At 48.8% G+C, this 137,413-nt stretch overlaps 10 protein-coding genes and 3 long non-coding RNA genes across 23 annotated transcripts; 7 read left to right on the forward strand and 6 right to left on the reverse strand.

The window, feature by feature from the left end:
• Positions 1 to 1,508: 1,508 nt before the first annotated feature.
• GNLY (granulysin) lies at positions 1,509 to 5,636 on the reverse strand. The gene is made up of 5 exons (XM_010958936.3): positions 5,479 to 5,636; positions 4,442 to 4,545; positions 3,931 to 4,032; positions 3,441 to 3,609; positions 1,509 to 1,679 (listed from the first exon to the last, which is right to left on the reverse strand). Exons 1-5 carry the CDS (start codon positions 5,528 to 5,530, stop codon positions 1,669 to 1,671), a joined length of 438 nt encoding a protein of 145 aa, XP_010957238.1. The 5' UTR covers positions 5,531 to 5,636; the 3' UTR covers positions 1,509 to 1,668.
• A 3,150-nt stretch (positions 5,637 to 8,786) lies between these two features.
• Positions 8,787 to 17,248, forward strand: SFTPB (surfactant protein B). 5 transcript variants are annotated; one of them, XM_074354719.1, is made up of 11 exons: positions 8,787 to 8,945; positions 9,292 to 9,422; positions 9,725 to 9,796; positions 10,119 to 10,244; positions 10,806 to 10,946; positions 11,116 to 11,205; positions 13,647 to 13,830; positions 13,979 to 14,139; positions 14,978 to 15,058; positions 15,557 to 15,641; positions 15,855 to 17,248. In XM_074354719.1, exons 1-10 carry the CDS (start codon positions 8,879 to 8,881, stop codon positions 15,617 to 15,619), a joined length of 1,116 nt encoding a protein of 371 aa, XP_074210820.1. In that variant the 5' UTR covers positions 8,787 to 8,878; the 3' UTR covers positions 15,620 to 15,641; positions 15,855 to 17,248. The 5 variants fall into 5 exon arrangements, with proteins under 5 accessions (XP_074210820.1, XP_074210818.1, XP_074210819.1 ...); XM_074354717.1 differs by having other exon boundaries at positions 15,941 to 17,248; XM_074354718.1 differs by having other exon boundaries at positions 16,830 to 17,248.
• Positions 17,249 to 21,290: 4,042 nt separating this feature from the next.
• On the reverse strand, positions 21,291 to 45,898 carry USP39 (ubiquitin specific peptidase 39). Its single transcript, XM_010958934.3, has 13 exons — positions 45,552 to 45,898; positions 43,979 to 44,048; positions 42,618 to 42,712; positions 41,291 to 41,427; positions 39,554 to 39,706; positions 36,486 to 36,711; positions 35,141 to 35,218; positions 33,983 to 34,050; positions 33,077 to 33,265; positions 28,544 to 28,686; positions 24,432 to 24,567; positions 22,619 to 22,705; positions 21,291 to 21,781 (listed from the first exon to the last, which is right to left on the reverse strand). The coding sequence occupies exons 1-13, from the start codon at positions 45,817 to 45,819 to the stop codon at positions 21,734 to 21,736; spliced, it is 1,698 nt and encodes a 565-aa protein (XP_010957236.2). The 5' UTR covers positions 45,820 to 45,898; the 3' UTR covers positions 21,291 to 21,733.
• Positions 45,899 to 47,400: 1,502 nt separating this feature from the next.
• Positions 47,401 to 52,837, forward strand: C28H2orf68 (chromosome 28 C2orf68 homolog). Of its 2 annotated transcripts, XR_012503065.1 has the most exons (5): positions 47,401 to 47,615; positions 47,704 to 47,822; positions 48,684 to 48,835; positions 49,200 to 49,677; positions 50,468 to 52,837. XR_012503065.1 is itself a non-coding variant. In XM_074354722.1 (4 exons), the coding sequence occupies exons 1-4, from the start codon at positions 47,509 to 47,511 to the stop codon at positions 49,320 to 49,322; spliced, it is 501 nt and encodes a 166-aa protein (XP_074210823.1). In that variant the 5' UTR covers positions 47,401 to 47,508; the 3' UTR covers positions 49,323 to 52,837. The 2 variants fall into 2 exon arrangements, 1 of the variants encoding a protein (XP_074210823.1); XM_074354722.1 differs by having other exon boundaries at positions 49,200 to 52,837.
• Positions 52,838 to 55,064: 2,227 nt separating this feature from the next.
• On the forward strand, positions 55,065 to 59,402 carry TMEM150A (transmembrane protein 150A). 2 transcript variants are annotated; one of them, XM_074354518.1, is made up of 8 exons: positions 55,065 to 55,219; positions 55,745 to 55,925; positions 56,379 to 56,426; positions 56,768 to 56,854; positions 57,477 to 57,544; positions 57,876 to 58,003; positions 58,227 to 58,404; positions 58,635 to 59,402. In XM_074354518.1, the coding sequence occupies exons 2-8, from the start codon at positions 55,861 to 55,863 to the stop codon at positions 58,874 to 58,876; spliced, it is 816 nt and encodes a 271-aa protein (XP_074210619.1). In that variant the 5' UTR covers positions 55,065 to 55,219; positions 55,745 to 55,860; the 3' UTR covers positions 58,877 to 59,402. The 2 variants fall into 2 exon arrangements, with proteins under 2 accessions (XP_074210619.1, XP_074210620.1); XM_074354519.1 differs by lacking the exon at positions 55,065 to 55,219 and adding an exon at positions 55,352 to 55,579.
• Positions 59,403 to 60,056: 654 nt separating this feature from the next.
• On the reverse strand, positions 60,057 to 61,923 carry RNF181 (ring finger protein 181). Of its 4 annotated transcripts, none has more exons than XM_010958930.3 (5): positions 61,793 to 61,923; positions 61,019 to 61,149; positions 60,728 to 60,837; positions 60,466 to 60,540; positions 60,057 to 60,194 (listed from the first exon to the last, which is right to left on the reverse strand). In XM_010958930.3, exons 1-5 carry the CDS (start codon positions 61,876 to 61,878, stop codon positions 60,135 to 60,137), a joined length of 462 nt encoding a protein of 153 aa, XP_010957232.1. In that variant the 5' UTR covers positions 61,879 to 61,923; the 3' UTR covers positions 60,057 to 60,134. The 4 variants fall into 4 exon arrangements, with proteins under 4 accessions (XP_010957232.1, XP_074210623.1, XP_074210622.1 ...); XM_074354521.1 differs by lacking the exon at positions 60,057 to 60,194 and adding an exon at positions 60,202 to 60,383; XM_074354520.1 differs by lacking the exon at positions 60,057 to 60,194 and adding an exon at positions 60,202 to 60,386.
• Positions 61,818 to 63,625, forward strand: LOC141575416 (uncharacterized). Its single transcript, XR_012502962.1, has 2 exons — positions 61,818 to 61,955; positions 63,416 to 63,625. It is a non-coding gene; the product is annotated as an uncharacterized LOC141575416 (long non-coding RNA).
• A 329-nt stretch (positions 63,626 to 63,954) lies between these two features.
• VAMP5 (vesicle associated membrane protein 5) lies at positions 63,955 to 70,724 on the reverse strand. Of its 2 annotated transcripts, XM_074354524.1 has the most exons (4): positions 70,581 to 70,599; positions 66,626 to 66,755; positions 64,883 to 65,020; positions 63,955 to 64,400 (listed from the first exon to the last, which is right to left on the reverse strand). In XM_074354524.1, exons 3-4 carry the CDS (start codon positions 64,964 to 64,966, stop codon positions 64,191 to 64,193), a joined length of 294 nt encoding a protein of 97 aa, XP_074210625.1. In that variant the 5' UTR covers positions 64,967 to 65,020; positions 66,626 to 66,755; positions 70,581 to 70,599; the 3' UTR covers positions 63,955 to 64,190. The 2 variants fall into 2 exon arrangements, with proteins under 2 accessions (XP_074210625.1, XP_074210624.1); XM_074354523.1 differs by lacking the exon at positions 66,626 to 66,755 and having other exon boundaries at positions 70,581 to 70,724.
• Positions 70,725 to 70,833: 109 nt separating this feature from the next.
• On the forward strand, positions 70,834 to 72,931 carry LOC123618032 (uncharacterized). Its single transcript, XR_006726363.2, has 2 exons — positions 70,834 to 70,958; positions 71,415 to 72,931. It is a non-coding gene; the product is annotated as an uncharacterized LOC123618032 (long non-coding RNA).
• On the reverse strand, positions 72,623 to 76,268 carry VAMP8 (vesicle associated membrane protein 8). The gene is made up of 3 exons (XM_074354525.1): positions 76,114 to 76,268; positions 74,617 to 74,775; positions 72,623 to 73,075 (listed from the first exon to the last, which is right to left on the reverse strand). Exons 1-3 carry the CDS (start codon positions 76,114 to 76,116, stop codon positions 72,935 to 72,937), a joined length of 303 nt encoding a protein of 100 aa, XP_074210626.1. The 5' UTR covers positions 76,117 to 76,268; the 3' UTR covers positions 72,623 to 72,934.
• An 8,358-nt stretch (positions 76,269 to 84,626) lies between these two features.
• Positions 84,627 to 96,193, forward strand: GGCX (gamma-glutamyl carboxylase). Its single transcript, XM_074354516.1, has 15 exons — positions 84,627 to 84,784; positions 85,180 to 85,350; positions 86,443 to 86,601; positions 86,923 to 87,088; positions 88,901 to 88,979; positions 89,421 to 89,527; positions 90,396 to 90,559; positions 90,875 to 91,140; positions 91,269 to 91,400; positions 91,797 to 91,948; positions 92,361 to 92,530; positions 92,721 to 92,851; positions 93,154 to 93,301; positions 93,470 to 93,665; positions 94,099 to 96,193. Exons 1-15 carry the CDS (start codon positions 84,742 to 84,744, stop codon positions 94,289 to 94,291), a joined length of 2,277 nt encoding a protein of 758 aa, XP_074210617.1. The 5' UTR covers positions 84,627 to 84,741; the 3' UTR covers positions 94,292 to 96,193.
• Positions 96,194 to 97,672: 1,479 nt separating this feature from the next.
• MAT2A (methionine adenosyltransferase 2A) lies at positions 97,673 to 104,166 on the reverse strand. The gene is made up of 9 exons (XM_074354517.1): positions 103,949 to 104,166; positions 101,876 to 101,953; positions 101,659 to 101,781; positions 101,253 to 101,365; positions 101,022 to 101,165; positions 100,657 to 100,875; positions 100,251 to 100,433; positions 99,968 to 100,101; positions 97,673 to 99,293 (listed from the first exon to the last, which is right to left on the reverse strand). Exons 1-9 carry the CDS (start codon positions 104,037 to 104,039, stop codon positions 99,191 to 99,193), a joined length of 1,188 nt encoding a protein of 395 aa, XP_074210618.1. The 5' UTR covers positions 104,040 to 104,166; the 3' UTR covers positions 97,673 to 99,190.
• Positions 104,167 to 105,352: 1,186 nt separating this feature from the next.
• LOC141575417 (uncharacterized) lies at positions 105,353 to 111,391 on the forward strand. The gene is made up of 2 exons (XR_012502963.1): positions 105,353 to 106,956; positions 107,858 to 111,391. It is a non-coding gene; the product is annotated as an uncharacterized LOC141575417 (long non-coding RNA).
• Positions 111,392 to 137,413: the final 26,022 nt, after the last annotated feature.

Consider the following 137,413-nt stretch of genomic DNA (forward strand, 5'->3'; position numbering starts at 1 on the left):
AGCAAAATCGAACAACTGCTCCCGATCAGAGGAAACTAACGAGGCAAGCTGATCTAAGCTGGACGTGTTTGAAGGGCACAGGCCAGCTCCTGTGTAAAGTGTCAGTTTGGGTTTGTCTGCCATTTCCTCGTGATTTATGCTTTTTGGCAGGAACAACAGAAACGTGTCCCTCTCAGGCGTGACATCGCGAGGCCCATGACGTTGACTTGTCCCATGAGTAGTGACGTTAACTGGCATGCCCCGTCTGCCACGTCTCTTCATTGTTGACTAATAATGGAATGTAGTAATTAACATCAATCAGCAGGTGTTTTGTGGGGACAGACTTTGTGACCACGTCTACATTTATCAGGTGGCATTCTGCTGAAGGTGACACCCTCCATTTTCCCTCATTTATTAATTTATTATTTATATGAATTCATGGATTCTAACTTACTCAGTGGGTTATAGTCTATTATCATCCTTGTCTATTTTGAGACTCAGATTGCCCCAGATTTCCCCACTGGGAGTCCCTTTCAACTGCTTTTCTGATTGAACCCCGACTGATGCACCATGGCTCCTTAGTGATGGCCAGCAGCTCTTTTCCCCTCTTCCAGCCACAATGTCTTCCCAGATTTTCCTGCCCATTCTCGGCCAAGCGATTAGGTTAGGATGGACCCCATCTCAGCCTCAGGGATGTACCTTGACTTGCCTTATGCTAGTCAGGGTATCCCAGGCCCCTGGACACAGTGATCGTTTCAAGATGAGCATGTGACCCATTCGAGTATGAAAACTGGGGAAAACTGATGGGGTTTCTGGGAAAGGAGCTTCCTTCCTGTTCCAAGGGAGCTTCTCTTCCAAGAGGCTGCCGAAGAACTCTCTTTCTCTCTCCTGATGACACACTGTCAGGATATACAGTTGGGGCCTGATGCAGCCATTTCTGCTGCCAAGAAGGAAGCTAGGCTGAGGTCAAGTTCAGCCTACACAGGTGGGAAGAACTGAGAGAATGGTAGGGAAACTGGACTGGAGCTCTGGGGACACCACTGATTTATGGAACATTCTGTGCCTCAAGCTATCTGTGGACTGGTTACTCATTTGAGCCAATAAATTACCTTTTTTATTTAAGCCAGGGTGAGCGAAGACTTCTGTTGCTTGCAACCCAAAGTATCCTAAACAATACACTCCCCAAAACAGCAAAAGAAGGCTGCCTGCTGAGAAAAGTAACAGGGTAAGTGTCTGTTCCTTATGACCAGAAGAACTCTAACCATAACCTGCTGGTCTCCCTGGCTGGTCTGGGAGTTTCCGGGGGTGTATTCATGGTGTCCCCCAGCCTCTTGGAGTGACACATGGTAGAGTAAATATTGCACAACTGTATGTGTGAGAGCTGCTAAGGCTGCCTTGTTAACAACTAACTCCCTAGCATCTAGAACTGTGAGTGGACAGACAGCAAGCATTTATTGAATGAATCCATGAATCACCCGAGCATGCCCCTCCCCGCAAACCCACCAAAGGAAAAGAAGCTGCAGCAAAAATTGTGCATGCCACTTTATTCTCTTGAGAGGGGAAGGCGGTGGAAGCAGTTAGGTAAGAGGAACTTGAGGGTAGACTCTGGATTTAGGAAGGAAGGCGCCGGCTAAGGTTGCTGGAGTTTCTGTGCTTCTCCTCCAGGATGGGGTCAGGGGGCCCAGAGGCTCAGATGAGACCTGGTGTGGAGAGAAGAGCCAGCTGTGGGCAGGTGGGTGTGGTCTCCAGGGCCAGCGGGGATTCAGACCCACCTGTCCCTGCTGTACGTACCCAGAGTCACATCCTGGAAGCCAGTCAGGAGCCTGTGCAGGCTTTGAAGATAAAAGCCACAGGCTCCAATGACAGGAAATGGTGGGGACCTCACACTGAGGGGTGATCCCAGATCTACCAGTATCAAGTCCCAAAGCATCAGTGAGGACTGGATGAACTGCCAGAGCCCATCACGGGGCCCCTTCCAGCCCCACCTCCTCCTGCAGCCGCAGGCACAGCCTGGGCAGCCCAAGAGGATGGGGCCAGCAGGGCCCTCTCTGCCCAGCAGGGTTCCCCAGCCTGGCTCCAAGGCCCCTAGTGTCACGGAGAAGGATGTGGCCTCGGCTCCCAACCCCAGGGACCTGTGCTGGGGCTGGGGATTGGAGTGTGATCAGGACTCTGGTATCTCTTGAATATCTCAGTCTGAGGCCATTTCCTTGGTGTCAGCCTCTTTATATATGATGGTCTCATTCAATCCTCATTTTAACCTCAGAAATAAGAATTATTATCCCCTTTCACAGATGAGGGAATTGAAGCTCAGAGAAGTTATTTGCCCAAATGTCACACCGGTCACAATGGCCACCATTAAAAAGTCCACAAGTGATAAATGCTGGAGAGGGTGTGGAGAAAAGGGAGCGCTCCTACACTGCTGGTGGCAATGTAAATTGCCACAGCCACTGTGGAGAACACTATGAAGGTTCCACAAAAAAACTAGAATTACTGTATGATACAGCGGTCCCACTTCTGAGCATATATCTGGATAAAACTATAACTTGAAAAGATACATGCATCCCAGTGTTCATAGCAGGATTATTTACAACAGCCAAAGCATGGAAGCAACGTGCATGTCCATGGACAGATGAATGAAGAAAGAAGCTGCAATGTATATATACACTATGGAATATTACTCAGCCATAAAAAGAATGAAGTAATGCCATTTGCAGCAACATGGATGGACCTAGAGATTATCATACCAAGTGAAGTAAGTCAGACAAAAAAAAGACAAATATCATATGGTATCACTTATATGTGGCCTCTAAAAAAAATGACACGAATGAACTTATTTACAAACCAGAAATAGACTCACAGACATAGAAAACAAACTATGGTTACCAAAGGGGAAAGGGTGATGGGGAAGGATGTATTGGGATTTTGGGATTAACGTGTACACACTACTATATATAAAGTAGATAAACAACAAGGACCTACTGTACAGCACAAGGAACTACATTACGTATCTGGTGATAACCTATAATGGAAAAGAATATATGTGTGTGTGTGTATATATTACAATTATATATATATATATTTATATATAATTGAATCATTTTGCTTGCACTCAAAACTAACACAACATTGTAAACTAACTATACATTTTAAAGTTACTTGCCCAAGGTCACACAGCTGAGGAGAAACCGGGGCCTGATCTTAGCCTAGGACTGCCTGGAAATGGAGAAGCCTCATGCTCATAGGAGTTCTTCTTAAACGTTTCCAGCTAAAACCCACCTGCCCCGCTGCTCCACACTTTCCCAAGCTGGGAGTGCGAGGAGTGATGTGTCATTGCAAAGAAGCTTGGTGGGGCACGTGTAAGCGGCTTCTGAAGTTCTCTCTGACTTTTGTGTTTTCAAACCCTGTCCCACACGCACGGGGAGGCTGTCAGGGAATGTCCCTGCGGTCACCTCTGCACCCACCTGCCTTGGGTTTGCATTTCTTGAGGTCCACACAGATTTCCCGGGGTTTCTTCCCAGCAATGATGTCCTGGGAGATGCGGTTAAGAGCGAGCTTCGTGATCATCTTGCACAGGCCTCGCAGCCGTTTGAACTTCCGGCACACCTGGGACGCAGCCTGGGCGATGGTGTCCTGGCGTGGCAGCGCCACAGCGGGACACGGGCGTCAGGCGAGCCCTGCCCAGCTCCCCACTCCGCAGGCCCCAGCAGCTCTGGGCCCCGGGCAGGTCCAGGGATGGGCCTGCTGGGTGTGAGGAGTTGGTGCCCTGAGGCCACGGGAGCAGAGATGGGAGAGACAGAGCCAGCCCCCAGTCCCGGCCTCCGAGCTGCTCGGGCCCAGCCGCGGGTCAGCCCTCCGCAGGGCCCCTGCTCCGGGGCGGTTTGCTGGGTCCCGCAGGCTTCTGCCCACCCCACCCGCCAGCGGGCAGGAGGCTCCACAAGCCCTCAACCTCACCTGGGTGGGCTGCTGTCCCACCAGGTCCTCCACCTTCTGGATTAGCATCTGACAAGAGTGACAGATGAAGCCCAGCCCCTCTCCTCTGGGCTGCAGGTCACCCTGTCAGGAAAGGAAGCCCCCCGAGGTGGTCTCTCAGGCATCCCAACCTGGGGTGCTTTCAAGCTGCTTTCAAGGCTGCAGGATCATCTATGAGCTTTCTGGCCCCTGCCCACCTTCCGGCTAGTTTAGGAGTGGGGCTGCTGAGAGACCCCAGAACCGCCCCCAGCCCCTTTCCCAGCCCAGCATCTGTCCCCTTCTGTTCTCTGAGCAGCCCGCTGAGGATGCCCTTGGGGAAGGCCAGCCAGACTAACATAGCCCCCACTCAACCCCCCAGCATCTCCAGCTCCCAGCCCTGCCTCCCCTCCCCCTGACCAGCAGAGATCTCCAGCCCCCGCTGCACCCTAGCGCTGCCCAGGGAGGAGAGGAAGGTGAGCGACTGTGGCGGGTGAGCAGGCAGCCAGCCAGGTACCTGGGGGTCCTGTGGGGCCAGGCCCTGGAAGAGGTGCTCTCCATCACACAGGTGGGCTGTTGCTCCATCAGAATGCTCAGGGGTCAGACCAGAAAAGGCCAGACCTGGGGAAGAAATGAGACCAGCATCTCTCCGCAGGTGGAAGGAGGGGACGATCAGTTCTTCTGGCTGGCAGACGGCCCAGGAGGTACCAGGGGCTGGGACAGGGATGGGGCCTGGAAGGAGTCCAGGAGGCCTCCTGCCCCACTCTGCCCTGGGGCTGCTCTGACCCACTGTCAGAGGAGAAAATAAACCTCTCGAGTCCAAAAGACTCTCCCAAACACCACCCTTGCACCCCCTCTCTGTTTCACTCTCTCTGTCTCTGTCTCTCTGTGTCCGTTCTCTCTCACACACACATAGACTTGGGGGGTTGGTGTAAAAGGAAGCTTCCCTCGTCTTCTTTCAAGAGATTTCCTTTTTCTCTTTCCTTCCATAAAGACTCATGTCAGATGGCCCAGCCCAGCCCTCTCTCCTTTCGAGAAGGGTCCTTACTCATAGCTAAGCCCTTGGAGCTCACAGTGAAGGCAGACCCTGGGAGAGAGGAGGTGTGTGGGGACTAGGAAGTGAGTCTGGAACGGTGAGGGGTCCCCACTGGCTGACAACCCTGTCATCACCCCAGCCAGGGTGGGCCAGAAGAAACATCAGAGCCACCAACGAGGGTGGGTGACCATCACGACACAGATGAAGAGCCAGAGGCCCAGGGAGGGAAGGGCAGGGCCCAGGCCACACAGCGTGGCAGCAGAGTTGGGACCAGAACCCAGGCCGGGACTCACTTCCTTCCCACCTGCCATCCCTCCCCTTTGGCCAGGTTGCTGACAGGCTCGGCTGAACGCGACCCCGAGGGAAAGGCGCAGCCTCCACGAGGATGGTGAGAAGGCTGGTGAGGGGCTGGGGGACCTGGGGGGCCCAGGGTGTTCATGCTAGGGGTGCACCAGGCCCCAGAAAGCGGGGCTGGGAGCAGGAGCCGTCAGCATCATGCCCGAGGGGCACGTCCTTACCTGGGGCACCCAGGAGCACCGAGACAAGGACCAGGAGCACCCGGGAGGTCATGGTGGGGCAGCTGCCAAGGCCCCCTCAACACCCTGTTTTATGGAGGCTGGGAACCCGGCAGTTTGACCTTGCCAGGTCCTCCTCTTGCTGGCCACCTCCCCATGTCTCTGGGCTCACCACAAACACCAGCACCACTCTGCGGAGAAGTGGGGGGAGGAGTGGTACCTCAGTGCTCCCACACATCCTGTCGGCCCCCACCCCCCACCCAGAACTAGAACTTCCTAAGCTGAGCGGGGCTTTGCTGGAGGGCATCGCTGCTATGGCGCCCACCCTGCCCAGATGCAGCGACCGAAGAAGTCCCTGCCATCGTGTCAGGCATTTTTATGTTACAAACAAGAGAGAGCTTGACTCAACTTGACTCATACAAGAAAGGAAATTTTTGGTTCATGTGATTGGGAAGTCCAGAAATAGAGCAAGTAGCTGTAGGCAAAGCTGGATCCAGAGGCTCAGATCGTGTCACCAGGATCTGACGTCTCTCTCTGCCTGTCCTCTGCCTTCTGGGGTGTCCTGTGCACTGCCCAGGCAGGGAGTGGGGCTCCCCAGTAGCTCTCTTGGTGGCCAGAAGAAGCCCTTCTTCCCTGAAGTCACGGAAAACATCTCACAGCAGTGAGGTTCAAACTGGGCTGCGTACCCACCCGTCAGCCCATCACTGCACCAAGTCAACGGGACACACTGACTGGTTGGCAACAGGCAGGGATGTCCCTGCAGATGGCTGAAATGAGGGAGGGACAGGCCCCCCAAAGGCTTGGCACTGACGCAGAAGGGAGTGGACGCTGGGAGGAAACATTGACAGCGGTCTCCTGCAGTCACTGAGGCAAGTTCCCGCTTATTCGTGACATAAAAATGCCCGACACATGTATTTTGGCAACCAGAAATTAATTAACACAGGTAACAGTAACGTCCCCAAAGTCAAACTTCTTTTTTTCTTTTTTTGCTACCTTCAAGAAAGCCTATGACTTCAGTTCCACCTTTGCCCTCAGGTGTTTCATTTCTGGATGGAACGTCAAAGTGCCATGTAGGGAGAGGCCCGCGTGTTAAGCTATTAACATCCTGAGCAGGACTCACCCGTCCGGACCACTCAGACCGGGAAGGATGCTTGGGCACCCACTGTGGACAAAGCGCGTCAGGACTGTTGTGTGAACACAGGCAGGAGTTAGACGGGATCCCTGCCCCCACCCCGGGCCCAGGGTTCAGTGAAAGAGATCCGGACACCTTCCACCCTAAACGGCACCCATGGGGAGGGAAACTCCGTGAATGCGAGAACATTACCAGGTTGGCTTCCCTCTGCATCTTTAGTGCCTAGAATCGTGCCTGGCACACTGCCAATTACATATTTTTTAATGGAATGAATGAATAAATAAATAAATCCATTACTTCTTCTGGTTATTCCAATATGGGCTTACAAATGGAATCAATGCCAGAATAATAACTTGAATTTCCTGGGTCCCTCCCTTCCAGCTACCGCAAGAATCTCAGCCCTTATAAAGTCCCCTCCACTCCCAAGTGTCTCTGGGAGTCCCTGGACACATCCTGGTGTCCACGAGGGCAGTGAGCACACCGTGGTCCCAGCTCCCACATCACTCACTGTTATCTGGTCAAAGGAATGAATGAGGGAAAGTTCTTTCTAAACTCTAAGTTTCAGTGCCCTCCCTCTCGTCTCCTCTCCCAGGGAAATTCGTTCTTTTGAAAGAAAGTAAAATGTAATAAAAGTGCTGGGAAAGACGGCCAGGAGGCCTTTCAAGGTGCCAAATGTCCAACTCCGTGTTCCTTTCCCCTGGGCACCCAGGAACATCCCATGTCCCACCTTCCCCTGGTTCAGTGGGACAATGTGACTGAGTTCTGGGCCAAGAACTGGAGGCAGAAATGTAGGTCGCTCCCGGGCCTGACTCCCAACACGCCCCTCTCAGTCTCCCACTTTTTCTCTCTGTGCCCTGCCGGCCAGGTGCAGAGGATCCGCGGGAGGACCCCCGCCCTGGGGGACAGCGGAGTAAGCAGGGGGAGGAGCCTGGGCCCCTGAGTGGCAGCGTGGACCAGAGCAGCCCCTCCCGAGGCCGGCCTACTCTGCGCTGTGATGTGAGCGAGGAGAAGGCATGGGCTGTGAGAAGGGCCTGTTCCAGCACTTGGGTACAATGAGCGGTGCCTGCGACCGCCCCCGCCACCCCCCCGGGCTCCGTCAGTCCTGAGTGTGCCCGCACCTGACTGCCCGCAGCGCCCCACCTTGGTCCCGCACTTACTCAGCTACAAGCACATCCTTCCTGTTCCCCTTCCTGGGCAGAACACAAGTCACGGGGCCCGTCCTCGGCAGACATTTACACCCACTGTTGATCACTCCCTAGGAGGCAGCTGTGTTTGTCATACCAACGAGGGCTCGAGGCCAACAGAAACCTCCCGAGCCCCTGTGTGACCTCGAGGGAGTCACTTGGCCACCCTGAGTCCAGTGGCACTGACTCCTGCCCTGCCAGGGGTGCTGGACGCTCCCTGGAGTAGCAGCCCCTGAGCCTCCGCGGGAGAGGGCTCCCCGAGAATCAGCTAAACTGGCCACCAGGGTGGTGACAGCGAGCCAATTCCTGACTCCCTGCACTCACAGTAGCGTCTGCGCCTGGTCAGTGATGAACTTGTCCTTGGCGGTGCCCTGCCCAGCGGGGCCTGACCTGACAGCTGCAGGGGACAGTTTCTTTCTCCTGAACCACCAGCTGTGCCCCTTGTCTCAATACTCGGGGCATTTCGGTTTTTTCTTTTTTTCATACAAACAGTCTTTTGACTAATGCCAACCATGTTCTCACAGAACTCGGGGAGTCTTCTGGAGGAAAGGCCAAGGAGAAGGTGGGGACTGGCGGCCTTGGAGGGTCCCAGGTTTGCCCTCCAGTGCTTGCTCTGGGCCAAGAGCCAGGCAGGAAGCTCTTAAGAGCCTTGTTCAAGAGCGGAGGAGGGCTGAGAGGCCTGGGATAGAGACAGGAGGGGGAATCACTGTGGCTGCCCTGGCCCTTCCTCAGTTTCCCTTCCATAACCCCGAGACATGGCGGATGTGAAGGCTTAAAAGCCCCCTGGTTGGAGGGAGTCAGGAGTCCAGGTGTGTGGGAGGTAGGATTGGGGTGGGGGGAAAAGGGAGCAGGAAATGACATCAGTCAGGAGATGGGGAGGGGGGCCGGGGCTGGGGAGGTCAGGCAGGAGTGTCCTTGCTGGGAAGAGGTGGGGATCAAAGTACCTGGAGGGCCCTCCAGGGCAAAGGCAAACAGTGAGGTCAAGGCTGCTCCCACAGAGCCCTGCCCCCACACCCCAGCCCCCAGCTATAAGGGCCCCGGCCCCAGGCAGGAGCCTTGGCTGCGAAGTCCAGGCTGCTGAAGTGTCATGGCCAAGTTACACCTGCTGCCGTGGCTGCTGCTGCTGCTGCCCACACTCCGTGGTCCAGGCACTGGTGAGTCTCCCCAGCCTCTCCTCACCCCCCTCCCACCTGGGGCCACGTGCAGAGGGGGGACATCACCACCGTCCCTACCACTTCCTGAGCCCTGGCTCGGTCCCAGGCATTGCCCCTGGTCTGTACATTATCCTTATTTCAAAGATGAAGAAGTTTTGACTCAGAGGGGCTCCATACCTTGTCCAAGGTCATACAGCTGGTGGGCACTAAAGCAGGCAGAACCCGGAGCTGTCTGGCTCCAGCATGTTTAACAGCCACGCATCCCACTAAAACTGGGTTTGGAGGTTGGGTGAGGTCGGGGTGCCAGGTGTGGCTCGGATTCTAAGGTTGCACTGGCCCCAAACAGCAGCTGATGGGACCACCTCATCCCCGGGCTGTGCCCAGGGCCCCGAGTTCTGGTGCCAAAGCCTGGAGCAAGCACTGCAGTGCAGAGCCCTAGGGCACTGCCTACAGGAAGTCTGGGGACACGCGGGAGCCGTGAGTACCACCCAAATGTGCACTGGGACCACAGGTCTGGGATAGAGGGTTCTGGGTAGGCTCTGAATGGGCCTGAGGGATTGGAGGCCCCATAGGGGATGGGATGGAATGGGACAGAATGTGATGGATGGGACGGGACGGGATGAAATGGGATTGGATTGGCGAGAATGGGATGGGATAGAATGGGACGGACGGAATGGATGGCATGGTGGGCAATTGCCTGTGCCTTGGAGAGCCCCCTCAGCCACCTAAACTGGAAGCACGCCCCACTCATGTGCCCACCTTGGGGCTCCCCTTCCCAGGATGACCTGTGCCAGGAATGTGAGGACATCGCCCGCATTCTCACCAAGATGGCCAAGGAGGCCATTTTCCAGGTGATGAGGCCTAGACTCTGGATGAAGCCTGGGAGTTAAGAGATGGGGGACAGAGCAGAAAGACGAGGTCAGCCCCTTCCAGGAGCCGTCTCCAGGCCAGGGGTGACACCCGGGTTTGCCTGGGGACTCCAGGCGCCCCCTGGGTGGAAGTGGGCTCTGGGAGCAAGCCCAGCAGCACAGCGCGTTCCTGGGGGCACAGCCCTGCCTGTGCCCGGCTACCTCTTAACTCCAGGGCCCTGAGAGAAGGCGGCCAGGCAGGGGCTTGGGCGGGGCGACCTCAGAGAGGTCCGGCTGATGCTCCCCTCCCCCTCCCGCCTCCCAGGACAGGATTCGGAAGTTCCTGGAGCACGAGTGTGACGTCCTCTCCCTGAAGCTGCTGGTGCCCCAGTGTCACCACATGCTGGACATCTACTTCCCACGGGTCATCGACCACCTCCAAAGCCAGATGGTGAGGCCCCGCGGGTCTCTCCTCCTCCCGGCCTCCTGCACCGCACAGCCCCCACCCTACCCTCGCCCGGAGTTGCCCGCACACACGGCACCCCAGCCCCCACACACAACCCCTCAGGTGCCCAGATCTCAGCCCCACCTACTCAGCTGTGCTCAGTGGGCCTGGCCCGCACGCTTACAAACACCCACACAGACCCCGCCTCACCCTTCACACAAACATCCACTCAGTCCCACGCTCACACTACACATTCAGTCTCACGCAAAATCCACACACACAAACACTTTCACGGACTCATCCTCCTTCATTCTCACAAACATCCTTGCTCACCCTCATTCACGCACATTCCCAGACACCTGCCCCAAAGTCCCCACGTGGCCCCATCTCTGCCTTTGGTCTCCCCCACCCCCACCACAGGGTCCCAAACCTCAGCCCCAGACCAGCCTGCTCCCCGCCATTCCAGGCCCAAAGACAGCAGCCTAGTCCCTGAGTCCTTGAGCCAGAAAGCAAGAGTAGGGTTCCCTCTCCGACCCTGAGCACCCCCTTCCCTGCATTGTGTCCCAGAACCCAAAGGCCATCTGCGAGCACGTGGGCCTGTGCAAACCCAAGAGTCCAAAGCCGGAGCTGTTGGACCCTCTGCTGGATGAGCTGGTCCTCCCCGTGCTGCCAGGGGCCCTCCAGGCGAGGCCTGGGCCCCAGACACAGGTGAGCACACGAGGCAGGTGGGGACCCAGAAGGCTAAGGCCACAGCTGAGGCCCTGGGAGGGGCAGAGCCGGGAAGGGGACCAGCAGCTCCAAGCAGGGCTTAAGGCTGAGCGGGAGGAGGCTTCTCCCTCAGGAGCCCAGCCTGCCTCCCTGTCATTCTCTCCCCTAGGATCTCTCCGAGCAGCGGTTCCCCATCCCCCTCCCCTTCTGCTGGCTCTGCAGGACTCTGATCAATCGGATCCAAGCTGTGCTTCCCAAGGTGAGGCGTCCTGCGCCGCAGGGAGCTCATCAGGGCCCCCCACGGCTCCCCTCACCCCTCACACCCCCGTCAGGGGCCAGCTGGAGGAGTTGGAGGGGGGCCATTTGTGCGTTGCCCCCACCCAAGGGACCCCGGAGCTCAGGCTAGACCTGGTAGGTGCCAGACCTAGAGTTAATCCCACAGTTGTTCCCCATAGGCCAGGCCCTATGCCGGCTGTCAAAGTACAGAAGAGAATCCTTTCCTGAGTGTGCGCTGTGGTGGGAGAGATTTTTTTCAGGTAGTGATAAGTTCAGGGCAGAAAATTAAAACAGACGAGGAGAGACAGTGACACGAGAGGTTGGTTGGTCAGGAAGCATCTCAGAGAAGCTGATGGTTAAGCTGAGATCTAGAGGACAAGGACCGATGGGCAAAGGGCCTCGAGGGGCACAAGCTTAGGCAGCCGTGTGTCTGCAGTAGGCAGGCTGTGGGGAGCAGTCGGAGAAGGGAGCAGAGGGTCAGGACTGCGGGGCCGGGAGACACGTCTGGGACAAGTGAAGGAAGGCTAGATTTTCTTCTGAATCCAACAGTTGTGGAAGGGGAGGCCACGACCGGATTCACACTTTAGGAAGACCGCTCTCGCGCTGTTTGAAGAACGGATTGGGCAGATGGGGGAGATGAGTGAGGGCAAGGCGGGTACTTAGGAAATGACTGCAGAAATCGCGATGGGAGAAGATGGGGGTGGGGTGACATGGGGGTGTGGGCCCTGGGGACCTGTCTGGGAGGTGGGCTCTGCAGGACTTGGTGATGGACGGGACCTGGGGAGCAGGGAGGAGAGAGGAACCAGCAAAGACTGTGGACTTTGGCGGGAGCAACCGGCTCTTGGGAATGCCCCCAGCTGAGATGGGTAAACTTGAGAAGAAACAGAAAGATCAGTTCTCTCCTGGCCACGTGAAGTTTGAGATGCCTGTGCAGCAAGCAAAAGGACATGACAAGCAGGCAGCCTGATCCCCAAGCCAGGGCCGGAGACCTGAGTCTGAGAGTCACGGCTACAGAAAGACTGAAAGCCAAGGGAACAGACGGGATCGCTGGACAAGGTGGAGAGGGGCTGGGACAAGGTGGAGGTGGGGAGGGGAAACCCAGCAAACGAGCACGAGGAGGGACCTCCATGGAGGTGGGGACACCACACGTGACGTCACGGAAGCTGAAGGAAGAAAGCGCTTCAGCAACGAGGAGGTGGTCACCTGGGCTGAAAGCTGCTGAGGGATCAAGACAAGAGATGAGCGGGGAGGAGCCAGGTGACCATGAGAGCTGATCTGGAGGAGCACTGGGCAGAAAGAGCAGCAGGGAGTGTCAGCAACCCTCCCAAAGCGGTTTTTCTGGGAAGGGGAGTGGAGATGGGTGAGGCTCTTCAATGACAGAAGCTATTTTAGCGTGTTCACATGGTGATGAGACCGACAGAAGTAATGAGGGGACAACGCAGGTGCGAGGCCCTTGTGCAGGTGGGGCGGGGGGGACCCGGGGCACAGGGAGACGGGCCAGCCTCTGACAGAGCAGGGACCCCTCACCGTCGCAGTAGCATAGTGATCCGATGCAAGCAAATGGGCACATTTGGTGAAATGTGCCATTTGGAAGGTGTCGCACCCCAGGGACGTGCAGGTCCCTCTGCCCACCTCCTACCTCGGCCTTCCTGGTGCTGAGGGACAGCGGGGTCTGCAAGCAAAAGCAGGGCCCAAGCCAGACTGTCGCATGTAGGTTCCTTTTTTTTTTAAATGAAGTGTAGTTGATGTACAATATTACATGTTACAGGTGTACAATATAGTGATTCACAATATTAAAGGTTATACACCATGTAAAGTTATTATAAAATATTGGCCATGTTCCCTGTGCTGAACAACATATCCTGTAACCTATTCTAATGCATGGAGGTTCTTTACATGAATTGGCTGAGTGAGTAAGGGGGTGGCGGGCTGAGCATGCCTGCCGCCTCGCTCCTTGCCCTTCAGTTCAGAGGGTGTGTTTGGAATCAAGGGTGGGGTGGGGAGATTCTTGGCCTCCCCCGGGGGCTCCTGAAACCAGGGGCTTGCTGGCTCCCAGAGCCGCAGAATGAGCGCATCCTCCTGTGCGGAAGCACAGCACGCCCCGGGTCAGGAGGGAGAAGTCCGGGTCTGGTTCTGTCTCTGCCCCAGGCTGCCACGTGGCCTTAGCAATGCCCACCTCTCTGCAGCAATTCCAGAGTCTTTGAAGTCAGGGGTGGGTCCGTGGCCTGGCTCCTGCACCAGCTGAGTGATTCTGGGTGAGTCCCCTGGACTCCCCGATGCTCAGTGTTCTTATCTATAAACAGCATAGTAATTCTCCAAGGGAACAAGGGGAGGTCTACCTACAAAGTACCCAGCTGGTGCCGGGCACAGAGTAGGGCTTTCGAGGAAAGGTCCCACCCTGCCCTCTCTCGGCCCCCGCCCCAGGGTGTGCTGGCCACGGCTGTGGCCCAGGTGTGCCACGTGGTACCCCTGGTGGTGGGGGGCATCTGCCAGTGCCTGGCCGAGCGCTACGTCGTCATCCTGCTGAATGCGCTGCTGGACCGCATGCTGCCCCGGCTGGTCTGCGGCCTTGTCCTCCGGTGCTCCAGCGAGGATGTCATCGGCCCAAGTAAGCCCCAGCCCTTGTCTGTCACCCACTCTCATCCCTGCCCAACCCCTGGCCCTGGACGACCCGCTCGGTCTCCAGTTGCCCTGCACTGTAGCAAAGAAGGAACTGAATACTCTGCAGAGAAGCCTTGACTGGATTTTCTCTCTAGCCCTCAACACTCTGGGGCCTCTGCCAGGAGAATGGCTACCCCAAGACTCCGAGTGCCACCTCTGCATGTTTGTGACCAGCCAGGCAGGGAACAGCAGCGAGCAGGCCGTGCCACAGGCGATGCACCAGGCCTGCCTGGGCTCCTGGCTGGACAGGCAAAAGGTGAGGCGCAGGCTGGCAGGAGGCTCAGGACTCAGGGCTGCCCGTGGTGGAGGGTCGGGCCCAGGAAAGGCTTCCAGCCAGAGACACACAGAGTGGGCCGGAGCCCTGCCCTTAAGGAGCTCAGATAGGCAAACAGGACGTGGGCCAAACAATGGTGGGACTGTAACTCAAGGCCAAACCTGCTGAAGTCAGGAGTTGTCTCTGGCCAAAGGTCATGGGCTCTAGAGGACCAGCCAGCCTCCCTCCTAAACCAAGAGTGTGGCCCGTTAGTGACCAGGAGGTGAGCAGTGCCAGGGCCGGCGGGAGCAGGAGAGAGCCTGGCCTTTTCTCCAGGGTTCCAGGTCTGTCGCAGCCCCAGACTTCCTCCTGGTGTGACTCGGTGGGGACCAACCCACCTGCCGGAGGAGAGGACTGGGCCTGAAGGCCTGGAGTGCCAGTACTCAGAGTGGGTGACAGGCCAGCTGACTCCCCTCGCAGGAGGCCGCTTTCCACACAGGGCGTCCCTGCTGCCCATCACATGTGGTCTCCAAGACCAGATGAGCTTTAGGATGGCTTCTAGAACTGAAATTTAGGGGGAGGAAGTGCAGAGGGCCAAGATTCTGCCCCTGTGCCTCCACCTCCAACGTCCTGGCTTTCCCGACAGAAACCCCCATATCCGCCCACGCTGGCTTGTGCAGTTTTACAGCCAGAGCTGCCCCGTGGGGGCTGAGGGCTGGGCCTGCATCGGTCGGGGGGAGCCCTGCAGTGATCCAGATAAGTGGGGAGGCCCGTGCAGCAAGGCAGGAGAGCCCTGCCCCCGGCCTGGGTCCCCCTCCACTCCGTCTGTCTTCTTCCTCAGTGCGAGCAGTTCGTGGAGCGGCACTCGCCCCAGCTGCAGGCCCTAGTGTCCAGGGGCTGGGACGCCCGCACCACCTGCCAGGTACGCCCACACCTCCCAGCTGGCCCCAGGGCTTTCCTCAGCTCCCAGAGCCCCCCGCCCTCTCCAGTCCATGGGCCTCAGAGGCCCTGCCCCCTGGGTGCAGGGCAGCCCCAGGAGTGCCAGCCCACCAGTGGGAGGTGCCCTCCCATGTTTTCCTAGAGAAAAGGCAGTCTCAGAGAAGTCAAGAAAAAATCACCAAAGAACGAAAAAGGAGGAGTATGGGAAGGAAGGGGGCAGCTTTAAGGAGTGTAATTTGATTCACATCATGGGATGGGGGGTGTACACTGAGCAGTGTGTGCTTGGTGGGGGGTTACCAGGTGGGGCCAGCATCCCACCTCTCTTTCTAAACCCAGGCCTATGGCTCAGGGAGTGGCCCGAGGGTTCTGTGAGGTCACAACAGGAGTGGCAGGTAGAGCCTTCAGGAGGAGCCTCCCGACCCTCTCAGACCTGGGAAGGGAGGATGCATGCCCTCAGGCCCCAATGCTGTCCCTGTGGCAGGCCCTGGGGGTGTGTGCGACCCTGTTCAGTCCTCTCCAGTGTGTCCTCGGCCCTGACTTCTGATGAGAACTCAAAGCCATGCCAGGTGAGTCCAGGCCCCCAATTGATGGGGGAAGAGGTAGAATGGGTCCTGCTCGCATCAGGAAGGGGGCCCACTCGGTCCCCAAAGCGGGAAGAAGAGGCCACTGCAGCTGGCTGCTCCATCCCCTGCCCCCAGGCCAAGCTCGAGGCTCCTGAGGGCCCTGGCAGCACCGCCACCAGAATGACCTCTCTCTGCCCCACTCACCCCTCTGCCCAGAATCCCTGCCACACTCAGCGCCAGGCTCAGCTCCCGGCTCCCTCGCCCGGTCCCAGCCCTCAGGGGAGCTTCCGCACCTCCTCCAGGCTTCCCCTCACAGCTCACCCTCTGGACCTGCTGATCTCCAGTATTTGATGTGTTCAGACCAAGGCCAGCCTTTCCTGAAACTCGCTGCCCCAAGACACCACCCCATCAGATGCCAGGAACTCCATCATCACCTGACCCCTCCCTCCTGAGATACCCCCTTTTTCCTCCCCCTGTCATTGGGTCAGAGTAACACCTTAGGATGGAGGGATGGGCTGGCTGCTGCTGCTGCACCAGGCGCCTTGGGGGAGGGAAGTGCCCCTGAGTACAAACTTGGTCAACTTTGCAATTCTGCCCTGAGCAAGACCCTAACTCAATAATCATTTATTTCTTCACTCATTATTTTAAAATGTAGTGAGTGCCTTTGGCCAGGCCACATTCCAGGGGCAAGGGCTGGAGCTGTGAATAAAAGTGAGCCCCCTGCCCTCCTGGAGCTGTCACCCCAGGGCTGCCTAATCCATCTGAGCAGGGAAGGGAAGGGGACCAGCCTGCTCCTGACATCCTCTGGAATCAGAAGCCCCTGTGGGAGGCGGTGGGGAATAAATGCCTGCCCCACCTCAGACCTTCACCACAGGGACCAGTTTAATGTCATCCTTCCCCAGTGATGCCAGCTGGTGGGACCTAGGGTTCAGGGTGCTGCCAGGAAGAGCTGGGCCTTCCATCCCTATTGAAACAGGGGGCTCTGGTCCCAACCCTGCCATTGCCTGGCCACGGGTCCCCAGGCCATGCTGCCCCTCTCTGGCCCCCACTCTCCTTAGTGACAAAGGGGGAGCCGGGTGAGGTCATCTTCAGGACTCTCCAGCTCTGCCGCATGACAAGGCCCCTCCTCAGGCTCCCTGCCCCTGCCCACACTGAGAAGCCCTCATCTTCCCCACATCTTTTCTTCAAAAGGCCCTGAGGCTGGTGGACCACACACCCATGGCTTGTGCACTCACTCCTGGGTCGGCCTGTCTGTCCTGTCTGTAACCACAGCCTGAAACCAGAGCCACTTCCGTCCTCTCTGGGTGTGAGTTGAGGCCAAGGCTGCATCTTCTGGAGGGGGTCTGAGGAGGGGGCTTCCGGCCCAGGGTGCCCTCACACCCCACAGAAGCCAGCTCCCAGAGCGCCCCTATGACTGGGCCTAGGGGAACTCATTGCAGGCCCACAGCCTTTCTCCAAGTCCTGGCTCCAAGAGGACAGTGGAGGAGAAGCGGGACCCTGTCTCCCCCAGATCTCCACGTGCACAAGACACTCGCTTTTACACTTATTTTGCTAACTCACAAAATCCCAAATTCGGAAGAATAAAATAATGGGAACATAAAGAACCAAAACAGAGAGACATGTGAAGTTCTTGAACGTTTTTAAAAGCCAGGAGGTCCCTGGCATGGTCAAGGGTGAACAGAGCAGTACTCGAGTGTGGTGGAACGAGATTGGGTAGAATTTCTTATCTGGAATATTCTCCTACTCAAGAGCTGTTGCGTTTTGTTAAGATGTAAAAAGGGGGTTTCTTTTTATCTTTTTGTAAGGTTGAACTCCCAACTTTCGTTTGAAATGCCAGGCGGACTGGCATTCTGCTGTGACTTACCTCCTCCAAGCTCACTTGGGACCAAGCACACTAGGAACCAGTTCCTGCGTGATGCAGTGTCTGCATTGATGCTAACAAAGTGCCATTTCCTTGTCCTAAAGAGAAAGGACACTGCCCCTGGCTCAGACAGCGGTGGTGGAAGCAAGCCACGTGGGGACCTTAAGGGGACCTTAAGCTTGCACACACAGGACGTGACAGTTCTAAGCAGTGGCCCCCAACTTCTCAGGCAACTGTACCTACTATCAACAGCTAGGGAGGGTGCAAAGGGACAAAATCATCTGTGCCAATGAAGGACACAGAGAACACAGACTCAGCCCTATGACATTCACTTAATGAAGTTAGTGGTTGACTCCTGAGTGTCAAGTATTTCCCGAGGGCTGGGCACAAAGGGAACAGTTTCTGTCTGCCCTTTTGGAACTTAGGAGTCTAGTTGAGAGCATAGACATTAATCAGAGTCACAGAGAAAAAAAAAAAAGGGATACATCAGGTGTGGTGCATGCTATCAACTAGAGATATGCACAGTACTGAGCAGATACGAGAGGTCGGAGAGGTAAAAGCAGAGAAGGAGGTTAAAGAAGAGAGCACCCCAGGCAGGGGAAGCAGGGGGCACAAAGGAGGGGTGTCTTGTGGCTGAGCCTGGCTTTGAGGCCCAGGAGAAACATCCCGAGAGGTGAAACTAGAGGCTAAGGATTTCAGTCTTTATCCTAAGAGCCAAGGAAGGGTCTTAAGCGAGAGATCAGGGTGTAGGGGAGAGTGATATGGTTAGATTTGTGCCCTAAAAGATTACTCTGGCGGAAGTGTGAATGAACCGGGGTCGGGGGGAGACAAGGGAACGTGGGGGAGAAACTGGCAGTACCTTAGACTAAAAGGACAGTGGCAGAAGGTCTGTGAAGTCAGATGGATCTTGGAGAATGACTTCAGACATCATAAACTTAATCAGACGCTGACTCCCATCAAAGCTGTCGTCCCAGACGCAGCTTCCTTACTGGTACAGCTCAGGTTCTGGCACTCAGTATGCCTTGTTCCCAAAGCCATTTATAAAGATTGCCAGAAGTCACGTGCTTTTACCTGGCAGGGTCAACAGTATACCTTCACATTTTTGCATCAGGACATCAGTTCTCCTACCCTCTACCCTCACATAGTCCACAGACATCTTGATCATCTTGACATTCCCCAAAACACAACAGCAGTCCACCATACTGATGATATCATGATGACTGGATCCAACGAGCAGGAAGAACCAAGTACTTTAAATGCCTTAGTAAGACGTCAGCAAGCAAGAGGGTGGAATTTAACCCCAACACAATTCAGGGGCCTGTCACCTCAGTGAAGTTTCTGGGGGTCAATGGTCAAAAGTATATCAATGTATCCCCTCTAAGTTGCTGTACCTCCTATCACCTACCACACACACACACACACGCACACACACACACATGCACACATACACACACAGAGGCAGTACAGTGTTTAGTAAGCTTTTTTGGAGACAACATATGCCCCATTTGAGTCTGCTGCTTTGACCTACCTTACGGTCACTAATAGTTGTACAATTACTAGTTTCATGGAGACCACCCCCCACGGACTCTCAGAATGCCTTGCCCACCATCACGACACTGTGCACAGCATTGCATCTGACCCAGGAATTCTTCACAGCCAAGCAAGCGCAGCAGCGGACTCATGCCTGTAGGATTAACTGGTCTCACCACATACACCATCATCTGGGAGCGGGCAGCCTAACTGAAAGGTGGAGCGGCTTACTGAAAACAGTTACAGTGCTGTCTGGTGCTCGTTGTATAGGATGCGGTATATGCTTTGAATCAGACCACTGTCTGGTGCTCCCTTCCCCATAGCCAATATGCATGGGTCTACAAGGCCGGTGGATGTCAGAGGGACTCCTCTATTCCTCCCAATAAACTGCTCACAGAATTTCTGCTTCCTATCCCAGCAACTTTAAGCCCTGCTGGCCTGGAGATCTTAGTTCCCGGGGGAAGAATGCTTCCATCAGAGGACACAATGGTGCCACTAAATCGAAAATGAGACTGCCACGTGGACATTTTGGGCTGCTCATGCTAGTGAACCAGCGGGGGGGGGGGGGGCAGGAGTAGGGCAGGGGAACGTAGACCACTTGTCTAAGTGACTGATCCTGACTACCGAAGGGAAACCGGGTTGTTCCTGCACAACGGAGGCAAAATGGACTACGTCCAGTCACGGAGGTTAATGGAAAACTACAGCCACCCAGGAAGTGTGTGAAGGCGGGGGGGGGGGGGGGGGCGGGGCGCAGCAGGATGAGCAAGGAGCCCCGGCCTTAGAGACTGAACATCTGGTCGCCGTCCCAGGTGCAGCATCTGGAATAGCTGAGGTTGGAGCTCCGGGCAGAGTGAACAGGGAGGTGGGGGTGGAAGAAAGAAGGGCGGGCATCGCTCACGGCGCGGGGCCCACCTGCGGGAACGAGGACTCCAAGCAGCTCTGCTCATTTCCCATTTGCTTGTTTTGTGCACATGGTAGCTCGCAGGTGCTCACCATTTTTTCTCTTCTTCCATTTTTTAGTTAACTTGTTGGAAGTTAATTTGACAACCTAATATTCAGTGTGACTGTGACTGGATTTGAGGAGCACAGAACCATCACTGGGCACTGGGCTCCTGGGGCTGCACATCTCATTTTGAGAAAGGTTTAAAACTTGTTCACTGGTAGGAAGGGCAGCTGTCTCTGTCAGGCATACACAGAGCTGTCTCCTTTGCTGCAGCTGTTGCTGCGTGGGGTTCACGGGTGTGCAGTACATGTGGCAGCCAGGTCGTCAAAGCGGTGGACTGGGCAGGTCATCAGTTTAGTGCCCCTCAGCTCCAAATTCACCCCTTTTGCCTGCTCTGTGAAAACAGATTCGAACCTTTTAGATTTTTTCTTGCCAGCTACGACTGAAGCCCTGTCAGAAGAGGGTGCTAGAGACACACCGCAGGAAGAAAGGGTTTGCTTCCTGATTCGTGTGCACTCCCTCGAAAGCAGCGTGTGCAGCCTTCTCAGCGTCAGGCTCCCGCCGTGCTCGAAGGCTCCCCGGCTCCGGGCCCCTGCAGGGCACAGCGGCCCGGCAGCTTCCACAGGCACCGCCGTCCTCCCCAGCATGTGGTAGCAGACTGAGACGCCTCCCCATAAACAGCTTTCCTTCATGCACTAGAGAGTAGATTTCCAACAGGTTCCAGCCGTGTTGTGTCCCAGCAGCAAAGGGTGGCAGCCAGAGAGGTGCGTGGCTCCTTCCTCCCACCAAAAGAACTTGCTACAGTGGAGTGACCGCCATCAGTGGCTGTATCTTCAGATTCCCCACATCCTCAGATCTGCCACAGTGCACAGGCCGAGGTCACGCTTCCTCCAGGCAGCTCCTAATCTATGACCAAGCTTGCTGAAAAACACTTTGGCCCGATTCTGCTGACAGGCAACCTTTGCTCCTGGTGCCCCACGTTCTCAGCACCGCACTGCAGTCAGCTGCTCCTCCTCCCTCCCCTCCATCCCTTCTCCCTCACACAGCCCCACGCCGCGGGCTGAAACCGCCCACCTCGAGACTTCCAGTTAAACCCAATAGTAATCGACCTTTTAGTCAGATATTTTGTTGCTCTGAGACAAAGGCACTCTAACCGACACACACGCATAGGCTGACAGGAAGAGACAAACACAAGGTCCACCAGGTGACAGACTATGGGGTAGATAGTCTGTGAAGATTAAAAAAAAAAAAACAAAAAAAAAAAACAGCTGCCCTCTTAGGCAGCAGCCTAAGGGAAGGATATAAAACCAGAGGCTGGTTTAAAAACGGAAATATTTAATCCACCCCAAAACACATCAGGAAATGAAGAGAACCACAGCTAACCCATCTACCTATGATGGACGAAGGGTGTTACTGGCTTCAAGCTCTTATTCCTAGTCCTGAGGCTCTGATGCTTAGAAGAAACGATCTTGTCCCTCAGACACTCCCAGCTACCCAGAAATAAATTACATACATCTGTAAAAGAGTTCCGGCTAGAAGGGAGCTGGACAGGAAGGAGAAAGGGACATCAGTTTAGAATAAACTGATCAAGGAACAGCTGGGTGACAGCAGAGCCATCCTGGGCGGATGGCTCCCCCATGCTCCAGTGTGAACCAGAGCACGTAAGACCTGGCAGCCTCAAGGGCCGTGCATCAGCCGCGCTCAGGGCTCTTATTTACTTCCTCAGCCGAAGCCCCAGGGAGCAAAGTTCCAGCGCCTCCTTCAAGCCCCCTGCTGGTTGGTTTCATCATTATCTCGCCTCTTCCAGATCTGCAAGAAATGAATACAGATGTTCAGGAGCCGACATTCAATCCACAAACACTCATCAAGCACCTAAATCTGTGCCAGGCAGCGAACGGCCTGCCACCCCACTTACACACCCGCCAAACCCTCTGAAACTAATGCAGAATCTTCCAGAAAATTCCCTTCCGCTCAATTTTCGCTTTTCCATTTACCCTTCTCTTACTTCCCATTCCAAACTCCTTTTCTAAAAAAGGACTCATAGTCAGGCCTATAACTTTAGACAAAATCACTAAGGAAAGAGCTATCTCTAGAACGAGAGTGTCTCCTTTCTTTTCCCCAAAGCTACGGCGTTTTCTCAGCCTCAGCCTTCCGTCTTTGCGGTCCTAGGGCAGTTAGGAAGAGAAGGCAGAGGTACTCTGCCCCACAAGCGCTCAATCTGATGGAGAGGACAGCTGAAGTGACACAGTCGGTGCTCCAGGAGAGACGGGCAGACAGTGCCGTGGGGCCACACGGAGTGCTGACTTTGCTTAGGGAACTGGGGGAAGCTTCAGAGACAAATCCTAGCTGGCAGCCCTGAAGGTTCTGGGCTCTTCTTCCTCGAAACCAGGCCAAAAACTGACCTGGCTTACCATAAACATAACCTCTGCTCACCCGTTAATCTCCCATGCTTCCCTGCCCTTCTCCTTCTCCCTGAAAACCACTCCTGGGCTTCCACCACCACGTCACCTGGCCCCACCGCACTCCTCAGCGCATCCTGCAAGGCACCCAACCTGATCCAACCCGACGCCCTGCCTTCGCCCGCATCGCTCCTGCCGCCGGCCCCGCACGCCATCGCCACATTCATCCCACCCATGGGCAGCCCACCTGAATGTAAGCCTCCGACAGTGTGATCATCTGGGGAAGGATGTCAGTCACCTGGAGGTCTTGTAACTCGTACCATTTGCCCGTCCCCTGCACAGAGTAAGAAGGGCTGGGTTAGGCTGCTCCCTAAAACCAAAAGGGTGTAAGAGGGACAGGATCATAACCAAAAGCTAGAAAAGTCAGAACAGCCACCAGACCATCACTCAGCAAGAGCTGCGCACCCAGTAAGAGGGTTATCACCTCTGCGAGGCATCATTCAATTTAAAGAGCCTTTAGGGTGCGGATCTCAGACTAAATTCCTGTTAAGGACTCCTTGAAGTACAACAGAGTCTCAAACACTGTACGCCCGTTAAGAAGAATTTAGAAGGATAATAATGAGGAAAAAGAGGAAGCCCTCTGCTCCTCACCTAAGACGCCTCCTCGCTGCTCAGAAGCGGCAGAGCAGACACACTCACTTAAGGAGACGGGCAGTGCCAGCTAAAAGCGTACACCCACCCCCGGCCCCAGAGAACACAGCAAGAGTCGGTCAAGAAGAAGCGCCCTCAGTGGACATTGTCCATCATACCAACCTGCTTCCTCTGGCCTGAAATCCCAGCGCTGCAAACACAGCAAAATCTACCTCAGTCCTACTTCCACACACGGGGGGGAGAGGTCTCCGGACTACGGCAGAGACACTTCCAGGAGTCCACCTGCCTCAACCACCCCAACTCCTAAGAAATGCCAAAGACAGATGTATTCCAGACATTCCGGATATGCCCGTAGTTCAGAGGGGAAACATGACCGAAGCTCAGCACCACATGAAGGACCAGTTAAGAACACGGTGAAAGCGAGTCTCTAGGTTGAAATCCCAATTCTACTGACTTCAGATAAATCACTCACACTCTGAGCCCAGGTTCCTCATTTGAAACTAGACAGTATTAACACCCGTCTCGGAAATGTGTTTTAAGGCTACAAATGAGATGAACGTACATTAAGCACCTGGTGTACTGTGTCCAGCACACAGCAAAGTACTTGAGAGACAGCAGCTAGTTATTATTAAACCCACAGTTCCAGAAAAGTCATCAAATTAGAACCACCTGTGCTAGTAACCTGCGTGATACCAAATATATCTTAAGCACGTGTTTCATCCATTTTCAGCTTGAGGCAAGTTCACAAAATTTTTTTTAGCAATGAGGGAACCTCTACACAAACGTTCTGTAAACTTTAACTTCATACCAATCAGAGGGTCTCATTAAAACGCAGACTCTGATTCAGGAGGGCTGGGCGGGGTCTGAGATGCTGAGTTCTGGTGAGTCTGATGTTCACGCTGCTGGTCCAGGGGTTCCAGCTGAGGTGGAAAGGCTCGAGTCTAGGACAGGGCTTCTCAGCCCTGGCTGCATACTGGGAACCCCTGGGAACTTCAAAAATCAGGATGCCTGGTTCCCACTTCCAGACAATCTAACAGAGTCTTAACTCTGACTGACATTTTGGGCCAGAAAATTCTTTGTTGCAGGGCCTGCCTGTGCATTTTAAGATACTCAGCAGCATCCTGGCCTCTACCTCAGTTGAAAACCAACAGGCACAAATTACACTGTTGTCATGTAATTGAGCTGGGGTGGCCCAGGCATCAGGAGTCTAAAATCTGCCCGCCAGGTTAGTCCAACGTGCAGCCGAAACTGCAGAGCCACTGCCTAAACCACCCACTGGCAGCTCCAGCGCCTGCAGGGTCCCACAGTCAAGGACAAGGAAGGGCAAACTGAAAGAAGCTGCCCCCTGAAATGCCAAAGGAGCAACGCCTGCTTCCGCCACCACGCCACACGGCGTCAGCCCCACTCACGTGGTGCAGCACGTGGATGCGGTAGGAGCCCTCGGCCGGCTTGCCGTCGTGCACGATGTTGGCGATGAGGTCGTAGGTGGTGTTCTCGTGCACCGCCTGCACCTCCTCGGACAGGTACTCTCTCAGATCCACGTTGCTGTGCGGATGGAGATACAGTGAAGGTCAGACAAAGGCTATGAGGCTGGCCTTTGTGTAGAGGGTAACTGTGCTCCACAAGCGGACCGCAAAGCTGGGGAACCCTATCTCAGGACCTGGATCGAGGTGGGCTTGAAGAGTCACTGGAGCCCAGGTTTGTGGAAATTCACATCATTTGCCATAAAAATGAGTCAGACTGGACAGACTGACTCTGTGGGAAAAGCACACTTTAAAGGCATGCCTAGCAGTCTAAAGTGTGGGAATTTAAACAGGTTACCAAACCCAAGGCTCTTCTATGACATGAAAATGAGAGGCACCACCTCCTCTACGCTGGTAGCGGGCGTAACCGCCTCACCCCCTGGCCTGTCCGGGGACCAGCGGCATGTTAGGGGACCGGCTGGTCTCTGGCCTCAGGCTGTCGAAGGCCGATCACACGAGTATGTGGGTTGTCACTGTACAGAATCACTGTAACAATTTCCATATGGCAAACCAGGCAGACCGTGCAGATTAATCCTCTTTCGATTTTCTGGGACCTTGCTTCTTTATTTAATTGTTTTTCTTTTGGTCAAGTAAGCAGAATGGTTACAAGGAAGAGAAATCCACCCTAGGTAGCTTAAGCAGAAAAGGGAAATTTATTCAAGGTTTTCAGACCAGGAAATGCAGCTGAAACCAGGCACTGGAGCAGCAGCAAGACCCACGAAAGCAACCTGCCCTCTTTTCTGCTTTGACATCGGCTTTGTTCTTTTCCCACTTGGCGTCCACTTCTTTTTGGAACCCACCTTGGCTACCCTACAGCTTCCAAATTTCTCTACTCCGGTTGCCAAGAAAAACCACTGACTAGGTTCCTTCAATTGGGATTTAAAAACATCAAATTTATTTTTAATACCTGAACATTCATTTTTAAAACATAAGAGACGCATTCTTGCTGTACCTGGGATAAGATCTGCCTTTGAGTTTACTTGTTGAATTCTGTGAGTTGAAGTATAAATGTATACCAGTTACTACAAAGTACAGAGCTATGACATACGCTTCCCGTGAAGACCACGATGACAATTACTAAGAACTTCCAAATAACCAAATAGGGAAATTGACAGTTAATATAAATATTAAGAGAATGCTAACTACATTATTTTCAGGAAAAATATAACCACCTGTAGCCTATAAATATTTATAAAAACTTAAATACAAGGTAGAATAAGAGAGATTATATTCTATTTCTAATCTCTGTACAACTGTCTGAGGTGCTACCATTCATAACACGCAACACAGAAATGTCCTCTCTGGAAGGATTTACCATAAATGCTAATAGCAGTCACATCCAGCGGTCACTTCTAGATATGTATCTCCTTTTGAATTCTAAACTATGATTATATCACCTGTCCAAAAATACAAAAAGTGTTCAATGTAAACCATGTAGCAATAAACAGGCAACTTTGTTCTGACTATATTATGTAGCTTTCCGTGTGTCAGTGGTAGCTATTTATTTCTACAGACTGACAGAGTCCCATATAGATTGCAATACAGAGTCATTATTACAACATAATTTAGATGTGAGTCCTCAGAAATCCTCATGAGCTCTAGACAGCCAAAATGCCTGCCAGCTGCTAAGAACTAACTTCTCATATTTAATAACAGCTTTAATGACAGTTGTTCAGACTTCTCTGAACGAGTCCTAGAGAAATCTTTAGAAGTATTCATGCTCGGGTCTTTATGACAGAAGTAAAACTGTTTAAGTGGCCAAAGGGAATAAGGACATGTTAAATAATTTTGTTTTAGAAAACAGTCAAGGGCGCAGTCAGTCGTCCCCCAATCAGAAGAGTCCGACCTGGAGAACACCTAATTAGCTGGAAGTGAAACTTCAAAACTACGCTCCAGAAATCCTGTCTCCAAACGAGCAGAGGGCCCCTCGTTACTGCCAGTCTGATCGAACTCTGGTAAAAAAGAAGATGTGTTACGAATAAAACACGGGAGAAGAATCAGGTATGAAAAGGGTCCCTGTCAAGAAGTGGGGACTTTGGCTGACCTGGAGTCCTATACCCTAGAAGTAATTACACTGCATGAAGCAACTAAGCGCAGGTTCCCAGAGTCGGTCACACGGCCTGATGTTCTCCAAAAGGCTGACTAGCCAAGAAGTAATCTTCTCAGCTTCTCCAAGCTTTCTGAAGGACAAACTACTGAAGTCACAGTTACCAAACGGATAATCCAAATGCAACTGGTGGCAAAGTAAGCACACTCCAGGCCCAACATAAAGGCATGGAGTAAGGAGACTTAGTGAGCGTGCCCCTTCCTGCCAGGAACAGACTGGTGACTCTGGCAATTCACAAGAGTCCAGTTCTGAGGGGAGGGTACAGCTCAAGTGGCAGAGCTCATGCTTAGCATGCACGAGGTCCTGGGTTCAATCCTCAGTCTCTCCTCTTAAAAAAAAAAAAATCAATAAGTAAACCTAATTACCCATGCCTCAAACAAATTAAAAAAAAGAAAAAAGAGTCCAGTTCTGAAATGAAACCCTGGTACACAGACCTTCCAACCTCACTCTACGTGTCACACAAACAAGACGCTAGAGAAGAACAGGAAGTGAGAAAAGAGAAAAGAAATTCTCCTGTAACCCTAACTACAAGGTTCTCTCTCTCCTCAGCCCACACCGTCCCCAGAGTCTTGGTGATGGTGGAACCAGAAATGGTAAAATGTCACACCCGGAAGGACCCCTGGGGCTCATCTACTCCAAGCCTCTCATTTAATCTACGTGAGAACATGGAGATGACCTGCCCAAGGTCGCACGGCCAGGACGGCGCAGAACTCAGACCTCTTTTATTTTAGATGCTACCTCTTAAACACTACACAGAAGTAAGAATTAGTACCATTTTCAGAGGAGAACACTGGCAGTCCTCGCTTAGGCTGGGCAACTGGAAAACGGAGGGGCTGGAAGGAGAAAGATAAGGAGATGCGCACGTGCCCTTACAGCCCCCACGGTACTTTCTAAGGTTAAAAACATCACTTGCATGTGGAGTCTTAAAAAAACGATACAAATGAACTTGTTTACAAAACAGAAATAGACTCACAGACATAGAAAACAATTGTTACCAAAGGGGGAAGTGGTGGGGGTGAGGGGAGCTAAATTAGGAGTTTGGGATGAACAGATACACACTACTGTATACAAAACAGACAAACAGCAAGGGCTGGCTGTGCAGCACAGGGAACTGTATTCAGTACCTTGTAGTGACCTATACTGGGAAAAAATATAAAAAAGAATCACTTTGCTACACACCTGCCCTGCCACCAGGCTTCTCCATGTTCTTCAGAGTGCGAAAAACCATGTCTCTTGAGAACTGAAAACCAACTATCTACCCCCAAAAGGGTCCTGCAAGAACGTTCTGCAACTCCTCCAAATTTCCCATTAAAATACTCATAAATGTTCGTAAAAAGACAATCACATAAATTAAAAATAAGGCTATTAAAAAAGGCTAGACATCAAAATCTGTAACTTCCTCATCACTAGGGAGAAAGTCACCATGTTCCAGACTTTATCCTCTAGGGACGAAGTAAGATAGCAGGACCCCAAGGCAGCAAGACAAATCTAGAGTCGTCCCCACTGTCCACATCCAGCTCACTGCAGCGTGTAAGACGAGATGACCAGCAAAGAGATGGACAGGCTACCTGCTCAGGATTTCCTTCAAAGCCAGGAGAACCCCACCTGTCCTGTCCTACTTCTTCCGACTGTTCTTCCCTATCCTGAAAGACTGCAGTTCTCAGCAAGCCACAGGACAGAAGATGAAAGGGGAACTGCCTTCGGGTAAACACCCATCTCTGAAGACCCTAAAACATGTGCAACCTTTCAATAAAAACTCTGAACTTACATAGTGGAGGTAGGTTCCTTGCAATCTCCAACTGAGACAATCCAAAATGAAGAGTGGCACAAACATATGAAAAGAAACCCAAGCTCAACCCCCTACGAGGAAGCGAAGGAGGACGACACTCACGTAATAGGGAAGTTGACTATAGTCGGATTCTTCTCCACAAAGAAATTGTTCTTCGTGAATCTCTTAATACAAAAGATGAGATATGGAGGCAGCTTGGTGAGCTGGAAGCGCTTCAGGAAGTTCTCCTTGTAGGTCTTATATTCCTAGAGAGAGAGAAGACAATTACCAAATCAGCGCTGGAGCATTAGAGCAGAGATGTGAGTTTTACTGTTTTGGTTTGGGTTTTTTTGATGTAACTTTGCCTTACGCTTAGAATTCAGGACACCTGACCCCAGAAACCACACACAAGGCTTAGAACAGCAGTCTGGCTGAAGCTGACTGAAGCACCTCAGCTGCGGGCTGCGTTTCAGCCAGCACGTGATCATGCTATTAAACTCCAGCCACACTAACGTGGGCATTCGTTTCTACATGGACAACAAAAATGTCAAGTGAAGATTTGTTAATAGCCAAGAATTAAAAACCATGCAAGTCTCACTTAATTCAAGATCAGGAAGACCTTCCTGACTATCAGATATGCGCACCGTGGAACGGGCACTTCTGAAGCAGTGAGGGGCCCCTCATCATTGGGGTACTCCAGCAGAGGTGTCAACACCCACGTTCCTTCCTCCTCAAAGGTCCCAAGACTCGTGGGTCAAGTGCAGTCAGTCAGGCAACGCTCACTGTGGACTCACTCAGCATGTCTGAGGAGATGGCATGGTGGGGGACTGAGGACATCCTCCTCAGACCAAGAGGAGTAAAAGCTAGTGTACATAAATGTATTTTTCCTTACCACAAACACAATTTAGTACAGTAAAAATTTAGTAACTGGAGTGAAAGACTAATCATAGTCTGAGAAGAAACACCAATGAGACCATCACTCTCTAGAGTAGGGTGAGTTCTGGAGGCAACGACAGACCCCATCAGGGATCCCCAGGATTCTCATGAAAATATTTTAATTTAAAATCTGGATACAAAAAGAAAAACACCTAGGATACAGGAACTCCAAAACCACCTGGATGACGACCTCGTAAAATGCCAAGTAAGAGCTTCGCTTCCAGGGCCACAACACGGGGAGCTGCAAGGGCCGCTCCCCTACGAAACTGGTGAAAATTATTTTAAGAACCACCGTCACCACCGCCATTTAAACTCTCCACAAATGGTCGTCAGGGCAGAGAGCAAATGAAGACACATTTACTGAGGAAAACGTTTTTCTCTAATGTTCTCTTCTAAAATGAAATGTTCCCTTCTAAAATAAAATCTAATTCGGTAAGAAGAGTGAGAGTCTGCGGTATCTGAACCAAGACCTCTCCCTTCGTTAGAAGCTCCTCTCCAGACCGGTAGAGCCAGAGCACAGGGCTCCCTCTCCCCCCAGCTCCCAGAGGACCGTCTTCCCAGGAGAGGCAGGATGTCAGCCTTTCTCCTTCTGGCCCAAACTACCTGTTCCTGAAGCAAAGTTCCAGTGTGTACCCAAAACATACGAAGCAAAAACTGACAAAAACAAGAAGATAAGGACAATTCAATAACAATAGCTGGAGACTTTAACACCCCACTTTCAACAGTGGACAGAACAACTAGGCAGCAGATCAACATAGAAGATTTGAGCATTGTAAGTAGACCTAACCAACACATACAGAACATTCTACCACCAACCACATAATGTACATTCTTCTCAGGTGCACATGGTATGTTCTCCAGGACAGACCACACGCTAGCCCATAAAACAAACTTCAACAAATACAAAGGCATAGAAATAATACAAAGACATTCTCTGACCACAATGGAATGAAATTAGAAGTTAACAACAGAAAGAAATTTGGGAAACTCACAAATATGTGGAAATTAAACAACACACTCCTAAATAATGGGTTAAAAAAGAAATCAAAAGGGAAGTTAGGAAAGACTTTGAGATGAATAGAAATGAAGACGACATATAAAAACTCATGGGATGCAGCGAAAGCAGTGTTTAAGAGGGGAATTTATAGCCATAGATGCCTGTTGAAAAATAAGATCTCAAATCAATAACCTTCCACCATAAGACACCAGAAAAAAAGAAAAGCAAACTAAATCTAAAGCAAGCAAAAAAAAGGAAACAAAAAATATTAGAGCAGAGATTAATGAAATACAGCACAGGAAAACAGTATTTCAGAAAAATCAATGAAAGCTATTTCTGTGAAAAGACAAGCTTTTAGCTAGTTGACCAAGAAAAAAAGAGAAAAATGCTCAAATTACCAGACTCGAAATTGAAAAAGGGGACATTACTATGGACTTCACAGCAATAAAAATGATTACGAAGGACGATGATAAACAACTGTATGTTAATCTATTAGATAAGTCAGGTGAAATGGACAGATTCCTAAACAGACGCAAATCACCAAAACATAAGAAGAAACACTCTGAACAGACCTACAACAAGTAAAGAGACTGAATCGGCTACCAAAAAACTATGCACAAACAGCCCAGGTCCATATGGCATCACTGCTACTTTCTACCAAGCATTTAAAGAAGAATTAACAGCAATTCTTCAAACACTTTTCCAAAATACTGAAGAGAAGGGAATACTTGCCAATTCATTTTATGAGGCCAACATTATCACGATACCAAAACCAGACAAAGACGTCACAAAGAAAGGCAACTACAGGCCAATATTTCCATGAATGTGGATGCAAAAATCCTCAACAAAATAATAGCAACCCGATTCCAACGTAAACAACAACAAAAATTACACACCATGACCAAGTATGATTTACCCGGGAATACAAAGGTGGCTTGGCATCCAAAAACCAGTTAGTGTCATGTTCCACATCATAATAATAAAAATAATAAAGCAATAAATAACAAAAACCAAAAACCAAGCAACCATCTCTTAGACACAAAAAAAAGCACGGTATGTGAACTAAAGCTCAATAAAGCTGCTATTATTTTAAAAACGAAGCTCCCCTGCCACATGATGAGTAATCTGAGAGCACTGGAGAAGTAAAGGTTTTCCAGCTCTAGACATGTACCTTCATTCAGGTAAATTTCTGATCATCTAAGGGTATAAGCACTACTGGAAAAAAATGTCTTTTTGTTGATATCAAGTAACTCATCTCTGCAAGGGTGATATAAAATACCATGTTAAAAGCAAAAAAAAAAAAAAAATTTTTTTTTTTTGGTTTTTGGGGGGGTGGTAATTAGACTTACTTTTTTTTAACAGAGGTACTGAGGATTGAACCTAGGACCTCCTGCATGCTAAGCATGCACCCTACCACTTGAGCTATACCCTCCCCACCAAAATTTTTTTTAAATCAAGTAAATGCCAAGAGATTTCACCGCCCACATTTGTATCTATGAACAGGTTGACATCAAGAAGCACTATTTTTAATTATCTCAGACTAGTGAAGGATAGTCAGATTTAATACCTAAATGATGTCACAGCCTTGTCACAGAGATGTGACAGAGAAACTTGAAAAAGTTTCTCAGGAGTTTATGTGAAAATGCTGGGGGGAAGAATTTCACCCTGGATATCAGTACCACATTCATATAGCAAGGTTTTTGCTGTATTCACATTGTAATAGCACTACTAACCAATTTTCAAAGTTTCATTTGTATGTAAGTTTATTATAATTTAATATTTACTTAAAAGCTGTAGCTTATACCATCATTTCTGCTTATACTAATTTAGGTAATATTATAGTAACAATAAATTTAAATCAATACTGAGGGTCCACAAGAATCTTAATGTTACCTAACCCTGAACAAACAGTAATAATAGGGTCCATGTGCACAACTGAAAAAGTCAGATGAAAAATCTGAGTTTAGATCCCCAGCTCTGTCACTTAAAATCAATATAAAATAAAACCAAATAAAATAAACTGATCTAGATGAGCCTTAAGGTTTTTCATCTCCACAAAATGAAATGAGCCTAAGAATCAGCTTAGACATTTTAGGAATCACTGTCACTTACCTGTGTGCATGTGTGTGCGTGCGTGTATGTACTGGGGGTGGGGGGAGAAGGGCATTTACTATCTGAAAACAAAAGAACCTCAGTTGATAAAGCGAGCAGAAAGGGTCTAAATGAGGCATCAAGCTAAAAAAAAATCCTCCTGCCATTAAAAAAAAAAAATCTCCCAGTAAAGAACCAAAAAGGATTAAATTTGTCTAGGATGAAAAAAGGAATTAAACCATGAAACAGTTAACTCAGCAGATATAAAAAGAGACTTTTAACTTGATGAAGAGCAATAGTATAGAAATAATAAAAATTTTAGTTCGATTTTAGTTGCTTTTTTCCACTTTAATGTTGATGTTCTATTTTTTAAAAGGTGAGTGTTTCCTACTTTTGTGAGTTTCTACTATCCTCAACACCCATTCCTTTCTCCACACCACTCAGATGCACTGTAATTCAAGTTAAGAGGTGGGGGTGATCAGCTAAAAACAGCAGAGTCTGGTAGGCTCAATAAACATAGTACACTTTAAAATTAAATGTATTACATACAGGTGGCGATTTCCAAGCATAAAAAGAAAAATGTCAAGAGGAAGAAAGGGGTTATCAACAAGGTAGGTGTGCAAGTGGGCTACCTTCTCGGTGATGCCGTTGAACTTCGCCAGGATGTTGAAGAGAGGCACCTGGGGGATGATGAGCTGCTCCTTCTCGTCCTTGTAGAGCGGGGCGGTGGGGAGGTCCAGCGTCAGGTACATGAAGGTGGACTCCACCATCGTCTCCTGGTACTCGTCGTTGTGCAGCAGCTGCTCTTTTTCCTCTGCTGGCTGGAAACAATGAGCGAGAAGGAAGAGGAGGGGAAGGAGTGACACCGGAGTGGAGGACACCGCAGACGGAAGAAACCATGTGTCCGTTACACTTATACTTACTTCATTTTATGAAGGAAGAGGGGTGCCCAAGAGCCCAGCAGTTTCACACCCAGTTGCACAACCTTAGATTAATGCAAAAACTGGGCTTCCGTCTTTAAATACCAAATTATTTTAAAAGCTTTTAGGTATCTAGAAAGCTCTTATCTGAGCTTTCTGAAAAAACACACCAGCACCACTCAGTGGCCAGACCGCTGAAATCAGTCAGCCCTTGGTACCCGGATGAGATTGGTTCCAAGACCTGCCTTGGATACCCAAGTCCGAGGATGCTCAAGTCCCAGAGGTGGCCTTCCATATCCACAGATTCTGTATCCATAGATTCAACAAACTGCTATACGTAAACATAGCGGTTTTATGTACTGATAAAAATCTGCATGTAAGTGAACCAGTCAGAGTTAAACCCATGCTGTTCGAAGGTCACCTGTGTATCCAACTATCACCTCCAAAACCTAAGCGCGCCGGTGCCACAGGAACCCATGGGAACTGCCACTTGGCAGGTGTTTTTAGGACCTCTTCCTGGAGCAAAAGGCTGAGCCAGTCATCTAAGCATCTCTTTGCCAACCCTAAATCCCCTCAAGCAATATAAATCAGTCCAAGACTCAGGTTCCAGCCACTCACCAAATCAGGATGAGGAAGCTTTTTAGTGAAGATCCTCATGGACCCCTGGAAAACATCGGTCACAATAGCTGTACAAACAGAAACCAAAATGCAAATTCTATCAGGTTGGAAAGCATTTCCAAAATACAGTCTTAACTTCTACATTTCTGAAATAAACTTCATTTTCCAGCATAAGACCCAAAGCTTTCCCTAAATACAGAAGCACCTTTGTAATACATACCACTGTGGTACCTTTATAACTACCTGTGTAAATAATTATTTTATGTCTATCTTCTCCGTAAGATACCTTCTGGCCTTTCAGCACAGGGTCAAAGAGCACAGTCCATAAGAGAAAAATTAAGTGCCTTTGAAATAAATGGTTTACAGAATCTGGAGACTGATGAATCCCCAGAAGTCATAGGTAAAATAAGAGACACCCAAGAAAGCATAACCCATAACTATGTGCCACCTGCAAAGAGAGAGTGTCCACCCTGCACTAGACATAAAGGAAAATGACAGACTGAGGGATACAGCAAAGCAGAACCAAAGCACGAGAACAAAAGCACAACAGGGTTCTTGAATTCTGACAGGACCCAAGCTAGAGAGCGCAGACACTGTGCACAGGCCGAAGTCACATGAGGGCTCCAAAATTATTCACCTGGCTCAAGAGTCGCTAAGCTAACAGTTACTTTTGGCATTCATGAAAAATGCCTAACTACTGTTAAGCCAACGTGGACACAAAGGAACATAGGGACTCAAGGTCTGCGAATCTACAGGGAGGCCAGCCGCATCTCCCCAAGTACAGGCTCAGGGCGAAGAACTAGCTTTTAGTTTGTTTTACCCAATTACAAGCCAGGCAAACCACCCACCAAGTCCTCCCTCTGGCACCACCGACATGTCTACAACATGCTTCCCAGCCTCTCAGTTTGAAACTGTGTCAGGGTTTCTAGAGCACAACTGTATCCATTTCCACTCATTAAAAATGCCATTGGATATACCCATATTCTAACAAAGGAAACTGGAGAGGGAGCCATTCAGGAGCCAAGCTCTCCCATGTGTACAGAGATGCTGGCCTGACACAAAAAGGTAAACAAGTAAGGAGAAAAGGATGGGAAGCTGCGAAGTGTTTTTAAAAGGAAGCAAACAAAAAACTCCCTTTTACAAAATAACATGACTTACTCTTTTTTTTCTTCTTTGTGCCCCCCAGAGCTGAGTGCAGAGCATTCAAAAACCAGGACAGAAAGTCAACTCCATCCCCTGGAAAAGAAGGAAAGGTGGGACGTCAAACCTGGGAGACAGTATGATAATTCAAACTGCTGATTGGCATGACTCCACACTCCCGGTCTCCTCCTTCCTCTCCAGCCATGCCATCCTGCCCCCTGGCATCCTCCTCTACCTGGCCACTGCATCCTGCAACTCCTCAAGGTCAAGCTCTTAGTCTTCTGATCTTTACTGCCCCCAGGCTCTCTGGTCCAACCAGGACCTTTGAATATCATTCTCTATTCCAAACCCGAGTCTCATCACCCACCAAAAATCATTACTGGACTTCCCTATAAAAGCACTCCTCAGCCAGAATGTGTTTAAAACAAAAATGTGATGGCACGTCTTTGCCAAAAAAGCCTTTCCTGACTCCCCATTGTTGTCAGGGTATAATCCAAGCTCCTTACAGGGGCATATAAACCCGACAACCTGGTCCCTCCCTTCCATCCTCCACCTTAGTGCTCATCGTTGAATTCAATGGTCCAGCCACATGCAGTCTTCTGTCTGTGCCAGGGACCTCCATGCTTCTATCCAGTGTCCTCTCCACCTGGAATGCCCACCCTCAACCTGTCTCCTCACTACCTAAAACTCAGGTGTCTCTTCCTTCACTGATGTCTCCCCCAGCCTACCTCCCACCTGTCTGAGGGGGGTCTTTGCTCTGTGCTCCCTCCCACAGCATACTGGGCCTCCTCAATCACCACACTTAAGACCCTGTGATCATCTTTCTACATAACTGTCTTGCCCACTAGAATGGGAGCTCCTGGAAGAGAAAATTTGTGTTTCGTATTCCTGCAGCTCTAAAACCTACTAGCACCATGAGTAAATGGTGAATCACCTGAACCCGGGATGCTAGAGAATACTTTATCACATCCAGGTACTAAGAGCTACTCATGTGGCAAGAACTCACTGGGTTTGGAGGGATGAAAACAGTCAAAACAGAATATTCTAGTCTGCAACATGACAAAATGAGAAGCAAGAGTGGTAGATGCCTTTCCAACTCTAGTAAAGGCTGGTGCCTTTCCCAGCCTTCTGGTTTTTTTCCTGAGCCAAATAAGTTTACCAAGTCAGACAGACGTTCTATGTAGGTGAAATCTCTTGGGACTCTGAGCAGGCCATGCTGATGAAAGAAGAGAGAGGAACCTAACCACGCCACCCACTGGATGCTCGCTGGAGCTCCTGTCTCACTGCCAAGTGGAAGTAAATGTGCTCATCAAAGTAGTCTTGTTGCCCTCAGGTCAGAAAGCATGAATTATTCATTTCTCACCTTGCTTGGTGATCTGAAAAGTCTTCTTGCTGCAAAGGACAACAGCCTGAAGCATCTCATGGGGAGAGACATGGGCCTTGAAATTTCGAGGGTTCCAGAGCTTTCTCATTAGCTCTCCAAAGCGCTGGACCAACAGGAACATGATGTCCCCAGGGGGACGCTTGATGTTCTTGTAATTGTCTTCTTCCAGGAAGTAGTTCCGGAGAGGAGGGACGTTAGACAGAGCCTGCGGGTCAGACACTACGATTAGCCCAAAGCCCCTCAGCAGGGCCCCTGGGGGCCAAGCTCGTCCACCCAAAGTTCTTCTAAAACCTGTGCCTGTGGTGCCTTAAAGAATCAGAAGTAAATAAATGGGCTGCCAGAGATGCGCCCGAGAGTTCACATTAGAGGAACATCCTTTACAGTGAGTGTCACAGAAAGTCCAGTTCTGCAGACACTCTGCTGACGTAGAAAGAAATTTTAAAACAAAGGTATTCAAATCCCTATCTATTGATTTAATAGCTTCCTTTGTTTACTCTAACTAGGCCTGTGACTATGTTTGGACTCATAAGGAACTGAAGGCTAGAAATCCAAACACTCTTTCCTCATCATGCACTTGGCTGGGACAGGACTATCTGGAGGCCACAGTTCCCCCACCTCTCAACTGCACATTTAAACAATATGTGAAAATCATCTTAATAAAATCTGGTGTTTTCCCCAAATGTGGTACTGAGGGTGGTAATAAAAGCATATATAAAACTATATATAAAAATCAACGTACTTTGTTATGATAGAACTTAGTCAAAAGGTTTAAGAGAACAAAAATAAATTTTATCTCATTAAGCAAAAAGATAAAGACCAGCCATGTCAGTTCAGGAAAAAGCACATGCTCATTATCGTGAGTTATAAAACTGGAAGGAAAACCACAGAACGGACCCTTCTAAGTGCAGTCTCCCCACTGGTCCCTCCTGATGGGGTTGTGAACCCTTATCAGTGCTATGCTTACCATGAGCACAATGCTGCCAAGGGAATCCATTTAGAAAGGACAGAAGGATAGTGCTAAATACAGCAAACTCAGGGATCTCTGGGGACAACACCTCCAAATGCAGAGCGTACCCGGATAAGAGGCGATCAGGAAGGCTCCCACAAGCCCAGCTCAGCCAGGGAAACAAGGACTTCCTGCTTGGAAAGCTCCTCTCAAAAGAAGAAGAGAGTGGATAAAGTTTATCCGATTCTCAGTCACCCATGCTGCGGGGAGGCTGCTCTCTGGCTTCAGCTGTAGAACAAGCAGTAGGCGTCCTCGGAGAGCGATTATCCAGCCTCCAGACAGGGTGCTTGGTCTCAATCCCATTTTAGCAAAAATATCATCACAGAGGATTTGTTCATCTGCTTATACGTATAAGTAAGGAGAGCTCCCTACGGGGACTAAAACCCATCACAAAGCCAAGACTAACTGGCCTGACCATGTTCAAATCCTACCCATCCATCCTGTGACACTCTTCGCAGAGCCACAGGAGGCTGCAAGAGGAACAGTCGGCAAGGTCTCTCTCCGTCTAAGAATTTGACCTTTCCAGGGACCAGACACGACACCAATGGCAGACACTAAAGCTCACAGGTTTACTTTTACAATTTTTTACCTAATTCTTTATGCAAAAATACCATAAACAAAGTTTAAAGGCCAAACAATTAAAATGAAATATGTACTACATATGCAACAGAAAAAGGCTAATATAAACATATATATTTTTAAAGCTTAATAAAATGGACCACTAATAGAAAAATAAGCACATAAGGCCCAATAATTCATGAAAAAATGTAAGAATCAACTTTAGAAGTAAATTTTTTAAAAAAAAGTTAAAATGGAGATACCTGTCAAAATGGGAAAAAAATCTTTTAAATAGTAATAGTGACAGCGCAAGATGAAAAAGGCACCCTTTTGTGTTGCTGGTGGGTTTGTAAATTGCTATAAATCCCTTACAGCATTAACAAAAGAAGTGAAGGTTAAATCAATTAAACTTTTTAAAAGGGTGATGTAATCATTAAGGATGCTGCATGAGAATACTGATTTCATAATACGCTTATAAGTTAAAGCATACACAAAGATACATATATACACTATGTTACTTTGTAGACAAAGTCTAGAAAAGAAATACAACAAAATATAACCTGTCACAAAAACTGTAAGACTATATACAGTGAGGGACACTCACTGCAATACTGTTAACAGAAAAAAAAAAGTGAGACAAGTCAAATTTTATCTATCAATGGGGAATAACAAAACAAACCATAATATTGCCACACAATGGAATACGCATGTGTGCATCTGCTTTTAGAATAAAGCTCTGGCGGTCTCTACACTGTTAACTACCACACGAGAGTACTAGGGAAAGAAAATGAAGCTTTCATTTTGTACTTTCTGTATCTTCCTACCCTCACCAGTAAGTACTTGTTTATAGTTTTTTTAAATCAATTTTTTTTTTTTGGTGAAATGATTTTTCTTTTTCTTTTTCTTTTATTTTCTTATTTATTTTTCTTTTAATTTTATCTTATTGAGTTATAGTCAGTTTACGTTGTTGTGTCAACGGATTTTCTTACTTACGCTTACCAACATTTTCTAGTTTTTCTACAATGTGCACATATTACTCAGATAATTTTTTTTAAAAAGCAACACTTAATCACAAACAGAACAACTCTGGCTTTCTACCTTTCCCATTTTCAGGCTTAAGCACAGGCGGGACCGCTATCAGACAGTCAACACAATGAATATCTGCACCACTTTGAAAAAAAAAAAAAAGCATCACCTGGCATACGTGCTTCTCACCTGGTCCTGCAGGCCTCACACAGAGTCCAGCCCTTATTCCCTAGAAGCTCCAGAGGCTGGAACAGGCCCACCACTGGGCAGCAGCCCCTCTGAGCAGACACAGGCACATTGTGGTTGGTGCAGAACAAATACCCAAGTGGAGTCCTCGGCAAGACTCTGGGTCTGAAGACCACCTGGCTGCACTCTGCCTGAAGGCAGTCATTTCTTGAAGGCCCTTCGTGGCGTTCCCGGGCTACCCGCTCCCTCACCGCTCCCATCGCCATCCTACCTGAAGGACGGCGTTGGCGTAGTCGTTGGCCTTTATGTTGTTCAGGCCCACGATGCCTGGCAGGTAAGTGGTGCCATCGTACGCCCGGGACAACTTGGCCTGCTTGTCCAAGTTAGCAATCTGCTGCTTCGTGAAAGTGGGCTTCAGCACATACTGCAAAGCAAAAGAGAACTCCAGGTTGCCTCAGGCTGTCTGCAGAGCCCACCAGGTTTGCCCGGCACAGTGATTTCTTTTTTGTTTGTTTGTCTTTATTTATTTATTTTTCCGGGGGGGGGGGGGATTAGGTTTGTTTATTTATTTATTTATTTTTAATGGAGGTACCGGGGCTTTTACCCAGGATCTCGTGCATGTTAAGCAGGCACTCTGACACTGAGCTATACCCTGCCACTCCCTATACCCTGCCCCTCCCAGAACAGCAATTTCTGCCAAAAAAAAAACCAAAAAACACTTTGGTCATGAATGTCTCACGACCCGCCCAAAGGGCTCCCAATAGTAGGTACAGGACAGAGGTAATATGGAATAGGCCACCCCACATTGCTTACCTAGAAGGCCATCTCTCTATCTAAACCAAAATCACTGAATCCCAGGCCCTTCCCCAGACCTCAGGTCTGGCCACCCCCATGACAAACAATGGACAGAAGCTGCAGGACCCCCAAGTCCAGGGGCAACAGGAGTCTGAGTCCCGGGGGGTACCTCACACAAAGCAGCACATGGGTGAAGGAGTGCCACCACCCCTCCCCTCCCCTCCCCTGTCTGTGCAGGGCTGAGATCTCATGACGCCCTGCAGCTGGAAAGGCAGGATCAGAACCTCCCCAGTCCAAGAGCTAAGAGGGTCATCATGTCACAGGCTGGGTAGAGGTCATCACTAACTCAATCTGAAAGCTTGAATTCAAGGGGGAGGGTACAGCTCAGTGGTAGAGTGCATGCTTAGCCCACACGCGGTCCTGGGCTCAATCCTTGTCCCTACAAATAAACAAGCAAACAAACAAACAAATCAATCTAATTTACATCCCCCCACAAATGTTTTAAAAACCTTTACAAAAAAAAAAAAGCTTGAATTAATTTCAGTTATTCCCTCTGTAAATACTGTCCATAACCATAATCATTTTAATCTCAATTTTCATAGGCCTGTAAAACTTAAGAAAGTGGCATAAGTAGTGTTTCAAACACTCTGTGAACAGCCAGCTTTCCTTAGTAAACAGAGTATTCAACTCTATTAACGGCACAGCGACTTGTTGAACAGGAAAAATTAATAATTCCAACAGTAATCAAAGCCCAAGAGGATATTTCCACACTCCCCACTTAAGTACAGGGACTCCTGGCGCAGGTCACAAACCAGAGCCCACGGATGGGACCTGCTGACCATTCTGGGCACATCACCCAAAAGTAGGCGGGAGCTGGTATACATCTTGGGATCCACTGTCCTACATGAGGCCCAATTCACATCCCTGCTCCGAAGTGTGGAAGAGTAACTTATTTCACAAAAATGCTTCCACTCCAATTGAAAAGTAGTCATATTTCCTCAGTCCTAACTAAAAGCAGACATGATAAGTAGGCTGCAGACCACGAGCCACAGTTATGAATCGTGACCCCCTTACTCAGTTTCCCAAAGGGAAAGGAGCCTCTCAGTGCCCCAGGAACTGAGACTCTTCCCTGACCTGTGTGGGGCAGAGCCTCAGGAGCCCTGGGGCAGCTCCCAGGAGAACTAGTTGCAAACCAACCCTCTTGGACACACACCGTGATATCCTCCAGCGAGGAGTCAATGATCTCATAGTTGTCTGGGAGGCAGTAAAACTTGAGGGTGTGGAGGTTGAGGAAGACATGGTGACTAAACTGGACACTGTGAATGTAGGCATGAGACTTCAAACCACGGCCTGGAGGGAGAGACGAAAGGCTGTAAGAGAAGGGCGGACTCTGGACGCGCACAGATCAGGTGTGATTTTCCTTTCATTATTCTCTACTGGACCATGTTAATATCAGCAAAAAACAAATTACTACACCATCCGTAAAGTCAGCCTCCCACATGACCTCCTCTCATCACAAAAGTTAGCAAAAAAGAAGAGACCATTGTTTTCTTCCCCAGATGGCATAAGACAGGGGAACTGACTTCGTACACATGAGTATGAAAAATATCTGAGTGCTTATGGATGTCTGTATGTGTGTGTATATACAGACAGACCTAGCTTCACATACCATCAGGAATTAGGGATATCTATGAACGTACTACATATGGTACACATACGTACAGACATACAGATTTGCACATACGCACATGTACCTATCCCATGACAGTCCCTCATCACTTAGTCCTGATCTTCCAACTGCCCACATTCAGGATAATCCTGCTCCTACGTACCTTTGTTCATGTTGCCACTCTCTCCTAGAATATCTCACCCTTAACCTGTTCAAACTCTGTACATCCCGTCAGTACAAGTTCCACTGCCACCCACTCCGTGAACTCAACACAAACACTCCAGCTCACGTTTGACCTCTGCATATTTCAGCTCCTATTGTCCTTATTTATACTCAGTGCCACACGGTCTAGCAATAATCTTTGTGATCTTAAGAGAGTTTGCTGATTGTTTTATGTGTTACTCTTGACTATTTACAAGATCCTTGTAAGAGCAAAGAATGTAGCTTACATTTCTTTTGTATTCTCCACTACACTGTGCACGTATCATCTTCTTGATCTGAATGAACTGAAATGATTAATTTCCAGAAAAGAACAGAATGTAAAAGTGCTTAGACAAAAGGATTCTCAGAAAAAGACGTCAGTATAGAAAATATCAGAAATTCAAAAGCCCAGAGCCTTTGAGATTTCCTACACAGTCTTTCACATGGCTACTTCCCTCTCTCTTTCCTATGGATTCAGGTTCAGAGCAAACAGAGAACCTCCTGCGGATTTTCTAAGGGTATTCCAATTTCCCAGGATCAAAGGTATGGATTATTAAACACGACTCCTAACAGTAGCTTACTTTCTTTAACAACAACAACAGATCTCTGAGGCAGACCTGTAGCTAGCGCTGAAAACTGAGCAAGTTTGTAATGCAAAACATTTATTTACCCTGAAAGTACTTGCCACACACCAGACAGGCATACGCATTGATATGTGAGAGGGAGATGGAACACAGTTTCTCAAAGTCAAAGTCCAGCACACTCCTAAAAGAAGCAAAACAAAACAAGCAATTAATAGGGATGGACGCCTAGGCGAGCACCCGGGTGAAGCAGCATTGGCTGTGTTCCGCAGTGTCACGTAGTATCCCTTAGCGAATGACTCCGATGCCATATGTAAACCGTGGAGAACCTTAACGATTCCTCACCTACACATTTCATATAGCACCCCCACCACCAAGTCCCAAAGGATGGCAAAGGTATCTCCATCAATGACCCTCTTTCTTTTTAGTATTTACAATCACTTGAGAATCTTCCATCACCTTCTCTGGAGGAAAAGCCACAAGTAAGACTCAAATAACAGGGACCCAAGAGCATTCCAGGTTAAAGGACTGGGGGTGGAAGGACACAAAAAGAAAAATGTATATTTGTCTGTAAAAATAAGTGGGAAGCCTGAAGAATTTTAGGGGAATACCTGCAAACAGATCTGTCTATTTAAGTGCGAAGTAACTGAGTACTGGGCGGGTATAGTGATGAAAATAGAAAACTTAACCTCCACTGAATCCACAGGTTGCAAAGGGATTCCTTCTCCAATATTAACTCTAATTAATTAATAAGGTTCTGCGAAAGCTGAACTGTTCATTAAAGGGGCCACTAGCTACACATGGCTATTGATGTTTGTTTATTTGTTTTGAAATTTTATTTTTTTAATTGAAGTATAGTCAGTTTATAATGTTGTGTCAATTTGCTATTGGTGTTTAAATGTAAAGTAATTGAAATCAAATAAAATTTAAAATTCAGTTCCTCAAGCTACATTTCAAGTGCTCAGTAGTCACTAGTAGCTTGTGTCTCCGACAAAGGGCAGCCTTAAGGAGCAATTCCACTGTTGCAAAAAAGTCTATCAGACAGTGCTACCCTAGGGCATGAGTGAAAAATTAACCCGAGACACATCTGGGATCATCTGGAAGAGGTAACCACCTCTGTTAGGACATATTTTTGACTGTTTCTTCTCTGCTGAATCCCAGGCATCTAGAACGGTACCTAGCACATAGCTGGTGCTCAGTAAATAAATACATTTGCTCTTGTCTTTGACACCACGTATCCCTTTATTCTCTCATACAAGTTCAAAATGAGCTGAACACTCTTTCTGCATATGCGCACCCTAAAGAAACATAGCAAGAAGCACCATTTCCTGGGCAGAAAGCTTTTAAAGAGAGAAAGTTTTTGAATAGATTGTTTACCATACGATCCAAAGAACTTTCTTAACAGATTCCACTGTTCTTTTGCTGCCCTCGGCACCCCTGCGCTACTGACCTGTTAATGGTATCCAGGTACGGGCAGTGGCGGCTCCTCCGGTCCTCAGAATCCACGCGTCCATTCTTTGCTGAAAGGAAAATCATCCAAAGCTATGAAAATGGGAAACTCATTCTCAGCGTCAGCTACCAGTACAAACATTTCTGATCAGAAACAGGAAAATCTAACCAGGATGAGCTCATGTGCAAGTAGCCTGACAACACCCCAAAAAAGCCCATTAATGGAACAAGCTGCAAACTGAGAGCATATACTTGAAACATATATAATCAACAAAGGAATTGCTTATAGGTTACATAAAGAAATCCGGTGAAGAGATTTAAAATAAGACAACCCAACGGAAAACAAGGAAGACAGCCCACAAACGTATGAAAAGATGCTCGACCTCATCAATAATCAAGAAAATGCAAATTTCCTTGCACAACGATATAGCACTTCACACCTACTAGAGAGGAAAAAATAAAATCAGGAAACTCCAAGAGTTGGCAAACATGTGGAGCAACAAGAATGCCCATGTACTGCTGCTGGGAATGCAAACTGTTACAATCTCTTAAAAGCAGTACTGCAAGATCAAAGCTGAAAATACATAGCAATTTGACCCAGCAATCTCTCTTCTACTTATATACCCTAGAGAAATTTTGCACACATGCACCAGGAATGCTTTACTAAAAAATATCTGCAGCAGCAATATTTGAAAGAGACCAAGTTGAAAACAACCCAAATGCCTATCACATGTAAAATGGAGAAATATATTTTGGTATATCATCAATAGAACATTATGTTGCCATGAACATCTACTCAGATGAACCTCAAAAATACGGCTGGGAAAAAAAAAGGGGGCAAATCAGAATACTACACATAGTATGATTCTATTTATATCAAAGACAAAATAAAACAGTTCTACTTTGGGATGCATATATGAGATAAAACCACAAATAATAAAAGTAGAAGTGACTAGAAAAAATTCAGAACAGTGATTACCTAAGCAAGGAAGGCAGATACAAGTCGGAAGGGGCCTACGGGAGCTTCTAAGGCATTGTTTAAGTACCACTTCTTAAGCTGAACAGCGTCAGGAAGCAATTCTCCATAGGTCTCTTGTGTTCTGTACGTATTATGACCACAGGCACCAACTGCCTCCAGACAACCTTGTCAAGGATGCTTGTAGAGTTAACGGCCTTGGAAGACAGAGAGGGTATCTCCCTACAGAGCAAAGGGGAGGCAAGCTCACAAACCATTACAGAAGATTCAGGTTCTCTAAGCTCAAAGTTCCGGTCCTGTAAGGCCACCCACTGCGTCGGGGGTTCTCTTCCAGTTGCACTGTGGGAACTGACTCAAGGAATTGGCAACAATGCTGTATTCTGGCTACTGTTATTGCTGAAATCAACTATCTCAAGAAAAGCTACTGTTGTTATTACTGTTCTTAGAGATACGATAGCTACGATTATTCCTAAGACTAGTACAGTTCTCACTGCAACGCAGTCGAGTCGCGTCGCTTGTGGAGTGGGACCACCCCGCGGTGAGAGGTTGGAAAGAGAAAAAGAACGCGAGAGTAGAGCCCGCGCCCGGCCCCGCGCACCTCGCACCTCCCGCTCAGGCTCCGAGTCCTCGTCGGCCTCGCGCTCCCGCTTCACCCGCACCGCCGGGACCACGGGTGCCGGGGCCTCGCGCGCGCTCGCCGGCTCGACCTCCCGCTTCACGCGCACCGGGCTGCCCCGGGAGCTCGGCGCCTCAGTCTCCCGCTCCCGATCTCGCTCCCGCTTGACGCGAGCCGAGCTGCCCCGCGATTCGGACTCGCGCTTCCCACGGGTGGAACCACGAGACTCCCGCTTGGACCGGCCGGACATCGCCGCTACCGGCCGAGCAGCCAGGCGCAGACTCCAGGTACGACCGAGCGCGCAGCAAGCAGCCAATCAGGAGCGGCGCAGTTATGGCGCCCAAGGCTCTCTACGAGTCGTCGATGGGGACAAATCACGCAGCAGCGAACTGGGCAGTATTGCGCCTCTTGCGGTTTCTTTGCGGCTGCGTGAGCACCGAAGACGGATAGGCGGGCCTACTGCCTCTTTACCCAAATTTCCAGCTAACGAAAGCAGGAACCGTTTACTGACTGGAGAATTGCTGAATAAAAGAAGCTGTCATTGGGCCCCAGGTTTCTTCAAGATATTTTGTGCCCTGAAACCAGAATTGAGGGTCATCTCCACAGTCTCCGCGCTTCGGAGACTGACGCCCCTGCACAGATCTCGGCGACATCCCCAAATCATCCCTTTCGTGGAACAACCCGGCGGCTGTAATTCCACATTTAGAGGACTGTTCTTGGTATCACAGGAAAATGCAAACGACAGGCAAAGGGAGACCAGTGACGCTAATAAAGCTCAAGCTTCAGGGCCTGTAACTTTCAGGACCCTTTCCTCGACTCTGAACTACTTTGTACAGTTCTGCTGAGATGTGGTTGCCGTCCAATATAGTGCACGTTGAAGTGTGCTGTTTGCTAAATACTGATGGAAGTATGTGTGCACTACGAAACCATCATCACGATCAAGATTATGAACCTAACCACCATTCACCAAGTGTTCTGCTCTAACCATTGATCTGCTTTCATTGATCGCTACAGATCAGTGTCACTTTCTAGAGTTGTATATAAACGGAAGCACACAGCAAGTCCCCTTTCTTTGCCTGGCCTCTTTCACTCGGCGTATTTGTTTTGAGATTCATCCACGTTGCTGAGTATACAACAACTCGTTGCTTTTGATGCTCAGCGGTATTCTAGCGGATGCACCAGTCTGTCCCTGTTCTAAACACAAACTGCTAGTTTTATCTTTTCTCTTTTAAAGAGATTTTAAAAATGGCACACGCTCAGGACCCCTGAAAAACCTGGGTCCTCCCACAGGGAGAGTTAGGACATCGGTCCGACGGGCGCCGAGGTGAACTGGGTGGCGAGACGCGCGCAGAGCTCCAGCGCTGGGCGGGCTGGAAGGGGCGTCCCCGCCACCTGGGGCGCGGGGTCCGGGGGCGGGCCGGAGCGCCGCTCTGTGCCCTGCGCGGGCACTCGCCTCCTCATCACCTCTTTGAAGGTGGGTGATCTCAATGCTCCCACTTACAAATGAGTAAACTGAGGCACAGCGGCGCTCAGGACTCAGCCAAGGTCACGCAGCTATTGATGGAAGTTTCACGGCAGCCCATCACAGGAAACAGGACGGGAAAGCTCCGCACCGAAGGCTGAGCGGTGTGATGGGTGCTTTGTGGTTTTCTGAACTTTCGGATGTATCTAGTCCTGGTTTCCTATCGGTGTGTAACAAAGGAAAAGCCCTCCGGGGGAGTGCGAGTCGCGCACGGCGCAACCCCACTCGCAGCCCCCTGCCCGCGCCGGGAACCCCGCGCGCGCGGACGCTCGGCCCGGCCGGCCCTTCCCCGGCGGACGTCAGGGCGCGGGGCCGGAAGTCGAGCGCGGGGCGGTGCCGAGCGCTCTCGGCGGGAGAAGCGCCGTTGCAGCCGTTGAGGCGGCGGCGGCGGCGGCGGCTCCGCACCCAGGGCTCCAGATGGAAGGGGCGCCAGGTCCCGGGCCGGGCCTCTGCTGCAAGCCCGGCGGGCGGCTCGACATGAGCCACGGCTTCCTGCACCACATCCGACGGAACCAGCTCGCTCGGTACCGCCCCGCCCCGCGCCGCTGCCGCCACCCCCGGCCCGGCCCGGCCCGGCCCGACCGCCCCTGACTCCCGCTCGGCTCCCCGCAGGGACGACTACGACAAGAAGGTGAAGCAGGCGGCCAAGGAGAAGGCGAGGAGGCGGCACACGCCCGCGCCGACGCGGCCGCGAAAGCCCGACCGGCAGGTGTACCTGCCGCGCCACCGAGGTGAGGCCGCCCGCCCCGCCTGCCTCCTCGAGCCCCCGCGCTCCTCTGGCCCCAGGCCCTCTGCCTCGACGCACTCCTCTTTTCTATATGGAAAGAAACCCTTCTTATCCCCCAAGGCTCAGTTCATCTGGTCCCTTCCCGCAACCTCCGCCTCGAGGCTCCCCATCGCCGCCCAGTTGATTCTCCCCGCAGAACAGGGAGGGTTCAAGTTAGGCATCGCTATTGCTGGACATACCTGGGAGTCTGCAAGAAGTGGTCTGCTGGTTTGCCCCACCATACTTTATTTTCGTATTCTCACCACCTAACAGAAGAAAAAGTTTGGCACAGCACTAGGCAAACAAGACATAATTGTGGATTGAGGCCCAAACCCAGTTAATAGCCTTTTCCCCCAGCTTCCCTGCGACCCAGAGATTACAGTAGTTAAGATAGGAGACTAAATTTGTTGAGACTCCCTTAAAGCGTTGTTAGACGTTATGCACGTTAATTCATTTACTTTCCAGAGGACTCCATAGCAAGGGAACTGTTTCACAGTCAGAAGAACAGGTACAGAGAGGTTTAGTAACTCATCTGAGATCTCTGAGAAGTAAATGGCAGAGCCTGGATTTGAACCGAGGGAGAGTGCTATCTGCCTCACCACTGTCTTCCAATGCTGTAGACAAATGTGTGTTGTGTGCCTACTGCGTGATAGGGCTGTGCTGGTCCAGGGGCAGGACTCCTGATGGGCGGCACATTTCACACACACACATTCTGGGTGTGTAAGAAGATTGGGGCTTTCTTTACAGTGTGTGTTCCTGTATCATCTCTGGGCAGGGGCTCCAGCAGCCTTCCCCGCTTCCCTGTCACTCTGGTTCATCCTTCCAGATGGCTCTGTCCACCCAAGCAACCCAGACTGTGAGGAGTCCGGTGAAAGCAGCAGTAGTGGCGGCTCTGAGCCAGAGCCTCCTGGCCATCAGCTCTTCTGCTTAGAATTCGAGGCAGACAGCGGAGACATCACGTCAGTTATCGTGTATCAGGTACGCCTGGTGGAAACAGCTCAGCCTGAAGGTCCTGGGCTGTGGTGGAAATCACTGCCAGACCCCGAGCCACTGTTTTCCTCAGGGCCGGTGGGAAGTGTCTGCTCCACATGGGAGCACAGACTGCTGGGCGATGCTTTTGAGCACCACTTGCTCCTGTGACACAGTGATTCTCATCAGGCACCAGGGAGGGCTCATGGCCCCAGTTAAGAGTCACTATTACAGGGGACACCTGGGAAATGACAGGCACTGGCAAGAAGTTGTGAGTCAGACGGAGTTCTGTGAGAGTGTTGTCTAGGGACAGGGCTGGTCGCCTTTCCAGAACAGGCCCGGCCCTGAGCTTCCTGACTCTTCCTCCACGTAGGATGATGACCCAGGAAAGGTGAGTGAGGAGGTATCAGCACACACGCCTCTGGATCCACCCATGCGAGAGGCCCTCAAGTTGCGCATCCAGGAGGAGATTGCAAAGCGCCAGAGCCGACACTGACCAGGCTGGACTCGCTGCCCAGGGAGCTGGCCCCTAGTTCGGAGGTGCCAGGACCAGTCTGGGCTGATCTTGAGTCCCACCCACCCCCACCGAAAGCTGCCACGGTCACAGGAAAAGGGCATTGCAGGAACCATACCTGGCCACGTCCCTTGTAGCCATTCTTTCTTTTGTGTTGGCCTACTTGACCAGACTAATATTCTGGAATTTTTTGAGCTTTCTGTTTGGTTGGCTTGATGTTCTGGAAGCCAAGACTCCAGAGAGAGCTGCGGTTCATGAAGCCTTCTGCCAACGTGCTGCTTTCTTACAGAGATCCCATGCCTCAGGACACCTGGCCGCCGCTGCTCCGCCCAGCTCTGTGAGCTGTGTTCGTTATAATTCCTTTATTCCACGCTTCTGCTCACTTCCGTCTGTGCTTTCCTAGATCTTCTTTTTAGCTGTTTCTTCTTGTCTTTCCCTCATCTTTTTGTCTCCAAATCCATCAGTTCTACCCCATCCCCACCTCCCAACGTGACTATGCACCTACAGCTGCTCAGGACTTTGGACGTGGGGGGCTCCGGAGGGTCTACCTTTCTGACAAGCACTCCCAGTGTTTCTGCTACCAATCAAGTGGGAGAGCATCTTCTTTGAGGCCCACTTGCAATCATGGCTCCCTCCCCTTCCACAGCTTTTGCAGGTTTCTCTCACACCCCACTGCTCCACAGGGTCTAGATAAGGGGACTTGGAAAGATGATCCTGGAACTAAACTGCAAGGATTTCTTGCAACAAAACCTGCCTTGGCTAGACTGTAGAGTTCCAGCTTCCAGAGTTGTCCCTAGCTCTGAACAGACCACCTTTTGCTCAGGCTAAAAGGGAATTACCAACACAAGTTTGAAACTGCGTTTCCAAATGTGGTAACAGTCTTGAGCGTACATGCAAAGGGAAATTCAATATTAGCAATAATTGCCTGTTTGGAACCCTAGTCGGGGGGGGTGGGGGTGTGCAGAACATCACCCCAGAGGAAGTGAAACAAGATTCTGTCACTTGCCCTTCCCCTCCTCTGTGCTTTCTCCTTTCCTACCTCTCAAGAGTATATAAACTCTTAAGAGACCCTGAGGATCTCAGGAATATCACTGCTGTCACCTAAGTGAACATTTTTCCTAATGCAGGATTAGGCTAAAGGCTGAAGTCCATAAGAAGTCCTGTGCACTGCAGTTCCAAGCCACTTCCGTTTTCCAGCAAATGGGCCTGACCCCAGTGACTTGAAGTCTGGGGTTTAAGTGAGCCTGTGAGCACTGAGACTTCAGGCCAAAGTCCCCCTGCGCCAGAGGTTTCTTCACATCAGGGTCTCAAGATCAGTGTGGCTGGTCATTCAGAGCAGCTTTTCTCTTTAAGGACACTCGAGGGCGCTTTTGGTTTGTGCCCTACACCCCTGAAAATCTACCAGCTCAGAAATGGGGCAAGGCAGCTACTTTAAGTACGTCATGAAAATGCAGCAGGTCACAGCTTGCTGGGAAGGTGAGTGAGATGGATAAGTTAGAGGGGCCTGGTTGTGAAGGCACCCAGGGACTGGAGTGCTTCTGACCCACAGAGCCGGCCCAAGGTTAAATGCCTTAAACCTGCCAGTCCTGGGCTCAGTCCTACTTTCAAAGGAAAAAGTCTGCCCTCAGTCAGCCAGGCTGGAAGTGCCTTTTGACTTACACGGTTAACTAACTATGCTCCGGAGCCTCCTGGGTCGAGGAGATGATGCCATGCTCTGTCCCCAGTCTCTCTGCAGCTCAGAGGACCAATCACTTTAGTCTTCCAGCTCTTCAGCTGATCTTCTGACTTGGAGATAGGGTTTCCCTGGAACCTTCAGTTACTGAGCCTAGAAATACTTTTTGGATTCATCATCTCACAGCTCGATGGCCTGGTTCTGGATTTCTTAAGAGAATTTAGAAACAAGACCAGAAGAGGAGGCAGGGGGCATGGCCCCTGAAATTTTAGCCCCCATCCCTGTTTTGTGAGAAGTGGGTACCTATCCTATCCTGTGTGTTTGTCACGTCGTCCTCACTCACAGGTAAGAGCCTGATGGGAACATCTTGCTTGTAAACTTTTTCTTGAGGGACTTGGCTTATCAAGTGCATATAAAGTACTTCCCACTCAAGAAAGCATTCTAATTCTTAGCTAATTTAGGCCACATGACTATAGAGCACTAAGCCTGGTACTTAAGTGAGACATTGTCCTTCCAAGCGGGCCTCTTGGTGGTGTGATTGCTGTTGCTCCAGGCGTGTCTGAAATGCTTCTCTAGTGATGGCCCTCAGCCCGCTGACAGCCTTATTGCTCAGACTCATTGCTTCTGCCACACCTCATCCCAGTCCAAGATGGTCCCTTCCAGTTTATTTGCCAGCCTTGCCTCCCAATGTCTTTTAGCTCTTTTTAAAAATCAGCATTTTGCCATCAAGGAGCATGTTCCAGAGCATTTCTGAGAGGCTCTAGAGATGCCCCAAAGACAATGTGCTATTTGGTGCAGTGGCAACAGTGTTAGACTGGCTGGAGCCTTCCAGCAGGCTGCTTCCGAATCAACACTCATTTGACTAGATGTGTTCCCAGCTGCTGGGGAAAAAGAAAGTCTGGTAGCCTGACAGGCACATCTCATGTTCACCCAAAATGCAGCGTTCGTCCCTTACTGAGGGTAAGCCTTGGGTTTTAAGGCTTTGTGTTTCCTGGGCCGCAGTGGGAGATGTTACAAATAGAAGAAAGTTGGGATTTGCAGGGGCTTTGGCCTGTGCAAGAGTCAACACTAAAGCTTGAGTTCCAGCCAGTTGGCAAGCATGGAAGTCTTTGAAGAATGTAATGCAAGAAGGGAAAAGAAGAATGTAAAGCTTTTTGTCCTGAGTGAGTAGGAGGCCAGCTCGTATCACCAACATGGTCAATAACAAATGCCTCTCCCTGTGGACAAGCCTCTGCATGGCCCACTTTGAGGGGCACTGCCATCTAGAGATCAGCCCGTGGAGCTGGAAGAAACCCTCTGGGATGGCAAGCATCCAGCCTGCTGTGCATTTGGCAGGGTCCGTGGATGGTAGGGTCGGGATCCCCAGCTGGTTCACAAATGTCAGTGAGGCCTTTGCAGATAGAAGAATAAGGACAAACTGCTTTGCTACCTCTGAGCCTTCTTTGGGGAGAATCACCGTGGAATGTTGACAGTTGTCTGAAACGTTTTAAGCTCCCTTGTTGAATTCCTGTCCTGTCCCTGCGGAATCAAATGACCAAGAAGCCATAGGCACCCGCCCCAAATTTCCCCAGCAGCTGGAGTGATGCCAGAAGGGAAAAGAGTGAATGGCTCCTCTGCCTTCTTGGAGCCACCCGAATGCGAGGCCGGTTGCACTAGTTGTGTTGTGTTAAATGTATAAAAAGCCATACATTCTTCTGTTTTCTCATTTCCAATGTTCTGTGTGGATGAATAAAGTGAATTGTGCGAATTATTTGAAAATCCTGGAAGGAAGGTACTTTTCAAATACAGTATTGTTTTTAACCAATAAACATACTATTTTTGCCAAGAGTTGTGAAATCACTTGTGTACATAGGGAACTGAAGGTTACATGCCCTGAAGCCACTCAGCACCACAGAATCAGCACTTGGAATCTTGTTTCTAGTTCTGCCTATTTTAAGAACTGTCCTGGTGGGAGCATAACAACTAGACTCATGTGGCATTAGAGCTGGAAGGGAATTTTAAAGACACTTGGTCCAATTTCTCACCTGATAATGCAATTCCTCCCAACCGGTGACCCATAAAGGGCCTAAAATCATCCTATTTTAGGGACTACTCAGACGGCCATATTAAGCCAAAATCTGCCTCCTTGTCAAGGCTCTGGAGTGCTGGTCTTGCCCACCATTTGGTGAAAGGACAGCCAGTTTAGAACCTGAGTGGTCCGCTCAGGCCCTCCCCATGATGATGGTTGGAGAGGAATGGAAACCCAGCTCAGTGGGGTATAGTAAGTGTTGATTAAGAATCGCAAAGCTTCTAATGAAGGAGGAAATGCTGAGAGTTCACAGCATCATCGGGCAGATGAGAAAAATGTGCCTACTCCAGTGGGAACACACCTGGGCAGGAAAGTGGTGCTTCTCTATAAATTAAAAAAAAAAGGCACTCCTTTGTCCTGGGGCGCAGAGTATGGCCAGCAGGGGGTGGACTGGATTTTTATACCCAGCTGGACCTTCAGCTGGGTATTCTTGTACAGCGACCACTGCACAACCATACTTCTTAATCCTGTTTTAAGTACTTGTCCTGACGCAGTTTGGAAAAGGGCTTTCCGACAGTTTTCCTGTTTCCATTTTTACCTCCCACTAGGTCCAAAAGTGTTTCTCCTTCCTCAAGCCATTGTCCAGTTTATCTGCTCCCATTTCCCCCACAGGACAAGGCCCTGTTTCTCCGTATTATCTATCTCACCAATGCTGCCAAACTCAAGCACCTCTGCTCCTGGCAGCCTGGGCCCATGCTTCCTTCATGTCAAGGTCTTTCAGCCCCAGTGTTGTCTCACAAGGACTCCAACAGATGCCGGGCTGCCGGTTAGAATGCCAGGCACACTTCTGGTGTGTGTAAGAAGTATTGCTTTTAATCCAGAGTGTCCAGGAGGGCACCTTTGGTCAATTAAGCGTGGACGAAGAATGTCGCCTGCCATATCAGTAAATAAAGGACATTGTGGCCCTCAAGCCAGCAGCCACCCCCCACTGTGCACCCTGAGGGGATCCAGATGGAGAAAAGCAGGTTACTGGCCCTAGATTGTTAAGGCGCTAATCAGAGGAATGACTTCAGTGAGTCCAGACTCGAACCTTCCCTTACCTTGAAAAGTGCTAAATTCATTATCTTGTCTGGCTTTCTTTAGTTAACAGTCATCTTTCAATGTTCAGACTATCTGGTTTTTGATGTAAAAACTCCTATATCCTGGCTCCTCCCATACCTCTTCTGAACAATCTCAAAGCTGTCTGAAAGGCTGCCTCCAAGACTTGAGTCCTCAGAAAGTCTGCAGAATAAAACGTAATTCTCAACTCTTAGGCTGTTCATTTTTTTCAGTTGACATTAGTTTTGGTAAGCCATTGGGTATTTTATCACCACACTGCCCTGTTTGCTTTTTCCCAAACTGCTCCGGGTCTCCCGCCTTCCTCTCCTGTCTCTTGCCTACCAACACCTGGCCATGTGTGTCTACTTGGAATGGATATTGTTTCAAGTAATTGCTCAGCAGTCAGGAAACATGTTTTGGACACTGACTTCTGGACAGTACTCTGTGTACTTGTACCTTTGAAAATAAAAAGTATCTGATCAAAGTAGCCCTCCTCCAGAGTTTGCTGAGCCGAGGGAAGCAGAAGCCAAATCCAGGGCGCTTGAATTTCTTAAGCAACAGCCAAGGCTTTGTGCTTGCCTCTCTGCAGACCCGCCTCGCCTTGAACAGAGGCAGGCACGGGCGCCACAGAGAGGTAGGCTCCCTGAAGTCTCTCTGTCGGCCAGTCCAGGCTGCAAAATGTGCCCAGGGGTTCAGGGAGGCTCCCTCCAGCCACGTGCACGATGACACTCACATGGGCAGCTGGAAGGCGGTGCCCGCAGGAGCAGGGCAAGCGGGCATCCTAGCCTTCTGGCGTCCCGGGTCGGCGCCTCCGCTCCGGTCCCACGCCCCCGCCCCCCGGACCCCCGAAGTCCAAGCGCCGCCCACCTGTGCGGCGTGAGGCGGGCGCGGGGGCTCGGGAATTGTAGTCTCCGGCTGGGCGCGGGCGCCGGGGCCGGGCCGGCGCGGACTCCACGTCCCGGCGGGCGGCGCGGCGCGGCCCGGGGCGCCGGGGGCGGGGCCGCTCGGCCCTTTAAACCATTCAGGGCCGCTCCGAGGGCCGCAGCCGGGACGGCGCCACGCGGGGGTTGAGCAGGGCGCGGTGGCGGGGCGCTCGGGGAGGTGCGTACTGGGCCCCTTCCTCTCCCGGGACCTCCAGGGATCACCTGCGGGCACGGGACCCCGGGTCCAGCGGACTCGCAGGGCGTGGGCTCCGGGCGCCCACGCGGGCGGGGGCCGGGCTGGGCTTCCCACGTGAACCCGCCCCTTCCCCGCGGCGCCGGTGGTCAGGTGGATGCGGGCGGGCAGCCGCGCCTCCACCGGGCCCCGGACCCCCTTCCCATGCTTCCCTTGGCGTGGCCCCCTGGACTGTCCTGACGCCAGCCTCTCCCAGCCCAGAACCCTCAGGCGAGGGAGTAGGACTCTCCAAATCTTAGAGCCCCGCGGCATCTGAACATCTGGGTGGAGCGCGGAGGCCCCCCGGTAGGTGCCGAAGAGTGTCCACGTTTCGGCGTGGGCGCAGCCCCAAGTGTGGGCGCTCAGAGCCGCAGCGGGAGCCCTAAATCTGGCGTTGATCATCTTCCTCTCCCCCGCAGCGGCTTTGGCCAGTCAGTAGACCCTGGACTTTGACCTGTCTCTCTCCACCAGGCCCGGGCAGCTGATGGTTTTGGCCAAGTATCCTGAGGTAGCTGGGCTAACCTCCTCCTCCCCACCTACCTCTTGTCCTCCTCCCCACACCACCACCACCCTGGCTTCCCTTCCTCATGACCGCCTGGATCCTCCTTCCTGTCAGCCTGTCAGCATTCTCCATCACTGGCCTATGGACTGTGTAAGTAAAGAGGGGGAGGGGGAAGGTAACTAGGGGACAAAATGGACCCAGCCTGAGGAGGGACGAGGCCCAGCCAGGACCCAACAGGAGCCTCATGGCACACACAAAGTCCCTTGTCCTGTTGCAGGCTCCCAGGTGGTACCCAGGGTCACTCTGGCTGCCTCCAAAGCCTGGCCTAGTGCCTGGGCACACAGCCCCTTGGGACAAGCTGGCACCACTGCTGTCCAGCAGGGTGGCCCTGATGGACAGACTTTTAGCCAAGGCAACTTCCAGAGGTCTTGTGGTTTGGGGCCATGCAGTGGGTTTTAGTGTAGTGTCAAGCTGCAGGGCCAACCCCAGCTTGAGTCCCCAGCAAAGACAATAAGGCTGATTCAGGGCAGAACCAAAGGAGAAGAGTCAGCGGGGGCAGGCTGGGTGCGTCATGGGGGCCAGGTGACAGTTGTGCTCCCGCAGGTATGCCATGGCCGTGATGAACCACCACGTGTGCCCCGTGGAGAACTGGTATGGCGCACTCTGCAGACAGCTTCACTCTAAAGCTCCCTTCATCTCTGTTTCCTCTTGGGCCGGGGCTGCCTCGAGCCAGATGGAGACACTGGGCCTCACTGCTCTTCTCTGACATTGGCAGCGCCTGCCTCTCCCCAGGCATGGCTTCGTGCCCACCTACCTGCTTCTCACCATCGTTCACCCCTTTGGCTTCTGTCTCAGGCGGGCCCTGGGAAGTGGCCTGTTCTGCCCCTGCCGAGGGAGGTCTGGGAGGGTGGTCTCCAAGCAGCCTGAGGCTACAGGCCAAGGGCCTGGGGGAACCCCTTCCCCCCTAGTCTACTCTCTGTCCTGCCTGTCAGGTCCTACAACGAATCCTGCTCTCCTGACCCCACTGAGCCAGGGGGCCCCAAGACCTGCTGTACCCTGGATGATGTCCCCCTCATCAGGTAAGGCCTAGAAACCAGGCAGGTCAGGGAGACACAAGGCCCTCAAGCAAAGGCCTGTCCCTGAGTCACAGGAATAATAATTCTCTCAAGAGCACTTAATTACAATACTACTTCCCAATTACTATGTGCCGGACATTGTGCTGAATGCTTTACATGCATAAGGCCATTTAATCCTCCCAGCATTGAGGCAGCTGTTGTTTCACCATTTTATAGGCAGGGAAACTGAGACCAAGCTATGTTGTCCATCCAGGTCACTAAGCTGTAAGTGGAGGCACCTGGATTTAAGTTCAGGCTCCTCTGATTGCCCTGCCCAGGTTCTGGCTTAAGGAAAGCCAGACTAGCTGCAGGCCTTGCCAGTCTCAGGGAGTCCAAGGAGTCTCGAGGTCTGCTGAGCCATCCTGGGCATTCCCTAACCCGATACACACGAGCTCTGCCTTGAAGGGGATGGGTGCGGCCAGCCTAGGGCCAAGTGTTTGTGAGGGACACTGGCCTTTCTCACACATCAGTGGCTTGCCTGCTGGGGAACAGGCGCAGATAAGGCACAGGAGAGCAGGTAGGCCAGAACGGGGGCCTTCCAGTGCTCCGGCCCCTGCCTCACTCTGTCCTCGCCCCCTCCTCTCAGCAAGTGCGGCACATACCCTCCAGAGAGTTGCCTCTTCAGCCTCATTGGCAACATGGGTGCTTTCATGGGTGAGTTGTGCTCTCAGCACCCCTCCCCCCCAGCCCAGTCCAGCCCACTGTCACACCCAGTCCCCAGAAAGGCCCAGGAAGCCCTGGCCTCGCCCAGCCCACCCCACTAAGCGCTAAGGCTAGACTGGCCACTTCTCTCCTGTTCCTCGAAGGCCAAAGGCTGGCTCCCACACGGCCACCCTGCTGCCCCAAGCCTGAGGAAGCCCAGTTCCCCGCCTGCCCTTCTGTTCCCTTCCGGCCCTCAGTGTATCTGGGGGGAAGCTGGCGGGCTAGCCTGGCCGGGTCAGGGCCAGAGGAAGTTGCCAGCCCCACCTGTGCTCTCCTCCCCCAGTGGCCCTGATCTGCCTCCTGCGCTATGGGCAGCTGCTGGAGCAGAATCGTCATTCCTGGGTTAACACCACGACGCTCATCACAGGCTGCACCAACGCCGCGGGCCTTGTGGTAGTCAGCAACTTTCAGGTGTGCCCCGCCTGGCTGCCTCTTGAACTCCCCCTAACAGGGCTGGGCTGTCTGCAGGGGCCCTCCGTTTCCTGAGGGTTGACTCGTGGCAGGAGCAGCCCCTCAAGGTTGGAGTGGGGACGGGAGGGCCTGGGAGGGAAAGATGGGAGAAGAGGGGAGGACAGGTGGTGTGAAGGGGGTGGGGAGTAGGGCTGCTTCACAGATCAGCCCCGTCTGGGCCCAGGTGGATCACGCTAAGTCTCTGCACTACGTGGGAACTGGCGTGGCCTTCACCGCCGGCCTGCTCTTTGTCTGCCTGCACTGTGCCCTCTCCTACCATGGGGCCACTGCCCCCCAGGACCTGGCTGTGGCCTACCTGCGGATCCTGCTGGCAGCTATCGCCTTTGTCACTCTGATCCTCAGTATCCTTCCAGGACAGGGCAGCCAGGAACAACTCCTGTAGCCCAGGGCCCCTCCCACCCAAGATGAGGGGGTGGAGGGCGGTCACCCCTGCCCAGTGTGGTCTTCTGCTTCCCCTCCCGGTAGGCGAGGCCTGGTCCTATGCCCCAGCCTAGTCATATACCTGGGGAGCAGAAAGGCTGTCCCCAGGCTCCTGCACATCCTACTGAACGTTTCCTTAGCCCCATCCCAGATGGTGTCTTCTTCATCCACGAGAGCTCCCAGCTGCAGCACGGGGCAGCCCTGTGTGAGTGGGTATATGTCATCGACCTCCTCATTTTCTACGGTACCTTCAGCTACGAGTTCGGGGCAGTCTCCTCAGAGACACTGGTGGCTGCGCTGCAGCCTGCCCCCGGCCGGGCCTGCAAGTCCTCCGGGAGCAGCAGCGCCTCCACGCACCTCAACTGTGCCCCTGAGAGCGTTGCCATGATCTGAGGTCTGGGGAGGATGGCTGGTCCGGCCTCCACAGCTCCCCGACCCTGTCGCTCCTTTGCATTTATTTTGTACCAAAAAACAATCCTGAGAAAGTATTCTGTTGGGACGCAGGCTTCCTCGCTCCTGGAGGAGTGGCCATCCCACACCCACCTGTGCCATAGAGGAGCGGGCCCTGGCACTGCCCGAGCACAGCCCGCTCCCCACACCACAGTGTTGTTTTTACGTTTTAAGGTCACGTATCCTCATTCACCCAGCCAGCCCTTCAGGTGCCTTCTACTCCCCAGTGCCAAAGCCAGACCACTGGGGTTTCCTGCTGCAGGAATTGGGGGCTGGGAACAGCAAGAGAGAGAAAGTTGGGGGGCAGGGGTAAGCACTCTTAGTCGGTGGAAAGGCCCATTTTTGGGTCCACTGAGCTGCCCTGGGATTCTTCGCTCTGCCCCCTTTCTTTAGGGCAAATAACACAGCAGAACCACGTGGGTATTTTAGTATTTTTTTTTTATATCTATTAAAAGAATTCTAATTTGCATGTTTGTAGTCTGTTCTGGAGAGTTGGAGAGGACCTGATCCAGGACGGCTCTCTCTAGGCAAAGGATGTGAAGAAGTCCCTGCCCCGCCAGGGAGGTCCTGAGTGCCCGCTGCTGTTTCTGAGTAGGGACGCCAAGTGCTGTCCAAATCCGCCTCAAGGGCTTGAAGCCCTTTCTGGGCCTTTAAATAGTGCAGAGCTGACCTGACCGTTTCACACTTCCTACCCTGCTCAGAGTCTGCTTTGACGTTTGACTCCATAGCAGGGGATATGAGGAAGGACCTGCAAGTCCCTTCTGACTTCAAATGTTAGAAGTGATTTTTTGCAGCGAAGTTAAAGAAAGCTCCTGGGATTCTAAGGTTGACTAAAGATTGCAGGGGGAGGGAGATGTTGACTAGTTTTTCTTTACCATCTTTAAGCAACTACTGAATGCCAGGCCCTAACACATTTTACTTGCCAACCACAGACACGTGGGCCTAGGCCCTGGCTGGTCCAGTGGCTGGGTTCTTGACCTGGGCTCTACTGCCCTCAGGCTTGGCAGGCAGGGATCCGCAGCCTGGTACTCTCTGCAGTTCAGGACCACCTTCCCCAAGAGCGGTCGACAGAGTGGAGGGTACAGAGCCCCTGCCCAGGCCTGTGAGCAACGCAGCCGCAGGATGGGTAAAGAAACCTTTAATGAGATTTGAGGCACAAGAGGAAGATGCTGTGGGGGATGGATGCTCAGCCCCATCCACCTCATGTGTACATGGCTCCATGGAGGTTCTCCAGTCGGTGCTTCTGCTGCTGCTTGCGAGCCTGAAGGAAAGAAAGTGTGCTGGGCATGGGCCATACCTGAAGGCCTGTCGGTCAAGGGGTAGAGTAGCCATCGTGAGGCTGGCTTTCACTGTTTTCAGGCCCCTAACATCTTCATTGCCAAGGCTCTGGCTCCTCAGCAAAGTCACTGGGAAGGCGGCCAGAGTCAGGGACCGTGAGGCCTACTCAGGCCTGCTGAGGTGGGGAACGAGAGCACTAAGGATAAGAACTCAGGGAGCCCCATTACCACCCCCTCCACTTACCCAGCCCCTACCTTATCTCGTCTGTGTTCCTCATAAGTGTCATCATCAGTGGGTAGCTCATGGCGGCACAGGGGACAGGAGTTTGTCTGAGAAAAGCAGTGCAGTGTACCAGCCCTGGTCTGGTCTTCATGAGCTAATATCCGTCCCCGGCTCCCAACTCCCACCCCTACTCCTCTCCTGTCTCTGATTCTCCCAGTAGACCATACACAGAAAGAGTCTAGAAAACTGGGCCCAGGGCAGGGGGGGTGCTGGGAGAAAGGACGCAGTCAGTACCTTGCTCAGCCAGGGCAGAATGCAGTTGGAATGGAAGAGGTGATGGCAAGGCATCTCAATGGCAGTCTCCTCCTCCTCAAATTCCAAAAGACACACGGGGCACTTGAGCTCTTTAGGAGGGAGTGCTGATCAGGAGAGTTGCTATAGGCCCTACCTCCCAGCTCCCGCTCCTGAAGGATACTCCTGCCCCAACCTGGCCTGGAAAACTGAGAGGCCACACCATAGTCTGGCTCCAGATGATGTGGGTCTGGCAGACCTGCCCCAAACAGTGGAAAGAATTAGTGTTCTCACCAGCCTGAGAGCCCCTGATGACTGTCCTGGGGAGGTTCTCAACTGCAGTCTTGGCAGCAGGTGGAGGCAAGTGGTGATCCCAGTCTACTACCAACCCCAAGTCTTCAAAGTCCATCCTGTTAAAAAGTGACCTGGGAAGAAGGATGCCAGCTCAGGACCAAAAAAAAAAACAAACAAACTTTCTCTCTGCCCCCACAATCCACTAGGCTTAACTAACAGATGAATACTCTGCCCAACTAGCAGTACTAATAGCTACCCCCTCGTAGTGCTCAGTAGGCAAAAAGCACAGTGGGAAATGGCTTACAGCTGCTATCCGGCAACCGCAAGCACGCAGGCTGTTTATACCCATTCTACACAGGAGGCAGCAGCTCAGAGGAGGAGTTACTTAGGCCACGGAGGAATGACCTAGTAAAGCCAGATTCCAAGTGGCTGTGTGGCTTCCGTGCTTGGTGTTCCTAATGTACCTACTCACACCCACACGGCCTCTACCCCGCCCCCATGACCCGCCTACTCCTGTACTTCCTAGAGTCCACTGCCCTACCGTCCCGATTCCCCTTACTCTCCACCTTCAGTCTTTCCCAGCATCCCCTTGGCCGAGGCTGCTCACGGATGATCCAAATTATCGACTTCCCCCCGAATCTTACCGCCGGAGTAACTCCAGATTATTCATCCGTCCTCCCCAGGATCCGCTACCCCAGATAATCCGCCTTCTGCAGCCAGCCTCAGCCCAGAAACCTGTTGCCTGGGCCCTACCTCCCAGCCCCGCGCACTCACCTTGCGAGCTCCAGCAGCATGTTAGTTCGGGCATCCTGCTGTTGGTCCAACGGCTCGCAGTCGTGTTCATCGAAGTAGGACGCCATGGCAGCGGAGCAGTCTGACACAGCCCTCGGACTCCGCTGGACTGCGGCCTCGCGGGGCTGGCCAATAAACTGGCGAGGTGAGGGAGGACGACCAATCAGAGCATCCAAGAGGCGGGCACAGTAGCCACCGAAAGCGGAAGTATTAATTTTCTCACCTCTGATTGGCTAGAAAAGCCAGGTGACAAAAGGCTGAAGCCAATGGCAGGAGCCGGGGCTAGTCAGACAACATTCGCCTCGGAGTCCCAGCTTGGGGTAAATTCCTGGGAGGGACTTGTAGATCGCGTCCCTAGAGCCCTGAAATGCCAAGTGTCCGGGCTTTAGGGGGTCTTCGATCTGCTCTGCGGCTCAAGAGGGTCTCGGCAGTGCGGATGCTAGCGGCCTCTTAGAAAGAGGGAGGCGCTGGCCCAGGGCTCAAGAGTTCTGCGAGCCTAGGGAAGCCTGGAGTTAGGGCGCTTCCCGCTGCTCTAACCCGTCCCCGCCGGGCACTTCTGCACCCGCTGCGCTCTAGTTGATTCAGGACTTGTCGCTTGACTTCTCCATGACCCCCGCAAAACAAACAAAAATTTCCTGCTCGTTTCTTCTGTGTTAGGCACGATAATAAAGGGTGGGGCAACCTCCTCAACCGAGAGGAGGACGATCCCTGCAGGGAAATCGGGGGGCTTACCAGCCCTCTGAACTATCTGTGTGACCTTTAGCCCATTGCTCAACCTCTCCCCTAGCTTCTGTACAACTAGTGGCTTGAATTAAATAAGTGGTTTGCATCCCTCGCCACCCATAATCTCCCGGAGCGAGAAGAAGGCGGGATTGTAGCTTTAGGGAAAAAAAAACAAAAACCACGTCTGATACTTACCCTCAAAGATTTTGATTTAACTGATCTAGGCCTGCCTGGGCATGGTATTTTTATAAGTTCTGTAGGTGATTCTCTGGTGTGAGGCAAGGTTGAGAACCACTACATTAAATGATTTGGATGACAGCTACCATTTATTTGGCATCTAGAACTATAACATTGATATATATTTTACGTATGGTGTAATTAATCCCCACAATTGTCCTGGGAGCTAAGTATCACTATCCCTTTTTAACATATGTAAACCCCAAGTACCGGAAGTGGCTTGCCTGAATTCACAGGGCCTGTCAGTGGTGTTGCAGACCAAAGTGCAGGCATGTGCTTTCCTCCATCTTTCCCAGGAAAGGCAGGTAACAATGAGCCTAGCGGAAGTAGCCGGCTCTGTGCAGGTACAGTTGCGTACAAATTAAGGGTTTGTTCTTGTTTCTCTGCCAGTAACCCTCACTCCACCTCACAAGGAGCTGCTTCTGTTACACACTTGACCCTGAATTCCCCTTCCCACCCATACTTGAGTTTGAGATGTTAAATAGCCCAGGAAGTGGCTGCCCTGCTTCCCAGGTCTTGGTAGGGCCTTTCCTTTTTCCATGGCCTTTTTCATTACCCAGTGATCTTTCCTGGCACCCTGAAGGCACTATCTGCTTGATTGTATGTGATTCTAGAGCTCTGAAAAGCCCAAATTCTTTCCTACAGGGCAAACTCCAGGCCATCCTTTGTGACTCTGCATTATAGCACCGTGGAAGGAAGCCGTCTGCACGCACTGCCCCATCCCCCACCCACAACCTACAATCTGGTGTAAAGTTTGAGGAAGAATGTGGGCGGAGAGATTGGAGAAGAGGTGCTCAAGGGTCAAAGGTCTCTCTGAGGGTGAGAGCCTTGTAATATAAACATTTTGGAAGTGTTTTCCTCTTTGTCATCCCATCTGGAGTCCCACTGGTCCTCTGAACATCCCAAGACATCAGAAAAGTAATAGATTTCATTCTCAGGGGAACATTCTCAGAGGCACTGGTTGAAGGGTTTGGTTGGGGGGCTGTTGTGTCTTTACACCTGCACTCTGGAAGGATCTGTCTGTGTAGGGTTGGATCAAGTCAGGAAGGGAGAGGAAGGGGCCACCTCCCAGGACTGGAGTCCTTTGGGACTTTCTAAGTAGCCCCAGGAGTGCAGGCAGAGCAAGATGAACCAACTTGGAAACCTTCAAACACACACACGCATACACATGCACACACACCAGCTTTTAACCAAACAGCAGCTTTTACTAAGCTCCAGATGGGGCTGGTCTGGCATGGCCGGTGTAGCAAGCTGCCTCAAGGGCCAGTCTGTGGTGTGATAGGAGATAACAAAGGTGCACAAATTGGGGCTGCCTTTCTGGGCTCACTGCGGTGGCTCAGATGGGAGCAAATGCCAGGGTTTTCTGAAGACCAAAACCAGCCAGTGTGGGCATTGGGCCTTTTTTTCAGGCCCAGCTGGGTCAGTCCCCAGGCCCTGAGGAAGCACCTGCGCCCTGGGCCTGTGGGGCACCACTGTTCTTGCTGCTTAGTGAGAGAAAGACGGCCAGCAGCACGATCAGTATAATGACCAGGCTGCCGCCCACGATCGCCCCCAAGTAGATCCGGCAACGGATGTTCTCCCAGCGCTTCTTCCGGGCCATAGTCTTGGTTGTCTTGCTGAAGGCTGAGCTCTGTGGACACCCCCAGACATAAGGTGTGAGTTGGGTGTTTCCCCAGAGCCCCGAACCAGCCCCTTCCAGCCCTGCCCTGGCAAGGCCTAGTCTCCTCCCGCAGCCTCCCCATCCTGTCTGCTCCCTTCCTCCACACAGCCTTCCCTGGGATCCCCCAGCCTGACTCCTGGTCTCAGACACTGGTGTAGCCCCTGACTCGCACTCCTACGGGCTCACACACCATCCCGCTTCTCCCTACTGTTAACAGTGCTAGTCTTCAGCCTTTAGGAAGATCCACAGCTTCAAACCAAGGCCTTCTTACTGCATAAGGCCTACCTACCTGTTGCATAGCTAGGTTGGGGGGTGCCTCAAGAAACCCCACACTGGCCCTTGGGTGAGCCTCAGGCCCCCAAGTGGCCTGGAGACCCTAAGCACAGCCTGAGAGCTCCCTCTGAGGGCCCCTCCTAGTCTCTCCCCCAACCCTGCTTCCCCAGGCCTCATACCATATCTAGGAGTTGGTCTGAACGTTTTTCCAGCTCCGCCAGCTTCCCGTCACGCTCCAGGACCTTGCCGAAGTTGTTGAGCATGATTTCTGTCACCTCATCTGCCTGCCGCTGGCACTGCTCCAGCTCTTTCCCTGCCTGTGCACCAAGCCCAAGGTCAGGGTTACACAAGGCCCCCATTTGGCCCTCATCTGGTCCTGAGACCTAGAGACCCCCTTGCCCCCACAGCGTGTGTATGTGTGTGTGTACACACGTGTAGTATCTGAGTAAGGGGAACGGCATCTTTCATGGAAGGGTCTGATATGTGCAGAGTGAAGGGCCAGCCTGCCGGGGGGTGTGGCTCACCTTGGGCTCCTCCCCTTACCTATCACAGCAGGTCCTAGATCAGCCTTGACCTCCAGCATTTCAGCTTCCTCTAAGGTGGCCCCAGATGGGACCTTCCAAAGCAGACACTTTGCTCACCTGCTCTAGGTTGGCCTTGACTCAAGGCACACCTGCCCTATGGCTTCCCACTGGCCTAAGGAGGCAGCAAAGAACAGAGAGCCAAGCTACTTGGCCAGAGGCAGACAGGGAGGAGCTCCACCCCACAGAGCTAGAGAGGTAATTTTGGACCACCACACGTTATAGCCTCTGCCTCACCCCACAGACACAAACTGAGATCAGATCTCCCTCCCCGCCCTCCCCAGGATTCTGACTGGTCAGGCCAGTTCTGCCTCCTGGCCTGACCCTGCTCCCACATCAGTGCTCAAAGATGATTCTCCATCTGCCTGAGAACCTCAGCCTTCCTGGTCCCTGGCCTCCAGCTTTCCGGCTGGCCAAGATCTTCTCTGGGTTCCACCTCACACAGAGGAGACCTACTCTGATTTCCCAGCCTCATCTGACAAAAGAACCCAGCTCATTTCAGAGGACTGGGATGGGAGATGCAGGATCCAAGCAGGGAGACTGAGGGGACAGGAGGAAGAAGAAAGCAGGGGTCCCAAGCAAGAAAGGAACTGGGCTTTGGATGCAGGCAACCGGGAGACTCAGGGCAGGGGGCCCTAGTAAGAGCTTGAAGTCCAGGGACATGTCAGAGAGATGAACACCAGCGGATTAACAAACCACAGCTACTCTCTCTGCCCAGCCTAGTCCCCCACAGCCCAGCCCTGCTCTCATCTCCTCCCCACAGAACACGGGCCAAGCTCCTTTTCCTGCCAGACTATATTGCCCATTGTCTGCAGTAGACATTTTGGCACTTGACTGAATTCCACTTAAAACCAGAGAAAGGGAAGGGATCTGGTGGTCACAGAGCGCCACCTCCTACTCAGGCAAGAATCCTCATTGAGGATTTGTGCATCTGCCTTGCACACAACCTTCAAGCATTCTCAGTATATGAGTCTGACCTCCCCAACTGGACCACAGGCTCCCAGCAGGAGGGCAGAGGCCAGTGCCTGGGGGCCCAACATCGTGCTGACCACTGCAGGAACTCAGTGAGTGGGCCAGCTGCATTATAGCATATCCAAATGCAACTGTTACTCTCAAGTTTGTTATCCCAGGGTGTTTATCTAGCCCAGCAGGAATTTGGAGGGGCAGGCATCTGAAACCCAAGTAGGCCAATATTTACCCATGAACTAGAAAAGCAACCTGCTTTGAGAAGGGGGGTAGCAAACCACGACGGAGGGGCGCACTCACAGGCTGGGGCAAGCAGTACCAGGGGAACAAGGAGGAAGAATGAAGAAAGCAGGGAAGCCGTATACTCATCTCTACCTTTTCCTGAGTCAACCGTCATCACTACTATCATGGCTGCTATATTCCTCAACAAGTCTTCATTATTTGGAGTCTCTCACATTCAAACAGTCCAAGCCCTCCTCACATTCAAATAGTCCAACACAAAAACCTGGGAATGGACCAAGAGTCAAAAATGAGAATCACTGCTAGAGGCCGGTGGGATGCAGGACATTATTTTTTCTTCTCTGAACCCTACAGCTGTTGTTATCTTATTCTCCAACACGGGGTGGTGTTGGGTCACATTCTTCAAGAGACCTGGCTGTGCCTCCTGCTGCAAGCTGCAGCCTCCTTCCCTCACTGCGAAGCCAGGCCTGTCCAGAGCCAAGATGGGCCCACGCCTAAAAGAACACAGAGGCCTCCAGGTTCAAGTCTCTGGCCCTCCTTGGCCCCACTCAACCAGAGGAAAAAGGACACCGTATGCACTGGTCACTGCTGGCACAGTGATTGAGATAGAGAACTGCGTGGTGGGGAAGGAGGTAAGTGGCCAGAGGGCAAGACCACGCCACCTCCTGCCACACAGAACTCGGCAGAGTGCCTGGCACACAGTGGACGTGCGGAAAATATTTTCTGAATGAACTGTGCCTGTTCTTAAAAGGATCACTATAGGCCTGGGGAAAGACATACGTGATACAGTCAGAGAAAAGAGTTTATAGCGTGAGATACAAACAGTGAGTGTCGGAGCTGCCCACAGAGAGGGGGTTCCTGAGATGGGGGATGAGGGGGGAGCTCGGACACTCGTGCCACAGAGAGACAGAGACATACTCGGGACAGTGACAGTCTGGCAGAGGGTAAGGATGGAAGGGGCAGGACGGGAATTGAGAAAGCAGTAAAAGCCAAGAAGAGGAAGCTTATGTGGAGGGAAGGATGGACCCAGAGCTAGCGTAGGTTTCTGAGCCTGGAGGGACTTCAGGAGAATTTCTCTGCTGGTAGTAAAAGAGAATGGAGGTGAGAAAACTCAAGACGAGCGGCCACCAGAAGGCATGGAGGTGAGAAAACTCAAGAAGAGAGGCCACCAGAAGGCACAGAAAAGTGCCATCGGCAAGGGTCTGAGGTGTCCCGCAGGCTAGCGGGGAGCGGGAGCGAGGGCAAGAGGAAGGGAGGGTGAAAGAGGACTTCCGGGGTTTGGGGGGGTGTGGAGGCAGCACTGCTGGCAAAGGGTGTTAGTTACAGGAAACGGACAGACCGTTACCTGTATGCAGAATACCCCTCTTTGATTCTCAAATCCCCCCTTAGGGTTTTCCAAGCCAAATAAGTTGCTTTCTCTGAAAACAAAGCTCTCAAAAACCTCCCTTACCAAAACTCTCCTGTCTCCCCTCTTTCTTGTTTAGTGCTTACAAAACTCTTATCCAGCTGTCACTGTTGTGTCTTCACTTGGACCTGGGCAGCGACCTGGTGTGTCAGCTTCTTCCTGGGTCAGCACTTGCCTGACCTCAGAGCCTAAAAGCAAGGCTCTGTGCTGCAGCTCCAGCATCCTTCAAATCCTGCAGTGACTGAAGACCGGGATGTGAACTTTCTGACCCTCCACTTCCTCATCTATAAAGTGGGGACAATGATATCTCCCATAACATAAGCTAAGGCGTGTGATCTATTATAAATAAAGGGCTTAGCACAATTCCTGACACATACTAAATGCTCAGTAAATAATAGCTATTATTATTATTGCTGTAGCCCAAGTTACCCTAGCATTCTTTGTAGCTGTCAGATCTCAGGAACTACACAATACTTGTGGTCAATAAAACTGCTTAGATATTTTTACAAAATACATAGCCAAGCAAGCTCTTCCTTACTGCAAGTTTGTGCACTTAATTGTTTCTAACCTAAATATAGAACTTGACATGGGCCTTTGATAACTCATATCCAGTTTATTTCCATCAGGCGCTGCAGGCTGTTGAGAAGGTTTCACATCTTGACCGTGATGACAGCTGCTATTCAATGGGCACGTACTCTTGAGCTAAGCACTCTGCGGCTAGCTGTTTGTTCACTTTATCTCATTTAAGCCTCACAACAATCCATTGAGGAAAGTGCTGTTATTCCAGTTCTATTAAGAAATTGAAGCCCAGAGGGGTTAAATCACCCATCCAAGGTCACAGAGCCTGTAAGTAGATCTGGGAACTGAACCGACTTAGACTTCAAGGATCACATTCTTAACCCCGGTGCTAAACTAGATGTAGGTAAAGGAGATCAAATGCTTTGGCTGGCTGGCTGAAGACTCACCAGACCTTTTGATGTTGCCAACTCAACTTGTGTGCATACAAGGGAGTCCCCTGGCTCAAAACCCAAATTCTTTGGACAGTGCATGAGAGAGGACCATCTACAAGATGAATGAATTCAAGTCATTACCCATTCAATTTCTATCTTTCCCATCACTAGTTTATTCCTACTCTACCCCCCATACTAGTCACCAGGTCTAGCACAAAGGAAATGCCCAAGAAATACTTGTTAATTGAATGAGTCAGAGAAGAGGAGAAAAGAAAGAAAAGGAATAAGGACCAGGTACACCTGAAACATTGTAAATCAACTACACTTCAATTAAATAAATAAATGTAATAATAATAATTTAAAAAAAAAGATGGACCAGGTAGGGAAGGTGGATGGAAAGAAGGAAGGGGCAGTGCTGGGGATGGACAAAGGGGCAGGAGTGAGAGAAAGAACAAAGGGAGGGGGCTAGGAGATGGGTAGAAGAGAGAAATCAATGTATGCTTCCCAGGCTCTGATCCACTATTTGTCTCAGATGAACCTGTGAGAGTCCCAGAGTTTTCCAGTACCACTCGCCCCCAAATTACCCTGACCTCTGCCTTCATTTCAAGAGTTTCCACTTCTGGCCAAGTGCTAAGGTCCAGCTGGCTGTCCACCCTACCCCTGCCTGATCCCTTGCTCTGCACACTGGGAAGTGGGCTCTGGGCTCAGTCCCATTCTGCGGGCCTCCCTCAGTTTCCTGGCATGGCCTTAGAGCTCAGTGCTACCTTCCTGCCCCGCTTCCTCTTCCTGCCTCCAGTTCCCTGGAGATGAGGCCATCCAGGCATCTCGACCCTCAGCCAGGACACATCCATCACACCTCTCTGCTGGCTTTTCCGTGGCAGAATCTTAAAGCACCAAGACTGCTTCTGCCGGGCCCAACTTCCCACGAGTTCCAGGGGAGGGGCACCACCTGTTCCTGACACCTTTGCCTTGGAGATGGCAAGTGGAGACAGAGGCCAGAGTCTACAGCAGGAGTGGACGAATGACTCACTCAAGAATCTGTCCCTTGGTAGGGGTTAGAAGGGAGTCAGGCCATGCCCCTGTCTGATAACTTCAGTGGAACTTTCTAAGTAAACATCTTCCTTTCTCCCTAGAGGAGTCTGCCCCCCACCACCCTGCCACCAGGCTGGTATATCCTCTACCGCGCCCTCTGCTCAGGTTTCCAACTCCTGGGCCAGACTTGGCTCCTCACGGCTCCAAGAAGGGCTGGAAAGGTCATCGTTTTACCCACCACTTCTCAGGAGCAGGCTTTCTGAGCTCCAGGCGGGTCTCTGCCATTGTGTCTCCTTTAACCTCCCAAGGACTCAGCAAGGCCGGTATTGCTGACCCCACTTCACGATGCGGAAAAGGAGGCTCAGGGAGGCTAAGTGACTTGCCCGGGGTCACAGAGCGGGTAAGTGGCCACCAGCAGGATCTCGGCCCGGAGTCTAACTCCAAAGCCAGTGCTGGTAATCACCGGACTCCCGCAAGTGCGAAGCCGGAGTCCCGCTCACTCGGCGCGGGGCCGCCGGGACCGGCGCACGCCGCACTTTCCCTGCCCGGGTGCGTGGGGAGTGGAGGGTCCCACGCGGTCCCGCTCCCCGCCGCCGTCCCCTCCGGAGGACGCCCCCGCCCTTGGACTTCGGACTCCCGCCTCGCACCCCCACGGCCGTCCTCTGCCCTCTGCCCCCCGCCCCGCCCCGCCCCGGGCCCTCACCATCGCCGCTGCCGCCGCCTCGCCCGCTCCGGCTCCTCTGCCCGCGAGCGGCTGCAGTGCCAGGGACCCGGGAGGAAGCGGAGGGCGGGGCGGGGCCGGCCCGGCGGGGGCGGGGGGCGCGCTCCCCTGAGCAGCGACCAAGACTCAGGCAAATCGAAAGCGGCCGGCGACGGCGACCGTGACGGATCCGGCTTCGGTGCCTCTCCGCGGGCCGCCGCTCAAGTCTCCGGCCGACTCCCCAGCCTCGTGAAGTGGGGGCTCCGCTCCGGCAGCATAGGCCCAGGTCTGGGTCTCAGGACCCCAGTCTATGAAATGGGCATAGTGGAGCGGGCTCTGAAGCCGGGCTTAGGTCCTCTCTGGAGCTGCCTCCAACATCAGGTAGATCGGGTTTACCTGGGGAGGTGTCATTTATTCATTCAACAAACACCTGTAGGAGCACGATTGCCCCTCCTTTGTTAGGCGCTGGAAATGCAGTGAACAGCTAGGCAGGGTCTTTGCTAACTTGGTGAGTGCATCTCACGCACAACCAAAAACCAATTCCCCCAAAGTTTTGAAACTAAATAAAGCTTATTCACAATAAATATTATGAATGCACTACTTCCCCTGGATTGTACATATTAAAAATGGTCAATTGTATGTTTTGTGACTTTAACCTCAGTTAAAAGAGAAAATAGACCCTCATGGAGAAGGTACTAGTTCTAGCTTTCTCTTTCACTTTGCGGGCAACTGCAGCCCTGCCCTGATATGACCCTGTTCCTCAGTGAGGGGATGAGGGAGGCTGGTGTGTCTACCCTCTGACCAGAGCCCTTATGAGCTGAATTTATCCATCCTCAGCCTCCCCTTTCACTGCTGGAGAGACGCCACCAGCCACCTGTTCGCCAGCTCACCCCATGCCACCCCCAACATCTCAAATGCGACCTACCTCTTGAGGAAGGGGGTTGAAGGCATCCGTCTCCAGGATTGATCTTCTGTGAGCACAGACCCCACCCCACCCCCACGCCCTGATGGTCTAGGTCGCAGTTACCCCAGTTGCTCGGACCTCAAGTCCAGGAGTGGGCTGAGGAGAGAGAGGATGGACATGTTGTGACAAAAACTGCTCCGAGGGTCTCTTCTGTGCTTTCCTCCGTTCCCAGTTTTCTGAGCTTGATTCTAGAAACTGACTTATCAGTACTAGTCCCAAATCCTGTCTCCCAACCCTGTCCCTTCCTCTTCCCTCCCCCAAACAGGTTGTTTTCAGTTCTGGAAAGCCTATGGGGGAAATAGGGACAGAGATGACAAGAACCCTTCCCCCCAACCAAGGCATCCTGGGCACTGGAAAGAGTGACAATCATGGTGGAACCTGGTAGGGAGGAGGGAGGCCCAAAGACAGAGAGGTCCATTGTCCATGGAGGGGAAGGAAGGCCATAGGCCCCGTCCTGTGACACTGACTATGCCCAGCCACGGGACACGGGTGGGAGATGCTAGCCCCCTTTGGACAGCTGAGACCCAGAGGCCCTGCTGAGTTCCGGATGGACAGGGCAGACAAAAGACAAACAGAACTTGCAGAACCACAAGAGAAGGAAAAGCAGTTCAGTTTCTCTACCACCCCACTGCCCTCTTGCTGGCTCTAGGCTACAACAGGGCCACAGAAGAGAGAGAGCAATGATGCGAGAATCCGGAGGCCCTTAACCAGATTCCTAAATGCTTCATGTCTCGGGTCACACCTCCAGCGGAAAAGTAATAAAGAAAATGGCAAGATCCAGAGAGGACACTTCGGAGTCTTCCACGTCACCCTAATGAAAATGCTGGGAAGGTTTTGAATTTTCCATACGCCAAGACCTCCAGAAAATTTCTGTTCTTTAGACCAGGGCAATGATGGAACAAGGGGAGATAAAGAAAGACAGGGAGTGTCCATCTTTCTTCTCCAAACATATGCTCTCCACCTCTCCAACGCTCTTGGGCCTCCAATGGGAGAATCCTGGCCAGAGGGTGTCCTCTGGGATAAAAGAAATAGAAGGGTCAAAGGCCAAATGGAAAGGGACAAAGTATCTCACACTCACAGGAACACTAAGAGGTCTTTATTGCCCACCAGCCACCATCAGTTCCATCAGTTTCCCAGCCACATGCTGGGCCCTCTGGGTCTCTCCAACCACTCTGAGGACCCCCGAAACACATCCACAGTCCAGCTCTCTCCTTCCGGGGATCGAGGTGCTCCCTGGGGTAGACAGTGTGGAGGAAGGACCTCAGAGTGAGGGACAGGAAGACCAAACAACATTTCCTGCGGAGAAGGACAGGAGAGAGGGTCCCCTTTTGGCACCCACTATGAAAAGTTGCCCCGAAAAGGAGGGCAGGGTGGGAGGGGTCCCCTAAGTTACTTAAGGGATGGCACCCGTGGCAAAGAGCACGATGAAGAGGACGATGATAAAAACGATCACGCAGATGAGGACGATCATCTTCACATTCTTCCACCAGAACTTCCGAGCCACTTTCTGCGATGTGGTCTTGAAGTGCTCGGACTGTTGGGGATAAGGAAGAGTGACCCAGTGCCTCCTCCCACTGGAACAAGAGTACAAACAGAGAGACCCACCACCTGCCATCCATCTAAATGGTTAAGGGCTGAGTTGAGGTCACAGACTGCTAAATAAAACAATCTGGTGGCCACGTTCAAAGTTAGAATTCTTGGGCTCTCCTTGGCCCCCTGCCTGCCCCCTTCTATCTCTCTCTCTCTTTTTTCCTTTTAATGGAGGCACTGGGGATTGAACTCAGTACCTCATGGATGCTAAGTATGTGCTCTACCACTGAGCTATTCCCACCCCCTGCCTGTTCTCTTCTTACCCCTGCTCTGTCATGCAAACTGAGGGCCCTTTTACACATGCTCACTCCCAGTGTCATGACACTGGCAGCACAACCTGCCCTGGGGAGTGCGGACACCAAGGCTGAGGGGTGTAGACTTCAGGTGGACATATCTCCCTGGTTCCATGACTTCTGGCCTCTTGAGGACAGCTGAAGCTGGAGGAAGGGCCAGGGCAGTACAGGGGTTGGAATTGAGGGCAACTGCTCTTCCTTTCCCAACTTGAGTTGCAGAAATTAAGTTTCCCTGGGCCATGCTTCCCCAGACTAGACTGTGGAAAGAAACATGGAGTCCCAGGGAGTCAAAGGAGTTGTACTCAAGATTATACCCAGGACTCTGAAAAGCTACGGGCCAGTCGCTCCCTATGGACATGGAACCTTAGGCTCCAGCCTTTGCTGAACTTCAGAGTTACTTCCTCCCTGAGCAGCTGGCTTTGGCCTCTGGCTGGAGAGAGAGAATGAGACCTAGCAAGTTGTGTGGGAGATATTATTCTAGCCTTCAGCTAGCAGAGGACCCTGCGATCAAAGACTTTTACTGCTCTTCCCAGCTTCTTTTGAAAGCTGACTCAGCAGGACTCTTTCCATCTCCTGCCTAATATATCCTAGGGAAGGCCAAAGGCCCTAAGAGGATTTTTCTGGAGACAGTATGTTTGCCCTGGGGAGGCCAAATGATTGTCAAAGACAGTCAGTTTCAAAGGGAAAGTCGGTTTCATAGGAGAGAAGCCTTCAGAAGGCACAGGCTGACTGAACCATCGACCTCCGAAAATGCCTCCAGGGTCCACCCGGCACCCCCAGCCCCAGCCCTCGAACCCATTCCCTGGACCCCAGTACCAGTCAGTGGAGTAGAGCAGGGGGTAGGATATAGCTCGGTGGTAGAGCACGTGCTTAACATGCACAAGGTTCTGGGTTCGATTCCCCGTACCTCCATTAAAATAAATAAATAAATAAATAAGCAAACAAACAAACTAACTAACTAATTAACTGCCCCCACCAAAAAATTAAATTAAATTAAATTAAATTAAATTAAATTAAATTAAATTAAATTAAATTAAAAAAGAAAAGAAGTAGGGGTTCATCTCACATCAATTCCCAACACAAGTGAAAAGGCAGACTTCCCTCAGGTTCTTTTTGTTGCCAAGCCCCAAGCCCCTAGTAATCCTCCTCCCCCGTCTTCCTCTGGCTCCCAGGGGGCTCCCCATCATCTCACTGTGGCTTCCAGATCCTCTGTCTTGTTGCGGAGATGGTCCAAGTTTTCTCCCCGGGCCAGGATCCGCTCCACGTTCTGGGTCATAATATTCTTGACTCCCTCCACTTCGCTCCGCAGGTTCCGCACACGGTCATCTCCTCCACCGCCACTGGCCTCCTCCTGAGCGGGCACACAGGGGTTAATCAGGCCAAGTGATGGAGGAACTGAGACTTGGCCCAGCCTCCTGAGGCCAGAGGAGGGGGAGGCCTAAGGTGGACTTTAGCTTTTTGTTATGCTTGAACTGTTTACAAAGAGAGGGTTTTCATGTAGTTCTCATGTAATCAAAAAAACGAATGTATTTTTAAGACCCAGATGGTGAGAGCCCGATGTCAGGGGACAGACCAGATCGAACTTTGTAGGTTTTCAGGGAGCCTGACAAGGACAAGAAGCACGCCATCAAATCCCACTCCACTGCTTCCTCACTCCTCAGAGGGGGTCGGACGAGACATCTGAGCTGGATCTCTCCTGATGCCCAGACCCACCCCTATTTACCAATTCTCAGACTCCACAGGGTCCTCATTAAAAATGCCCATGCCAGCCACTGACCACCCTCACCTAGCCATATCCTCCCTCTCTCCAGGACAGCAGCTGGAGAGCTGTTCCGCGGGCCTCCTGGGCAACCTGACTGCTGAGACCCAGAAGGATGGCAGCCAGCCAGGCTCCAGGTCCCTCACGAGGCCCCACGAGACCAAGCCATTGGGCCACAAACTTCTGCTTTCCTCACCATTTAGCGCCACAAGCAAGCACCACGCCATTGCCTGCATAAGCAAGTATAAAATACAGAAAGCAGCCTGGACTTTGCAGGAAATGGAGCGCAAGTCCCCCCTGGCTGATGCCTCATCCCCAGGCTTCGTGATAAGGTTTTTGAACAAGGAAGGAAAAAAACTATTAAGCTCCTCCCTCCCTGACCCACTAGACTACCAGATACAGGCCAGGGGTGTGGGTCCGAAGTCAATTATCACAGAGAACCAACTTCTGGCTCTTTTACATAGCCCCGGCTCTTTTCCTCTTGCTCATGGAGAGGGGTGAATTCCTTGGACTCGGTGGAGAGACAGATTCTTTGGGTTTCTGTACCGGGATAAAGTGAAAGGCAGAGGGGGGTTTCTGCCGCGGGGCTGGAATCTGCGTTGGGAACAGCAGAGGCGCTGCCCAGGAATGTCACAACACCCGCGGGCCGGCCGGCGGGAGGAGGAGATGATTCAGGATCCCCGACCCCAACCGAAGCCCCGCTCCAGGCCAGCACCGGGGTCAGGGGAGGGAGGGAGCAGAGGCGCAGGAACACCCGCCCGGGGCAGCTCAGGGCTATTTGCAGCCAAGCTGTCAAAGAAGAGGGGCCACGGTCAGCGCCGGCCCAGCCCTCGGACTTCACCGCCAACTTTCGTTTCCTGACCCCCAGCACCCCCAGCCCCGTCTGGCTGGTCTTGAAGTCAGCCCCTCCCGAGCTCCCAGCTCTCTCACCATGTCTCCGAGCGGCCCGGGCCTGTCGGCAGCAGAACTCGCCTGGTCGGCTTCCTCCCGGGCGGCCGTCGGCTCACTTCCTGCTCCAGCCTCCCGCCCGCCCCCCGCCCGCCCCCCGCCCGCCGCGCGCCCCGGGCCGCTCCGGCCACACCTCGCGCAGGTTCCCCAGGTAGGCGGGCGCCCGCCGCTGCCCTCCCCGTCTCCTCCGCACCCGGGGCTGAGGCTTAAAGCAACTGGGCCACCCGGCACCCAATTTCTTCCTCCTTTTAGGAACAAGAAAAGAAAGATCCAGCAGCCGTCCTAGGCTTCCTGAGTTAGAAAGGGCAGCTGTGTCCTGTTTTTCCGTCCTGAATGTCTGACCCCCAGTTCTTAGAGACTGGAGTCAACCAGAAGCACCCTGCCAGACCTTGTTCACAGAGAAACAGAAGGCAGACATATGCACATTTCTTACTGGACAACCCTTGTTGCCATGTCTGTTTTAGGGCGGGGAGAAGAAATCACTAAAACCCCGAAGTCTGGAATGCTGTGACCCTGGGCTCTTGGTGTCAGAAAGCTGAGGACCCTGAGTGAACCTCTTCACCTGTCTGGGTTTTGCAGGTGCCAATGCTGACCTCCGGGGGTCGTGATGAGGACCAAAAGGGGAGCGCATGTCATACACCTAGCCCAGTGCCTGGGATGGAGGGCTGCCCCCTGCTCAGGTCAGGAAGTAATGGCTCATCTACTCTCCTTTGCTTCCAGAGTTCAACAACCATGCACATCCCTTTAGGGGCCACCCCACGGGCTGGTGACCCCACAGAAAGAGTCAGGTGATTGCCCTATGGACCGGAGAAGGGGCCCAGGGCAAAGGATTTTTCCACCAATCTGGCTCCAGGCCAGAGAAAATCCACTCTTCCCAGATGGTGTTTATCAAGACAGAAGAACAATAACAGGGGCGTGCAAAAAGGAACAAACATCCCAGAGGAAGTAACAGTTCCAAGGGGGAAATGTCAGCTTCTCTGACAAATGCTTTTTTAAAGGTTCTAGTAAATTTTCGACCTCTACAGCGTTGTGAGACACTCTAGTGTCATTTATTATGAAATCTGATTCCCAATAAGATGAGATTATTACTGTCTTCTGCAGATCTGAATTTTGGTGGACAGCAGCAGCCTGCTTTCCCAGAGAATGTGGCTGCCCACTCCTTATCATCCTTAGAAAAGCTACTGTGTAGCCAAGCGGAGGTAGGTTGGAATTTGTGATCTATCCTTGCGCCGTCCAGTAGAGTAGCCACTGACCACAGGTGGTTCTTGAACACCTGAGATGTGGCTGGTCTGAACTGAGATGTGATATAAAAGTAAAAAACTCCCCGGATTTCAAAGACTTATTGTGAAAGAAAGAATGTAGACATTTCCTTAGTAATTTTATATACTGATGACATGTCGAAATAATGTTTGGGATATACTGAGTTAAATTTTTAAAACAGTGATAAAATCAATTTCACCTGTTTCTTTTCTCTTTTAATTTGTCTAACAGAAAAATTTTTTTAATTTTATGTTTTATTGAAGTGTAGTTGATTGACAACGTTTAGAAAATTTTGAATTATCTTGACACAACATTGTAAGTTGACTATAACTCAATAAATAAAAAAAAGAAAAATTTGAATTACCAATGTGATTCAAATTGTATTTCTAGTAGACACGCAGATCTATACCTTAATATTTATATGACCTTGGACAGATTTATGTAACATCCCTAAGCCTCAGTCATCTCGTTGTCTGTCCTTGGCACTTAAAAAACCCTCAGGAAATGGTGGCTTTTGCGATCACTATTATAAAGAATTCCAGGTACTGAGTGAATTGGTGGGTAGGGAAACATGAGAGGTACCAAGAAACAAAAGGCCAGAGTAGGATGTTTGAGGAGAGCAGGAAGAAGTGGCAGAGGATTCCCAGGGTGGGGAGGAGAGTTACGACACTTGAGGAGTCACTGGGGTCTGCTACGCCACTGCAAGGTTTTGACATACATTGGTGTCCCTGAGGGAGCGGACCCTTGGCCTAGACCCAGCAACCATCAGGGAGATTCCAAAGTGCCTACAGTTGGGCCTGCAACCAGATCATCTCATCTTCACCATATAGAATGGCTGCAGGCTTGGCCTCACCTGTACGAACATTACAATGTTCGCCTTTGTAGAAGACCACCTTGCTAACAGCCTCGCAAGGTGAGAGATTCAGTAAGGCACCGAATGATGTGCTGTGAGCAGAAATAGTGCTGTGGGCAGGGAACAAGAAGGGAACAAAAGTCACTGATTCCTTTACAGTCAAGGAAAGCTCTATCCCAGAAGTGGGATGCCAATCACTTCGTAAGGAAAAGCTGCTAGGTGGTGGGAGCTGCAGCCAAAGAAGCAACCGCTTTGTGATGAAGCGTGTTCTCCATCCCTGCGTGATCAGAAGATCTGGGCATCAGATCTACTGCTCCCTGGCTGTGGAGTCTCAGGCAAGCCGCTTCCCTTGGGAAGCCTCTGTTTCCTCATCTGCAAAATGGGAATAAGAATGAAAGCTGCTTTGCGGGGTTATTAGTAGGATTAAATGCTACGGGTGTACATTTCTACATTTCTGCTAAAGCACTTTACAAATGAAAAAGGAGACTCATAGAACAAATCGAATGAGGAAATAGGAGAAGAGGAATATGATCAGCCTGCAAAGCCACCAGGCAAACTTTAGGGCACATCGGCATGTATCCCAGTCTTATTTATAACCTAAGTGTGAAAAGGCTACTTGTACCTCTCAGGGAAAAGGCTAGAGAACAAGGAAGAAGCAGATTCAGGAGACTCAAATGGAATTGCTCCCTGAAGGATCATAAAGCTCTCACCACTGCTAAGATCTCTTTTGTCTCCAAACCCCCCTTGATAGACTGTCACGCCACTGGCCACCCCATCTGTGACACCGTCACCCACATCTCTCTCAGTGTGCATCGTTCCTTTCTGACTGTGCCCTTGGAACTTGCATGTTCTGCCCTTAGCCACCTTCTGATTCCCATCTCTCTCCTAGAGCAGTAGTTCTCTATGGGGTTGGTTTTGTCCTCCAGGGGACATTTGACAATGTCTGGAAATATTTTTGATTGACACAACTGGAGGGGAAGGGTGTGCTACTGGAATCTAGTGGGTAGAGGCCAGGGATGCTAAATTTCCCACAATGCAAAGGACAGCCTCCGCCCTCCCCTACCTGCCAATGACAAAGAATACACAAATCCAAATGTCAACAGTGCCAAGGTTGAGAAACCCTGGTCTCCCTAGGGAAGTGCAATCAATGCCTTTACAGTTTCAACAGCCATTTATGGACAATCCCCCAATCTGTACCTCTCTCTCCATTGCCATTGCTGCCTCTTCAGTGCCCTGGACAGTCCACAGACACATCCCACAGCCAAACCAAACCCTTTATCATTTTCCTATGTTCCTCCTCCTGGATAGCAGTTCCATTCTGCCAGTTTCCCAAGTTAGGAACCCCAAAGTGATCCTAAATAGACGACGGAGCATCACTAAGTCTTGGTGGTGTCTTTCAAATCCACCTCCCTCCTTTCCACACCAGCTCCTGCTTCCTAGGTAATGCCAGCGCGATCCCTTCTCTGGACATTTCCATCCACCTCCAAACTGACCTTTCTTTTCCCATCCATTTCTTGTGAGGCTGCTTGTTATCTTCCCCAAACATCGAGTATGTTCCACACTGCCCTCAGGGTAAAGTCCAAACTCCTTAGCTTGACATTCCAAGATTCTTCTCAACCTGCATTTTGAAGCCTACCTTTCATGAGACTTACCCCCTAGCCCTTCAGTTATACTAAATTACACGCCCTTCCGCAAACACACCATCCCCTTTTATATCTTTGCTTAAGTAGACTTGTCTCATGATGAGTGAATATCCTGCTTCATTCATCACTGCCTGTGGAAAGTCTATTTGTTTTTAAGACATTGCTTCCATGAAGCCTTCCAGATTTCCCCACTGAAGTTAACTTCTTCCTCTTCTGATCACCATCACACTGTGTCTTTTATAGAACCTATAATATGCTTTGCCATTAACTGCATACACATTTGACTTCCCTGAGACTCTAAGTTCTGTAAAGGCAGGGGCTGTGTCTTTACTTTGGTACCCCTCATAGAAAAGAATATATATCCTGCACACAGTAGGCACTCACTAAATGTTTGGGGTATTGGACTGAGAGATCTGAAAGAGGGCTTCTTTCTCTATAGTGCAGACAGAAAGAAAATTGTATTAGAAAAGACCCATGAAGAAATACCTTTTGTAAATTTTGGACTATTTTATGTAGAAATGAATGCTAAATGCCATGAGTCTCTTTATGTTGGTCCAAAAAGGATAAACTGGAAACTAACCCCTTGAACAGAAACAAGTTAAAAGCATGGGACGAAGAGGTGCGAAGCTAGCATAGCTCTTTCAGTAGCTGATTTCTTACTCAGAATGTTCTGTTCACCCACAACTATTAAGAACTTTTGATTTCTCTCTCTCCTCTAAAAGTTGTACTCGTTCTTTAAAGCCCATGTTTTCAAAAAATTTCCTGATTTCTCCAGTGTAATTCATTTCTTCCTCATAGCACTTTGAACCTTACTTAATCCTTTTAACTTCCTATATTCTATTATTATTCTATTATTTCTATATTCTTTTTATTATTATACTTCTACAGGACAGAGGCCATGACTTACTCATTTGTTTCCTCCTCTGTAACTTGTTCAATTCTTGGCACATAATAGACCATAAATGCTGAACTTGATAGAATTGTCTAATTTTAAGTGCTCCTGGAAGAGTAGCCCAGAATTCCCAACCCACCCTGAATTCACTTGGACTGGGATTTGACAGTGGATTAGAGGTCTACACCCTAAACAGGTTTATGGTTTCCAAAGTGACTTGGCCCAACTTGACCTAGAAGTGAGCCAGACCCTCACCCTCAGGAACTCTGTTAGCCCAGTGATTCCACTTGCCAAACATACCTGTGCCCGATAATCGAACTCTTGCCACTATAGTACAGATGTTTTTACTGCTTCGTGTGAAGAAATGGGATATATGCACACAGCCCTTCTGCATACCCACGTGCGATGGCTGATCACAGTTGTTTTAAGAAAAACCACTTGTGCAATTAAACTGTAAGCTCAACCAACCTTTGTTTTTCAATCAATAGATTTTATTTATTTATTTTTAGTAATACAGTCAGTTCCCATACACCACTTCATGCTCTCCCAGTTCTCCTATTACTAACATCTTGCTTTTTTTTTTTTTTTGGATTTCAACCAATTTAATATGTATGCATTTTTGTACATAATTCTATAAAATTTCATCACATGTATAGATTTGTATAACAACCATCACATTAAGGATACGGAATTTTCCCATCACCCACCCCAAATCTCACTAACATCTTGCGTTAGTGTGGCACATTTGTTACAATTGATGGGCTAATATTATTAACAAAGTTCATAGTTTATTTTAGGGTTCACTCTTTATATTATAGATTCTATGGGTTTTGACAAATATATGACATGAATTCACCATGACATTACTACAGTATCGTACAGAACAATTTCACTTCTCTAAAAAAATTCCTGTGCTCCTCCTATTCATCCTTCCCTTCCTTCCCCCAGTCCCTGGCAACTACCAATCTTGTTGCTATCTCCATAGTTTTGCCTTTTCCAGGATATCACGCAGTTTGGGTCACACAGCCATTTCAGACTGCTTTCTTCCACTTAGCAATATGCACTTAAGTTTCCTCCATGTCTTTTTGCGGCTTGATAGCACATTTCATTTGATCACTGAATATTCCATAGTATGGATATGCCGGTTTGCTTTATCCATTCACCTACTGAAGGGCATCTTGGTTGCTTCCAAGTATGGGCAATTATGAATACTACTGCTGTATATTCACGTGCAGGTTTTGTGCAGACAGAAGTTTTCAATTCATTTGGGTAAATACTATGGAGCACTATAGCTGGATCATACAATTAGAGTACATTTAGCTTTGTAAGAAACTGTCAAGCTGTCTTCCAAAATGGCTGTACCATTTTGCATTCCCACCAGCAACAAAGCAGAGTTTCTGTTGCTCCACATCCTTGCCAGCATGTTGTCAGTGCCATGGATTTCAACCATTCTAACAGGTATCTCGTTGTTTTAATTTGCACCCCCCCCAACACAAATAAGATGTCAAGCATCTTAGTTTAGTTTTTTTTTTTCTAAAAGAAGTACTATTTTACCTGAAAGGACATTGGACAAACTGTGGTTATTCAAACTGGTGCATCTGGCAGGTATTTTCTCAAAAATAAAAGTTGCTGGTTCGTTCAAGGAAAACAATAGACAGTATTTGTTGCCAATGATAAAATTTGAGCTTTCAAGTGAAAATTAGAATTTTAGAAAACTTGTATCTGCCACTGGCAGCTTCCCGACATTTAAGAGACTCTGCATTTAGAAGAGCTGCATAACTCAGTGAACCAGTGTTTTCCAAATAACCATATGTATGATTTTACAAAATCATGTGTGAGTAAATGGGCCATTCAAAGCGCAAGATATACCAATGATTTTAATGTAATAAAGCATAAAGTTCATTGATATGATTTCTGATTCCACATCTGACTAACCTTTAAAAAAATGAGCACTTGTAGATTTAGGTGTAATATCAAAGAATATCCATAGTTATCTAAATAGACCATAAAAGTGCTTTTTCCAACTAAGTATCTGAGAGGCCGGATTTCCTTCATATACTTCAATCAGTACCACCTCACAACAGATAGAATGCAGAAGCAGGGATGAGAATCTAACTTTCTTCAAGTAAGCCAGACATTAGAAAGATCTGCATGTGAAACAATACTCCTCATTTAATTTCCTGTGTGCAAAATATACTTTTTTCATAAAAATGTTATGTAAATGTGTAATGTGTTTATTACTTTTTTTTTCTTTTGAGTCAACACATATTTTAAACATTTCTGTACATTTCCAATACAGTAAATATGGAAAAATATAACCCGTATAAATAAAAACTCTTTGGGTTCTCAATAAAGTGTGTAGCAGTTATGAGACTGAAAAATATGAGAACTGCTGCTCTAAGATGCCTTCCTCTGATCCTGCTGGCCAATCCCACTGCAGAGAATTAGATGTTACAACTCTGTTCCAGATTTCACCTCTCTGGCTGTGGAGAAAAGGGAACCCTCCTCCACTGATGGTGGGAATGCAGTTTGGTGCAGCCACTGTGGAAAACACTATGGAGATTCCTCAAAAGACTAGGAATAGACTTACCATATGACCCAGGAATCCTGCTCCTGGGCATATATCCAGAAGGACCCCTACTTCAGGATGACACTTGCACCCCAATGTTCATAGCAGGATTATTTACAATAGCCAAGACATGGAAACAGCCTAAATGTCCATCAACAGATGACTGGATAAAGAAGATGTGGTATATTTATACAATGGAATACTATTCAGCCATAAAACCCGACAACAATAACGCCATTTGCAGCAACATGGATGTCCCTGGAGAATGTCATTCTAAATGAAGTAAGCCAGAAAGAGAAAGAAAAATACCATATGAGATCGCTCATATGTGGAATCTAAAAAAAAAACCCATAAATACAAAACAGAAACAAACTCATAGACATAGAATACAAACTTGTGATTGACAAGGGGGAGGGGGGTGGGAAGGAATAGACTGGGAGTTCAAAATTTGTAGATACTGACTGGCATATGTAGAATAGATAAAATTATTCAGTACAGCACAGGGAAATGTATACAAGATCTTGTGGTGGCTCACAGCAAAAAAAAATGTGACAATGAATATACATATGTTCACGTATAACTGAAAAATTGTGCTCTACACTGGAATTTGACACAACATTGTAAAATGACTATAACTCAATAAAAAAGTTTTTGTTTTTGTTTTTGTTTTTATAAAAAAAGACTTCACCTCTCAAAGAATTTCCCTGATGGACTACTCTACTCACTGCCCCTGTTCTGCATCCCCTCTGCAGTTACGTTGTTCCGGTTTCCCCTGCAGCTGTCAAACCTCTGGTTCTTGGCAGGTACTGGAAGAATGAATAAAGGAACTCGCACACTCTCTCTGGGCCAGTGCAACCCTTCCAGGTGCGTCCTCAACTCGGCGCTCAACCTTTCTGGGAAGTCTGACATCTGCGCCCGCACTGCTCACTGCAAGGAGCACCGCAGGGACACAACAACCTGGAGAGGCCTAATGGGGGCGAGGAGGGACCCAGGGAAGTCGCAGGCACTCCAAGTCTTCTTAGGTTGAAAGCGCGGAGAGGCCTCGGGACGCCTCAGCGGAGAAACAGGTCTTTCCACAGAGGACCTGCAGGTCCGGTGGAATCTTCATTCCTCCCGTGTCACCCGGTTAGGCCGGGCTCGGCCACGCCCCTTCGCAACCGCCCCGCCCCACCCCGCCCCAAGGCCCCTTGCTCCGCCCTCTGCCGCCAAGCAGGGAGTCTGCGGCGGCCAACTAGGGCCCTTCACGACAATTCCGGCGCTTTCCGGCCGGCCGCGCGGGTGCTGATGTGTCGGGGAGGCGGGGCTCAGCGAGGCTGCCCTCGCGACGCCCGCTGCCCTCGCGACGCCCCCTGCTCCGACGCTGCTGCTTTGGCCGACCTACCTCCCCGGGGCCATGGCGGCGTCTGCTCGGTCCGCGCGGGTCCCGCCTGTCTCAGGTAGGCTCAGAGCCCCGCCTTGTGGCGGATAGAGAGGGGCGCGGGTTTCAGAGGGGTGAGGGCGGGAGGAGTGCCGTGTGGGACTTGGAGAAGGGGGCTCTGTTGGAAGGGGGCTTGTGGAAAGAGATTTTCGTTTTTGGCTTCGGGGTGATGATGACATTTGAGGGCGCTTTGCGGTGGGAGGACTGTAGTCTGAGACAGGTGTTGGGGACATTGCGGGGGGTCCTGGAGGAGGGGCTGCACTGCAGGGATGTTTCGGGTAGTCAGAGTTAGGTGGGAGAACCCAGGTAGACAGAAGCCCTGGGAGGGATTTCTGTGATTTGAGGAGGAGCCTGTTTTAAAGCATCTCCATTCCCATACGCGTACACACAACTTTTTCCATTGATTGGTTGCAGATAAAGTACAGAAAGACAAGGCTGGACAGACCTCAGGGTCCCGTCAGGGCAGCCGAATGGGGAAACTCTTGGGTTTTGAGTGGACAGATGTGTCCAGCTGGGGGAGGCTGGTGACCCTGCTGAACAGGCCAACGGATCCTGCAAGCCTGGCAGTCTTCCGTTTTCTCTTTGGTAAGTCCAGTTTCTGGGAGGGGCCAGCGTGGTTGGGGTGGGAGAATAACAATTGTCCCTTGTCCATTTCTTGGTTACTTACTTGCTTAGTGGACTTACCTTCCTTTTCCTAAGAGCTGAAGTTACTGATATCCTGAAAGAGGTCTTTGTGAAGTTTAGGATCAAACCCAGTTTTGTCTCCTCTGATTAGGGTTTGAAGGCCAGAAATGCTTTGATTTGAGGCTATAGGAAATACAGAGGCAGAGGGACAGGAACCTATTTTACTGGTGGCATGAAGTTGCTCAGTAACTATGCTAAGGACTAGATTTCAGAGAAACGGCAGGAGTGACAGGGCAGACATTTTGTCTGGGACACCCTCATCCAGGGCTTCCTAACTCATAGGGCACTGCTTGTATGTTTGGAATGGGTTACGGATATGCTGAGATATTGCTCCCCTTAACCCAGTGGTTCTCAACTGGGGGCAGTTTTGCTCTTTGGGGGACATTTGGCAACTTCTGTAGACATTTTTATTGGTCACAGCTTGAGGGGGAGAGGGAATAGGTGGCTACTGGCATCTACACAAAAGCCAAGGATGCTGCTGAATGATCTATGAACCACAGGATAGCCCTCACAGCAAATAATTAACCAGTCCAAACTCTGAATAGTCCTGGGGTTGAGAAATCCTGCCTTAACCGGAGCTGTCTTCTTGACCTGAGTAGCCCCTTCTGTTTACCCTAGAGTGCTGGCCAAATACTGCTGTGCTGGGAAATGAAAAATTTTGAGAAGCATCACCCAGTAGGACAGACCTTTATAAATACGACTATGAAAATCTGAACAGCTTTTATAACACTTTGTATACTTCTCTCATTTAATCTTCTCTGAAACCCTGTAAAACAGTATGAGCCCCTTTCACAAATGGAGAACTGTCAGATCACACAGCCAGCATGATGCTTAAGCACAGAGCTGGCGCTCAGGAATTATTATTGAATGAATTCTTTCCAGGGTTAGGAAAGAAGTCTGACCCTGGAGCCGGGTGGGCTCGACTGTATTCCAGAGTGTTCCATGGCTCCCTTTGCTGAGGCCCATCGGCTCCCTCCCCCTCTGCCTTCTCAGGGCTGCTGATGGTCCTGGACATTCCCCAGGAGCGGGGACTCAGCTCCCTGGACCGAAGATACCTGGACGGGCTGGACGTGTGCCGCTTCCCCTTGCTGGATGCCCTGCAGCCACTGCCTCTTGACTGGATGTATCTTGTCTACACCATCATGTTTCTGGGTGAGGGAATCTGTAGCAGAGGTGGGAGTATTGACTGGGCTACCTAAAACCCAGAAATACAGAGCATGCTGGTATAATGCCCAAGGTCATGGGTCTCTTATTTCACTTCTTCTGGGACATAATTTCATCCTGCTGGCCTGTGTGTCATCTGAGCTGTGACCGCATAACTCTTTTTAAAAATATTAAAATAACACTTAATTTATTTTTACCTGGTTATAAAATGTCTTGATGACTTTTCTTAATCCCCCTCACAGCCTGTCCCAGGGGAGATGGGCCTGTGGTGACTCTTTGACCTCTTAATCCTCTCCCCACGAATCCCAGGGGCACTGGGCGTGATGCTGGGCCTGTGCTACCGGATAAGCTGTGTGTTATTCCTGCTGCCATACTGGTATGTGTTTCTCCTGGACAAGACGTCATGGAACAACCACTCCTATTTGTATGGTTTGTTGGCCTTCCAGCTGACGTTCTTGGATGCAAACCACTACTGGTATGAGTCTAGGGGAAAAGAGGGAGGGGTTGGCTGCATCAGGATGGTTACCAGAGGTGGGGCCCAGTGAGGTCCTAGGATTTGTCCCAGCAAGTGTATTTTCAACCATGCTTTGCAAAGTGTGGTTACAGGTAACATTTTGATTTGGGTGGATTTGGGAGGGAGAAGGGTCAGTGAGGTTGGGGCACTTGGGATGACAAAAAGCAAAATGGCTCCATTCCCACCCCTTCAGTCTTTCCCTATCTCCCCAGGTGCCTTGATCTGTCCACTTCCTGTAATCCTCTTAGAGAGAAGAAGAGAAAACTAAAGCCAGACATAACTGTTTTCAGATACTTCAAGGGTGGTCATGTGGAAGAGGGAGCAGACTTTCTCTGTGTGAGCCCAGAGGGGCAGAGTTAGAGCCAAGAGTAGAAGTTACTGTGAGGGAGTCATGTCAGAAGGAGAGGGCCCGCCAGGGCTGCTCAGCTGTGCAGTCCTGGGAGGAGGTAACCCTCCCCCGCCTCTGGCTTAGGAGACCATCTCTCAGGGCAGGTGGAGATGGGATTTGGAGACAGGGTGGTAGGACAGATGACCTTTAAGGAGTCTTCTCATTCTTAAGTGAAAAGCAAGTATGATCTGTTAGTAAGGTGGGCATGGGGGGAAATACGTCAAACATCGGATTTGTTAGTGATTTATCAGTCATTAATTAAATTTCATTCATCAGTACACACATGCAGATTCCCCTTTTGTAAACCTGTACATTCATTCAGAGTGGCCAGCTCTGATCATAAAGAATCAAGAGGCCGTTTTGACAGAGTACTCCTGAAAAGTTTCATTTTTATGACTTTTTCACAGTTTGAAAAAAGACCCGTCACTTACTGAAGGCTTTCCACATACCAGGCACTATACTAAACACTTGATTTTTCCACATTATAACCCTGTGGGGTCCATAGTGCTGTTCCCATTTTATAGATGAAGAAACTAAGGCTTACAGAAGTAAAGGATTTGCCTCAGGTCATGTAGCAGGTAAGAGGCACAAGCGAGAACGCAGATCCCCATGACTGCAGATCCCAGCGCTCTTGGCCACAAGCGTAAGCTGCCCCTTTCAGCTTCTCTGCTCCTTGTCTTCTTGAAAACCCGCTTTGCTTCTGCCTCCCCAGAATACATCTGATCTCAGTAGCCTGGTTTTACCAGTCCTCACCCTGGATAAGCTGTTAGCAGGCACCCTCTGGTACTAGAACCTGGCGTCCTGGTCTATGAAATGTCAGCTTCTCTGGGATGTTGAAACTTTTTAAAAAATGCTCTCTCTATATTTTCATACACCTTTAGCTTTTTGGATGTTCCCTCAGATTCATTCTTTTTCACATTCAGTCATATTCTAGCATTGTAGTCTTTTTCCTGATTTGTTTCATTAGGGCAAACTAATTTGCTTACCAGCGCATGGTAAACACTGAACTTTTTGTTGTTAGAACTCACTAGTAATATTTCTGTTATGACTTAAAATAATCATGTCGCAGCATGCTCATATAGTCCTAAAGGGCCTCAGAGTAGTCCAGAGGACCAGAGAGGAGATGGGAGATGTCCTGGGGAAGAGATTCTTTCATTCATTCATTCATTCACTCATTTATTCATTCATTTTTGGTAGGGGGAGGTAATTAGGTTTAATTATTTATTTCTTCTTAGGGGAGGTGCTGGGGATTGAACCCAGAGCCCCACACAAGCTAAACCACTTGAGCTATACCCTCCGCCTGAGAGATTGTTACATTTCAGCAACAAGGTGGAAATGGGTCTGGACTCAGCGGCTCTCCTCAATCCTCCTCTCCATCGCTGCAGGTCTGTGGACGGCCTGCTGAGTGCGCGGAAGCGGAATGCCCACGTGCCCCTTTGGAACTATGCTGTGCTGCGGGGCCAGGTACAGGGTTTTCGGGAAGAGGGAGGTGTCCTCACCAGCCACGGTCAGCACGGCCGTCCCACGACTGGACTGCACTCTGCTCTGCCCCTCGGATCTTCTCTTTCCAGCGAGGCTGGCTCTTCCCTTGTTTCCAATCCCCTCGCCTCTGGGTTCTCTCACCTTGTCAGAGCAAGAATAGAGCTTTGTTCCTGCTAGATTAGAATCCTCATGAGAGAAAGAGTAACATCTATGCTTCGTGATTTTCCTTGGTGCCTAATATTGTGCCTGGCATTGGTAGGAAGTCACAAAATACTTGTCGGGTGAGTGACCTCTGAGATGAGCGAATAGAGGAGTGGATCTGATCTTCTTTGGGCCTTGAATGGAGCTCAGAACTTACTCGTGTCTGTAGAGAGCAAGGTTCTGACTTTGCCTGAGCATTCGTTTTGCATTTTGTGTTTGCAGATCTTCATTGTGTACTTCGTTGCGGGTGTGAAGAAGCTGGACGCAGACTGGGTCGAAGGCTACTCCATGGAGTCTCTGTCCCGGCACTGGCTCTTCAGTCCCTTCAAGTGAGCAGCAGAGCAGAGGCCTCTGCAGCCGGGGTGCAGAGCGGGTGGTGCCCCCCGCAGGCCTGCGGTAGTGGCGGCTGTTTCCACTTGGCCTGAACTTTGCACGTGCTTCCCTCTGCCTGCTCATCTTCCTGTTCAGCAGAAGGCAGGGTCAGTGATATCAAAAAATCTAGGCCTAGGTGCCCCCCGCCCAGGAGACTCAGTGTGGGCAGAAACCGAGGGAAAAGAAATAAAGGAAAGGAAAGCACCGGAACTAGGTGGTTTGGTGAGTGAGTCAGTGCCCCCAGCAGTTGCTGTGTCTCTGGTGTCTCTGTCCTTGGGTTGCCTCCCCGGCCTCTAGTCAGGATCCCCCACCGCCGGCATGATGAGAAGGTGGACAGTCAGCCCTGACAAAACCATGGTTACCAGCTCTTTACAAAACAGACTGGAGCTTCTCCTCCCTGACTTCTCTCTTCCTCCCATTTCTTCCTGCCTCTGGTTTTACCTTGTTCTTTTTCCTCTTCTGCTGTTTCCCAGGTCCTGAAGTTTAACGTCATTATTGTGTTAGTCAAACGTTCCCCTTTTGAAGTTTCACGTCACATATGACCTCCACAAAGAATCTGTCCTCCACATCCCACACTCTTCTCAACCCAGTTTTGCCCTGGAGATCCACTCTTACTTATTACATAGGGTCTGTTGAAAAAAATTAGACACCCAGAGTGTACGGAAACGAACAGGGGTTGGAAAACTCTGCCGAAGGATGTCTTTGTGCAGAGTCCTTCTGTCCACCTGCTGGGGTGGACCCTCCGGAAGGGCCAGGGTAGAGAGGTCCCTGGGAGTGCTGGGTTCTCCAGTGCCGGCGCCTGACCTCCGCCGCTGGCTTCCGCAGACTCGTGCTGTCCGAGGAGATGACCAGCCTGCTGGTGGTGCACTGGTGCGGGCTGCTGCTCGACCTCTCAGCTGGTTTCCTGCTCTTCTTTGACGCCTCGAGGTCCGTCGGCCTGCTCTTCGTGTCCTACTTCCACTGTATGAATTCCCAGCTCTTCAGCATCGGTCAGTCCCGTGGTCTGGCAGGAAGTGGGAAACCCTGGGTTTGCAGAGGCGCGTGTGGGCATGGGAGGTGGTGACGGGTGCCCGAGCTGAACCGTGCCAGGCGCGGTCTCTGGGAGACAGAGACAAGCGGGGAGGAGAGGGCTGGGGCTTCCAGGCTCAGCTGGCACGCTGTGTAGCTCCTCTCTAGGTGAAGACTGCTTTCATCACCAGCGGAGTGTCTGGGGGTGGGGGTGCCCCGGGGGAAGCGGGTTGAGGGCATTAACACGTTTCCCCAGCCAGACTCCTGAAGTGCCGATTTTCTCCTTGCCTTCCTAGGTATGTTCCCCTACGTCATGCTGGCCAGCAGCCCTCTCTTCTGCTCTCCCGAGTGGCCCCGGAAGCTGGTCGCTCACTGCCCGAAAAGGCTGCAAGGACTGCTGCCCCTCAGGGCTGCCCCTCAGCCCAGTGCCTCCTGCGTGTACAAGAGGGGCCGTGCCAAGGGCGGCCAGAAGCCGGGGCTGCGCCACCGGCTGGGCGCGGCCTTCACCCTGCTCTACCTCCTGGAGCAGCTCTTCCTGCCTTATTCCCACTTCCTCACCCAGGTGTGTTTGTGGGCTGGGGACGGAGGTGACAGCGCTGGGGAGAGAATGGGCTGGTCTTGTAGACCTTGTCTTGGTAGAGGATGGGCGTGTGGACCGCCGAGCTGATTCCCGCGGCGCTGCCCCCTCAGGGCTATAACAACTGGACCAACGGGCTGTACGGCTACTCCTGGGACATGATGGTGCACTCGCGCTCCCACCAGCACGTGAAGGTCACCTACCGCGATGGCCGCACCGGCGAGCTGGGCTACCTTAACCCTGGGGTGAGATGTCTGGTGCTGACAACCTGCTGGTCTTCAGAGCCTCCGTTGAGCTTTGGGGTCTGGTTTGGTCCTAAACACAGTCATAAAATAACAAATTTGGGTCCACTCGTTCCACACGGCTCCAGCCAAAGGACACTTCTTTTGTTGGGGGGTGAAATGGGGCAATGTCAGTCACTTTACTGAACTGAGATTAGATTTGGGAAAGGTAAGTACCACTAGCCCAAAGATGAAAAATTCTTCCAGAAAGACAAAGTTGTCTTGTTGTCTTTTTTTTTTTTTTGCCTTTTCTGGTCAAAACTGGCCGCAGGCAGGGATCTCTCTGTGCCGTTGGCAGTGCATGACCTGCCCGGGAGCTTGATGACAACGAGGTGGGACTGACGTGGGGGTTTGGGGCAGGTATTCACACAGAGCCGGCGATGGAAGGATCATGCCGACATGCTGAAGCAATATGCCACTTGCCTGAGCCGCCTGCTTCCCAAGTACAATGTCACTGAGCCCCAGATCTACTTTGATATTTGGGTCTCCATCAATGACCGCTTCCAGCAGAGGTGGGCAAGGGGAGTGGAGAAGGGGGAGAATGAAGTCCAGCTCTTTTTGCCGAGATGAATAGCCCATGCTCCCCAGTGTTGTCTTGCTTGAAAGGCTGTCCTCTGGTGCATGTCCTTGTTGACCCAGTTGTGGGCATAGCTGATTGCTTCCAGCAGGGGGCACCGTCATCCCGAAGAAAAGGTAACTCACTTATCTCAGAAGCTGTTAACACAACTCTCCTCAGGTTGCCACTAACCCCACTTCTCAGTGCTCCAGAATCTCTTTCCCCTTCTCTCTCTATCCCAAACTGGCAATGATATGCTGCCACAGGCCATTTCTTCTTTCTGGAGAGCCCTGTGATGATGAACAGAACCAGAAATTCTGGTGTGAAGGTGGTTGTGGCCTCCTTAGAACATAGTTTCCTTTCCTAAGGATTTTTGACCCTCGCGTGGACATCGTGCAGGCTGCCTGGTCCCCCTTCCGGCGCACACCTTGGCTGCAGCCACTGTTGATGGACTTGTCTCCCTGGAGGACCAAGTTACAGGAAATCAAGAGCAGCCTGGACAACCACACAGAAGTGGTCTTCATCGCAGATTTCCCTGGTATGGAGGAGAGCAGGGAGGCTTTGCTGTCGCTCCTCCTGGCTTCCTTGGCCAGGGACCTGTGATGGAGGGGGAGGGGCCGCTCCTGCAGGGAGGAATGTCTGTGAAGCCTGAGGGGGTGGTGGCGGTGAGGGTGTGGGAGTGAGCCACTCTCCCACGGGGTGGGATGAGAAGCTGTTGCCCCTGGCAGGGCTGCACCTGGAGAACTTCGTGAGCGAAGACCTGGGCAACACAAGCATCCAGCTGCTGCAGGGGGAGGTGACTGTGGAGCTGGTGTCGGAACAGAGGAACCAGACTCTTCAGGAGGGAGAGAAGATGCAGGTATTCTGCCTGAATTCATAATGGTATGAAAGCTGAGATGAGTGGAGTTGATTTATCATAGACTCAGAATGCTGTAACATTACATTAATGCAGCTGCAGCGCGGGCTTAAAAAGCAAGGGCCTCGTGGCTGCAGATAGCCTCATTCAGGATCCTAGAGCTCAGTTCCTTTGGACTCAAAACCACAGGAACAAAGATGTCTGGGCATGTGTGCGGCAGGGGGCGGGGTGGGCGAGGTAGCTCAGGGAGCTCACGGCTGCAGGGAAGGCCGAGGATGCAGCGTACCCGCCTTCCCCCTTGGCAGTTGCCTGCGGGCGAGTACCATAAGGTGCACACGACGTCGTCCCGCCCTTCCTGCTACATGTACATGTATGTCAACACCACAGAGCTTGCGCTGGAGCAAGACTTGGCGTATCTGCAAGAATTAAAGGAGAAAGTGGAGAATGGAAGTGGTGAGTTTATGAAGATTTGGGCTGCGGTAGCCCCCTTGACAAGTAGTCAGGGTTGTGAATGAGGATTCAAGAAGGAACTTGAAGCGTCTAACTGATGAAAAGGGAGCTGCAGGAGAGAGAACGCTCTCTCTCTCTCGGTGATTCCTCTTTTTGTCCTCTTTCGGGTAGAAACAGGGCCTCTACCTCCAGAGCTGCAGCCTCTGCTGGAAGGGGAAGTAAAAGGGGGCCCCGAGCCGACACCTCTGGTTCAGACCTTTCTTAGACGCCAGCAAAAGCTCCAGGAGATTGAACGCCGGCGAAATGCCCCTTTCCACGAGCGACTCGTGCGCTTCTGGCTGCGAAAGCTCTATGTGTTTCGCCGCAGGTCAGTTTTACCCACAGCCGTACTTGTTGCCATCAGACGTCTGCAAGCTGGGTAACTTTCCTCTGGTGAGGGTAACGGTGGGGACTCTTTCCCAGGAAAGGACTGTCCAGTGCTAAGTCCCTTTCCCCCTCCCCATTCTCCTCTCCGGGACCGAATGGAAGAGTAAATGTCATGTCTGGTGGCCGGCTGCCTTGTTCCGCCTCAGCTCATCTGCAGCCTCCCGTGGGTTATTCCTACCCCGAGCTGGAGTCCTCTGCCAGACTGTAGAAGGAGCGAGATGCTTCTCCAGCTGGGATGGAGGGAGGGGCCAGCGGGGGGAGGCTCTCAGTTATGCCTGGGTGAGGGGTGGGGCCAGGTGCCCCGCTGGCTTTGGCAGGGATTCCCGTGTGTTGAAGCAGGCGTTTGGACTGGGAGGCTTTTCCCTCTTTTTCAGCTTCCTGATGACTTGTATTTCACTTCGAAATCTGGCACTGGGCCGCCCTTCCCTGGAGCAGCTGGCCCAGGAGGTGACTTATGCAAACTTGCGACCCTTTGAGCCCGTTGGAGAGTCGAGTCCTTCAAACATGGATTCTGCAAGTCCTGATCCTCCTGAGCCACATTCTGACCCCATCCACTCAGAGTTCTGAGGGAGGCCGGACACTGGGAACAGACGTGGGGGCAGCCAGTCACAGGACCATTATCTATGCAGTGGACATTTAAAAAAAATCACTTAAAACTTCTTTTAAAATATTTTTTCCTATCCATAGCTCTGTTAAATTCAGAGATGATAGATTAGAGAAACCAAGGAAGTAAAGCAAAGATAAGATTTATGAATCCAAGATTGAGGGGCTTGGGAAGGGGGTTAAAAAACAATGTGAGAATATCTTTCTAGGCTAAAGGGGATAAGAATCAGGTAACGTGACTGGCTCCGTGGGGAAAGAGATTTAATGTACGTGATGAAAATAATAGCTGGCTGTTCTCGAGTGCTTGCCGTTTGCTAGGTAGGCCCTGTGTGAAGCACTGTGCCTGTGTCATTACATTTGGTCCTTGATGGCCATTAGCCCTGTTTTACAGTTGGGGAAACTGAGGCTGAGACGTAGCATAATTTGCTCAAAGACATATACCTCATAAGGGATGGACTGATGGTTTGAATCTCAAGTCTGTTTGACTTAAGGTCCTGCACACTGCCTCTCATAATTTTTAGAATCACTGACAATAATTCTGAAATGATGTAGCTTAAAGCTTGTCTACTTAATTGTAAGTATTAGGGTGGTGATCGGGCTTTAAATGAGTGTGGAGTAATTTTCTCTTCACTGCAATTCTGCTTCCTTCTCTGTTCCTGCTATCTATGCAGCCACTAAGTTCATTAGCAGTTACGAGAGTATTTAGAATAGCACAGAGTTAAACTCAACGGAAATGTAGATGGTTGGTAGTAGTATTGCTCTAAAAATAAGCTCAGTGTTTAGTATTAGTCTAGCCTTTAGTAAGCAGGCGGTGTAAAGATGTAACCAAACTCTTTGTGAGAGATTAGGGAATGTTTACAGCCACTTTCTAGGTTTGGATGTACGAGGTTTGGATATGATTCAGGAAGATCCTCAATTCTGTGAAAATTCAAAGGCCTGGCACTGGAGCTAGGAAGTAAGAATACATAGAATAATTAGAAAAACAAAAAACAAAACAAAAAAAACAAGACCTAGGCTCCTGCTCTGTGACCTCACGGCCCTGAGGCAGCAGGGACTGGCAGTCCCTATACTTTTGATAAAGGACTGTTTTCAGGTTTCTCTTCCCATGCCGCCTCCCCCCTCTGTCCCCAGCACTCCTTCCTTCTCCCCCCATCTGAGTTCTCTCCTAGGCCGCTGCCTGTTCCCTGTACACACTTGGGATGGTTATGTCCACTCCATGGTTTCCAGTGATGCTGCTGCTCAGGCTCCCTTCCTGTGCCCTGGGCCTGTGCATTATCTAGCTCCACCTGGATGTCCCTCGGGGCTTTCACTGCCCTAAACAGAACTGTCATTCATACCTAACTCAGACCTGCTTCTCCTGTATTAGCCGGATGGCAACTTTTTTTTCCCACTAAGCCAGCTGACTCATCCATCAGCCTTCTTTCTTCCCTTTTTCTCACATTTCTTAGAATTTCAAGTCCCATCAGTTCTACCTCTTACTTCTTGGATCTATTGATTTCATCTCTACTGCCTCTGTGTTCTTCCAGTCTTTATACTGGAGCCATTAGGGGTAGACAGAGCAGAGCGGGGCTGCTATGCAGTTGTGTAGCTTGGGACTGAATGAGGACACCTCCCTGAGGCCAGGTGGGGCCTGGCAGTTAGTCCCTCTGATTCATACAAGGCATCTTGTGGGTCAGCGGCTGCAGTGCTCCAGGAGGCATCTTGCTAACCGTGTGTGGGAACTGCTTCTCAGTCCCTTTGCAGATCTCAGTGACACACAGTGAGCCTTAGCACTATGTCCTTTGCCAGTAGGGTCAGTTACTTTGTTCCCCTTACACCCTCCCGCCCTTTTTTTTACTTGGTAATAAAGGTAGCTTTTCACTTTGAGAGGGGACTCCTGGTTTCCGTTTAGTATAGGCCAAGACGCTGCTTCCCTGTTAGTGCGCCGCCCGACACTCGGTCAGTGGAGTTGGGGTGGGATGCTCATCTCAGTGCTGGTAAGAAAAGCTGTTCAATGGAGTAAACCTGGGTTATTCAGATTTCAGTACTCAGGCCCTGGTATCAGTGCCCTTTTAGCCAGGCGGCTTTTGCATCCTGCCCCCAGCATTCGGATCTTTGGTCATCTTGGAACTTTATAGAAAAGCAAGGACAAATGTATCTTTCAACCTAAACATAGTTACACTCCTTTAACACACTTCATGCTTTTTGATTTTCTGCTGTGATCACCTCCAACCCTTGCCACCTCATGCCTTTGGTTCTGCTGTTCTCCTTGGGGTGGTTAATCCAGTGTCTTTTCCCACCCCCCTACTGCCTCTGCCACTTAGGGAGAGGCTAGGGCAGAAGACAAGCCACCTGTCACTGTTCGAGGGCGGGATCAACCCAGCAAACACTGAACGGAGACCTTCTCTGGTGCGACTCCAGCTCACAGGCACTTGCTCATTCTCATCTCCCTCATTTAGCCAACATGGTCACTTACCTTCAGGCCACAAGTGCACTGGCATTTAAAAGCTTTTTGAAACTTAAGCTGGAGCTTTTCAATGTCATGCAGAATTCAAGTCCTCATTTCAGAGCAAGTCAGAAGTTAATCATTGATATTCCTGATGTAGTTTTGCCTTCCCTTCCAACGTAACTTTTGAGCCTCCAGGCAGACAGGAGTAATCAAGCATTCTTTGTTCCTCACATTTGAAGTTTATCCACTTGACTTCATCATACATGTTGATATGAACATGTGCCAAGAGGCTCCTAGGCTCAAGGGTGGTCCAAGCTTTACAGCTGAACTTTCTACATAAACTGTCACAGATTTAGAATAAGCCTTTTAAGAACTTACAGCCTAACTGTGGCTTTATGTTTAAATTTCGCTTTAGTTCATTTATTTTAGATTATAAAGATATATTGGAAACTGGTCCCTCACCACTGCTGAACTGTAAAAATGTGTCCTGAACATAATACAACTTGCAGTCTTTAACACCTGTTTATATAAAGGAATTGGAACTAGGTATTAAACTGTTTACATTTTCAAAAAGATGAAAATTGGTGTAAACTTTCAAGAATGAACATTATCACACAACTCACATTAGTGGTTTTTATGCCCTTAATTTTAGATAATTTAAGACATTGCTGACAGCATAGAAGTGGCTACTGCAATGAGACATGAATTTTGTCCACTGCATTGGCCAAAAAAGGCTGAGATCCAGTCTTGAACTTTCTTCCCAGTGTTAGGGATGTGATTTACAAACCTTCTGAATGCCTGCAGTCAGGGGTTGAAGCCATTTCTTTGAACCACAGATGGGATTACAGTTACTCAGGGTTAAAAAGTGTGTTTGATTCATTCAAACCAAAACATTTGAAAATAATAATGGACACAGGTTAAGGTAGAACCTAGCATTTTATTTAGATCTTCATTAAACTGTTGGAATTGAGAACCAGACATACGTAATAAACCTCCAAAAATAGATCCTGAAAGGCACTTTCTGCTTAGGGCAAGCAGTCATGGAATAAGCATGTAAACAAGCTGGCTTCTCTGTACCACACCAGCCAAGTCAGCTTTCTCCATGGCCAGCCGCACCAGCTCTGCCCTCCCTTCTGTTAACACCAGCCAGACCCCCTGTAGGTCTAACCCAAGGTTTTTCTGTAGGACACCTTGGCCTACCTGGGAATGCTGGAAACATGTTAAAGGAATCATGGTGTTGAAGAAAAAAAAAAAAATCTTTTAAAAGCTGCCATCTGAGGTGATGGCTTCTCTGTACTTACGCCATACCCCAGAATACAATAAATAAGCGATTAGAAAATGTTCAAGTATGAAGGGATTTCCTCCTCCCCGCCAAAAGCACTGCTCTCTGAAGGAAGCTGGTTTCTCTGTAGCTACACCAGCTGTTCAGAAAGCTCATTGGACCTGGTTTTGAAAACAAAACAAAGTTAAAACCTTGGGAGGAGTTATTGTGCAGTGTGGAGTACTCAGTCTTTCTTATAAAGAAAAAAAAAAGTTATCTGGTACCAAAGTGTGCAACCTACAGACCCTCAGGTACTGCCCTGTGACTTCTCTGTATCACATCACAAGGGTGCCAAGTGCCTGTTTTTCTAGAGCTAGGAGTTGGTGGTTTGGCTAGTGCTGAAACCATGCATAGGATTGGTTTACTAAATAAAAACCTTATTACGTACGTCCTCCAAAAGACAGCTGAAAAGTGGAGAGATTTTGATTTGGTGCTGTTTAAAGATGGCAATTAAGAGCATAAGCACCAGGGAGATGGTTTAATGGTAACTGCCTTTTTTTTTTTCTGATGTCAGGCTAGAGCTCCAATTGGAACTTGCGTTACATGCAAGAGTGATTGGATAGGGAACGCTCCCTGACAAAGAGCTACATAATTAGAAATGGATCAAGTTATAGGGAGGATAAGGGAAGGCTTCACATTCATAATAGAGCTCAAGACATTACAAATTCATGCTGACAGGGCTGTGGCATTGCCAGACAAGAGGCTATAATGGAACTACAAGTACTTTACGTGCACATTACAAGGACATTTTCAGCATTTGGTGGGAAACTCAATGCAATTAGGATTTTAGAAGGTTGGGTTGATAGGGCACAAAGGTTCAATTTCAAAGCATTATTTACTACAGTGTTGTTGGTTTGTTTCTAGGCAGTTACATGGATCACCTATGCTCACTAAATTCATTATAATGGTGAACAAAACACCTAGGGACAGAATAGCAAGCCCAACTTACAGTCCCCCACACAAGCTAAAATTCATGTCATTGACTAGAGTGACTGCAACTGATCAGGAGCTGAAAGAGGACAGGAAAATTTAGGAAGAAGGGCCCTTTCCCTCAGAGCTTGAAGGCTTCTCTGTAGCCTACGCCAACAAGTCTGGGGAAAAAAGGCTAACACTTTCAATATTTAAGCTTTTTGGGCACTTCCCATGGGAAGCTGTCCCTACCAAAGTGGCCATAGGCTGCAGTCCTCTGATAAATTGGCTTCTTCAGATCCAGATCCCTGGAATATACAAGTCCGTAACTTAATATGTAGCATTCAATTAAAATAAAGCAAAACAATCAGCAAGACTCATTTTCAAGACTCCTGGCAAATGAGTTCAGTTCTCTGGGGTGTGCTAGGAAAGAAGTTTGTGGCAAAAGTGTTTGTTACTTCCCTGGTGTCCAAACTCCTTGCACAGTCCTTATTAGTAACTATAGTTCTTGTTTTTCCGTCCCTGGCTCAACAAATATGAAAACTTGTCATTATTCTGAGAAATTCCAAGTGTCAAAAGCTCATCTAAGATCATGGAATACTTACCGAGGTCCCATGCCCACACCCTACTATGGTTATTTTCTTTATAACAGCCATGAACATTCCATTTATTTGTACTAATTTCTGTTAAGTAAACATTCCTTAGGTAACACGAACAAAGCCTCGTATCAAATGTGGAGGACTTTCTAGGGTAGTCAGTCTAAGTTGTGGAGCACTGTAATTTTAGATTTTTCCTAGTAATTTAAGCCTTTAATGAAGGCAATTGAAAAGATGACATCAACACGTTCTAGGAATTAAAGTATTTCCCCACTTGAGTCTTCTTTCACACCTTGACCCTCAGATTTGGACACATCGAAATACACAGACATACACACCCACACCCTCAATATTTTTTCACTAGCAATAGGCTTTACCATCTTTACCTGACAATGACCCCAGGGCGGAGGTCAAAGTTCTTCTTCACAATCTCTAATAGCTCTCTCTCACTCTTCTGAGAGGTGCCATAATGGAAAATGGAGATAGACAATGGATGAGATACTCCAATAGCATAAGAGACCTAAAAGAATTTAAATGTCATAAAAGTCAGTGATCAAAAAACCCACGTACAAGTGTAATACACTGGTATAAAAAAAGACCACAGATAATTTACCAAATGCCCCCCTTATATGCCTTTTAATCATCCCAGTTGTATAAAAGAGTATATACCTGAACAAGAACCCTTCTGCACAGACCTCCTTTAACAAGGGATTTTGCCACCCAACGAGCGGCATAAGCAGCTGAACGGTCCACCTTGGTATAATCCTTTCCTGAAAAGGCACCTCCTCCATGAGCTCCCCAACCGCCGTAAGTGTCCACAATGATTTTCCGGCCAGTCAAACCAGCATCACCCTGAAATTACAGGATTTAAGTCACTTTACGCCTAACCCTTTCCAGTGGTTCTAGATCAGGCTTGTTAAATGCTTATTCAGTATCACTCAGGAAATTTCCTCAGAAGATTCACATGTAGACTTCAAAAACAACCTAGAAAAAAGGTGAAAGTAGCCAAATTTTTGCAAGTAACCATGACAGAAGATCAAAAAAAGCAAGCTGAATCAACACTGTAAGGCCTTACCTGAGGCCCACCAATAACAAATCTGCCACTTGGCTGTAGATGATAGATTGTATCCTCATCAAGATATTTTGCAGGTACCACAGCTTTGATGACTTTCTCCTTTAGGGCATCCCTCATCTCATCAAGACAAACTTCTTCATCATGCTGAACAGATATAACAATTGTGTGGACTCTGATGGGAAGCACAGCACCTCGATCCTGCATATACTGCACAGTCACCTTGAAAGCAAAGCAGATCAGACCATCAAGACCATCAGTCTACCAAACAAGACAAATGCTATTCTTTAACTTTAATCAAACAACTTTACTGATGTTCTGTGCCAACTCAACGTGTGTAATCTAATTTTATGATGATTTCCACTCACTTGAGTTTTAGAATCAGGGCGTAACCAAGGCAAAGTGCCATTTCGGCGTAGCTCAGCCAATTTCGCATTGAGCTTGTGTGCTAAGACAATGGTTAAAGGCATACATTCCTCAGTTTCATCAGTGGCATACCCAAACATCAAACCCTAGAAAAAGAAAAGTCACCAATGTGATAAATCCATGCTTCAGAATTTAATGTTAGAAGTAATGCAAAGAAATGTCTACCAAGATACCTGGTCTCCTGCACCAATGTCTTCCTCATTCCGGTCAAGATGAACACCTTGAGCAATATCTGGTGACTGCTGCTCCAAAGCTACTAGCACATTACAAGTCTTGTAGTCAAACCCTATAAACAAAGCAATGATTTGTTTAAAAAAAAAAAAAAAAAAAAAAAAGAAGGAGGCTATAGCAATACTTAGTATTTACAACAATTATCTACAATTGTAAATACTGCTGAAGAAATCAGATACCTAAAACTTAGCACTTTTGGACACCAGAACAGCACTGGGACAAAAAGACAGTAAAAGTATACAAGTGGCATTAAAGATTCCTGGGAACATTCTAGAAAATAGAGCTAGAGAAGACTGAAGAAAAGGTCTGAAAAAATGAGATTAGAAAAGCCAACTCATTAAAACACACCTTTGGAAGAATCATCATATCCAATGTGTTTAATGGTTTCACGAACCACTTTCTGGTAGTCAACAGCAGCTCTGGATGTGATTTCTCCAGCAAGAAGGATCATTCCAGTTTTAGCAACAGTTTCTATAAAAGAGAGGTTCACACTCAAACATCACTTTTACAAAGTCATTTTCACATTACTTTTTCATCAGCTGAGAAAGCAGTGTTCTGAACCTACCACAAGCCACTTTGGCGTCAGGGTCCTGCTGAAGGTGGGCATCAAGGACAGCATCACTGATCTGGTCACAAATCTTATCTGGAAAAAAAATTCCTTACTCAATTTCTTTAACTAACTGTTAGTGTGTCATACTCCTTCCTTTTAACTACAGCTGTAAAGATGTTTGTGAGAGCTTTCTTTTAAAAATTGCGGCAAAACTTACAGGACATAAAGTTTACCAATTTAACCCGTTCAAGTGTTCATTTTCAGTGGCATTCTTCTACCTGCTGTCTACGGAAAGCACTGCTTTTACAGAAACCACTTGCTTGAAGAACAAATGATGGACACAGTGCTACATGTTACCTACACCTGAGTCTTAGTATAGCTGCACAAGATCACCAATCCAGAAAAGCCAGCAAAACACTCAGCATGTTTAATACATTTAAACCCTTTGCAACATAATGCACTTTGCACCTTACAAGGACTTCAGTTCCACCTTTAAGGTATGTTTATCTTCCATCCAAAAACAAAGCAAGGAGTATTATTTTTCAAGAACAATTGTAATTACATTTTATCCCTAAAGTTTAGTTTGTATTATAAATCTAACCAGCCAGAGAGGTGAATTGTTTATCTTATCAATTTCTCTCTGACCCTAAGAAGCACCAATTAGGGCAATAAGAAATACTGTCATTTACAGAAGTGCCTCCTAAAGAGTTAGATGAAAGCAAGGACACTTTGTGAACAAATCATTTCATCTTAAGAGGAGACAAGGAAACAAGAACGGAACAGTGTGGGAAATCCCCAAACGCAGGCTGAATCCTTGATGTTCTTCCCCCCACTGCACTGCCTTCTATTAAAAATTAGGAGCGGGAACAGTAATAAACTCCCAAACATCACTTTCCTAAATTTTCTATAACCATCCAAAAAAATTAAAGTGAAATGTGTGCTACAGTCAAGTCAGAGGCCAAAGACTTAATCTAACGCAAACGCTGGGACTTAAATGAAATTAATAGAAGGCGGGTCTAATACGTATGATAACGTCTCAGTACTTAGGGGAAAAGTCACCACACCACACTTGACCTTCACTCAGCAGATCTTGGGGTTTGTCCTCCCCATACCACGAGGTTGCTCCTGGGATTTCATCATAGGCACAGAAGACTTACTAGAGAAATGGATCCTTAACCCATCAGACTAGGTATCTGTCATCGTGGTCATCCTAAGAAAGGGCTGGAACACTCCAGTAAAATAACGATCTTTTACTAGGTGAGTTTTCCAGGCTGAGATCGAAAGCTCCTTCCAACAGCTTCACTCGTGCGCGTGTAAACTGATCTCCATCATGGCGGACGAGTGGACAAAGCCCGGAGGACAAGTGAAGTAAAACCTTGCCTGAGGGTCAGCCCCGCAGACTTTAAAAGGAGACCCAACGCAATGGCAGCTTACACTTAATTCACGCTTCCTGTCCTCCTCACGCGCGGTCCAAATAAGGCAGGCCTCCTCCGACGCGCGCTATATTTAGTTGGAGGCTGTCACCTTGACGCAAGGCCATAACCGCCTAAGGGCACGTCATAGTCTTCAGTGGAGCGTGGACCAGAGGGAGGGAATTAACGGGAAGAGGGGACCCCCTCCGAGGCCCGGGCCCCGGGCCCCGCTCCGCAAACCCGGGTCACCCGCCGGCTCCCTCGCCGAGGACACATGCGGCAAACACGTGGTTGCGGCTGCAATGCGGGGCGCGCGCTCCCGCGGGCCGGCCGCGAGCACGCGGGGCCGGCCGCCCACTCGAGGCGGCTCGGCCCGCAGGGCGGGGAGGCGGAAACCGTGCCCTCCCCGGGTAGAGCACGAGCGGCCGCGGCCCCCGCCCTTCTCGTTTTCTGGAATCTTCCGCATGCCGGGGCGCGCGGCCGGATGGGAGGGGAGGAGTGAGGGGAGCGGCGGCCACGCGCTCGGCACCGGCGGCGCCACGAGGAGGGCGCGCGGCCGCGCTCTCCCCACCGCCCGCCGGGGGAGGGTCACCGGCGTGCGCACCGCGGCCGGCGGCTCCGGCTGGCCAGGCCCGGCGCCCCGCCCCTCGCTTCGCTCCATGCCCCGTCACCTCACCTGGGTGGCCTTCCCCCACAGACTCGGAGGTGAAGAGGAACGTGCCCTCCTCAATGAACGCGTCGTGGAAGCCGTTGAGCTGCCCGTTCATGGCGGTGGCGGTGAGTGAGAGTAGCGCTGAGGAGAAAAGGGAGCGGCAAGACGACTGCGAAGTGCGCGAGCAGAACGCGACGTTCTACTCAGCTCGGGCGGGCGGCGCGCAGCGAACGAGGCGGCGGGTGGCGCGGCCCAGTATTTATATACGGCGCCCGCGCGCGCCCGGCCCGGGCCCCGCCCCTCGGCGCCGCGCGCCAATGCGCCACTCGCGCCGGGGCGGGGGGTGGGGAAGGGGCGGTGCGCCGAGGGGAGCTCGGGCCGAACCACTCTGCCAGGCAGGTGGGGAGCGGAGGTGACGCGCCCCTTCTGTGACTATTTCGCCATATTAAGCACTTCTAACAAGGCGTAAGGGGAAATGCGAATATATAGAGTCGTTCTACGCTTCCGTGTTCGATGAGGGAGGAAAAGCGACAAGGACTTGGTGGGACTGCTCCCCTGTGCTGTGACATGGTACCTCCCCTCCGACCGTTGGCCGGGTTCTCTGGCCGCGAGGTCGCGTCCCCCAGCGGCGGCGGCGGGAATCGGCGGGGGTTTTGTCCTCCGGCTCATCCCGAGGGTCTTTCCTGCCGCCCCGCCTTTGGGTGCTCGAGTGACAGGGAGCCAGTGGCCCATAGCCACGTGAAAGTGGCCATCTTGGCTGGTCAGCGGACGTTCCTTCGCACGGCCTTGTGCATCCCCGCCCTGCGCGCTGCTGGCGGCGGGCGATCCTGCGGGGGGCCGTCTAGTTCCTAGCAATTTCTTGGTTAATGGTTCTGTGGGGAAAATGGCCGAGAAGCAGAATAAGGAGCGTTCTGTCATCGATTTCAACGATTGCCGTCCTCTTCTCTCCCCCAGCGCTAAAGTTTCCGAGAGAGGCCCTTACCCTTTGCTGACCCTACGGTGGAGGCCGCACTCGGCCCCTCCAACTCCAGCCTTTTCTCTGCCCGAAAAAGGAGGCTGCTCACAAGGCTGACTTTGCATTTGCTGACTTTCCTATCTTAGAGGGGAAAAAAAGTCGACGTTTAGAGTGTCATTTCAATCTTCTGTTCAAAAGACTGTTGAATATTTTGGAGTGTGTGTGGGGGGGTGCCTGTGTCGCCCATGTGATTCAGCAGATCTCTTGACAAGGTGCAATGCTCCGTTTCCTGAAGCTTTCACTTTAAAATGTCCACCTGCGTCTGTGCCAGTTTTGCCCATTAAAGGAATTATAGGGAAAGAAGGGAAAAGAACAAAACCAAACTTGGGCCAACGAGGATTTAGTGAGTCGGGAACCGATTTTATGGAGTCCGGGTTTGGAAGGAGCCCACAAGTGGCAGGTGGGCGGTTGACCCTTCCTCCCGCACTGGGGCAGCGAGCTTGGTGCAGGGCTGGTTGGAGGGCGCGGAGAGGGGCGGGGGGTTACAGCCGCGGTGGCCCCAAGATCAGGAAAACCGGGTTTAATGATGTTATTAGGAAACGGCCTGCTCCTAGGATAGGATGCTCATTATCCCGGGATAATGAATGAGACCCCCTTGGCAGCCGCTTCCAGCTGCTAACTGCTCAGAGAATTAGGTAAATTCAGAAGAACCGTCCTCTCCGCGGCAGGCGGGAGGCGAGGTGGGTTTCTGATGGGCAAACAATAGAAGCATTTGGGCTGTTCTAGGGGGTTTAAACAAAGAACGTAAAGAAAGGGCTTATCTCTGGACTTCATGGCCACATCCATAGTCCCTCAAAGCAGGGAGCAAGAAAAGGCTAAATTACAAAAGAGACAGTATATATGTTATTTTTATTTGTTTCTATTTTTCAAACTAACTTCATGGAAAAAAAATAACTGTAAGACTTTCATAATTCCTCGTTTGTCTGTTTCAGAGTATTTCACCTTTTTTTAAAAAAAAGCAGAATGCCAATTTGTTAACTTACAATGAGTAATAAAATTCCCAACTGGAACAAATTGCATGTGTAGGCTGGTCAGTGCTTTATCTTCCAGCAGAAAAATCTATACAGGAAGCCAGACTATAATTAGAAAGTTATTTGATTAATATGGAGTCAGAACAAGGGGATTAAATTCAATGATTAGGTCATTAAACCCTGTACCCCTATGCTACCAGCTCCACAGAGGGGCTGTTCCTGCCAAGGAGATTAGAATCAGCTGTCCCGGCTTGCTTACCTACTCGTTTTTGTTCTTAGCGTGTAATTTAATGGTTAAGAGTAGAGGTTTTGGAGTCAAGCCTCTGCCACGAATCGTGTTGCGCAAACAGCTTACCCTCTACACCTCAGGGTTCTCAGGCTGTAAAATTGGGATAATAATGGTACGATTACAGAATTGCATCAAGGATGCAACAAAATGATGCAAGTAAAGTCTTTAGCACAGTATATAGCACATAATAGTTAGCTGTAAAAAAAAAATTAATAACCCTTCAGTGGCGGCCAATCCTGTAAGGACCAAGACCCAAATCCCTAGGAACCCTTAAAGGCCTCAGTGTGATTTGGCTGCTACTTCTTCAGCCTCATCTTGTGCCACATTCTTCTTTCTGTCTTCTACTTTGGTTTTCTTTTAACAGTTAAACAGATTGATTGATTACTCTCAAAACAAAGCAGAGCTCATTTTCATTGACTTACATTTTTCACATTGTCCCTTCCTCCCATTTCTGTCAAGCAGACCCAGGATTGGTGCTATGACAGTCCTGGTCTCTGCCCACCGGGAGCTCTAAATGAGGGGAAATGCCTGGCTAATTCCTCCTCATCCTTCCTGCTCCAGCTCAGCTGCCACTTCCTGGATGAAGCCTTCAGCTGCCTCCTTCCGGATGAAATCTTCACCTACACAGATTTCTCACAGGGTCCTGTGTTTTCCTACATGGCACTCAGTGCTGTTTGAAATTACATACAGATCTGGTGATTATATGATGCATGTCTCAACTCCCAGTGAGATCTGTAAGCTCCATGACAATAAGAAGGTGATCTTTTTTGCTCAAGCTTTGTTGCTGAGAGCTTGACACATAGAAGTTACTTAAGATTGAGGAGAGGGAGAGAGAAGAGTGGGAGAAAGGGAAGGAGAAAAAAGGAAAGAGGAGATAAATACAACGGATGGCACAAAGAAGTGGGGAAATGAGGGACCCCTGGGGACCATGTAAAATCAATGAAAAGAGCTACTGCCTTGTTTTAGTCTCAAGCATTATGATTAATAACATAGAGAGCTCTTTACTCGCGAGGAAGCTCATTGCCATCCTGTTCTGAAAGGAATGAGATTTCTGATTCCACACATTAGTGCCCTAAGGTTAAAATACACTAGGAGGAGTTTTTGATTTATTTCATATATAACATGAATGAGATGTGTGGAATGTGAAACGTTGCATAGCACATAGAAAAAAATCTAATCGCTGCCTAAAGGCTGCAGATCTCAACCCAAAGAATGTGGCCATGAATCATAGTTCCATGAAAGAGGCAGGGTTAGGATTCGATAAACAGGTGTTTGCAACTCAGACAGCGAGTGTGACGACTCCAGGTCTTACCAGTCTGCCAGTCAAGACAGAGTTCTAGTGAGAGAAGGCATTTGTAGTACAAGAAGCTGTTGATTTGGCAGGAGAGCAGAGGGAGATGACACTCGGAAAAGCAATAGGGAAGGCGTGGAGATGCTGAGACGAGAGCTCCTAGGCTTTCGAGACTACCTTCTATGTGATGACGGGCCAAGAAGAAAGAAGTCTAGGTCAAGTGTTTCCAAAATCGTGCCAGTTCTTTGGGGCCAAAGCTCAGACAGGGCCTCAGAAACAAGCTAGCTCTGGTGGGATCTGAAACAAGTACTGTGTGAATCCTCTCAGTTTTTGGCTTCTTGTAATTTTTGTCTGTTTTTCTCTCCAGATAATCAAATCCTCAACGATCCCAGTAGATAGGGCTGGAAGAGTGCATGGGGTACAATGAAGACGACGCTGAAGGAGATAATAATGTAACGATGACAACGTCTGTAATTTACTGTGACGGGCACTGTTCTAATGTCCGTGCCTCACAACGGTTTTCGTAAGGCGGATACTGTTTCTCTTCCTGTTCTGCACATGAAGGAACTAACGTGTAACGCGTCCAAGTCACACATCAAAACAGGAGTGGAACCGGGACTTGAGCCTGGCTCTGGGTTCTAAAATCATGCTTCTCGTTACAAGTCAAAGGATAGATGCCTCACCCTCCCCAAGGTAATTAACAATAAAATTTGGTTTGTATCTTTCCATACCTTTTTCTATGAACACACGCACACACAGACACACACAGACCCACACTTTACCTGAAACGTGGATTTTCCTCTTAACAATTTTCACGGCCGTTTCTCCAGAACACTATGTAGAGATAGAAATCATTCTATTTTTTTTCTCTTTTTAAAAGATTGTAGTAAAAAAAAACCCATAATATTTACCATGTTAACCATTTTAAAGTATACAGGTCAGTGGCATTAAGAATTTTCACATTGTTCTGCAAAATCATTCTTTTTCATAACAGTTAAAGTATACTATAGTGTGGCTCCACCATGCAATTTATTCAGCTGTTGCCTTGCTGGTTGACATTCAAGTTGTTTCTCATTTTTGCCTTCCACGGGACTCTGATGAACATCTTTGTACACACACTGTTGTAAAGTGATGGTTTTGTTTTTTTGTTTTTTTTTTTTTTTGCTTTTTGTATGTGTGTGTGTGTGTAGGGGGGAGGAGGTAGTTAGGTTTATTTATTTATTTTTAGAGGAGGTACTGGGGATGGAACCCAGGACCTTGTGCATGCTAAGCATGTGCTCTACCACTTGAGTTCTACCCTCCCCCCATGAAGTGATGTTTTGATTTTTGTGGAAAAGATGTCTCAAAGTGGGCTTGCTGAGACAAAGGATACGTACATATTTACATGTTAGTAGTAACAGCCAGATTACTTTCCAAATGGCTGTCAAAACTCACATGCATACCAGTGGGGTCTGAGAATATCTAGAAGCCACAAAGGAAAAGATCGATAGGCTTAACTACGGAGAAATGAAAAGTTACCGTACACATAAAAACCTCAGACAAACAATAGAAGAAAACGTTTACAACACATATGATGGACAAAGGGTTAGTACCAATTGACAGGAAAATGACCAAGAGCCCATGAAAACTAGGAAAAAGAGTGTAAGTGAGTAATTCATCAAAGAGGAGATGGAAACATATGAAAAGCTGCTCAACCTGATTAATAGGGAAATGAATTAATTCATTTGTGTAATGAGTTTTGGGGAAAACCAGACGCGTGGAGGAGGAGAGGGTAGAAGGAAGTAGCTAAGTAACAGGCTGCTCTGTCTCTAGCCCCCCCACCCCTCCATCCCGTTAGTTTGGCCTCTATTGGAGCTTTCTTGATTCCTATGATAGATCATTATGTGGTTTTTGTTTGCTGTTTTGGGGGGGCATTTAACTCAGAAGGAATTAAAACACAACAAAAAGTTGCTCTTAAAATAAAAAGAAGGGAGGGTATAGCTCAAATGGTAGAGCACATGCTCGACATACACAAGGTCCTGGGTTCAATCCCCAGCACCTCCTCTAAAAATAAATAAATAAACAAACCTAATTACTCCCCGACCAATTACTCTAATAAAATTCCTCTCCTAATTATTTACTAATTTATATAAATAAGTTTACTCAGAGTGCTTCTATCTATAAAAATGAAAAATAGAATGAGATCAGTAATGAACCCTGTCTCTTTCTAGCAATGGATTTTAAATGAATATATATACACACATGTATGTTTGTATATTTTTCCTTTTTTGATTGATAATTATAAAAAACTATAAATAGTTGTTATTTTGATCACTTGTATACTGATTATTATATTAATAAGTCAAGCCAAAGGAAATTTTGCTAGCTCTTAGAGACTTGTGGTTATAATAAACACTTTCAAATTTATATTTGAATTTATATGCATATCTTGGTACAGAATAGGGGATAGGGTGATCAATAAAAGACTTTCAAGATAAAATATATTACATTAGTATAAAATTCTATTGGGGAAATAGATTGACATTCACAGAGAAAAAGGAATAATGCAAATTTTTGCACTATTAAAGAATTTGTTCATGTATTTAAGATTTTTATTCATTATTATTTTTTGTTCATGTATTTTTAGGATGAATGATTGTGGGTCTTAACTCTCTATGGTATTTAGATTCCATTGGATGTATTTAAGAGTGATGGTTATTATAATTTAAATGCCAATATTTACAATACAATGAAAGTTACAACCTTTCAACCATACTTAATGATGAAAAAATTTAGGTATCTACTTTAAAATGTGCTCGTAGCCTATAATTTTTAAAAGTTATTTTTGGAGTTAAAAAAATGTGAAGAACACCTACCTAGACCCACTTGAAAGGAAAAGATACTCTAAGAATTCAACCTCAAATGGTTAGAAATAGATTTCTCTGAGTTATGCAAAAGTAATTGTAAAAGCAGAAACTTCATGTGAGCTGGGTCCAAGTGGCATGTGAAATATCAAAAATGTGATCGCTCTTCTGTCCAAAATAGTGTGTCGGTGCTACTAATCAGATATTTTACAGGATTTCTCCAACCTTGGCAGCACTGACATTTTGTGCTGGGCAATTCTTTGTTGGAGGGAGCTAGTCTGCACACTGTAGGACCTGGAGCAGCATCCCTGGCCTCCACCCACTGGGTGCAGTAGCATCGCCTCCGCCAAGTTGTAACAACTGCAAATGTGCTCCCCGCGTGTGGCCGTGACTGTATGTATCTGTCTGTGCGGCGCCTCACCTTTACTCTAGGGGTAAGACATTCGGGTGAATGCCACGACCTGCTCTCCTGGCAGGTGGCCCTGGACTTGGACGGGAAGTGGTAGGACAAGTACCTGATCAATAAAATTGCTCAAAACCTGCAAATTCCCTACCTGTGGTCCAGAGTTGCAGGGAAATGCCAGCTCCCTGTGGCTCGATGGTTCATAACCTTTTTTTTTTTTTTGGTCTGAAGAAAGCTGGTGGTCTCTCTCAAAAAATATGGACCATATACACTCACACACGTAATTCTATATATAATTTCTGAAGCTCAACCATATACAACAAGTTAAGAATGCTTTCTAGTACTTCTCATAAATTTAAATTCACATTCCCTAGTACCCTGCAGTCCTGCCTCTAGCAATCTATTCTAAAGAAATATTAGCATTTGATATGTAAATATGTTGTATGTGTTTATATCAGCATTGTTTGTAATAGCAAAAATATGGAAAGAGCTTAAAGGAATACTAGCAGGGAAATTGAAAAAAATCATTGATTAATTACTTGATTAATTCACAATGGAATACTATGTAGCTATTAAAAAGAAGGAGGTAGAATTATATGGACAGATTGAAAGTAGGTCCGTGATATTCTTTGGTATAAAAAAATTTTTGAAACAATATGGGGTACCATCTTCTTTCTGTAAAAATGATTCTGTATGTGTAAGTACAAATATATACATATTAGATTTATATATAATATTTTTGGATTCATAGTATAAATTCTGGGAGTCTAAGCACCAAACTTTACAGCAGCTACTTCTGTGGGATGAGACTTATGCTCTTTCTGTATTTACTCTTGTGTTATTTGAAAGTGTAAAAATTTGCAAGAATTATTTCGGTAAGTTAAAAAAGAAAGATTAATAGCCACAGCCAAAGTGAGTTACTGCTACAGCGTGGAGTGTGGCAGGTAACCGGGCTTCAGGCTCGTGGGCCCCCCAAGGTAGAGTAAGCATTTTCGGTGGCACAGCTCCCGTGGGAAGCTCCCAGATAACCAGATGACCTGCCTGTGGTGCCAGCGCCACTGCAGAGCCCTCTGTGAAAAGGGCAGCCACCCCCTTGCTCCTTAATTGATTCTTTGAAGTCATTTGTCCCCAGGGAGACCACTGAATTTTTAAATTTCTAAATATGTAAACTTTACAAAGTAGACTCTCTCTTATTCTCTCTCTCTCCCCTCCTCCTTCTTTCTCTCACACACTCACACACAGCCCTCCCCACCCTGGGTACTTCCCACAGTCCCAGCCTAAGTTACAGTATTCTGAGATCCTCTATTTCAGTGATACTGCCCTAGGCATTCCTTTGGATTGAGAACTGAGATTTTTACATGGAGATTGGACTACCTTCATGGTGTCTGGACTCTGGCTGGACCTTTGAGAACCATCTTGCAGAACTGCCCCATGGGTAGCCTTCCAGGCGTGGCCTGGTGTATCCAGACTCTGCCCTCTCCTTGGACTCTTGCCCATGCCAGGCCCACCACTGCCACCAATGACGCTGCCGGGCTCTGGCCCTCTCCCCTTGGCCTCCTGCCATGCTTCCATCCTGAAGTTCTTCAGACACACTTGGGAGCAAAAGTGGGGGGATGGGTGTTGAAGACTCTTGTGTAACACTCAGCTTTTGCTCTTGTTCTAAGCAACCAAATCCCCAGAGACAATTTCCAATGGTAAGTGGACCCCATGTAGGTTTTCCTGTTGGGAACCAAACAGTGAATACAGATATTCCTTCCTCTTTACAGTTCTTTTTAAGCTTATTTAAAATAGATATATATAGATAGATAGGTAATAAAGCACATTAAAGAAATTTTGGAGGAATAGGATTGAAAGGCCAGAAATAAACCTAAACACCTATGGTCAACTGATTTTTAACAAAGGTGCTGAGACTATTCAATGGGAGAAAGAATAGTCCTTTCAACAAATGGTGCTGGACAATTGGACAGCTACATGCAAAAGAATGAAAATGGGCTCCTATCTGACACCATGTACAAAAATTAACTCAAAATACATCAAAGGTCTATATGTAAGAGCTAAAACTACACAACTCCTCAAAGAAAACATAGGAGTCAATCTTTGTGGTCTTGGGCTAAACAGTGGTTTCTTAGCTATGGCACCAAAAACACAAGCAACCAAAGTAAAAATAGATAAATCAGACTTCATCAAAATTAAAAACTTTTCTGCATTAAAGGAGGCTATCAACAAAGTGAAAAGACAGTCCACAGAGTGGGAGAAAATAATTACAAATCAAGTATCAGACAAGGGTCTTGTATCCAGGATATGTAAAGAACTCTTACAACTCAACAATAAAAAGACAAGAAATCTAATTTTTAAGTGAGTGAAGGATTTGAATAGGCATTTCTCCAAAGAAGATCATAAATATCCAATAAGCATATGAAAAGCTGGTCAACTTCATTAGTCATTAGAGAAATGCAAATCAAAACAGTGAGATACCACTTTATGCCCACTAGCTTGGCCATAATAAAAGAGATGGATAATAACAAGCGTTGACAAGGATGTGGAGAAATTGGAACACTCACATATTGCTGGTGAAAATGTAAAATGATGCAGCTGCTATGGAAAACAGTTTGGTAGTTTCACAAAAAGTTAAACATACAGTGACAATGTGACCCAGCAACTCCACTCCTAGGTATATACCCAAGAAAGTTGAAACATATGTTCACACAAAAACATGTACATAAATGTTCATAGCAGTTTTTTTGTAATAGCCAAAAGGTATAAACAAACCAAATGTCTATCCATAATAAACAAAATGTGGTATATCCATACAATGAAATATTATTTGGCCATAAGAAGGAGTGAAATACTGATACTTGCTACAACATGGACAAATATTGAAAATATTTTATTAAGTGAAAGAAGCCAGTCACGAAGGACCACATATTATGATTCTATTTGTATGAAATGTTTAGAATAGGCAAATCTATTTGAGAGTCAAAAAGTAGATTAATGGTGGCCAGGGGCTGAGAAGAAAAAAAAATGGAGGGTGATTGCTAATAGATAACAGAGTTTCTTTTTGGGGTGATGGTTGCACAAGACATAGTAAGTCGTCAGCTGTTTGGGCCAAGCATTAGTGGACAGAAAGCTCCAGAAGTAGACCCTTACTTAAACTTTCAGGGACCACTCAATCTTCTTTGATTGGTTGAGGCTCCTACTTGGGCAAAGGTGAAATTCATAAAGTTCTATCAATCTATTAACTTCCCTGGGAGCCTAGACAGTGGTTCACACACCCAGACTCATAAACTAACCACCAAACAGGCAGAGGATATGAACAATCTATAAGAAACACAAATAGCTAATAGACATGTAATAGACATGTATTCAACCTCATTAATAGTTAAAGAAATGCGTTGCAAAACAATGAGATTCCATTTGTCATCCGTCAGGTTGGCAAAAAAAGTTTGGAAATGTCCAGCGTTCACAAGATTATGGGGAAATAGGCACTCTCATGCACTGTTTCTGGGAGTGTAAACAAATTTGTCTCTTCTGGAGGGCAATTTAGCAATGTCTGTCAACATTCTGAATGCCTGTTCTCAGTGACTTAGCAATTCTACTGCTAGAAATTTGCCCTAGGGATATCCTGGCAACATTATGCCAAAATCATGTAAAGGATGTTTACTGCAACATTGTTGGCAATAACAAAAAACTGGAAAGCACCAGACATCCATCAGCAGGCAACCAGTTAAATACATCCACATAATGGAAAAGTTTCCAATCATTAAAACATGAGGTAGAACTATATGTACTGACATGGAAAGATCTTCTAAATTTATCTCGTTAAAAACAAAAACAAAAACAAAAACAAACAAACAAACAAAAAAAAAAAACCAGTGTGCATAGCACTATGATCTCATTTGTGTTAAATTAAAAAAAATAGATATACAGGTATATGCAGACTTTTTTTCCAGGAAGGGTAGTAAGAAGTGGAGGTAACTTTTGGAGAGTGGCACTGGGAGTTGGAGGAAGGAAAAGACAACTTTTGCCATTTGTTTGATGCTTTTCTATACTTTTTGATTTTTTTAATACCATGTGAATGTAAGACTTTTAAAAAATAAGTATTTTAAAAACAGGCAAGGAATGTGAAATGATAAAGAAATAGAAGAGCGATCTCTTAGACAGGAGTTTATCGTTTGTCCTGACACAGGGCAGTCTTGTTTTAGCTACGTTAATAAAAGCATTGTGACTGATCATTTGGGTTTTAGGAAGACCACCAGGGCAGCAGGCTGGAGGATGGAGGAGAGATGTGAGACTAGGGTCAGAAGGTTTTTGCAACAGAGTGGGGCTTAAATCAAGAATGGGATGGTGGGGATGGAGAGACTGCCCCACAGGGAAGAGCTATTAAAAAGGGAAGCTGACAGCCTTGAAGCCTAATTGGACAAGGAGGATGAGAGGGCCCAGGCATCCGCCTTGGACAGCTGAGTGGATGATGCTGCTGCCCAAGGAGACACTCAGAAGGAAGGAGAGGGTTAGAGACTGGGAAGAGGGTGGGGAAGAAAGGAGTGAGTTTAATTTTGGACATGTTGATTTGAGGAACGTGTTGAACTTGATCTCGTTGAGTAGACACGTGGGTTTGGAGCTCAGATAATTCTAGCTGGAGATGGAACATCAGCTCGGGGAGGGGTAGTTGAAACTAAGTATAAGGACATTGTGTAGACTGAAACAAAGGCCAGGTTCAAGGTGGGACTCTAGAGACCAGGTGTCCTGAAATGTCGGACAGAGAAAAGGTACCCAAGTGAGGCTGAGGAGTGATCAGAGCAGTGCGAGGAAAACAGGAGGGAGGGGGTCACAGACAACTGACTGTTCTCTGCTCCTGGCTGGACAGTGTTGCTGATTCCTTAAGCTACTCCTTCTCCAGTGCCAATTGCCTTGCTTCTGCCACATCTGCCCAGAAAAATCCCAACCCTGCATTTTCCTGTTTATGTTCCTGAAAAGGCCACCCACTAATGAGAATGGCCTCGTTGCAAGTTCACGGCTTGTAGCTCTGCTGGGCTCTCCCAGGGGCCCCCATTGATTTAGTTTTACTTATCTTTGGTTGGATCTGGCTCTCGTTCTCCAGTTATTCTAAATTATGACCGTGTTCGCTTCTCACATCTCATTTCCACTTTCATCTTGGTGACCTGTCTTGCCTTCCTCCTTCAGGAAACAAATGAGGCCCTCAGGGGTGAGTACCTCTAACATCTCAGCTGTCTCTTTATAAGTGTATCTAAAACAAGATTTACCTTCTTTCCCTAGTATTCAATTCAGCCCCTATTGAGTTGCAGAATCCCTCCCGAGGCCTCCCTGACCCTGTTCCATCCCTGAGCCGTGGCTCCTTGCTCCTTCTGTCTGTGTGGCTGTAACACGTTGTATATTTCTCTATCATGACATTTACTTTGCTGCACTTGTTATCTCACTGTCTGTCTCCTCCAATTAACTTGATCCAATGCATGATATTTCCCCCCTGAACATCTTATAAATATATAACATCCAAGAAAAAAATGCACAATGCAAACTACTATATATAAAATAGATAAGCAACAAGGTCCTATAGTATAGCACAGGGAACTATATCCAGTATCTTATAATAACCTATAATGAAAGAGAATATGAAAAAGAAGTTGTGTGTGTGTATATATATATATGTATGTGTGTAAATATATATATGTATATATGACTGAATCACTATGCTGTACACCAGAACTAACACAACATGTAAATCAACTAAACTTCATTTAAAAAGTGCACATATTCTAAATGTATATAGCTCACAGGATTTTCACACAACTGAACATAAGTCATGCAGTCAGCACCCAGATGAGGAAGCCAAGCGTTAGAACACTCAGAACACTCCTTGTGCTCTGTTACCCTCCCCATCTCCCTCCCCAGGGGAAGCACTATCCAGTCTTTCAACAGCATGGATTTGCTTTGGCTGTTTTTGTAAATTTTTGTAAAAGACCAAAAAGTAGTATGTACTTATACACTCTTTTATGTCTGTTTTTTTTTTAATCATCGTATCTGTGAGAGTCATGCACATTGTTGCCTATAGTCATAGATAGTTCATTTCCATTGCCATACGATATTCTATTGTGTGAATAGACCACGATTTATTGATCCATTCAAGTATGTTGATAAGTAGCCCCCTTTGGGGCAATTGCAAATAGCAGGCACTGTGTTTCATTAATCTTCAAATCTCCAGCATTTCACGCACGCTTAGCATAATGGTTTGTGTATGATCAGGTAAGACAACTCAAGAAGTACGTTTCCACTGTATTCTTGGGTGGTCAGACAATACCTGCGCTATTCGATTCAAGCCTGGGTGCCATGTTTAAAATGTTCTAAAGGGCCTTTGATAAGCTGAGTTGTCTATTGAGGGCAACCATAGTGGTATGTCTAGAAGCCATGTAGTGTTAGGTCTGCTGGAAGGCAATGAAGATGTTTATCACGGAAAAGCAAACGAAGAGGATCAGACATGGACCAGGATGCTTTCCAAGACAGCACTGGGCCAGTGGCTAAATATTTGGGGCAGAAGGGAGCTTTCTGCTCAGTAATAGTCATGATACTGGCTCAGGTTCAGAGAGTACTTACCACCCCCCAGGCCCTGTGGGGGATGTGCTGCGGGCTTGGCATCCATTAGTTCAGTACAAGAATGACTTTTTATTATTATTGTTATTATTATTATTTCAGGTTTTTTAGGGGGGTAATTAGGTTTATTTATTTATTTATTTACTAGAGGTACTGGGGATTGAACCCAGGACCTCGTGCATGTTGAGCATGCGCTCTACCACTTGAGCTATACCCTCCCCCCAAGAATGACTTTTTAAATAATGAGAGGAGCATCAGCTGCCTGGTGAGACCGTGGTCACTTCGTGACTGCAGACACTTGTGATCATGAGCCCTGGGCAGTTATATTTATAGGCTCATGGTTTGTTTGAAAAGCCCTCCTCTGACTTGGCTCCCTGCCTTGCTCCCCTCCTTCTTTCTAGAACGGCCTCCTTCCTGGAGAGTAGCCTCCTGCAGCACCTCCGTGGGGCCCATCAAGGCAAGCAAATCACTCAGTGTTTCTGTCAGGAGCTGCCTGCCACGCCAGGCCCACCTGTCCTGGCCAGGACCCTCTCCCCTCCACCCCAGGAAGTCTCTCCTTCCAGTGACTCAAACCTTTTACCTGCATGGCTGCTAACTCTGGCTAGAGCTGAGGCCCCAGCAGGCCTGATCCTTCTGGCAGCCAAGGGTCATTCCGAGTTATCCTGAAGTTTGTTTGAGACAAAGAGTCAGGTAGGCGCAATGAGATTTAGAAAGTACCCGAAAAAACCAAAACCAAACCAAACAAGCTGCAGAAACCCTTTTTCTAGATGCATTCACCCAATTTAGGCCTCAAAGAAGAAAAGCCCAGACAAATAAATCGGGGTGGCCGAATGCAAAAGGTATTTGTCAGGAGAAGTGAAATGCTGTCGTCCTTGCAGCATAAGCTGTGTAGCTGGCCCGGGGACTAGGTGCTTTATCTCACTGTTGGCGCCTGAGGTCAAGGCCTGGCAGTTACAGAATCACCTAAAAGACAGTGCCTGAGTTAGACAAGCAGGCGTTGTGACGTGTGACGTCCCCACCCATCTCTGCCCTCCCTCTCGCTTTCTCTGCTTCATTCCCTGCCCCAGCACTCTACTCTCTCCTCACTCCTGTTTCTTCTGAGCGATTTTATCTTTTTTCCGGAAGGGGACTAGCAGGAGGTGAAGATTTAGGAAGCTGGACAACATACAGGCAGATCCCAGAAGCCTCACTCTCCCCCAGGCCCACAACCATAATTCATGTCTTGTATTTCTTCTCTTCTGCCAGACAAAGCCAAACACACACTAACAGTGTTAACACGATAAATATCAGCAGTCCTGACCTTTCTCTCTGGGTCCTGGAGTCACCCTGACTCCCAGGCCCTGACTTGCTTGTGCTTAAAGTGGATTAGCACTTAACCAGAGGCTGCAGGGCCCCGCGCTTGAGCTTGATGGGAATCAAAATAGAGATTACCTTATTTGACTTAAAAAAAAATTTCCACTTGAAGGATAGAATCCCCCAGAGAAATACACTGGGGCTTACACATATACAATTTTAAATTGGATTTTAAAAATAGTTTGCCAGCTGTTTGCTAGGTCGTGCCTTAGGTCCTGTCCTGGATTGATGTTGGGTCCATTTGGGAAATGAGGCCAAGAGGGGGACAGAGAGGCTGCCAAGGCAGCAGGATCCTGGATGCTTGGAGACGTTCCCAGGAGCCCTGGCGGTTGTTGCCATGGGCCTTTAGAAACCCTGGGAGCCCTGGCACCAAGGTCTATGTCTCGCCCAGAGAAACTGATGGAGCACAAACCGCCTCCCTCAGACCTCCCTCAGACCTCACCTCATCCCTGCACGGCTTCTGCTAGGCCAAGATCTGAAAAAAAGATGAAAGAGGACTGTTCTCAGCTGGAAGGGTCTTTCACACTTTTTTGTGGCTAACTACTTATTTTAGTTCCTTGTATCACCATCAAGCAATACACACCCAGGCCCTGCCCGGAACTCCCATCCCCCCGCCTCTGTTCCTGCCCAACTGCTCTTCCTCACTCAGGTCTCAGGCAGAATGTCACCTTCTCAGGGAAACATGAGGGGCAGCAGAGCCCGGTGCTTAAGCATGCCAGGGTGCCGCGGCTTAAATCCTGGCTCTGCACACTTCGTGGCTGTGTGACCTCGGGCTGGTCACTTAACCTCTCTGTGCCTCAGTTTCCCCATCTTACAGATGGGGATAATGATAGCACCTACCTTCCTAGCTTTGCTATCAGAACTCTGAGTTCATGTATGATGTATACAATGTCAAGTGCCTAGAACGTGGCCGAGCACGCAGTAGCGTCAGCCCTCTTTACCCTCTAAAGCACATCTCCCGGGCTGGGCTCAGTTGCCTGCAGCTGCCGTGTGCTTCCCCAGCCTCCTGTACTTCCGGGAAGCTCTTGTCCTCGTTTACGGTTATTGCTTAATTACCTGTCTTCTCCACAAGGGCAGGAACCATGTCTCTCCACTGTCCAGTCCTCACAGCCTACACCGTGTCTAGCTAATGAGACTCAAGAAATTTAAAAAAAAATTTTTTTTTAATGGAGGTAGGTACTGGGGATTGAACACAGGACCTCATGCACACTAAGCATGTGCTCTACCACTGAGCTACACTCTCTCCGCTTCAAGACATGTTTTTGACCACAATAATAAATGAAATATAAAAAAGAGGAACAGCTAAAAGGCAAATGTGATCCAGCAGACGGAGAAATTTGGAGCTCTGGGGTCATTTTTCTCCATCTGCATTTGCTCCATATATGTACTTGGCCTTTTCATTTTGTTTGTCTGACTGTTAAACAAAGAGAGAGCTGATGAGTTTTGAGTTCCGGAATTATCGGATAAGGCTTTGTAATTACGTCTTTTGCAGGCGACTTCGGCCCCTATCTTGTTTTTCAAAACCTAATTAAATATTAAATGCGTACAAAAGAATAGGTCATATGAGAAAATATAAAACGTGAACACCCAACTAACCACCTACAACTCAGTTTAAGATAAAGTTATAGCCCACACCACTGAAGCCCCTTTGTGTACCTCTCCCCATCCCAGCCCCTGCCTAAATTTTTTTGCTTATTCCCTTGCTTTTCTTCATAATTTCACCCGAAAAAAACCCCATCTCTGAAGAATATGCTGATTTTGCATGGCTTTTGAACTTTTTTTTAACACTTTTTTTTTAAATTGAAGCATAGTCAGTTTACAATGTCATGTCAATTTCTGGTGTACAGCATAATGTTTCAGTCATACATATGCATACATATATCCGTTTTCATATAATTTTTCATTATAGGTTACCACAAGTTATATAGTTCCCTGTGCTATACAGTATAAACTTGTTTATCTATTTTATATACAGTAGTTAATGTCTGCAAATCTCAAATTCCCAATTTAAACCTTCTTACCTCCTTCCCCTCCAGTAACCATAAGTTTGTTTTCTATGTCTGTGAGTCTGTTTCTGTTTTGTAAGTTCATTCATGTCATTTTTTTAGATTCCACATATAAGTGATATCATATGGTATTTTTCTTTATCTTTCTGGCTTACTTCACTTAGAATGATGATCTCCAGGTCCATCCATGTTGCAGCAAATGGCATTATTTTTTCTTTTTTATGGCTAAGTAGTATTCCAGTGTGTGTGTGTGTGTGTGTGTGTGTGTGTGTGTGTATAAGGCACAACTTCTTCATCCAGTCATCTGTTGATGGACATTTATGCTGTTTTGGCTTTTGAACTATATATAAAATAAATCATATAGTGTGTATTCTTTGATTTGCTTTTCTCACCACTCAGTGATGTTTGTGACATTCATCTGTGCCTTTAGCCGTATGGTACTGTACTGTGTGAATATTCTACCATTTTTAACTCCAGTCTCCTCTCAATGGATGTTTGGATTGTTTGCAGCTTTTTTTTTTTTTTTTTTTGGCAGATTCTGACAGTGCTGCTATGAACATTTTTGTATGTGACTACTGGGACCCACGGTCAAGAGTTTCTCTGGGGTTATTTCTGGGAAAGTTTGTTCCCTTTCAACTTGTCTAGATAATGCTACGTTGATTTTCCAAAGGGATTCCCAGCTTCCCATGTGGTCCCAAGTCTCAGCCCCTGCTGTTTATCCTCGGGGTCTAGCAGCCCTGTTGGAAAGGGGCTTTGAGGCAGGACCAGAGAGAAGCCTGTCAGCTGGCACTGTGGTGACCCCCACTTCTGGGCACAGGAGGTGACAACCTGGCCTGGGTGACTTGGAAAATCTCCCTTGTGGCTTGGGCAAAGTCTCTCCAGCTCACAAGAACCACTCAGAGCCATGTAGGCAAGAGCAAACTCTGTTCACAAAGCCAAAAAGCCCAGTGAAAACCCAGCAGATGTCAGGAAACAGCATTCTGACTAACCCATTTCTTTTCAAGATAATAAAAGTTTTAATATTTCTTCAACTAAGTGAATGTGACGTTAAAAAAAACATTAATTTCCCTGTTACAGCTTGCTTTTGAACTCATTGTTTTAAAATCCTGAAGTGTCCTGAGTGTAGTAGGATTTCAACAAATATGGACTTTTATTTCGGGTCATCTGCTGCCTCAGTCAGCAGGATTATTCAGGGATATATCTACCAAAAGCCAAAAGTAGAAATCTTTTCTCCACTCTCTTCAATGGTTTTACTTATTTATTTATTTATCTTGGCGGGGGAAGGTAATTAGGCTTATTTATTTATTTTAAGAGTTCCTGGGGATTGAACCCGAGACCTCATGCATGCTAACCATATGCTCTCCTGCTTGAGCTACACCCTCCCCTCTTTCAATGGCTTTATGTTACCCTTATAATAATAATTTAAAAGGAAGATATAACAGTGAAACCTTACGAATCTCTGAGGCCTGTGGTGACTTTCTCCTGGAAACCCTTACACGTGTGGCCCCTATTGGCTCGACAGGGTGTCCTGACCCAGCCCTCCATCAGGAAGGAGCTGAGTTCATTGGTCACTTCTGAAGGCACATTTATCCTTAGCAAAATGATCCCTGGGGCAGTTCGTAAGCAAAAGCTGTTGTTCAAAGCAACACGTTATAGACATAAACCAATGTTGTGTGCAAACCTAGTGACCCGTAGCCCAGGCTGATTGGTCACTTTGATTCACTAATACATTCTTTTCCTCCCATCACATGTGGTCACAGACTCTTGCCAATTTGTCCTTTATGGTTTTCCTGCCCATCTCATTATTGTGTTTGGGCCTTTTTCACCTCATGGCTGAACCATAAGGGACTAAAATCATCTCCCTGCTTGGTCATCACCACCGCTGGATTAACCTTTAAAAAATAAAAACCAAACGGCAGCAATGAAACCCATACAGAATAACTGTTTTCCCTGTGATAATCCTCTTTTCGGCCCCCAGACTCATTGGCTTCCATGGGGTAAGACCCAGAACCTTTAGCCGAGGTCTGCAGAGGTCTCCCCAGACTCCCTTGGGCCTCCGTGGCCATCTCCGCAGCGCGGGCACAGACACACCCCAAATGCAGCACAGCTTCTGGGCTCAGGACCCCCAAAGCCAGCCGCAGATGCAGGGTTCTGAGCCTCTGCTTGTCCAGGGGGCCCTGCCCTCACAGACTTGTCATTCCCTCTGTCCCCCATCTCCTCCCCAGTGCACCCCACATGCCAAGTTCTTCAAACACGGCCAGCCTGTGTCAGCCTCTGCAGCCTGGCCTGGGGCTTCTCCCTGCAGAGGCCCCGCCCCTCTGCTTCCATCTCTTAGGTCCTACCCATCCTTGGGGCCCCACCTCCTCCAAATCTTCCCAGACTCCTTTAACATTTGACCATCGCCCCCTCCTCGAGACCTCTGTCCTGACCCAGAACATATAGCTCATTCCATACAGACCACCCAACTGGACTGGAAGTCCCCAGAGAGCAGGAATCAGGACTTCACATAGGTCAGTGCCTTCCACGTATTCTGCGCCCATCTATGTTGCATTTCAACATACAATGGTGAAGATGCTCCCGCAGAGAAAAGAAATAAAAAATAAATACCAAATAAGAGGTAAGTCCCTATTTCTCGCTTTTAAATTAGTCTCTCCCTCCCCCTCCCCTCAGTCTGCCAAAACACTCTGCCAAAACACTTCTTTATGGTGTTATGCATAAAAAAAGGAAGCAAAATTCTAGGGAATAGAGAAGTTGAAAAAGCTAATTAATACATTTCTTTCAATGACTCAAAAAGCCTAGGAAAGATAAATAAACAATCTGGACCCAAGACAAAAGCTTGCTGGCTGCTGAGGGAGGCAGTCCGGGTGCTTCAGTGTCTAAGCAGAGCCTGAGCTTAGGCGGGAAGAGTCATAAAGTCTTCTGCTGTTGAGCTGGGTCTGCAGGGTTGATTATACGGGAAAGCTGATCACAAAAAAAGTGCCCAATTGAACCTCAGTGCTCATCTCTGAAATACCAATGGGTTCATATTTTGTAGGCTAAATAGTCCTTTTTTTTTTAAATGCACATGCACATACATAACTGTGCGTAACTGGAGTTTGGTGTTTGATAACAAGTGGGGAAGATGTGGTTGTAAATCTGCGGGATACTGAGCAGAAACTTCCCCACCCCACCCCCATCTGATTTGGGACCTGCAGAGCATGACCTGCAGTCACCTCACAGTACTGTAAGCTTCTTGTTTTGAAGGTAAATAAACTTCATTTAGAGGCAAAACAAATATTCTGGGAAGGACTTGTCTTTGACAGGAGGTAGACTCATCTCTCCTAATTCATAGCTTATATGGCAAATATTTAAGTTTCTTTAAAAGAATGAAAAAAAAATCTCTTTTGTCCTAAGATCTTTCCATCACTTCATCCTGCCCATCTCTGCAAAACCTGTCTTTCCAAAAAAACCTACTTTCACCTTGGGGCTCATTGCTCAAAAATGTGTGGCAGTTTTCTGTTCCCTAATGCATGGAATGTACCTGTTATCAAGCCTGGCCCTGAGGCCCCGGCACTCTGGCCCCTTCCTGCCTTCCTAAAGCTGTTTCCCCGTCCCCTCCACCAGTTTCCTTCCTGCTGGGTGCCTATGCTCCACCCCTGCACCCAGGCTCCACCAGGGGCCCAGCTCTTCTTGTGGTATGACACTGATTTTCCAGCACACAGTGAGCTCAGGGCATCCTGTGAACCACGCAGTGTGGAGATCCTGACCCCCTCTTCAATCATTTTCTCTGGGTTACACTTAGCTCCCTGGCTAAAGGGTAAAGTCCTCAAGGGCAAGGACTAGCCTTTTCCACCAACACACACAGCTTCTGCGTCTGTACTGCAGCCAGCCTGGGGTGGCTCTCCCATGCTAGGTTAATCAGGACATCTAGCCCTCATCTGTCTTGTTCCCTCACTGCCTTCCCACTCAGAGTCTCAAATCAGGGCAGCCTTCAGTGCCCCCACTTATCGTAATCAGATGAGAATGATCAGAGATGACGTATTTAGACAAGCCTTGGGGGAGGAATTACAAATAGTTCAGTTTCATTTATAAGTACTTTCGCTGTTAACACGCACAGAAGTAAAGGAGGACAATTACACTCACTTACAGAGTTGATGAAAACAGAAGGATTAAATGCTCTGTTTAAGGTCAGACATATAGGATGTGTCAGAAGTGGCATTTAAAATCAGGACAGAGGGAGAGGGTACAGCTCAGTGGTAGAGTGTGTGCTTAGCATGCATTAGGTCCTGAGTTCGATCCCCAGTACCTCCGTTAATAAATGAAAATAAATAAACCTAATCCCCCCCCCAAAAAAGTTAAAAAAATAAAAATAGATAAAGTCAGGACATGTCTTTTGAGTCTGACAATGTCCTTTTTCCTAAACCAGGTTGCTTCTTGGTAGCCAACGGTGGTGACAAAGCTATTTTTATCTACCTAAAATGAAAAGTATATTGATATTCATGTTTAGATTTTTTTCCAATAAAATGTTCATCATCACTACCCTGATGGGTACAAAACATGGAAAATGTTTTTGTCCTATCTGTCTTCTCTTCCTGAATTCGGGATAGACTTTAGGATTCTTATTGGCCATCCAATGTGTTTATGTTTATCACAGCGAATTCCAGTTCGCCTTTTGGGTATTTCAATAAAAACCCATGTGTATTTTAGAAAAACTTCCCAAAGCTCCGCATAATGGTGGCGGCATCTTGACCTATAAAAGTTAACATGTTATTTTTGGCATTCCTGGAACCGTGGAACTTACACAGCATATTTATTTGAAAACCATGTTTATTTAAGCGCTTTACGTCTGTTATAAAGCTTACAGAAACCCTGTGGAACAAGTGCGTAAGAAGTGGCATTTTGATCTCTATTGCAAAAATGAGGAAACCAGGGCCACCCAGCTCATTACTGGCTGCATCAGTCAGGGTCCCGACAGGGGGCAGAGGACGCATTTTCACCTGGATGATTTCAGCAGACTTCAATAAAGGAACTCTACACAGTGACGACAAGGCGTAGGGGAACGCCAAGGGACAGTGTGGTATTTGGGGGAGCTACTTGGGCCTGTGAAACAGAGAGGAGGGCGCAGTTACTGGAACCTGGAGAGAGACACCTGCAGCGGGAGGAGACGGCAGCCCGCCAAGACCTAGGAAGGAGTCAGGGGAACCGACACCCAGCCTCTCTCTCCTCCTGGGAGATTCTGTTTGGTCTTACTTAGGCCAGAGGGTCAGGGAGCCTGTTACATCTACACAGGTCGGTCTCGGGGCCGGAACAGGGCAGAGCAGAGTAGGGAGGGACTCTGCGGTGGGCTGAGCAAGCAGGAGATACCCAGCACAGAGGTGAATCACGGTTAAACCTCACACTTCCGTCTCCTATTCCATTCCTTCCCATGACACTGTGGCTTAAGCACACTGGGTCCTCGCAAAGAACTCCAGAGACAGTCCCTCCAGAGACCACCCTTAAGCTTGCAACATCCCTCAATGTTAAACTTTAAGCTAGTTTCCTAAAAACTTTGGGTATTAGCCTCTATGCGAGGACAGATTCGCAATCTAATGGGAGCTGCAAATCAGATGGAGTCGGGCAGCTGGTGTGCAGGCCGGGCTGCGCTGGCGGGGCCGGCAGGTGGAGAAAGCTCGTGCTGAATTCACCGCTGGTTCTCAGCCGTCACATCTTGGCAGGGATGCCCCAGAGCCTTGACTGCGCCTACAGTGTGCATTAGCGACAAGGCTGGCAAGGTATCAACAAGGAGAGAGTCTACTATCTTTTGCATCTGGCAATTAAAATGTCTTGAAAGAAAGATTATTTCTCCCAGCATTGTCTGTAACAATATAATTTGCATGTGGTTACTCTGGCTTTATTTTTATGTAATGCCCCTGGCAGGTAACTTCAGGTTTTATGAAGAGGAATTATCTTGGGGCGTTGGAGCGTTCTACTTTTGATGAGTTATTTAGTCACCTTTTTCCTTGGTTTGATGGAGGCGAAAATCATAAAAGAATTTAAGACGGTAACCTCTTCCAAACCCAGGCACTATGAGAGCAGTGTAATGAGAAATGCAAAACCCAGTGTTCTCACAGGACACAAACTCACCCACAGGTCATGGAGAAAGAATTCTCAGTTCCTGTCCTAGCAGAAATATTTCCAGAGAAATGAAGTTATGGTCACATGCAGCGCTATGATCTGAGGGATCATGTTCCCAAAATAAGCGTGACAATGACTTTGCTACAAGTTCAATAAAGCCAAATTCTCCTCCCACCCTTCACCCGAATAAAACCCTGTGCAATGAGTATTGCCGCTACCCCCAGGGCTGAGGAAGGTTTGCCCCGGCTCCACTCTTAAGCAGTTTCCCTAGCGCCTTCGGGGTTGACCGGGGCACAGCGGTGAACCAATGGATTCTCATGGCAGTGGCTCTGGCACCATGGTCTCCTGGCCGTTTCTGCCTCAGGGCTTTTGTACTTGCTGATCCCTTTTTTTGGACCACTCTTAACCCAGATTTCTGGATGAGGCAAATATACATCCAGAAGTGAACCTGCTGGATCGAATGATAATTCTGTGTTTAACCTTTTGAGGAATAGCCGTACTGTTTTCCACAGTGGCTGCACAATTTTGCATTCTCACCAACCCATCTAATCTGCTTTTACTTACAGATCTTGGGTAATGTCCCTACTTTTACCTGAATGGAAATTTCACGAGGGGAGAGATTTGCTTCCCAAATGCCTAGAACCTTGCTTAGCACGTGGGAGTTGGTGATCAGCAAGTATCTGTTAAATGAATGCAACTGTTTTGGTGCCTCTGTTCTCAGTCGCATCATCCTGAACCCCTTTAATGCCAGCTTAATGGCATCGGAGCCGTGCTCAGCCCACCTCGTCAGAGGCTCCTTCCGTCTCTGTGCCTGCCTCTTGCAACACTTCCTCCTTTCTGCTTTGTATTCAGTTATCTGTGAGCTTGCCCCATGTCTCCCTCTGAATCGTAAGTTCCTTAATGTCAGGGAGCACGATTTGTTTATTGTCTTTCTGGCCCAGAGGATATATGCTCAACCCACACTTGCCAGAGGAATGCTGCGAATACCTAAGCGACGCTGCGGGGGCTGGGCTTGCGCACTCCATAGTTTTCTAAACCAGGCCCTTAAGACCCCCGGGCTGTGTGACGTCTGTACAGGCCTCCTTCTCTGAGCATGGTCCTCCCGGGTCTGATGAGAGGATTGGACCAATGATCTCTTGGGTTCCTCTTAGGTGTTAGGTACGCCGTGGGGCCACCCCTTTGACAGAAAGAGTGTGGTCCTCATCTCTGAGAGCCCAGAGTCTGGTATGGATAAAGTAAATAAGTGAAAAAAGGTTAAGGACTCAAAGGCAGCCTGTGCCCAGAGCTGTCCTGGCCTCGATGGAGAGTGTAGCGGCCTCACCTTCTCCCGGTCACACTCCCCACTGCCGGGGTGTCAGAGCACAGAACACTAGGAAACTCACAGAGCATGCCGCCTCTTCCCATTCTGGTGCAGAGAAAAGAAAATCCTCACTGCTCATGTGATTTCATTAGGTTATTTTAAACTGTTTATTTTTCTGTCCCCTCCTCAGGGAACAAACATTTGCAGGCAAAAATTGGACTTTGGCTGTTTTCCTCCTTTGCTTAGCTGTTTGTGTATAAATATGACTGCAGTAAGTCTCCAAAACACTGCCAGTCCCACCTACCCCACTCCTGGCCCCTCTTATTTCCTAGGAAAGACTCAATGAGTTTATGCCCAGGAATGGAATGTTTCAATGACACTTAAAGCCCTCCATGCATTAAAAAAATTTTTAATGCATAAACAAGGCACTAACAATATTTACAGATTATTAAACAAATCACGCATAATCCAAAACTCTAACAAAATGCTGTTTATTTTTACCAACTGCCTTCCAGTTTTATCCTTATGAGTACATAGTTCACATTGTGGCAATCTGACCATAATACAACCTTGTAGTCTGCATTTCCCTCCTAACATCTGTAAACAAACACGCATTTCCCCAAGTGGGTTCTTCTGGAATATCATCATTCGGTAAGTCCAGGTCAAATCTATCACTGATTGATTACCCAGAGAGTGGGCACTGGGCTGTATGGGATAAAGAAAGATAAAAGCTGTCCCTGCCCTCAAGGAGTTTACAGTCTGTTGGAGAGATAAGACACGCGTCCAGGAAGCATTCTCAGACAGCTAATAATTACCTGGAAAGATGTGTGTGGTACGGATAATGATGCACTCATGGTAATTAGGCATTCTGGGTGGTGGGGAGCTTCTCAAGGGCTGGGGAACTGAGAGAAGCCTGCCTCCTCTTGAAGATGAGAGGGTTTATTTTGCTGTGATGGGTGGTTCTGAAGCAGCAGAGGGGAGGGAGGGGAGAAATGGCTCAGATAGGGATGAATGCACAAAGGTACTGAGTAGGGGGACATATAATTAGTTTGGGGGGTCACTGGGGCAATGAGCTGAATGGATACAGAGAATGAGTTTTGGGGAAATAGTAGGGCCAAAGATAGGAAGGTGGTGAGAATGAGGGAGAGAGTGGAGTTTCCTGAGAGGAGGGTCAAAGTACAAAGTCCATGTGACTGGGATGTAGGAGAGGGATATGGGAGGGGGTGGGGGGGACCATGCTGTTGTCTCCTTGGTCAAGCGGGGAAGCAGGTGGTTGTTTTGTTTTTGAGATAAAGGGCATCTATCTATCTAGATGCAGCCAGGAGATCCGGGGAGATTGAAGATACTGGGGAGCAGGAGGTGGAAGGGAAGCAGGCCCTGGGCTTTGGGAAGGTGTGGCACCCCAGAACTCAAGAGTAAACACACCGATCAGGGCCGGACCTCGCTCCTCTGGTTCACTGCTCTGTTCCCACCTAGAGCAATGCCTGGCAGAGAGGAAGTCCTTTTAAGTATTTGTTGAACAAGAGCTGAATCAAGTCTAGTTTTGCAAAATTTCTGTACAAAGTTCAGCAAACCTCTATTGCTTCTCCAGTCGCCAGTGTCAGCTCTCTAAGGTGGAGTAATTTTTCTAAGTGCTCCTCATGGTCCTTTTGGGCCGGGTCAGGCCGGGAGGCCACGTGGGTCTCAATAATCCTTAGCCCGGCTGGAGCCCGCAAGGATTGGCACCGGTTGGGGGAGGGGTGATGACTTAAGATCCCAGTTAGTCATCCTGGCAGCTGCTTCCTGCCTCCCTTCCCTCGTTGCCTGCTGTTTGGGCCTTTCTTGGGTGGTAAGAGGATATTGCCTGGACTCCTCAATTATTACCACTGGAAGGCAGCTTACCCAGCAATGCATGTGTCCCTGTCATTAGCCAGATGAACTGAGTCAGGCCCAGAAGGGAGCCTGTGCTACATATCAGGCACTGTTTTGGTGCTGGAGCTACAGCAGTGAGCAAACACAAAACTGCGGAGGCTGGGAGAACAACCCTCGACGAGATAAGGAAGGTAGATGGTGAGAGGAGGCAGGGGAAAGGCAAGGGGATAGGGAAAGGGGCTTGCAGTCATAGAAGGGAGGTCAAGAAGGCCTTGGTGAGAAAATGACATTAGAACAAAGTCTTAAACAGAAAGCCGGAGGGAGCACAAAGCTGTCTGGGGGAAGAGTGATGCAAAGTCCCTGTGGCAGGAATGAGCCGGCCGTGTTCCAGGAACAGTGATGAGTGATGTGAGGGGAGAGGAAGAGGAAATGAGGTCTGAGGGATGACGGGGCAGGCTGCATGGCATCCCAGAGTCCATTGTGAGGCCTTTCTTCTTCCCACCCACCGCCTGTTGTCTAATTCACAGCCCTGCCTTTTCCTGTTGACTCTCAAGGGCACTGGGACTTCTGTGGGCAGAGGGGAGAATGGGGCAGCAAACAGGCTGCTTGAAAGCACACAGCAGTGGTGTGGGCAGCTGCCTGGGCCACCTGTGCTAAGCCCGCCTCCGTGTCCCTGCTCCAGAAGTCTCCCTGGCCAGCAGGACACAGTGGCCTCCCATTTCCGGATAAGGAGAAAGCACAGATGCAAAGCTAAGCCAAATCAGTTGGGTATTAGAATCCTCAAAATTTCAGAAGGGAGCGAGGTCATTGCTGAAACCTGTACAAAGGGCTGAGTCAGACTCCGGCAGCGCCCATGCCTTGGCTGAGTAATGAGCAGAACCAGATATATTTATGTAGAAGTCCCTGGCAAACACTGATGCCCAATGGCAACCATTTCATTAGCTCAGGCTTCTAATCTCTAGGGTCCCGTGCTTCCTGCCAGCGCTCCATGCCTACGTGAATGAGGCTCCGGCTCCAACTGCCTTGCCAGGGACCAGTGTGGGTGCCAGGCCCTGAGCGGGCAGCTGCGGTAGCTGGTTAATTAGCACTGTGGGTTTAGAGCAAGTTCCTTCCTGCCTGGGATCCCACTGCCCAGAAGGAGCTGTTACACGCCCTGGGGCAGAGCCAGGTGGGCAGATCCATTTCTCTGAACATCCCAGCCCCACCACTCGGCGATGACCCAAGAAAGGTCTGTGGAGAGCTGGAGTCAGGGGCCAGAGCGTTGTAGAGTTCGGTCAGGCTGGTCTTGAGCTCTGGCTCTGGCTCTAATCCTCACCTGTGTTCCCCCTCTCGCTCCCCAAGAGGGTCCTGTTCAGAAGTCAAGCCCAACTCAATTCCACAATCATTTACTATTTTCTAGCTGCTAGGCGCTTTTTTGGGGGGTAGGGAAGAGTAAGGCTGATAAGGCATGAACCTTCCCTCCAGAGATCTGAATCTACTGTCTGTGTGTATGTGTGGGGTGCACACATGTGTGTATATGCACACTAATTCCTGTGCTTGTGGGAGGCAGCCAGGGATATTGGTAGGAAGGTCCTGAACTACAGTGAGACGGCCTCGCCCCAAGTCCCTGGGGGCCTTTGGGTCGACCACTTGTCTTCCTGAAGTCTTGGCTTCCGCTGCCAAACAACAGGGACAATGAAGCTTGCCCTGCCTGCAAGTAGCATAAGAATGATGAATGCCAGGTGGCCCATGAAAACTGGGGCCCCAGCCCAGTAAAGGTTTCCCAGTACAGGCTGCAGCTATAAAATCATAAGCGGTAGAGTACTCGACACACACAGAGGGTTGTACACTCATGAATGTTTATACCATGTGTGTCTGCAGGGTTTATCCTATGCCTGTTCCACAAGTGTGCATATTTGTGTTGAGGTAGATGACATGTCTAGTTTGACAGGTCCACAGATTGAGAAGAAGTACCTTTAAGGAACTATACCTGAAGCCTGATCCACATCTGGTCCTCATTTAAATGATGACACTCTGGATCTCGAACTGATGCCGTAATGGGATATGACTTTTGAGGACCTGGTGAGGGAGTGAATATATCTTGCATGTGAGGAGGGGATGTGAGTCACTGGGTTCAGAGAGCAAACTGGCAGGCAACTTCTAAGAATCTAAGGTTCTAAGATGCTAAGGTTCTCAAAGACCCCTAACTTCCAGCTCCCATGCTCTGTGTAATCCTGCCCCTTGAGTGGACCTAGTGACTTGATTCCTGTGAATAGAATATTGGGATATCACAGTGAGATAATACATGTTTGGTTTGTGGTTTGTGGTTTGTGTGTGTGTGTTGGGGGGTACAATATACATAACATAAAATTTGCCATTTTGAATGGGGAGGATATAGCTCGGTGGTAGAGCGCATGCTTAGCGTGCACGAGGTCCTGGGTTCAATCCCCAGTACCCACTGTAAAAATAAACAAATAAACCTAATTACTTCCCCCCCACAAAACACTAAATAAATAAGTAAACCACTCTCCAAAAAATTTACCATTTTGAAGTATTTAAGTTTATTGGCTTTAAGTGCATTCACACCGTTGTGCAGTCATCGGCATCACGCACCTCAGGACCTTTTTCATCTTCCCAAACTGAAACTCTATACCCATTAAATAACGGCTCCTTGCTCTCCCACCTAGTCCCCGGCAACCACTACTCCACTCTTGGTCCCTATGAATTTGACTACTCCAGCTGCCTCATATACATGGAATCATACACTATTTGTCCTTTTGTGAGTGACTTATTTCACTTAGCACAATGTCTTCGAGGTTCATCCATGTTGTAGCTTGTGTCAGAATTTCCTTCCTTTTCAAGGCTGCATAATATTCTGTTGTGTTATACGCCATATCTTGTTTACCCATTCATCCACTGAGGGACACTTGAATTGCTTGCACTTTCTGGATACTGTGAAAAACGCTACTGTGAACATGGATGTACAAATATCCCTTCAAGTCTCTGCTTTCAGTCCTTTTGGGTATCTGCCCAGAAATGTGTGTTGCTTTAAGTCACTAAATTTGGGGGTAATTTGTTACATAGCAATAGATAACTAATAGAGGAGCAGATTTTGGAGGGGGAGGTAATTAGGTTTATTGATTTATTTATGTTTAGAGGAGGTGGTGGGAATTGAATCCAGGACCTCCTTCAAGCCAAGCGTACACTCTACCACTGAGCTATACCCTCCCTGAAAGAACTTTTTAATGACCATGCATATATCACCACCTAGGTTAAACTATTAATAGTTTGCTGTGTTTTCTTCATAAATTAGTGCAAAAATCAAGTGCAATTGCTGTTGTCATAGATACAATATTGGTGTCTGTCGTATTGTTCAGTCTTGTATCTTTCTGTATTTTTTATGAACCATTTGAAAATGTGTTGCAGATTTCATGGTATTTCACCTCTCAACTCTTAAGCATCTCCTAAAAATCAGGATATTCTTTCCTCCATAAATAAACACCATTATCACAGCTAAGAAAATTAACCTAATGTCACTTAAGAAAATTCTGTAATGAAATCTAATAAATATAGTCTATGTTCGGATTTCTCTGGCTGTCCCTAAGGTGTGTTCTGTAGCTGAATTTCTAAACCAGAAAATACAGTTCAGAAATTACCTTTGGTAATTATGTCTCTTTGGCCTCACACACATTACTTCTAAAAGGATTCTCAGCCCTGTGTCTATGGTCTTCAGGGGGTCGCTGAGTTAATATACAACTGTGTGTGTATGTTTGTGTATATGTGTGTGCCCGTGTGTGTATCAGTGGATAGACTGGGTTCTCTAAGTGATGGTACACAAAAGGTTGAGAACTAGTGATGTCAAAGTGGTAGATGATTGACCTGAAGAGGGAAAAATACCAAACAGCATGACTGAGCAGCACACAGTCCACCAGGAGGCTGGTTTTGAGGGGAATGACACAGCTTTAGACAAGTAATTTAATCTCTTTGTTCATCTCTAATTTGCGAATAATAATATCGTTCTAGCTACTCCAGTAGGAGCTGCATGTGAAAACACCGTGCACATTAGCAATGGCTCAGAGATCATCAAAAGCTGTGGGATGTTAGTTACGAAAACCACAGAGAATGTACTCTTCTGAGACCTTTGCACCCTGACCTCTCCCCACGCTGCAGTGAGGAAAGTGTGAACTGTTAGGTCGGTGTTTTGCAGTTTCCCTTCTGGGCACACTCTGGATGACAGAGAGAAGGCAGGGTCTGGGCTTGTCTCTCGGTTGGGATCACACCTGCCCGTTCACACACCAGTTACTCTTTCGTCATCTGGCATCTTGGCTAGACTCCTGCCTAGAAACATGGACTGGGAATAGGACGGGACTTGCTACTCATTCCCACTGGAGCCCTTTCCCAGAGACTGAACTGCCCTCTCTCACCACAGGTAGCTTGTGTAAGTTTTCTCAGAACCATTCCTCTGGGAAAAGGTCATCTGATTTTTCTATGCTTCTTCCAAAGGCCTTGGACTATCGAGTATTCGTAAGGGAATTTGTGCTCAGGCCAACCTGGGTGTGGGGAAAGGGCTGGACTCGGGACCCAGGCATCCTTGGCCAACTAGTTCAAGCAAGTAGCATAAGAATGATGAATGCCAAGTGGCCCATGAAAACTGCGGCCCCAGCCCAGTAAAGGTTGCCCAATACAGTCTGCCGCTATAAAATCATAATGATCTCCATTTTAATGAAAACACCGTCTTTATTGATAACAAGCTTAGGAAGATTTAGTTGGGAAAGTTCCTAATAATACTTCCTCCGAGTTCAATGCCAACTTTTGTTCTCAGATGCCAGGTGTGAATCTCTCAGTGTCAGGTTTTCATGGAGCGTGGCGAGTTTAAACACAGCCATTCTCCCACGGCTCACCTCTGAACTCTGCGTTGCGTTCTTCAAACGGCTAAGATGCTAAGATCGTTTGGAAGGTGTTAATGAATCATTCAATAGCTTTCTATTTAACTGCTAGGAACCTGCCCAAGCTATGTGATCCCTATAAAACCTTAGACTGTCTGGGAGCCAGTAAGAAGGTGAAGTCCAGCAGATGTGATTTGGGATTAGCCGCTGACCTAATAGTTGGTAAGCTGTTTAACATCTCTAAGCCTTGGTGTCCTCACTTGTGGAAGGGAGACTCAATATTCATTCAATTCAGTCATTTACATTTTGAATGTGCACCACGTGCCAGGCACTGTTCTAGGCGTTGGGGGTCCAAGAACAAACATGACCGACACGCTCCCACCTCTCCTTGACCTCATCACAGTACGTGGACACCAAATGAAAGATTAGAAGAGTTAGGCAAATTCAAAACTGGTGTCATAATAAATAAATACGTGTTGGGTATTCGTTCCTCTCACGTGTGTGTCCCTTACAGCAAATGGGAAGGCAAACATTTCTCCTTATGTTGGGGTCTTCCCAACTTTAAGAAAGAAGTTGAACTTGCTGCTGATTGCTGTCAGGAAGAACAGTTTTTGTATTAACATTACCTAGACCCACAGTGTCTAACCTGGCACTGGAAGGTGTGGGCACAGAATTTGGCGAAGGGTCTCCGAATCCTGACGTGCACCGAGTATTGTCCATAGAATGAAAACACTTTGCCCATATATGGGCATTACTATAATCTGATGCTGATGTGATTGATGCAGGATAGCTTCCCTTCAATGAACTGCTGAAGGCTTACCAGCATTTTTTCATTACATATTTTCTCAATCAAATCTTTCCTGCCTCTTCCTGGCTTAAACCCTTTAACAGCTCCTCATTGCTCAGGATAAGTCCAAGCTCCCTCCCCCAGCCCTGCATGATTCTGCTGACCTCTCTTGGCAACTGCACCACCCCCACCCTGTCTATTAACCAAGCTCTGACATGAAGGCTTTTCCGGTCCGTGGCACTCAACTCAATACGTGTTCTGGCACGAGTACGGAAAGACGGCGACCCTGCCTGCAAGGTGGCATGCCATCTGAGGTGGGCCTGGGTCCACTCGGGCGCTGGATCAAGCAGGCCTCACCCTGGGCCGGTCAGTTCTCCCTTAGACCATCTCTCCCCCCAAGTTCTTGTTTCTCTCTCTCTCTCCCACATTCCCTCTGGGAGTCAGCACGGCCCACATGGAGGTGAGGTCCCCTCAGCTTTTTCCACTGTCACTCAACCCTCCAAACAACACACAAGCTGTTTTCCAATTAAGGCCGTTTTCCTTTCAGGGGTTTCCAAAATAAACAATCGTGGACGTCACAAAACTTCTTGATGTCGGTTTTCCATGGATTCTCTCTTCAGTGTTACAGGGAAACCCAAGCTCCATAATGCCCTGTGCCATTTACAGCCTGTGCCTGTGAACTATTCAAACACCTGGAGAGAGAGTCATTGATACAAAACAGAGGGGAGGCATTTCTACTCCTCTCCCCACCCTCAAAACCCTCCAAAGAATGAAAAAGAGGAAAAAAACCCCATCTTTTAAAAGATGAGGAAAAAAAGAAAAAGCAATCGCTCTGTTTTTTATTATGAAATACCATGTTAACGAAAGGATGTACTTAACACATACGTACAGTTTAACTAATGACAATGAAATGAATGCATGTACCTGCTAACCAGTTTTGGTTTTTATGGCTTTTTGTTTTAATGGGGGAGGTACTAGAGATTGAACCCAGGGCCCCGTGCACGCTAAGCGTGTGCTGTACCACTGAGCTCTACCCACCCCGCTAACCAGCTTTAAAGATCCAATTAGCTAGTACCTCAGAAGGGCTAGTGTGGACTTCCCCAGTCATACTCCTTTCTCTCCAGGCAGTAACTATTATGCTGAATTTTGACTTAATCCTTCTCTTCTTTTTCTATAAAGTTTTACTTTTTTTCTTTCCTTTGTCTTTTTTTCCTTTCTTTTTTTTTAATTGAAGTATAGTTGGTGTACAATATTATATGTTACAGGTGTACAATATAGTGATTCACAATTTTTCAAGGTTTTTCTCCATTTATACTTATTATAAAATATTGGCTACATTCCCTGTGTTGTGTAATGTATCCTTGTAGCTTCTTTTCTGCATAATGTTTTGTACCTCTTAGAGTTTTTCTCTTCATGTATATTTCCCTACACAATATGTTTTAATTTGGGGGAGTTTTTACATTTTTTTTGAAATCACAGAGTATTTCTATTCTTCTGTGATTTACTTTTTTTTTCACTCAACTGTGTGTTTTTGAGACCCATCTATGCTGCTGTGTACACCTATAGTTCACTCATTGTTAGTGACAAATTTTGTCCCATTGTATGACTATTTGACACTGTATTTACCCATCCTCCTGGTAGCAGACATTTGTATGTTTCCAGCTCTGTGTTGTTACAGACAGTGCTGAACATTCTTGTACCTGTCTCCAGCTTCAGTGATACAGTGAAGCCGTATACTGCTAAGTAAAGGTAAGGGCACTGTTCTAGAAGGCTCACCTTAATGGTCCATTGTTTGGAGCCATAAAGTGACAGGCTGGAA

This window comes from Camelus bactrianus, chromosome 28 (assembly GCF_048773025.1).
Source record: "Camelus bactrianus isolate YW-2024 breed Bactrian camel chromosome 28, ASM4877302v1, whole genome shotgun sequence".
Lineage (NCBI taxonomy): Eukaryota > Metazoa > Chordata > Mammalia > Artiodactyla > Camelidae > Camelus > Camelus bactrianus.

Coding starts and splice junctions, on each gene's coding strand:
- MAT2A (XM_074354517.1), bottom strand. CDS start 104,039: ATGAACGGGCAGCTCAACGGCTTCCACGACGCGTTCATTGAGGAGGGC. Junction 101,954..103,948: donor TGTGGGGGAAGGCCACCCAG/GTGAGGTGACGG, acceptor TTTTTTTTCCAG/ATAAGATTTGTGACCAGATC. Junction 101,782..101,875: donor TGACGCCAAAGTGGCTTGTG/GTAGGTTCAGAA, acceptor TCTCTTTTATAG/AAACTGTTGCTAAAACTGGA.
- GNLY (XM_010958936.3), bottom strand. CDS start 5,530: ATGACCTCCCGGGTGCTCCTGGTCCTTGTCTCGGTGCTCCTGGGTGCC. Junction 4,546..5,478: donor GGTGCTCCTGGGTGCCCCAG/GTAAGGACGTGC, acceptor TTTCTTCCCCAG/GTCTGGCCTTTTCTGGTCTG. Junction 3,610..3,930: donor TGGGACAGCAGCCCACCCAG/GTGAGGTTGAGG, acceptor CTGCCACGCCAG/GACACCATCGCCCAGGCTGC.
- GGCX (XM_074354516.1), top strand. CDS start 84,742: ATGGCGGCGTCTGCTCGGTCCGCGCGGGTCCCGCCTGTCTCAG. Junction 89,528..90,395: donor TGGCTCTTCAGTCCCTTCAA/GTGAGCAGCAGA, acceptor TGGCTTCCGCAG/ACTCGTGCTGTCCGAGGAGA. Junction 93,302..93,469: donor GAAAGTGGAGAATGGAAGTG/GTGAGTTTATGA, acceptor TCTTTCGGGTAG/AAACAGGGCCTCTACCTCCA.
- TMEM150A (XM_074354518.1), top strand. CDS start 55,861: ATGACCGCCTGGATCCTCCTTCCTGTCAGCCTGTCAGCATTCTCCATC. Junction 56,427..56,767: donor GTGTGCCCCGTGGAGAACTG/GTATGGCGCACT, acceptor CCTGCCTGTCAG/GTCCTACAACGAATCCTGCT. Junction 58,004..58,226: donor TGGTAGTCAGCAACTTTCAG/GTGTGCCCCGCC, acceptor GTCTGGGCCCAG/GTGGATCACGCTAAGTCTCT.
- USP39 (XM_010958934.3), bottom strand. CDS start 45,819: ATGTCCGGCCGGTCCAAGCGGGAGTCTCGTGGTTCCACCCGTGGGAAG. Junction 44,049..45,551: donor GCCTGAGCGGGAGGTGCGAG/GTGCGCGGGGCC, acceptor TTTTCCTTTCAG/CAAAGAATGGACGCGTGGAT. Junction 42,713..43,978: donor TACCTGGATACCATTAACAG/GTCAGTAGCGCA, acceptor TGCTTCTTTTAG/GAGTGTGCTGGACTTTGACT.
- RNF181 (XM_010958930.3), bottom strand. CDS start 61,878: ATGGCGTCCTACTTCGATGAACACGACTGCGAGCCGTTGGACCAACAG. Junction 61,150..61,792: donor ATGCTGCTGGAGCTCGCAAG/GTGAGTGCGCGG, acceptor CCTTCTTCCCAG/GTCACTTTTTAACAGGATGG. Junction 60,541..60,727: donor TTCTGCCCTGGCTGAGCAAG/GTACTGACTGCG, acceptor TGCTTTTCTCAG/ACAAACTCCTGTCCCCTGTG.
- VAMP5 (XM_074354523.1), bottom strand. Junction 64,401..64,882: donor CAGACCAACTCCTAGATATG/GTATGAGGCCTG, acceptor GGGTGTCCACAG/AGCTCAGCCTTCAGCAAGAC.
- SFTPB (XM_074354719.1), top strand. CDS start 8,879: ATGGCCAAGTTACACCTGCTGCCGTGGCTGCTGCTGCTGCTGCCCACA. Junction 13,831..13,978: donor CGAGGATGTCATCGGCCCAA/GTAAGCCCCAGC, acceptor TTTTCTCTCTAG/CCCTCAACACTCTGGGGCCT. Junction 14,140..14,977: donor CCTGGCTGGACAGGCAAAAG/GTGAGGCGCAGG, acceptor CTTCTTCCTCAG/TGCGAGCAGTTCGTGGAGCG.
- C28H2orf68 (XM_074354722.1), top strand. CDS start 47,509: ATGGAAGGGGCGCCAGGTCCCGGGCCGGGCCTCTGCTGCAAGCCCGGC. Junction 47,616..47,703: donor CGACGGAACCAGCTCGCTCG/GTACCGCCCCGC, acceptor GGCTCCCCGCAG/GGACGACTACGACAAGAAGG. Junction 48,836..49,199: donor CGTCAGTTATCGTGTATCAG/GTACGCCTGGTG, acceptor TCCTCCACGTAG/GATGATGACCCAGGAAAGGT.
- VAMP8 (XM_074354525.1), bottom strand. Junction 73,076..74,616: donor CAGAGGATCTGGAAGCCACA/GTGAGATGATGG, acceptor TATCCCCAACAG/TCCGAGCACTTCAAGACCAC.